At 42.9% G+C, this 126,734-nt stretch overlaps 1 protein-coding gene across 6 annotated transcripts; it reads left to right on the top strand.

Annotated features, from left to right (window-relative positions):
* The first annotated feature begins 5,653 nt into the window (after window positions 1-5,653).
* Window positions 5,654-68,324, top strand: ANKRD46 (ankyrin repeat domain 46). 6 transcript variants are annotated; one of them, XR_014255348.1, is made up of 7 exons: window positions 5,654-6,342; window positions 29,212-29,312; window positions 31,871-32,208; window positions 33,401-33,559; window positions 43,205-46,999; window positions 64,722-65,060; window positions 65,254-68,324. XR_014255348.1 is itself a non-coding variant. In XM_082432785.1 (5 exons), the coding sequence occupies exons 3-5, from the start codon at window positions 31,898-31,900 to the stop codon at window positions 39,547-39,549; spliced, it is 687 nt and encodes a 228-aa protein (XP_082288911.1). In that variant the 5' UTR covers window positions 6,213-6,342; window positions 29,212-29,312; window positions 31,871-31,897; the 3' UTR covers window positions 39,550-41,373. The 6 variants fall into 6 exon arrangements, 2 of the variants coding, with proteins under 2 accessions (XP_082288911.1, XP_082288912.1); XR_014255349.1 differs by lacking the exon at window positions 5,654-6,342 and adding an exon at window positions 6,358-6,464; XR_014255350.1 differs by lacking the exon at window positions 5,654-6,342 and adding an exon at window positions 6,576-6,763.
* Window positions 68,325-126,734: the final 58,410 nt, after the last annotated feature.

Genomic DNA, 126,734 nt, shown 5'->3' with positions numbered 1-126,734 from the left:
AATGGTGAGTAAGACAAGTGAAATGGCAGTTATTAAACATATATGTTGCAGAAGTCAACAACTTGGAGATGAGTTTTATTCAAAAATCAGTTAATCGTAGAGTTGATTCCCGGATTTTGCTTCACAAGAGCTGGTGGAGCTTCATGCTTTCCAGAAGCACTAGGCCAACAAGTACACATCCTTATGTTCAGAGGGAATGCAGTTCCACTCCCACCACTTGTATAGCACCACATTAAGGAAGAAAATAGGAAGAGTGTACATCAGAGTTTATTTTCATGTATTGACTGAACACGTACCACAGTGGTTAAACCTAAGATGTTTACAGGTAACTGAATTTATATCTGTTATGTATGTACATATGAGTCTTTTGCAATTAACTATGGTTGTCTGTATCACAGATGTTCTTTTTTCCCCTTTTTCTTACCTCATCTCCTCTTTTTCCTTTTCATTTGTCAAAATTAAAACAGGTGACATGCAGTCTGGGGATTACAGTGAAGATAGGCTGAGATCTTAGGTAGTGAATTCACTGAAGAAAAATCCTAAAACCTTACTGCCCTATTGCAAACTTCCTTACCTAGGACTTATAACATCCTGCTAGATGATTAACAAAACAAAAACAAACACAAAAAGTAACTAAATCCATTTGTTTATTTTAATGTACCTTGTGAGATTGGAAGGTAAACATGTAAAATACATTTCTGGGGTTTTTAAAAAGTAAAATCATTTGTAAGTCTTTTCTCATTCTGTTTGCCTAAAAACAAATGCATAGGCTAAGAGCAATTTGTATGACTTATCCACCTTTTCTTTCCCTATAAAAATGTCAGAAGTTTCCTTTCTTGTTGGTCAAAAGATGCTTTAGTCCAGTCGTATTTGCAGAAAATAATTGTCAGAGTAGAATAGCCTTGGACTTTATCCTGACTTTGGCATCAAAATTTTGTGAAGATGAAAATGAAACCACAGGATCAGTGTTTTGAGAGAAAGGGAGTGGAATTGAGACCAGTTCTGATAAAACTCACTTCCTGGAGTATATTTCAAGACTAAGAAGATGTGCTTTGCTTCTGTTTGAATGATCGCCAGGAGTTTGTTGTGAGACTAAGATGAGAGTTAAGATCCCTCTCAGCCTAAAATTTCAGTTTGGTTTGAGCCCCTCGGGTGAGCTAAGTGTCATTCTAGGGCTGAAGCGGACACTTTAACAACACAGATTGCTGGAATCTTCTAAACTGCTCATTATCTGGACCAAGAAGACATCTCAGAGCCTTCTGGGATCAGTATGAGCCCTTCCTTAGCTTTTCTTTGGCCAGGTGTAACAAACCCTGAACTAGCATGGTTTCTAAGGAGTGAGAATATTAAAGGGTTAGAAAGGAAACCCAGCGCCAGAAAGGAATAGAAAAAGGCAAAGCTAGCCTGGACTTTCCCATGTTATCTCCTTTTGCCTTTCCTTGTCCATTTCTGAAAAAATTTACAAACCTTTGACTTTATGAGTTTCTGGTGCTTGTTTTGAAGTATAAAGGAAATGATCAAATATATGGACATCATAATTTCTTAGGCACTCTGCAGAGTTTTTATTGATGTTTTCTATGATATGCAACAGTGCTGTCTGGGCAATCAATTCTTAGGTGGTTTGGAATCCAAGTTCTCACATAATCCTACACCCCAAGTAAAAAGATCCATCACATGCCTAATAGCTCGTAGCTCATTACTCAATGATTTTGAGATCTGGTGGCCACAGGCATAACTTCTCATCAAAGAGCCCCTGTAACCCAGATGCCCAGACACAGTCTGGGCAAGATAGTCTGATTTATGCCTAGTGATGGTACACTGGCTACTCAAAGACTCTTAGCCTAGGAAGGGAACTCAGAAGTGATGCATGAAATTTTTCTACCATTTTCTTGAAATACTTAAGTACCACAGAGGATGAGAGGCATGATAGTGGAGTGGAAGATTACCCCTCTGACTTGAATTCTGAGCTTGCTTCTGCTTTGAGATAGTAATGTGAGTTTAGGCAATTTACCTAACTATGTGGCCCTTAGTTTTCTCATCTGCAAAATTAGTTGTAAGAGCCTATATGTGTGCTGTTTTTTTGTTTTGTTTTGTTTTTTTGGTCAACTTGGTTAATGTGGGAACTATGTTTCCCAGTGTCCCCTTTCCGGTATGATTCCAGTTTAAAATTAGCACAAGGAGGACTTTCCAGGAGAATTGGGAGACAGAGCAAGGCAGTGGCCGTTATCTTCTGACAGTCTTTTCACAATCAGATACAGTGACATGGAAAGGCAAGTTCCTGGCAGTTTCTGGCATGTCCTTGTCCCCCTCCACTTCATGTCCAGCTCTTCTTCTTGCCTTCTAGCCCCGCTGAGCAACAGAGCACAGGCCCACCACCAGATAGATGCTTGGTGGGGGGCTCACACAGCAGTAGCTGGCTGCACAGAGGCAGCAGGTCCTAAAGATCCCCTTTGTGGTCCCACTTCAGCGGGGGCCCCCTCAGGCAGACTAGTTTGTAACTTTTTATCTGAGCCTAAAGCATCTCCTTCCAAACCTCCACTTCCTGGACTCCTCCCCCAGTTGTGTGAGAGAGAATGCCTGCAATAAATCCATTATCCCCTCACACAGATGTTCTCCCTCCCTGACTGAACCCACCTCTCACCAGTCACATTTAAAGGCTTTGCAAAGCAATGCGTTTGCTTAAACCTTTGCAAAAGGTATTCCCTTGCTAACTATCAGTTACTTTACTTTTGGAAGGGAAGGTTAACTAGGGCTAGGCACTATATACATTCCCATCACATACATTATTTCATCTAACATATATGTGAAACCCTGTGTGGTTCTGCCATGTGTGGGTAAACGCAAAGAAAAATAGCAAATTGGGTTTTCAGCAAGTAGCCGAGCTCGTTTCTTCTTCCCGAGGGGTCTAGCTGTGATTTTAACTCCAGAAATTCAAGGAGACCTGGGATGTTTTCTTTGCAATTAACAAAAGACAAGAGATCTCTTTCCGAAAGATTTGCTTGATACTTCATTTCCAATTGTACTGTCTGCTGAAGGAAAATTTTCCTTAGTTTTGCAAATACAATACCTGACACACGTACATGATTCATTTTTTTTCTGGTGGTTTAAATGCTTAAACTGTTGGAGAACTAAAATGAACCGAACTCTGGCACAGATAAATATATGCTACCTATCTCTAATCCTGTGACTTGCTCACTCCATGGTTAATGCCTTAAGAGCTCTCAGTGTTGTTAAAAACACCTGATACTTGTTAGCCTGGTGTAGACTGGAGACTGGGGGAAGCCAAGCTTTCTGGGAGCATGTCTCCCTCTGATGGTCATTCATTAGTACTACCAAAAACTGGAATGCCTTCTGGGAAATAGAGCTCAAAACCAAGAAATGCCCTTTCCTGTGTAGATATGGTGTGTTTTTAAAACACCTCTCCATTCCAACACATCTCTTTTCTACTGAGACAACTGGTTACACTGGGGTGGTTGCTAGATCACTCTGAGTCTCTTCTGATAAGCGTTCTATGACAAAGTGTTTTTTTTTTCTTTTTAAAAAATTGAGGTATAGTTGATATATGTTACAGATGTACAACACAGTGATTCCCAAATTTTAAAGGTTATACTCCATTTATATTACAAATGTTATTTATCAAATATTGGCTATATTCCCGTGTTGTACAATATATCCTTGTAGCTTATTTATTTTAACAATGTTTTTGAAAGACTTTTCTGCATTTTCTAAGACTGAAGAGGAATGTATAATCAAGATGGCCAAAACCCTTCTTTTCTTTAAACAGAAGGAAACCTCCTTAGAGAAAATCCTACCCCAAGCAAATATTTTCTGTCATTCTTTCATCCTTTACTCCTGTGGTTGTATCTGACACAGTGGCTCCTAACCCTGACTGCACATTAGAATTCTCTGAGCGGCTTTAAAAACTATGGATGTTGGGCCACATTTCCAAACAATTCTGACTTGGTCTCGGCTAGGGTGTATTTTTAAAGTCCTGTAGTGACTGTAATGTGCTGCCAGGGCTAATAAGAACTGCTAAGCTAATAATCTTGAGTACCAACTATATGCCACTCATTGTGGTGGTGCTGAGGATTTGATGGCAGGGACACAATTCAGCCCCACTGACCTTCTAACATCACTATTCCCAGGCCACACACGCTGTCCCCTCTGTCTGAAACACTCCCCCTGTTTGTTGTATAATTAATTCTTCATCCTTTGTATCTCAGTTAAATATCACTTATTCAAAGGCATTGTTGCCCTTCCATCTAAATTAGATCCTGGACTGTTTGCCTTCATATAACATCTCTCTTCTTTTACTTCATAACACGTATCCCAGTTATAATTACAGGTATTCCTCCCTGTTGGAACTCTCACAGTCAGAACTCAGGACCAAACAGATTTTGGTAATGAGGAAGAAAAGGTAGATTTACCTAAAAGAAATGGAGTTTAAGCTTCAGGGCCCTTGCAGTGGACTGAATAACATTCCCCCAAAGGTGTCCATGTCCTAATTCCCAGAATCTGTGACTATGTTAACTTGCATGGTAAAAAGGACTTTGCAGATGTGATTAAAATTAAAGACCTTGAAATGGAGGGACTGTTCTGGATTATCCAGATGTGCCCAACATAATCCAAGGGTCCTTATAAAGAGGCAGGAGGGTCAAAGTTAGAGAAGATGCAAGGTTGGAAGCAGAGGTCAGAGAGCTGAAAAGATGCTAAGCTGATGATTTTGAACATGGAGGAAGGGGCCATGAGCCAAGGATTGTAGGTGACCTCTAGAAGCTGGAGAAGGCAAGGAAACGGACTCTCAGAGCCTCCAGAAGGAAAGCAGCACTGCTTACACTTAACGGTCTCTACATATTTTCAGATCAAACAAAAGCAGTAGTTCATGAAGGTGGAGAGATTCATTTGAACAGAAGTAATGAACAGTAATGAATTGTTTGATAAACCAATTAATGAAAAGGAGGGAACTGTATGAACACACTGGGAGAAGGCTGAAATTCTTTGCTGATTTGACACAATTTACAGGCATCAGTGAAGATATACACTTAACACACAACCTCAAGGAGGACATCAATGACAAACTGGTTAATAAATGTCATCAATTCAAAGAGTAGTTAATATTTATGATTAGTCACTGCACAAGAAAATGTGAAATGCCTGAAATCTTTTTTTTTAATTAATTTATTTAATTTTGGCTGTGTTGGGTCTTCGTTGCTGCGCGTGGGCTTTCTCTAGTTGCGGCGAGCAGGGGCTACTCTCTGTTGTGGTGCACGGCCTTCAGTAGTTGTGGCTCACAGGCTCTAGAGCGCAGGCTCAGTAGTTGTGGCGCACGGGCTTAGTTGCTCTGTGGCATGCGGGATCTTCCCGGACCAGGGCTCAAACCCGTGTCCCCTGAATTGGCAGGCGGATTCTTAACCACTGTGCCACCAGGGAAGTCCCTGAAATCTTATTCTTATGTGAAAGATATTTGATAGAGGTTTTCTCAAATTTGACAATAATCCTAAACATTTACATGACATTTCCAGGAACAAACTGTTAGACTGAGTAATAGCCATTGAATGGAAGGGCTTGAGACCCCCTCGAGGGTGGCTTGGCTGAGCGAGTACGCTAGAATTCAGGGAAGGGAGGATCACTGTGCAGGGCAAGTCTTCTTGGCTGTAGGACTGGAGTTGTTGGTAAACCGAAAAAAAAAAAAAAAAAGTTTCCAGTAAATGAACTTCCCACGACCTGCCACCTTTATAGTTTGGGCTGGACACGTGTTGCATTTTGTCTGGGAATCCTAAAAAGTGGGATGCAAGTATTCAAACCCTTTTAGAAAAAAGCTCAGGGTCATATTTTAGAATTAGAGCAGCCAGTCGGTAGTTGCTATTACTAATACATCAATTTGGATTATAGAGAAGACTTACCTAAATTAGGCCAGCAACTATTAATTGATGCTTACAGCTCTTGGTAAAACTGTCCTTGCCTTTGAAGCCTTCATTTAGCTTAGGGGTGGGATGTTTCTTTAGAAAAAGACGTGAAAAATGCAAAATGCTCCTGGACTCAAATCGATGAAACCTCTTTCGGTTGTCTTTCTCTTCTCCCCCGTCGCAGTTTTGGTACTTTGCCTAGTTCACAGCGGAATCACTGAGTTTCTGATTCAGAGCCGGCAGAGCCGCCGTGCGGGCTGCCCGCCTCCAGGGGGAGCACCAGCCGCGGCGCAGTGAGGCCGCTCTGGCCAGCTGGGGTCCCCGCTCATCTCAGTGGTCAGCCCTTCCCCTCCACACGCCGCCGCAGCCTCTGCCGCCGTCGCCGCCGCCGCGGAGAAAGTGCTGCCGCTGTTGCCGCTGCTCGGCCGACTCGAAGGTACCTGGGCCTCGGCCCGCGAGCGGCCTCCGGACGGAAGCCACTGACACCTCTCCCGCCAGCCCCGAAGCACTGGAAAGCCTCGGCCCGGGGTCTGGCCGCAGGGAACCAGACCGGTGGTGGTGCGACGAGTGGCTTCCTCGCGGGTCTGGGCCGCTCGCGAGAGCTGGGAGGGCCTGCGAGGGTTCTGGGGGTTTTGTGGGTAAAGGCTGCGCGGTCGGCCGCGGCGCGCGGGGCTGGGGCGGGCGTGCTCGCTGGGCTTCGCACGGTAGGAGGTCCGAGCCGAACCCCGCGGCCGGCTTCTCGGCGTCGGGCCCGAAAAGGTGCGCTGTGTCTTGGCGTTGGCACAGATAGTACGTGGCCGTTTACTAGGCGCCCGCCTAGTAAACGCCGTGTAGGCGTAAACAGAAGCTGCTGAGAGGTGAGTGGACTGTCCCGGTGGCACACGACCCCGGGTGCCCGGGTTAAAAGACAGCATTGCCTCTTATTCACATGCAATGCTGGAAGCAGATTGTCTTCCAGTACAGTGCTCTGCCTCGAGAAAAACACGTTTATTCTTCAGAACGGTCCACAGTGTTCAGAATTGGCTACAGAACATAACGAGGTAAAAAAAAATATACCATTGAATAGTAACCCTTCTCACTCTTTAAAAAATGACGGTGGTACCAAGGAGCTCCTAGCTTAAAGAGCTGTATTATCAGTGATGTAGGAATTACAGTAATAGCTCTCTTCAGTGCTTACTATATGTCATTGTGCTGGGTGCTTTAAAACCTAGTATCTTTATTTAATCCTTGTAGCAACCGTAGGAGGTACCATTTCCATTTTACAGATAAGGAAACTGAGGAACAGAGTCTGAATTTACTTGTCTGAGGTCAGACAGCTAGTAAAGGGTGAGCTGGGATTTCAACCTCATCTCCTTTACTCCAGTGCTCCTACTTGTTACCTATCCAAACATGTTCCCTAAGACTTTTGTTTATTAATTTGACTTGTAGCTTGAACTGATTTCTCTCAGGTTTAATTTTCATGGCTAAATGCAAGAGTCCTGTACCAACTTATTTTTAGTTTAAAAGGAGTTTAATGAGAAAAATGTTTGCTCATTAAGGAGTGTAGTGATAATAAAGTTAAGCATGAACTAGGGCCTTCACCACTCTGATTCACTTTGATTTGAAGTAGAGTTGGGTTTATTTGGTTGTTAATGAGCTTCATTGCTTTTCTTCATTATTTGCATTGTGATACCATTTGTAGTGAGTTCACTTTGCCTTTGCAATATTATGTACAGTAGTGTTGAAGGGAAATGAAAGATTTTTCGATGACAGAAAGTTAATATTTTAGAGGATGTAGGAAAGACTGAAGTAAAAAGGAATTAAGAGGTTTGGGGCATGTTATTTAGAGCAGATTGTGTTACTACATGGAAGAGAAAGAATTTCCAGTTTCTGTCAGTGTCAGAAGGGAAGTGGTATTTCCTTTTGTGGAAAGAAGTTAGATACTGTAGTGTCCTAAGTCACTTAGCCTTATCAGGATTTCAGAGTTTGCCTATTCAGCATTCCTGTAGCAAATGTACACTGAGTGCCTCCCAGGGCCAAGCAGTGTTCTAAGCACTGGGGATGCAAGAGGAACAAAAGAAAACAGCATTCTTGTCCTCCGGGAGCTAACATTCCACTGGAAGAAGGTGGGGATGGAGACAGTAAATGAAATACTTTATAAAAATTAAAATATATCCAGTCAGATGGTAACAGTTGCTTAGAAGGAAAACAAAGCAGTGAAGAGGGCTAGGGAGCGCCAGAGAAGGAGCAAGGAACGGCTTCATGGAGAAGGCTCTTGAGCCAAACCTGAAGGAGTCGGGGACAGCCGTGCAGCTGTGTAGGGGTCACGTGCACCAGGCAGAGGCACAAGCCCAGAAACCACCAGGCTTGTTGGAGGACAAGCAAGAAGGCCAGTGGGTTTGAGCAGAGGAAGGGAGGGCAAGGTGGGGTCTGAGAACTAACCCGTCCTGGTAAAGACTATGGCCTTTTCTCTGAGTGCAGAGGGAGGTGGTTGGAAGGCTCTGAGCAGAGGAGTGAGGGGATCTGGCTTAATGGGTGTAAAGCAGCGTTCCCCAACCTTTTTGGCACCAGGGACCAGTTTTGTGGAAGACAGTTTTTCCACGGGTGGGGGTGGTGGTGGTGGGGATGGTTTGGGGATGATTCAAGCGCATTACATTTATTGTGCACTATATTTCTGTTATTATTATATTGTAATATATAATGAAGTAATTATACAACTCACTACTGCTGCTGATCTGACAGGAGGCGGAGCTCAGGCAGTAATGCAAGCAGTGGGGAGCGGCTGTAAATACAGATGAAGCTTCACTTGCTCGCCCACTGCTCACCTCCTGCTGTGTGGCCCAGTTCCTAATAGGCCACGGACCGCTACCCGTCCGTGGCCCAGGAGTTGTGGGGACCCGTGGTGTAAAGGATCACTCTGGTGCCTGTGTTCAGAATGGACGGTAGGAGCAAGGGTGGAAGCAGGGAGCCCACTTAGGAGGTTGGGTCAGTACTGGAACGAGAGACGATGGGGTTTAGACCAGGTGGTAGCAGTAGAGTAGTAAGAAGCAGTCATGTTCTAGGTATGGCTAGCAGGATTTGCTGATGGATTGGATGTGGGGTGTGAGAGTAAAAGAGTGAAGAATGACAGCAAAGCCTTTGGCTTGAGCTAGTGGAAGGATGGAGTTGTCCTTTACTGACATGGGGAAGACTTGAGGACTGAGAGGGATGGGGAGACGGGTGGAGCAGGAATCAAGGGTTCAGTTTTAGACATGTCAGGTTTGAGATCCCTGACATGAGGTGGGGTTTTATGAGGCTGGAGTTCAGTGGAAAAGTCCTGACTCGAAATAGAAATTTGGGAGTCATTAGCGAATGGATAGTATTTAAAGCCAAGAGATTATTTGAGATCTGGTCTAAAGAAGTGAGGGCTGAGCTCTGGGACTTTCCACGTTCAGAGATTGGAACCACAAAGGAGACTGAGAAGGAGAAGTCTTTGATTTGACGAGTCAGGTAAGAAGAGGACTGTGAAATGAGCATTGGAGTTAGCAATGTGAATGTCATTGGTGACAGTGCAAGAGCATTTTAAGGAGTGGGGAGAAAATCTGATTGTTGTAGTTTAAGGAGAGAATAGGGGGAGAGGGATTGGAGTTTGCAAGTATGGACAGCTCTTTAGAGGAGGTTAGCTGTAAATTTTTCATATATAAATTATTTGAAAGCACTGTAGTATCTCCACAGTTAATAATTTTATTTCCAGCTTCAGCTACTTAGCAGTCAGACTTGGATTATTTTATCAGTGACTGGTGGAAATAAAATAACTATACTACTACTGATGATGATGATAATGTATTATTAACCTCCAAAACCAATACACAGTGAAGCTTGTCCTTTTTACATAATTCATGTCAGAGCTCATAAAAGCACTTTGGTGGAAGGTATTCCTTTGTCACTTATCTTTGTTCTTACCTTAAGTTAAAATTAACTTAGAGGTGCTACAAACTGTGCATTTAAAACAAAATACATGCACAAAAAAATTGAGAACCAGGATTTATTTTGAAGTATGCTATCTTTTTATCTAAAGACATGAGTTTAGGTTCTTGTTTCTGCCCTCAGTAAATTAATGCCCAAATACAAAATAATCTACAAAGTATACAGTATATACCAGATTTACACTGTCTTTACTGTGAATATAAACTCTTTCCATGGTCTTGATATGTGCCTTTTTCATAGGAAGTACAGCCCTCTATTGCATTGTAAAGAATTAAAGTGATTAAATAAAATATTTTGAAGTTTAGGGTTATATCTACTGATTTTTTTTGTAATCCATTAATTTTATCTGGAAGGTGATGCATCCTTCAGTCTACAGATGGAAATCTTTTTTTAAGTTGAGGGAAGTACTTTCTTGTTTGTCTTTTGTTCTTGTTTTTTTCTCTCGCAATTTTTCATGGGTTGGCTCTGCTGTCTACTTGTCATAATCATTTCACACGTCCTTTGTAACTTTTCTTTTGCAGAGCTTCTTAAGTTAGAAGCTGATTTGATTTTCTGTAATAGTTGTTCTGTTCCTTACTGTTTACAATTTGGATTTTAAATTTTCTTTTATGTTTTTATCAAATTCATAGTCTTTTTTTATCCCAATTTCCATTTGGTACTTTTTTTTATTCCATGCCCTGAGTTCTTAATTTTTTTGTATATTCCTAATCCAGTGTTTTTCTTTTTTTTGTTTTTCTAGTAAATGGTCTTTTGTGGTTTGCTTATCTCTGTGTAAAGCTAATGAACTTCTCTTATGGTGCAGAATTTTTCATTAACTCTATGTCGACTTTCTTTTGTTATTCATCCTTTAAAAATGGAAGAACTTTTGAGATTATCACTATACTATTGAATTTGTCCTACCAAATTTGTTCTGTACCATTCTACTGAAGACTTTTTCTAGATTGCTTACAAGGAAAATAGAGAATTGGATTTTGTGTAGGTGTTCAGTAAAGGATTGTATTGTGGTGTTTGAAAAAGATTTACCTATTTAAAATTATTTTCAGTATTATTACTTACGTTTACAGTTTATATCTTTGTAATAAAATCCTTTTGTTCCAAACCAGCATTCAGACATAAGAATGATCAACTTAAACTTTATATATAAATATATATAATAATGTATAAATAAAATCAGTGACAAAGGAATAGCTAATTTCCAAATTAAATAGATGCTTGTCCTTTTTCCTTTTTTTCCAGCTTCACTGAAATATTATTGACAAATACAAATTGTATATAGTGTTTATGCAGTGTGGTTTTTTAAAGGTGTACAATGTGATGATTTAATATTCTTATATACTGTGAAGTGATTACCCCAATCAAGTTAATTAATACATCCATCACCTCACATGGTTGCCTTTGAGTGTATGTTTGTGTATAATGAGAACACTTAAGATCTGCTCAGAAAATTTCTAGTATACAATACAGTATTGTAGTCACCATGCTGAACGTTAGCTCTTCAGGACTTATTCATCTTATAACTGAAAGTTTGTACCTTTTGACCAACATCTTTCCATTTCCCCCTCCCCCAGCCCCTGGCAACCACTGTTCTACTCTCTGGTCCTATAAGTTTGACTTTTTTAGATTCCACATGTAAGTGAGATCATTCAGTATTTGTCTTTCTGTGTCTGACTTAACTTCACTTAGCATGGTGTCCTCCAGGTTCATTTATGTTGTTGCAAATGACAGGATTTCCTTTTTCTTTTTTATGGCTGAATAATATTTCATTGTGTATATATACCATATCTTCTTTATCCATTCATCTGTCAGTGGACACTTAGGTTGTTTCCATAATGGCTATTGTGAATAATGCTGCAGTGAACATGCAGGTATCTCTTCAAGATAAGATTTCATTTCCTTTGGATATTTACCCAGAAGTATAGAACCTGAAGAACTTAAAGAAGTATAGAACTTGAAGAAGAACTTGTCCTTTTTTTTTTTAGCGCTGTTCAGTTTTTCTAGACCTCTTTGCTCACTGCAGTGTTTACAAACCTTAAATAATTTAGCTTCTGACTTGCCAGTAATTATTAGAGAAACAAAACAATTCTAAGACTAAAATATGTTCAATAAACAATAGACATACACCCATTTGATAAAAAAATAGATGATTTGTTTTGTCCCTAGCTCTTGGTCATGTGGCCATAAACACACATAAGCCAACGAAATACTGATACTTCTGTGTATTCAGTAAGCTATCCAGTAAGTACTACTTTTAACAAATTTCTGAATATAGTCAATTAAAAGATACATGCACATTGTTATTTAGGGATGGTGCCAGGTCAGTCAGAAACAAATGCAAGAACACAAATGGTTTATTTAGCTGTCTTTCCCACATGGGGTCTTTATGAGATTAGATACTCTGCCCTTTTACTTTTTAAACTAAGTATATTAAAACTAGCCAAAAACCCTGTATTTTCTCTTATTATATTATAGTGTCTTTTTTTCCTTTAGCCTAATTTAAATTTTTTTAAAATGTCCTGAGTGTGACATTGTCAGACAGTTTATCTAGGCTTTCTAACTTTGGTGGCATTTTTAGTCCCAGTATCAGTTTTTTCCAAGAGCCAAATGGCATGGCTTCTTTCATTTAAATCTCTTTCTGCCACTTGCCCATTTGGGGCTATGTTTTGCCTGTTGGTTGTTTTTCTCAAAAACAAAACAAACACTGGGCCTTCCCTGGTGGCGCAGTGGTTAAGAATCCGCCTACCAATGCAGGGGACCTGGGTTTGATCCCTGTTCCGGGAAGATCCCACATGACACGGAGCAAATAAGCCCGTGTGCCACAACTACTGAGCCTGCACTTTAGGGTCCGCATGCTGCAACTACTGAGCCCGTGTGCTGCAACTACCGAAGCCTGCATGCCTAGACCCCATGCTCCACAACAAGAGAAGCCACCGCAATGAGAAGCCCACACACCACAAAGAAGAGTAGCCCCCCGCTAGCCGCAACTAGAGAAAGCCTTCGCAGCAACAAAGACCCAAGGCAGCCAAAACAAACACTGGTATTGTCTGTAAGTGTTTTCCCCACAGTGAGCTTATTTTTATCTCACTTATTTATTCAGAGTATCCATTCAACTTGTTCTTCAAGTTTTCTCCTTGGTGAGCTCCTAGAGTTTACCCAGCTTTCAGTCTACTTCCAACCTCCTGTGCTATTCGTTCCATTTAAACATGAGATTTCTTTGACCTTAATTCAACTCCTTCTTGAAGAGAGTTAGATATCATTACACCCCACCCTTCCTTTGACCTTTGTCTTTTGCTGAAACATGTAACACAAGCAGTATTTCTTTTCCTTCTTAGAAAGCAGTGGCAGAAGTATATGGCAGTAGGAATCAAGTGGTAATGATTACTTTAGGGTCTTTGTCATTTAAATATTTGGTTCTAAGTAACAGAAAACCTAATTTAAACTGCCAGTAAAAAAGGGACTTTACTGATGCCTGTATTTGAAAAGTCCAGAGCTAGTATGAGCTTCATGTGAGGTTTAATCAAGGCTTTGCTGATTTTCTGTCTGCCATACCCTGTATACTTCCCTTCCTTTTCTCTGTCTCTCTACCTCTCTAGCTCTGTTTCTCTCTCTCTCTCTGTCTCTCTCTCTCTGTGTCCCTTCTAAAATATATATCAAAATGACTAAAGCAATTTTGGATGTCATGTTTGCACCATATTATCAGAAAAAAATAATATATCACTTTTAGCATTCCAAGTAAAGGGTCTTATTGGACTGAAATATGTCTACTTCTAAATAAACCACCACAGCTAGAAGAATGTAATATGTTACATGGCTTAAAATCCAAGCTGATCCCTTCAAAACATACATACGGACAACCAAGAGTAATAGTGTTGGGTACTAATGGACAGAAAATGGTAGAAATGATAGGCAACCCGTTATATCCACTACAGTGGCACTGGGCCTCTGAGGGAATGAAAAACAGTTTTGGCCAATTATACAAGACCTGGTTCTGAACTTCCTTGTCAGGTGGCCAGCTGGAGGCAACTGTATGGAGGAGTAAGCATGGGGGAGGAGGAATGGAGAGCAAAAACAAACAAACCCTTCTCCCAAAATAAGCTTGCAGCAAAAATTCCAAAACGAATGAAAAAAGATCCAGTGCAAAGAAAAATCCATCTAACGGTGTTAGCATTGGAACACAAATTCAATCCTGATGTAAATGATTTTAGGAAACCATCCAACAAAGTTTTTTTTTCTTCTTTTTTTTTAAATTGAAGTATAGTTGCTTTAAAATGTATTAGTTTCAGGTGTACGGCATAGTGATTCAGTATTTTTGCCTGTTATACTCCAGTATAGGTTATTACAAGATAATGGCTATAATTCCCTCTGCTATATAGTATATCCTTGTTGCTCCAACAAAGACTTTCAATTGTCCTTATGCTCATGTAGAAAAAGGACTTGCATTTATTAAAAATGAACAGTAAATTATGAAATGAAAAGTAACAAGCAGATGGATATGAAGACAAAATTAGAACTCTTAGAAAAGCACAGTAGTTGAGGGTTTTTTTCATGTGTGATAAACTTTTAGACTCAATCCAGCCAGAGAGGATAAGTGAATTAGAAGGTAGTGCTGAGAACTGTACCTAGAATGTAGCACAGAAAAGTTTTGGTTTTTTTTGAAGAAAAGCATAAATTGAGTTTCCAACATATATCTAGTAGGAAGATATGGCTGAAAAGCAATATTTGAAGAGATAATAAGTGAGAATTCTCCAGAATTGAAGAAAGACATGGTCCTTAGATTATAAATACACTCAGAATTCCAAGCAGAATAAGTAAATCCTCCTAAATAGATCCCAGTGAAACTGTAGAACATTAAGGATAAAGTGAAAACTCTTAAACCAAATAAAGAAAAAGAAAAAAGTCTTTTCCTGTGCAACAATTAAACTAAAGCGGACATCTCCTAGCAATAATGGATGCCAGGAAGCAGTGGACTGATAGCCTCAAAGTGCTGAGGGAAAGTAACCGTCAGCTACAACCTTGTAATCACATGAACTATCATTCAAAAATAAACTCAGAGTCACTTTAAAATTTCCAAAGACTGAAAGAGTTTACTACTCACGGATCCTCATTAAAGGACTGAAGGATGAACTTCAGTCAGAAGAGTGAATCTACAGGCATGGGATTTTTTTAAAAAGAGTGGTCTGATTGATAAAATGTTGATAATTTAGTTAACCATTCTTTTAAAAATTTGGGTTTTTTGGTTTTTTTTTTTTAAGGTAAAATTAAACTCTAGACAACAATCATGAAATGGAATGTTCTGTAGTGGTTATAGTGGACTCAATAAAATTTCTGGATAATTTTAGACTTTAAGAAAAATTATTAGCATGTATGTCAAAGTAACATTTGTTAGTAATCCTAACATTCAGGTGGAATAGGGAATGGCAAATAATTGTTACTTTGCAGAACAAATTTGGGAGACTTGCCATACAAGATACCAAAAACTATTATAAAGCCAGAGTAATTAAGACAGTGTGGTATTGACACATATATGTCCCATAGACTGTGGGAACAGAATAGAGATACACATAAACAGAGATTTGTTACATGTTAGAGCCACATTGTCCAGTACATGGCTATGACCACATAAGGCTATTTAAAATTTAAATGTATGGTACCTAGCATTAATAACTGCAACACTGGTTCTCAGCAGTCTGGTGTTCTCGTATTTAGTGCTATTTTAAAGTATTTTTGAAGCTATATCTTTGTGGGGTTTGGGGATATTTTTTAAAACCTTATGTATATATGCCTTGGGACATAGCCAGGGAATTACATGTTCTAATTTCAAACTGAATGGTGCTACATGTGTTTTAAAAAAATTTCTCTTCTGTATTTCCATTATCTCAAGAGGAGAAAGAAAATTGTCAAATCAATCTTCTGTTGTAAAAATAATCCTAACTAATTCAGAAACTTTCCAAATAAGCAAAATTTAAAATTGAGAGTACTGAAATTGATTGAGATATCCCTGATGAAATTAAGAGATGACAAATTGGAAATGTTTTCTCTGACACAGCTAAAAGCTCATTAGCAATAATAAGATTGCAGTTTCTGCAAAAATAAAGAAGTAATTAAAAGAAGAGAGGGACCTCAAAGAAGAGATCAAACGATTTGAAGATGGAATCAGAAGATGTGGAATTATATTACTGTTATGTTGCCTCCAGTTAACATAGATTTTTCAGCAGCTGGAAAAATTTGCACAAAAATTTGCTCACAACTCATTTGCATTGCTAGTAATGCATTTGTAAAATTATGCTGTCACAAAAAAATTCAGTTTTCGTTTTCAATTTTTTGGGATTCTTGCCTTTTTTATCACTTCATGTGGTTTATTTTTAGATAATATTTCACTTTATTTTTCTGCTGATTTGTATTAGGATGATAGTGTATGCCCATTTATATTTTTATCAGTTTATATTTTTATTTGATACTCTGAAATGTTATTAATGTTTTTGAGGTATATTGAACATTAAATTTTACTTGTTAAAACATGAATTCTGAATTTTAAAAAATAGAATAACCAGTATTAATGCTAATGTTTCCATATTATATAAAATAAGTATTGAAATATCCATACTTTCATTTTGCTTTAATATTTCATTTCTAGCTAACATGTGCCTGCTATGGAAGGAGGTAACAAATATTGGTTTATTATTTCTAAGTAATTCCTACTTCTTAGACATCAAAAGACTTTCAAGAAGTAGTCATATGAACATGGTTTCCCTTTTTTTGTGTGTGTGTGAGGTGTTTTTTTTTGGAAGTTTTTCAGCTTTATTTGAAATCAGTAGTAGACAAAGTAAAACAACATTTTACTATTTTTACCTAGAAGATTAACAAAGGTCAGTTTCACCATGTTGATGAAGAGTCACTATCTCTCTCTTTTTTTTTTTGGTGTTTCATGTAACTTTTTAAGAAATTTTATTTTATTGAAGTATAGTTGATTACAATGTTGTGTTAGTTTCTGGTGTACAGCAGAGTGATTCAGTTATACACATATATATACATTCTTTTTCATATTCTTTTCCATTATGATTTATCATAGTATACTGAATATAGTTCCCTGTGCTCTACAGTAGGACCTTGTTGTTTATCTTTTTAGTGTAGTTATAGTCTGTGGCCACCTTCAATGGTTGTCTTCATTCCTGTTGTCACCATTTAGGCATTATGTATGCTAATTTCCATACTCCACTGAAAGTATGTTTGAATGCATACTTTACATTACATTTGTACCATACATTTCATTTAACCAAAAAAGTATGAAATGAGCACTTAGTTTGCAGTAGGCACTGCTAGACACTGTGGATCATGTTATCAAGACAGGCAAGCTCCTGCCCTCAACTTATTTTCAAATGGAGATATACAGGAAATGATTAACCAAATAAGCAAATAATAAAATTATAGATTGTGGTAAGAACAGGAATGAAGTAAACGGTGATGTGAGAAGTAAGTTGTGGGGATAAGTACATTTGAGCTGAGACCTGAGTGCTGAGAATGAGCCAGTTAAGTGAAGATCTATCCAGAGGAAGTACATTCCAGTAGAGGAGAGAGTAAGTGCAAAGGCCCTAAGGTAGAAAGGAGCTTCAGGGAGCATGAAGGAGGCAGGCGGGGCTAGAGTATAGAGAGCAAGACGGCGGTGGTGGGGGGGGGGATGGTGAAAGCTAAAATTGGGGAGGTAGGCAGGAGCGAAATCATTCAGGGCTTTTGTAGGCCATGGTAAGGGTTTTAAATGTTATCTTAAATGTGTTGGGTTGCCATCGACTTATTTAAAGCAGAGGAATGACATGAAATGATTTGTGTTTTTGAAAGATTTTGTTTACATGTGGAAAATGAATTGTAGAGGGGTGAAGGTGTAAGTGGAGAATGGTTAGGAGTTTATCGGAGTAGGCTAGATAAAAGGTCATACTTGGACCATGGGAACCACTAAAGAGTTTTTTTTAGCTTGGAAGTGATGTTCACAAAGAATGAAATGAGAAAATGAACATGGCAACCTAATGTAGATTGACTGGGATGGGGGTGATAGGGGAGAGAACGAGACTGAGAGACCAATTGGGAAAGCATTGGAAAACTTCGCATATAAGGTTGTTTGTCAGAACCCAAAGTAAGAGTGGAAATAGTATAAATGGAAAGGAAAAAGAATTTGAGAGACAACGAAAGAAGAGTTGACAGGACTTTGTGTCTGATTCAGTGTCAGGAGAAAAGAAGGCATCAAGGATGGTGATTAGAAGCGTGCTTTACTAGAGTCCCATCTGGATATCTTGCCTTCACCTCAACTTCATATCAACGTGCACGCGCGCGCGCACACACACACACACACACACACACACACACACACACACACACACACACACACACACACACACACCAAGAAAAACTCTACCACTGACAGAAATTTGGAAGTGTTTTTGTTGGGGGGGGTGTGTGTGGAGTGTTGGGTGTTAGATGTGATGCGGAAGTGAAGGCAAGATATCCAGATGGGTCTCTGTATAGAACTGCCCTGTGTACTCACGTTCCAATGTACAGTACTCTTACTATCTCTTTCGATTTCTCTGCTCACTCTGCCCTTTCAGAGCACCCGACTCTTAAGAGTTGCTCCTGTCATTGCCCCTGAGCTCCTGCGGGGCAGAAATCTTTTTACCTGTTGTTACCAAGATGTGGAAATACTTTTACCCTTAATTCAGGCTGAACTTGTTTAAGGGGAACTTTCACTAGGAAACTAAGCAAAAAATCTAGCATCGTATATTTATATATTGCATTATAGTTTTCAAAGTCCTTTTGTAGAAAAACACTGTGAAGGAGATAGGGCAGATATTATTATCCCAATTTTACAAATGAGGAAACCAAGGCTCTTAGAGACTGACTGGTTAAGATCATACCCTAGAAAATGGCAGAGTTAGGACCTAAGATGCAAATCTTTTGATTAATATGTAGTCCTCAGTGCCTATCATAAAGAATAGTTCTTGATAAGTTCACAGAGCAAAAATCTCTTGATTCAAGTCTTTAGGTCTGCCTTTACTGTTTATAGCTTATGAGCACCTAACTGGTCATTTTTCTAGCTTCAACCTTACCTAGATTGAGAGGGAAGTGGTACCTTTGGGTTAGCAGAACCCTGACACTGAAATTTGATAGAATCCTTCATTTTTTCTGGAAGTTATTTTTTAGTCTTTTATCCAGTTGTCAGTCCCCTTAGGCCTTCCCCTCTGACCTTAACACTTATACACATTGTCCTTGCTTCTATATGTCATGGTCCTCTGGATGGGGAAGGCACCTTCTTCCCTGGTGGAAATGGGAGTGAACCTTAGAAGTGAGTGAGCCTTAGAAGGAACCAGAAGCTGGCTGAAGAGATGGACAGTTGTACAGACAGATTTCTTTCTGCTCCAGGTAGCCAAAAGGGGGCTAAAGAAGAGGTTGAGAGATGTAAATGGGAGACATTTTATAAGGTGTGATAGAGTAGAAAGGGTAAAAGATAATCCAGAGATAGTTGTCCTAAGAGAGAGTTCAGGGTTAGGATCTGGGTGGTGGAACCAAGTTCCAGAGGACAAAGTCCAAGGAAGGGAGACTGAAGTGAAGTGGAGATAAAGGTATTTGATGTTGAGAAATTTGAGGAACTCTTGGGTTAATCTTTTTTAAGTGATAAGTTACACATAGGAAACCATCCAATAAAATATAATTAAAAACTAAAATTTGGGCCAGAGAAGATAGAAGGAAAGTGGTACGAAAAGGCAGTATATACTGTAAAAAATTTTAGGTTTATTTGTATTTGTATTACTGGGGGTGATGTGCTAGAATATCAGTAAATTTAATAGTTACTTTGAACTCAGAAGTTTGCCTTTAGTTTGTTTTTGTATCTGTTCTTATGCTTTTCTGCAGTTTAAAATGCTAAACATTTCATTTCCTAGATCATTTTCCCAAATCCAAAGCTTGTGAATTCTGAGAATGTAATTTGTTTCATTTATCTAAATATAAGAAATTTATCCTCCCATCTATTGTTTGAAGACCATGAAGTAATTATCTTTTCATAGTATTTTAAAGAATAATTTTCCTATCATAATTATCTTTGCTTGACAATGCAGTTCTCTTGAGTACAAGGACAAATGTTCAAAGTAGCAATTGTTCAAACTTAAAAAAAAAGACTCTTCCTAACAGTTTTATAGTACATCATGACACTATCTACAGTTCATATAGAAAAAAAAATTTTGAAATGAAGACATTTACCATATTATTCCCAGTCTCTTTAGTATTTGTCACAGACCAAATGACAAAATACTAAATCGTTTTAAGAGACTGAAAATAAGGACCAGAAGGAAAATGAGGTTTGTATTTGCTAAACTTAGCAAACAATTTTAATTGAAAAGGTTAAGAAAAAAACTCTGCTGAGAAGACATTTCAGTACATCTGGAAGAGCCATGTATCTATTAAAACTTGAGACCTTAATCACTGACCACTCTTTCCCATATTGGTCACAATGGCCTGGTAGGTCCTTGGGCAGTCTATAAAAATAGTTCCATGGGAAACTGATACAGGGATTTGCCAGCCCCTATTCCCGTTTCTGAAAGATACCCTAGAACCTGATTACACCAGACCTAAGTAAACTGAGCCAACTCACAGAGCCGATGTGTGGGAGCCAGGTCTCAGTCAGAAAGAGGATTCCTGCAGTTCATTGTCCCTCTATTCAGAACTGCTGTTCTACTAAAGAAGCTACCAGGACTGCTGATTCAGTTCCACTTTACAATCCTGGCATTTCCCACTTCTTGCCCCACATCTTAGGTTCCTAAGTGGCAGCATGAGGAAAACTCCAGCCAAAAAATATAGCTTCTGCTTGGAATCCTATACTTATTTTTATCCTCATAAGCTGGGCTAAAAAAACAGAAAAAACCTAGTGGGAAAAAAAAAATCCCTATTTCTCTTTCTTGAACCCAGAGCCATTTCTAAGCATATAACTCACTACTTTCTTTTCTCAGGGTATCAAAAGATGTCTCCCGAAATAGGTTAGCCACAGTCCAAAGGAGAGACAGCAGGAAAAGAACCAAAGGCTCCCTTTAAAGCCTCAGACACTCCTCAACTTTCTTATTAAAACTCTGTACTCACTTCCTGCCAAAGGTCTCATCCTTAATTCTTATTTCCAGTGGGGAGAAAGAGGAAATTACTACCCCATATGGTATCTATACATAAACATGCCATTTTTGAAGGTTTGGCTAAGTTAGCCCCGTAGGCCTGTCTTTAGTCATTTTTTCATTGCGTATTCTTATTATTTACCAGGTTCCCTAGAGGTTGGAATGAGTGGAGTAGGATTTGGGTCTAATGATGATGTGTAAGGAGTTCCTGATTTTTAAGGGTCTACTTAGGCCATAAGTGTAAACATCATGGAGCTCTAGACTAGAATGATTTGCATAGCCTTACCAGCAGTCAGACCATACCTCAAAGTCCACTAGGTCCTCTCTTGGGTTGTGTAGCTTAGGGAGGGTCCTGTATCCCTAGAACGGGTGTTTTATATTAAGGATGCAATACATGCTAGCTTCCATCTAGCACATAATTCAGAGCATGAATGGGAACAGATTATGGGAGAACCGTGAAAACCTATTATGTTGAAGATGATGTACCTTATATTTCTACCATAGATCATGAATAGGGCTAGAACCTTAGAGGTGAGGGTTGGCCTGTAAAGTTACAGCCTCTCTGGTTCTCAGTATCCTTATTTGTAAAACAGGGAGATTGGGTTAGATGATCTAGGTTAGATGATCCTGGATGGCCCTTCAGCTGTAAAAATTTCATAGAAATACTTAAGTTTCTCCTAAGAACACAGTCTTGTGCTTTCAAATTATTTGAGGTGAAGTCTGGTTACATTTTGTGAACTATTTAGGAAATAAGGAATAATTTACAAAAGTTGTAATTCCTATATTTTAAAATAACACCAAAGAAATGAATAAGAAAGTCATTATTGTAGCACTTTTACAATTCTGTATAAATGAAGTCTGATAAGGTGGGTTTAATGAGGTTTAGATTTTTTAAAAGGCCTGGAATCATATTTATGCTATTTATTTGCTTGGTAAACTGGTCTTTTTTTTTTTGGCCGTGTTGCACGGCTTGCGGGATCTTAGTTCCCCAACCAGGGATTGAACCCGGGCCATGGCACTGAAAGCGCTGAGTCCTAACCACCGGACCGCCAGGGAATACCTCTTCTCTTTTCTTTTCTTTCTTCATTGAAATATGATTGGCATACAACATTATATTAGGTAAACTTTTCTTTTTTAAGGAAAATTGAACTTCATCCCAATTCTGAACAGTTTCAAAATTAGTGAGAATTATAATAAGTGACTGTGAAATGGGACAAAGGGAAACGTCAAAGGCCCTCACTCCTCTTGCTTTATACCAGTACTAGATGCTCACATTGCTCTTGAAGCCCAGGTAGGCCACAAGGTGGCACCATTAGGTCATGTAAATAAAATACAGCTGTGTCTAGGAAAAAACTGATTTTTTTAAAAATCAGATAACTTTATTACAGAAGTAATACATGTGCATGAAAGACTTCACATTGACCTCTGTGCTTATTTAATGTCTGTATTATATAATTACAGATTATAAATTGGAAACTTCTATGGGAAGAGGTTCCTTGCTAAGAATTTTAAACACGGTAAACAGTAAAAATTTTGGAAAATACTGAAAGGCATTAGAGTAAAATAAAATATCCAAGATAAACAATGTTATCAGAAACTCTTGTTTGGTGTGTTTTGATTTCCTGATGGAGAAATAAAAACTTAGGCAAGTGTTTTCTCACTATCCCAACAAGTAAGAAATAGTTGAGAATAACAAGTCCAGGAATGTAGCCACTCCCTGTAAAGTGGAAAATATTTCCAAATATTTTTATTTTTCTCACACTTAAAAAAGTTTACTTTGTGTGAAATGATTGCAAAGAATTAGTCAGAATATATGTGTTAGACTGATGCTTCCTGTAAAGTAAGAAACATTTCCAGATATGTTTTTATCTGTTTTTCCACAGTTTAAAAAGTTTACTTTTAATGAAATAATTCTGAGTTAATTTGGAGTGTGTGGGCTAGTCTGATGTTTCCCTTTATATAACCTTTGATGAAGAGATTTGCTAAACTAATTCATTATGTAAAAAGAGTCTTATGAAAACAAACTTAGGGACTTAGTTTTTTCACCCATAAAATGAGGATAACGATAGTACTTACCATATAGGTTTTTTTCATGAGGACTAAATTAGTTATTACAGGAAAAACCCTTAAACAGTATCTGGAGTAATAATAACTTAATAAATGTTAAACATGTTGCTAAGCAGTTGTTGGCAGAGTAATAGCAAACATACAAATAAATCATTTTTCCTTCTTAATTATAAATAATAAACATAACAATAAATATTTATAAACATAAATAAATCCTTTGTTCCCTAAGAGCACCACCTAAGTAATACCCGATTAGCCTACTTTTAATTATTATATGAACTTAAACACAATGAACTGGCCTTTCTTAAAGTAGCATGTGTAATTCACACATTTGAAATTAACCTCCCCTTTAGTGCATTAAAAAAATTTTAATTATGAAGTAATTGATAGCTTGGCATTGAAGAAATCACAAGATTAAAATTTTTACCAGATTCGACTTGGAAATACCATAAAACGTGTGTTCTCCACAAATTTAAAGATAAAGTAAAAATGTATCTGTGGTGGGTCCAGATTTATCTAAAAATTACTCTTTTTTGGACTTCTGTTAATTATTTTTGAGTTAATTATTTCTGTTAATTTTATTTTGGAAGTAAAGTTCAGAAGGTTCTACTTATAAGCTTCCTCCTTTAAATGTTCTTCATGGTACTGCGATAGCCTGAAAGGATAGTATTCTCAATTCTTTTTTTGTTTACTTACTACCATGCTTTCAGAAGGGGGACTACCCTTTTCCTTTTTTTAAGAACTCAAAGTAAATATTTACATATTTTTTGCCTTTGTTTGGGTAGATACCTCAAAGGTTGAAATTTGGAATCCTATCCGTAAGATCTATGTGAATCTCAGACCCAAGACAATCTTCAAAAAAACAGATAAATAAGGATCCTAAATCCAACTTAGTTTAAGATGAACTGTAAACCAGGATCTTGGAAGTTTTATAGTGAGCAAAACAAGCATTGCATCAAGATTGCTATCACAGTGAAACCATTTGCCAATAAAAAAATGAAATTGGTTCCCCAGCCTTACATTATAGTCAGATCCATCTGTGTCACATTGCCTGAAAACCCATTGTAATAGTCAAATTTTTACCAAAAATATTATTTTAAAATTCTCTTAGACTATCTACATTTTGATTGGCTTAAAATGTCAGTGAATTTGAATCTGTGTAATAATTAGAAAAGTATAGGGAAAATTCTGTTTTAGTGTGCTAAGAAATTCAGTAAGAAAATTATGGTACATGCATATAATATAACATAACCATTAAAAATTGTTATAGAAGACTGGTAACATGGAAGCATGTTCACAGTATAATTTAAAAAGTTTAACATTAGTATGTATATTATGAATTTAAAAAATATATAGAGAAAAAAGCTGTGAGACCATAGCACCAAAATGTTAATGATAGTTATTTCTAGTTGGTAGGATTATGGGTAACTTATTTTCTTCTCTTTGTTCATGTTTATTTTAAGAATTTTACAATGAACTGTAGAACTAGTCATAAGAAAAAAAATGTTACTTTAAAATCCTGTTACAATGAACTTAATTGAGTGTACATTCAGCAAAGAATTACTGGATTCTCTCATGTCTAGATTTCAAGAAATAACATGCCAAGCACTGTGTAATCTGCCAGGGTGCACAGACAGGTCAGACCCATTTTTTGTCTTCTAGAGGAAGACTGTCTGTCAAGAATTTTAGAGAACGGTTCTGAACAAGTAACAAAGCTTTGTATGAACTGTTTTCTCCTGGTTATCTTCATAACTATAGAAGCTGCATGGCATATTGCAAATATTATAGACTAAATTTGAAGTCCACTCTGCCACGTACAGTAGTATGGCCTTAGACACATTAACTTTTCTGAGCCTTGGAAATTATTAAGACCACTCTATTAGAGAAGTATAGCTGCTGAAGATAAACAGACTGAAGAAATATATTATCGATATTTTGGGAAGGGGTTTAAATTATTGTTAACATTTTTACTTGCTCACAGCTAAATTTCTTTTAGATTGGGCTTTTTTTTTTACCCTTTCCTAATATCTGTGGATCTGTGCAATGCTTAGGTTTTAAGAACAGTAATTCTAAAGTGCAAGCAGTTAGGACTTAATGAATTCATTGGATGTTCTTGTTTTATGGTTCTTTGAGGTTATTTTATATTTTAAAAACAACTGTATCCTTTTAAAAGGGTAAGAATAACCAAGTGAGGTATAGTGAATCCAGATTTGGGGGTTCCATTTACTGTATGTCATTCTCAGTTTTAGTACTTTCCTTTGACATTAGAAAATGCAGGCCTTGAGATCTGATAGCACATCTCTTCAGGTACGCCATTTTTCCCTTGAATTTTGTTGAATTGTCTGGTGCTTTGATCTCTGATCAAAGTTGCTATATAGGCATAAGGCTGTCAGTCCATTTGAACCATTTGTAGCACTTAGTCTTGCCTTTCCCAGTGACCTTTCAAAATGAAAAATAAATCAATACATTATGTATGGTTGGTGATATTGGGTATGGAAGACAAATTTAAAGTTATGTTACAATAAGTATATGTTAAAATAGAACACATTTTCTCCATTAGTTCTTAACCATCAAGAATACTTATCTTAAAGTTGTGTAGATTGACCTAAGAGTAACATAAAATAAAATATAAAGGAAAGAGAGTATTAACTAGAACTTTCTTATCAAGTTGGGGACTCACAAGCTTTCACTAAAACCTCCTTATTGTTATGTGGGTTGAGACAAGTGCTCTTTGGCGTTAGGAGCTCTTGTTACTGAGGTCTGGGTGACTGCCTTGTCCCAAAGGATGAGTGCCTCCATCCTCATGAAGTTTCCTGGGCAGTGCCACAGAGCATGGAGTTAGAGTTTTAAATACTAAGCTCTGCCAGCCGTCTAAGATCTGACCCCCAAAGTCCTGCTTTTAACAATCCCAGGGAGTTAGCCTCTGAGCCAGTCATTGGACACTGTCCCTTATGGACACTGTCCCTTAGGAATCAGAACCAGGCTATGGGGAACAACCAGAGGACTTTCTGGGGCTTGACTATTCCCATTATTGACTGTTCTTGTGGTTTTTCTTCTGCCAGGAGGAACCAGTTCTCTTTTTCTTTCCTGGAGGTCTTTACTCCCCACTAGAGGTCACCCAGTTGTTAGAAACTGCTGTGTTACCAGGGGATCAGTGCTCTATGCAAGCTAGAGCACAGTTGAGGACTGTACCCAGCCCCAGGAGAGTAATAACTGTTATTTTTTGGGTGCTTAAGTCATATAGCTAGTAAGTAGCTGAACTGGGATTCAGACCCAGGCATTCCAGCTCCAGATACATTCTGGGTGGAGTAGCCAAGCTCTTTGAACATCTGACAGTAGAGAAACTGCCTCTCTAGAGTACTGTTCACTCCTGAAAGTAGCGCCTCTCAGGACAGTCAGACTGTATCACGTCTCTCTCCCTTCTGCTTTCCCCACCTCTAAAGCAGCCTCCAGTATGCCCATATCCGTTCACAAGGTGACAGACTCAGCCTTCTGTGAATCTTGAAAGATATCACACAGTAGTGCCTCTAACTCTGCTTGTGGAATGGTTCTTATGACACATTCTCTTTGGTAAATACCAGGGCTTCTACCTGAGCCCTTCCAAATGGTAGGTCCTACAAACTCTTCCATAAATAACCTCTTACTCTCCTAGCACCCAGAGAAATGACCTCAAAGAAGACCTTCCTTCCTTCCTTCTTTCCTTCCTTCCTTCCTTCCTTCCTTCCTTCCTTCCTTCCTTCCTTCCTTCCTTTCTTCATGGAGAAGATGAGCACATTTAGACTCAACAATCTTTTCATCAAAATCTTTAGGCCTCTATATGACCCAGACATTGCACTCCTGACCATTTATCCCAGAGAAATGAAGACTTAGTATAAAAATATGTACCTGAATGTTTTTAGAAGCCTTAACATAATGCCCCAAAACTGGAGATAATCAGATGTCCTTCAGTAGGTAGACAATTAAACTGTGGTACATCCATACCTTGGAATACTACTCAGCAGTAGAAAAGAAACAAACTGTTGATACAGACAACAACCCAGATAAATCTCCAGAGAATTATGTTGAGTGAAAAAAAAAAATCCTCAAAGGTTACCTACTGTATGGCTCTATTTATGTAACAGTCTAGAAATGACAATTATAGTAATGGAAGACAGTAGTGGTTTCCAGGGGATAAGGAGAGGTGGGGGCAGGAGGGGAGTAGGTGTGGCTGTAAGAGGGCAAAGATCCTGGTGGGGCTGGAAATGTTCTGTATCCTGGCAGTATCAATGCCAATATCCCGGTTGTGATACGGTACTACTATTGTTTTACTCTGTGTTACCATCAGGGGAAACTGGGTGAAAGGTACACAGGATCTCTCTGTATTGTTTCTTACAACTGAATTTGAATGTACAGTTATCTCAAAATAAAAAGTTTAATTTAAAAAATCTTTAGTCCTCTTCACCCTTTGGACAATAGTTAACGTGTCCCGATTTGTATTCATTTCTATTATTTCTTGGGGAATCTATCAGTAGCTTTCTAGTGGTTTATTTAGGGTCTTCAGCATTTTCTTGGCAGGTTTCTAGTAATTAGGTCTAATGCATTTATATAGTATTAAGTTTGAAATCATAAATTTGTAATTTGATCATTTATTTTCTTATGTGGCCTTGTCATATCAAAAGAAACTGGCAGAAAATGGCCTTTCTTATGGATTTAAGGAAACATTAGGATTACTTTGGGGGCACATAACTATATAATCTATAATTCTATCTCCAAATAAACAGCTACACTTGTCCTTTTCATAATATAAACCCTACTATCTTCAGAATAACCCCTGCACCATTTTAACATTGAAAAAGCCACATCTTATATTAATATATTAGAGAGAGACTTTAGTCATGAAGACTCAGCTCTAGTGGGCAGGACAAAAAAGGAAAATAGTAGGCTTTGGGTGAACACAGACTATTTGTTCAGGGAAATCAATTAAGTGGCTCAGTGATAATGAGGTCTGTCTAAATTGGTATTACAGACTTGCAGAAATATAGGGAACAGTTGAAGAGGGTGGATGTTTTGCGTATTATCATGTCATCATGGTATTTGCTGAACTGTTGTGGGACTGGTCCTCACATGTAGTTTGTCTTCACTTCCAACCTCGCACTGATAGCCCTTATGATACAACCTGACTTACGTATGGTAAATGGAGCTTCATAAAATGCCATTGATTATTCCCTATAAGTTTATTTAAAGGGACTTGATGACAGCATAAATGACTAGTAAAAGTCATGAATTTCAGCTGGAACTATAAATTTGGGATTTAGACTTTATATCCCAGATTTACCACTTAGCACATTATCTGGAACATTTTGGGCACACAGTAAATGTTTGCCTAACAAATTACTATTGATTTTTTATGGTCCGTGCTGCCTGTTCGTGACCCCCTCGCTTCCACGTTCCCTCAAGAGAAGAGTGCAGTGGGACTGACGGGGGACTCTCCAAATGTCTGTCAGTGCCCTAAGGGGAAACCTGAGGGGGGGTCCCAGCGAAAGTGTGAGCTTGGGGCTGCACCGAGATGCAGGAGGGGTGGGGTCAGGCATGTGGAAAAGACTGCAGATAGATTTGAGCCAGTTTTCTTTCACATTGAAAAGAAAAGGTAGGGGGACAATCTCAGGAGGAGATTTAAGTACCAGTATTCAAGACAGATTAGACATTTTTTTTTCTTAAGTGTACCTGTTTGGTTTAAACCCAAGTATTGGTTGTTTTTAATTTTTTCCCCCACTGCAAATAGCATTTTATTTCTAAAATTGCTTTAGTAGGCTAACCTGAGATGTAGCCACCATTTATGATGGGAAAAGTATGCATTCCAAATTCTGGTAAGTTAGAGTGAATTTTCAGAGCGTAGTTTCTCCTCTATTGATGGTAACATAATCTGACTCTTTCTTTCATCTTTCTGACCGTGCTTTCTTGTTAGTGGGCAACAGAGCTTCTCCTTATTAAGCCCTTCTTTCCTCCTTTTCACCACTTTATTACTCGTCAGTGACTTTAGTAGCCTCATAAGTTAATGCCTTACCCATAGATTTTCTGGAAAATGTCTACAGGTCCCTGTACCTTGTCTATGTTTAGTAGATAGCAAGTCCTTTTTCACACCGCATCTTTGTTATAACTGAATTTTCTATTTATTATAGATCCTTGCTGGCACATTTCTGGATAGTCTGTTGAACCTTCTTAAGAATTCAGAGAAACTGCCGTGTGACCACGGAGAGAAAGATCTAATCTTAAGGCTTACGTGAGTATTTTCTACTGTGGACTCCCTCACAACATGTGAAAGCTTCAGTGAACTGTGGCCTTGCTTTTGGGCAGATTCAGTTCTATAGTCAAGATGAAAAATGTTATCTATCATTGGGCTTATTAAATTTGGAGGTTAGTAGTTTCTCAAGGACACAGAGAAATCATAAAATAAACCATGCTTATTCTCACTTAAAAAATAGACAAGACTTGTCCTTTTTACTGAGCCGATATTCGAAAGAATCCTAGTCTGCAAACCACAAGAATTCTTAACTGCCTTAACTGAACCAAAAATTCTTAACTGCCTTAACTGAACCAAAAATACCAAGTAGATTGTTTTTCATTATCTATTCTTAGAGAATTTAACCAAAACACGATACCTCTTGAAAAGCACTTGATATGTGGTATTTTAATTTTTAGAAAGCTTGTGATACCTCTGTCTTTTTTATGATCCAATCCAATGACTACAGTAGGGGAAATAGGGAGATTACCCTTGAAAGAGAATTCTTGACTGTTTTTTTGAGAAACATCTTCCCATTGGGTTAATTTCTTTAAAAAGCATTATATAATATCATAATCTGAGGTTTAGCTTATCTTGATCCCTGTAATTCTTAATCATAAACATATTTTCCCGTTATTTAGAATTATCCTTAACAGCTCCTTCTCACCCTTTATATCCAACAGGTCATTGAGTTGTGTTCATTCTATCTAGTGTATCCCTCTCCAGTATGCCCCCTTCTCTCTGCCACTGCCTTAGATCAGGCTATCATCATTTCTTGCCTGGATCTCTACAATGACATACTGATTGATCTCCCTGTCTCCAATCTTGACCCCCTCAAACTAATCGCTCTGTATTGCCAGAAAGTCATCTTTCTGAAAGACTAATATACTAAGACCATGCCATTTCCTTGACTTAAAATCCTTCAATGACTCCTTACTAAAATTCAGGTACAATAAATCTTACTATGGACTTGTTAGGAAGATTAAATAAAATTCATTAACACCCTTAATGCAGTGGCTGGCTCGGAACAGGCTCTCAGTCTGTGTTAATGTTTCCCCCTTGCACGCATGGCAGCAGCAGAGCTTAAGGTGGCCCAGGAATAGAGGGACAGTGGCTCTGCTGGAAACCAGGCTAAAAGGAGTGGGGGCCAAGAATCCCACCGAACTCCAGAGCCAGGCTTTCCTAAATCCCCGGGAGGTTAGGCACAATAGATTGATCTAGCATCCAGTTCCGTCTGTGTTCCAGGAAGACTTTGCCTGATAAATTACAGCCAAGCTCATCTGGGACTAAGCTTTTTTAACCTTAGAGTAAGGGAGCCATCTTAACAAACACATCGGTCTCTGCCTTTGTGTTTTCTTGTTTTGGTTTGTTTTCTCTTTAACTTCTTAGTAAAGTTTCTTTTGTCAGGCTTTAACTTTTTCTTAAATGAACCAAGGAAGGGACAATTGCAGGTGGGGTGGAGACACACGCTCGCACGCATGCACGGACACACGCATGCACTGAGAGACCAAGAGATTGCTGCGGGCAGGGAAGTAAGTATCAATGAAGGATGTGTGGAAACACCTACTGGTGAACCGAGGCTACTCAGATGGGTGAAGTATTAGCATGGACACAGCTGGGATTGCTGCCTTTGTCCTGCCTCTGCATTCCCACAGAGACCAGTTTTTCCTCATCTCTCCATCTTCAGACAGTGGGAGTTTGGCAAAGTCAGATATTTAGATAACCACAGAACAAAGCAGAATAGGATCAATACTGTAAAAAGGACAGAATTCTTAATTTCATGATATTATCAGTTTTTAAATTTAGTTTGTTGCCTTCCTTAGCTTTTCTCTTTCTATGAAAAATTTGAAGTTTGTGCTCTAAACACAACATTTAGCAGGTCCTTATTGAGTGTGAATTAAGTTATTGGTTTTTTCATGCTGATTTAGTTAACTTTTGAGCTGCTAATTGTTTTACCATATAGAATATCTCAAATACAATAAAAAGCAAATATATGAAAGAGAATTACTTTGTTTTAAATAAGAATCTCTACCAGTAGTAGCATTTGTGTGTGTGTATGTGCGTGTATAGGTAGTTGTATGAAGTTTAAGGAACATGCTGTCTTTGTCTTCTGACAATGTAATAAACTTAAATCTAAGCACTTATATCTTGCTTCGCTTTAAAAATATCTCAATCCAGGGACTTCCCTGGCGGTCCAGTGGTTAAGACTCCACGCTTCCAATGCAGGGGATGCAGGTTTGATCCCTGGTTGGGGAACGAAGACCCACGTGCCGCATGGCGCGGCCAAAAAAAAAAAATCTCAGTCTTTTTATACGATGAAAAGTGAAATACGGCTTTATGGTAATTTAATTGCAATTTTGATTCAACAGATATGAAAAAAATGACATTTTAATGGAAAATAAAATATAATAATAACTCTGTTGTTGTTTCTGTTTGGTGAGGTAATTTATTAGAGGCAGGAGGCCAAGAAGGAAAAGAAATAACGCTTTTCTAAATGACTTCATTGTCTTGATTTAGTTGGCTTCTCTGAATCTTGCGCACCTCATATTTCATTACAGGCACATTCCATCCACCACATCTGAACAATGTCCTACGTTTTTGTGAATGATTCTTCTCAGACTAATGTGCCCCTGCTACAAGCCTGTATTGATGGAGACTTTAACTACTCCAAGAGGCTTTTGGAAAGTGGCTTTGACCCAAATATTCGTGACAGCAGGGGCAGAACAGGCCTTCACCTCGCAGCAGCCCGAGGGAATGTAGACATCTGCCAGTTATTACATAAATTTGGTGCTGATCTCCTGGCCACAGATTATCAGGGAAACACAGCTCTTCATCTCTGTGGCCATGTGGATACTATTCAATTCTTAGTTTCCAATGGACTCAAAATTGATATTTGGTAAGTTCTGTGGTTTTTGAAGTCTTGTCACTTCTTCCCATTAGTCTCTCAACCAATGATCTAGGAGTCTGTTGATTTTGCTTCCTCACTGATTGAGCATAGTGACAAGTTCAGAAGGGTATTGAGGACAATGAGTGAGGGAACAAGAGGCTGACTTCTAGATTTATGCTGAAGCAGTGTATGTTTTTCTATGAAAATAGTGGCTAGGTTCTGCTACTAATTAATTGTGTATTATAAGACAAGGGCAAAAGAAGAAAAGAACTAACATTTGTTGAAAATCTATTACGGCCTGGGCACTGCACATACTGTGTTAGCTCATTTAATCCTCAGAATGAATAACTCTTAAGGTAGGTATTCATTTTATAGATGAAATAATTGAGACAAGCATTCTGGGTGAAATGACTTAACAAAGGTCACACAGCTGGAATTTGAACCTAGTTCCACCTGATTGCAAAGCTTGTTTGCCTTCTGTCTTATAATATGCCATGCTAGCTTCATAGTCTCTCTGGGGCGCTCACAGTCCTTTTGATACTCAACAATGTGAAGAAGTAGTGGTTTTTTTGGTTTGTTTTAGTGATTCCTTGTCTCTTGAGTGGGAAAGGTATCAGGCCACTTTAAAAAGTGACCTTGACCTTTAAGCTGCAGTTTCATGTTGCCCTAATTTATTGGTGCTATAATGTCCCTAAATCAGAATAAGACAGTAAATGGTTCTGCTGCTACAGAACAAGATGTGGTGGGAATTAACTATAGGATTCAGTGTTACTTGGGCTCTCTCCTGTTGTTAAATAGCTAGGTGAACCAAAGCAGCTTATTTGATTGCTTTTGAGCGGGGGTGTTTTTTTTGTTTTTTGTTTAATTCTTAGACATTTTAAAAAAATGTACACTCTTCTCATGAAATATATAAATGTCAGCTAAGGATGAATCTAGAATTTTCGAGCTAATTTCTAGGAAGATGCCCTCTTTTTCTTTTATTTATTCTCCTTTATCTACTCTTGCCTGTATTTTTTTTTTTTTTCCTTTTTCCCTAAAAGGAAAAAAAAAAAGGTTAACTCAAAATTCAGGTTCCAACTCAACCGCGGGTTCTGCTCTGGGTTTTAATTTTGAGTTAATGGGGCCCATGCCTTCCTCACTGAGATCTACACAAATGGCTACTAACAGTATAATATAACCTCTATTTTTATGAACTTTTTAGCAATCATCAAGGTGCTACACCCCTAGTTCTGGCAAAGCGCAGGGGAGTGAATAAAGATGTCATCCGATTGCTGGAATCTTTGGAAGAACAGGAGGTAAAAGGATTTAACAGAGGAACTCACTCAAAACTGGAGACCATGCAGACAGCTGAGAGTGAAAGGTACTTAAGATATCATTTTTTTAAGGGGCAAGTCACTTTAAATGAATCTTTTATGACAACTTTTTGTCAGCTTTATATTTATTTGCTTTCAAGTAAAGTGCTTTGATACTTTCTTTGAACTTATATTAGTCCTTATGGCTCCAGATTACAATTGAAAAGCTATTAATGGAAAGTACTATGTGCCCACATGCACAGAATGTTCTGTTAGCCACTGGGCAGGGCAGCCTGCTGTATTGGTAGTACAAGTGAGAAGAGCTGAATAGGAGGGAGGGAAACAGGAGTCTGAGAATTTAAGTACAGGTCACAAAAAGAATGGAATTTCGAAAAAGGAGGAGAAAGATAAGTCAGGACAAGAACTTGGACAGTATTAGAAACGACCAAAAAGCTTCCTTTCAAAGGTAGGGAATTAAAGTGCTGAAGAAAAGTAAAACAGGAGGCAAGTAAGACAAGACTTAACACATACACAGTTCAGTGATGTGAAAGTGACTTTTACATGAGATGGAACAAATGAAATGTGGGCTCCTGTAAGTAATTGAAACTAAGATGTAGTGACTGACAGGGTCTCAAATATCTCATCATTTCTCGTCTAGAAGCAGTTTAGAACATAGTTCAGGGAGCTCTGAAAAGGTGACCAGTCATCTTTTCTCTGGCATCACGGGCTCAACAGGTAAAGTCTCTAGGCCAGACTTAGTTGTACTAGCATGTAGTTTGGTTGACCACCATGGAGTTGAAGCTCTCCAGGTATTACAGGGTAAGAAGGATGATGAGCTTTATAGTCTCCTCGCAAAATTTTCAGTGGACTAGGACCCTCATTAGCTATTGACCCAGTAGCAGATTGACCAAGACTTTGAATTAGGAGCATATGGTCCACTTAGACTGTTGGGATCATTGTTTCTGTGAGTTCCAGATGAAATCCTCTGTTTTTCATAGTTCACCCTTAATTTGATTCCTCTGTGCCCGTGATTCCTTTCCTCTTCGTGGACTGCCTGGTGTACTCCTTGGGGACCATTAATTCTACTCTCAAGTTTAGGATTATTTTGTTTGTTTCACATACTTATTATTGTCCAAAGAAATTAAACAGGTTTACTTGTAGAACAGTGCAGGCTCCTTATGAGTTATCACTGGAGGCTGGCAAGTACATACAACGAGCCAGAGGTGCATCGGGAAGCCCTTCCTTCACCCGTGTGCTCTGGACTGGCAGTCAGGATGCTATAAGCAATCCAGTAACATTGAGTTACCTGTTTTTTGTTAAAGATCATGTTCTTGCAAAATAACTTAAAATTTATTTTCGAAACTACTTTAAGCTTCTTTACTGTGAAAAATGTCCAAGAATGTGCATTTTCTTTGTATATAGTCAGGACTTTGCTTGGTATATTTTGTTAATAGCCAATTTCTTGGCACCTCTTTATTAGAAATATACTTTGTTTTACCTCAGTTGTGATTACTTATTAACTAAGAAGTGATTAGTCATTTGAGCAATGCAATATGAAGTATTTATTCCTACTTCTTTCACGTACCTGCCATTGCACTTCAGCATGAGAATTTGCATTATTTACGGCATTATGTAAAGCCTATTCTTTGAAAATTGAATTATTAATATTTGTACTACCTAGTTGTCCTATCTTAACTCCTGCCCTTCAGTGTCATGATAGGAAGGTGTGGTTGAAGCTTAAATTAAAAAGCTTAAAGGCAGTATCATTGCTCATTAGGGAAAATGCAGATCAAAACCACAGTGAAATACCACTTTATACCCAGTAGGATGGCTACAATCAAAAAGATGGACGATAACACGTACTGGCAATGACGTGAAAAAATCCGAACCGTCATACATTGCTGGTGGGAATGTCAAATAGCATAGCTGCTGTGGAAGACAGTCTGGCAGCTCCTCAGAAAGTTACACAGAGTTACCATACGACCCAGCAATTCTACTTTTAGGTATACACCCAAGAAAATTGAAAACACATGTTCGCACAAAAACTTGTACATGAATTTCATAGAAGCATTATTTATAATAACCAAAAGGTGGAAACCACCCAAAAGTCCATCGATGATGAGTGGATAAACTGTCATCTATCCATCTAGTGAAACATTATTCCACCATAAAAAGGAATGTAATACTGGTATGTGCTACAACACGGATGAGCTTTGAAAACATGCTACATGAGAGAAGCCAGGCACAAAAGGCCAAATGTCATATGATTCCATTTATATGAAGTGTCCATAATCAGCAAATAGAAAGTAGTGGTTGCCAGGAGCAGGGGAAGGGGCAGTGGGAAGTGGCTGCTGAAGGTACAGAGTTTATTATAGAGGCGACCAAAATGTTCTAAAATTAGATAGTGGAGATGGTTCTACAACTTTGCGAATTTACTGAAAACCACTGAATCATGTACTTTAATATTTTACTTATTTTTATTTTTGGCTGCGTTGGGTCTTTGTTGCTGTGTGCAGGCTTTCTCTAGTTGCAGCGAGCGGGGGCTACTCTTCATTGTGGTGCGCGGGCTTCTCATCGCGGTGGCTTCCCTTGTTGCAGAGCATGGGCTCGAGGCATGTGGGCTTCAGTAGTTGCAGCATGCAGGCTCAGTAGTTGTGACACGTGGGCCCTAGAGCAAGTGGGCTTCAGTAGTTGCAGCACACGGGCTCAGTAATTGTGGTGCGTGGGGTCTAGGGCACGTGGGCTCTAGGGTGCACGGGCTTCAGTAGTTATGACGTGCGGGCTCAGAAGTTGTGGATTGTGGGCTCTAGAGCACAGGCTCAGTAGTTGTGGCGCATGGGCTTAGTTGCTCCGCGGCATATGGGATCTTCCCAGACCAGGGATGGAACCTGTGTTCCCTGCATTGGCAGGTGGATTCTTAACCACTGCACCACCAGGGAAGCCCCTGAATCACATACTTTAAAAAGATGAATTTTATGGTATATGAATTACATCAATTTAAAAAAAGGGAGGGAGGGACTTCCCTGGTGGCACAGTAGATAGGACTCCACGCTTCCAGTGCAGGGGGCCCGGGTTTGATCCCTGGTTAAGGAACCAGATCCCACATGCATGCTGCAACTAAGAGTTTGCATGCCACAACTAAGGAGCCCACGTGCTGCAACTATGGGGCTGGTGAGCTGCAACTAAGGAGCCTGCAAGCCACAACTAAAGAGCCCGCCTGCCACAACTAAGACCCTGTGCAACCAAATAAATATTTTTTAAAAAATAAAAAAAGGGGAAAAGCTTAAAGGGATTGGCTAGTACATGGCATAGCTGTGTGGTGATTAGCCTTTTCTAGAACAGAGGATAAAGCAAGATTTTGAATGTATTTAGTATTTTCCACTTCCCTTATGATTCCCTGAAACATAGCATAACTTCTTAAGGGCCTATCAGTCAAGTTGATGAAAAACATTTCCCTACACCCCTTTATATCCTAAGTTTAATTTAGTTCCTTTTTACTTTGTAGGTATGGGATGACAGAGACAGTGTAGGTGACACATGTACAAAAAAGATTACACATGCACACACAGACCATCGTGCTAGAATCAGGTATTTCCTAGACAGTAGAAAACATTTCATTGGATCAGGTTGCTATAGACAGTTCTGATTGGCAAAACTTCATGGGCTCCTAGAGAACGTGCAACTGAATTCTCATTTTACAGGTCCCTACCCCACCCGCCACTATCCAAAAGTAGAGTGTTCCTAGGAAACCTTTCCTTAAGCCAAGATGGCATAAAGCAAAGAAGCAATTGCCTTAGGACTCGTCTTGCTAATGGATGCACAGAATAAATCGAGATACAGCACAGACGCTCACAGACACAGTTCAGAGCTACTGCAGCTGGGTGCTGAGGTGCTGAGTGCAGTTCCTGGGGAAGGGGCTTGGCGGGGCCGCTCTTGCTGCAAAGTAAACACTGAACACTGTTTCTGCTTTTCACCTTTTTTCGTATAAAAGCAAAAATCCTCTTGGGATTACTTTCAGTTAGCAAATACTGGTAGTATTGTAGATGTTTCTTAAAAGTGAGGTGGCATAAAGCAAACTTTCAAAAAATGGGGGATACCTGTATATCTAACACTTTTAAGTATGAGAGCATGTTGACTCAGACGTAGTCAATAAATTTCATGTAAGTCAAAATTAACCTCTCCTGAACTTCTTAAAGTTCTAATCTTATTTTTGAACTTGCTTGAGTTTTCTTTAAATTTTTGTGTTGTTGTAGATTCCCATTGAAAATGTCTTCTCCTATTCAGAAGATAAATATAAAAAAACGTTTGGATGTCAGACATATTGGCCCATTAAGAAATCACCTTCCCATGATTAGAGAAGACTCTAAATGCCAGTAAATGCTGAAGTGCCTTTGTTTAACAGTGTCAAGAAGTAAAATAAAGTTGTAGGTTACCCAAAAAAAAAAACAACTGTCAATTTTGCATGATGAACCAGACTCTTAAGACATTGTTTTGTGCTGTTTCCATTGTTCTGCCCCAAGATGGTTGGAAGAATATGAAGAGAAGGAGTTTAGGAAGGATAATAACAGCGGTAGATAGTTGATACCTATGATTATGGTCATTGTGGCTTTAATCTAAATGATACCCTGTTGTTGGTCCTGCATGTTGTGACATAATTGTGGGTGCTAATCCCTTAGAGCTTCAAATTCATCACTGTGCAGCCTTCCAAATACCAATGTCAGATATACTGTATTTGTAGTGGTCATATTTCTCGCTTATATAGTTATGAAAACCTGAATCAGTGTTTTTAAAATTAATTAATTAATTAATTAATTTATTTATTTATTTATTTATTTTTGGCTGTGTTGGGTCTTCGTTTCTGTGCGAGGGCTTTCTCTAGTTGCGGCGAGTGGGGGCCACTCTTCATCGCGGTGCGCGGGCCTCTCACTGTTGCGGCCTCTCGTTGCGGAGCACAGGCTCCAGACGCGCAGGCTCAGTAGTTGTGGCTCACGGGCCCAGTTGCTCCGCGGCATGTGGGATCTTCCCAGACCAGGGCTCGAACCCGTGTCCCCTGCATTGGCAGGCAGATTCTCAACCACTGCGCCACCAGGGAAGCCCTGAATCAGTGTTTTTATGGTATTTGTGCTGCCTTATTTTCAACTAGACTCAGCCTTTATATAGAAGAGAAACAAACGTATTTTGTGTTGTTGTACAAGACAGAACTAAAACCAGTCGGAGGCACCTATTAAGAGGAATTCCTAATGGCTAGCCGTGTCCAGGTGTACAGCAGACTGAAGAGTAAGCATCCATTACTGGAGTATTGCAGTTTAAAGAAGGAATTCCTTCATTGGTCAGATTATTGAACTAAATTAATAAAAATTCCCTTTTCACTTTAAGATTCACATACTTTATAGAACAGTGTTTTAGATTTGCCCGTCTTTGCTTAATTCCATTAACATGAATTCTCAAATTTTGAATCCTCGTGTTGAATTCTAAATTTCAAATAACCAAAATGTGTTTTGCTTTAGTACCTGGTGGAAACAACTCATTTGACCTACTTCAAGACTTCTGCTTGGGACGTTTTTATTAGAAAAGGATTTTTAACTGACTCTTCTAGATACTAAACCAAGAAACATAATCATTACTGTATAGCAGTTTATAGTTAAAGGTAGATTGTCCAGATACCTGCACGTATATAAATCAGTACACAAATGGGTGAGAATATATATATATAAGTCAGTTTTCTTCTTGTAAATATTGTATTTTAAGGTTGGTCTTTTCTAAACAATGCAGTTCCTGTGGTTTTATGTTTTTGAAATGTGTTGTTTCATGCCCTTTCTTTTCCCTTTGCTTCTTTCACAGTGCCATGGAAAGCCATTCCCTCCTCAATCCCAACCTGCAGCAAGGTGAGGGGGTCCTGTCCAGCTTCCGAACCACGTGGCAGGAGTTTGTAGAGGATCTGGGCTTCTGGAGGGTGTTGCTCTTGATCTTTGTCATTGCTCTGCTGTCCCTTGGCATCGCCTACTATGTGAGTGGGGTGCTACCCTTCGTGGAAAATCAGCCTGAACTGGTGCATTAGGAGAGCCCATGGGAGAGGAGGCAGATGCCAGTGTCCTGGCTTCCATTGTTTGTTCTCAGTTTCTCAAAGTTTTCTCTTGGTGCAAGGCAGTGAGGGCTGTACGTTTTTTCTTTTTGCAGTTTTACACATTATAATCCTTGTAGAAGAACTAACTACATACTGTAGTCAAGTATACTGTCCTAAAGCTACCTCCAACTCAGCCTGACTTCTTAGGAAAGGCTCTGCATAGCCTTGTTTGATTAAAAACATGGAAGTGACTAAAGAATGAGAGATAGAGGATGAGACTAGGAGATCCTTGCTACAGAAACCTTACCGTAACAAAAGACCAACTAAAGTGAAGTGTCTGAAGATTGTCTTATATGATTAGTTTTGGTTGGTAGTTTTGTTTTGTTTTTGTTTATTTTTGCAAGAGCTGCTTTTCTCTTTTTATTTACTTTCTCTGGGGAATATCGGGGGCGGGGGCTAGGGGAGAATGAAGCATTCAGCTTAAAACTTGAAGTGCTTTTTTCAAATCCTGTAGAGCAAATCAGTATTTTTGGAATGTTTGGTTTGTTTTAATATTTTCAAGTCTAGTCACAAACCAAACAGAACTTTTGAAAATGAGCTGTATTTTCCTCAAAAATGACTGATTTGATCTTATATTTATTTGTTTTTAGGATAATTTTGATTTTTTTCTAAGCTGCTTTGCTTGTTGTTGATATCTGTGACGAATGAACTTGAGAAGTTAATATCGTTCATTTGTCCATTTCCCCTAGTGTTTATTTCAGAGATATTCTGTACATCAAAAATGCAGTCAGAAAACTTTCTCTACTCAGTAGTTAGCAGGGGAAAATAATTCTGATGTTTAAATGTCACTGTAATTCTGTATACTATTACTATGGTGAAAAACTCAGTTCTGTAAGCTAGCTGTGTTGTCACAATTGTATCATAGTTCATAATTTTTTCATTTTATATGCAATCCGGTTTAGAGGCCCTGTTAGAATTGTGGTGACAATCCCATCCATGTCAGTTGTTCTCTGATGGCAAGAATGGATGGTGTATTTCTGAATTAACAGTGCTGAACACTATTGTACTAGGTGTCATAAACTCTTTATGAACGCTAATATTATGTAAATTGAAATATGGCCCCCAAACTATATTGAAGCTTTTAGCAGTTGTTTGAAGGCCTCTTTTGTTAATGATTCTGCTATGTTTAAGTCATATTCTTGGGTTATTAAAAAAGGATATGAAGACTTGAGAATTATTCATTGGATGTAGTCAGAAAATTATAGTGAAAGAACTAATGGTTTTATTTTTTAGAACATAAGTCATCTAAGCTACTGCTAATTGAATTGTTGCTAGAATTAGAAATTATAATTTAAAGCAGAATTGGTATTTCTGTGATTCTTTTTGCTTCTTAATATTTTCTCTTTTGCATTTATATATCTAGGATTGAGGCATTTTTCTTTCATGTGACTTTATGCTGTCTTAAAGAGCTGTTCTGAAATTTCTGATTTACCTGGCTGCCTCAGGATCAGCTCACAGCATCTTGCTTTTAGGTTAGATACAAACAAAATTAATCATACTTGGTGTAAATACAGCAAACCGTGGATGTTAGAATGGAGAACACTAGAACTCAAAATCAGAGTATATTCAGATTAAAAGCTTTGGAATTAGCTTTGCTTTTGTTTGTAACTCTAAACAGATGTGCAAAATTGGTTAACATATATGTAAATATATTACATTTTTTAAAGGTTTATGTTTCCTTTTAAGTGCTGATTTCTTTGTATTCTCTGTGTTCAGTATTCAGTAATACTACCAATAAACGTATTTATAATCTCTTAATCACAATCTGTTTGCTTAGGTATCATTGTTTTTCTTTTAACTTAGGATTTTTTTAAATGGGTTCCAATTGGCTGTTCATAAAAACAAAGTTTTTTTTTTTTCAAACCTGATGTAATAGGTATATCACGTTTCACGTATGTTAGCCTTATAAATGTTCTGACACTAATTTGGGTGAATTGCTTTTGGATTTAAGAGTGATAATAACTACCATGATTAAGCACCTCCCAGTTTTACAGGTCACTTCACGTGCCTCATCTCATTTCATCCTTATATTCACCCCACCCCTGCTGTATTTCCCCATTTTATAAGATGAGGAAACTGATACTAGGAGGTTTAAGTGACTTGTCCAATATCAGACAGCTAGGACATAGTGGAATAGGGATTCCACATTCAGGCTCTATCCCCAATTATAAGTTTGCTTTTTCCTTCTGCCCTGCTGTCTGTCATGAGTCTGGCAGTGGAACCATCTAGAATCTTGCCTACTGCCGTCTCAGCAACACCTGTTACTAAAATTTTCACTCCTGTTTCTAAATACTTACTTTTCTTCCTCCTATAATGCACCATTTTTCCACATCCTCCCAGGATTACTAACCCTTCATATTGAAGCTCAAACCCTGGCATGTTCAGAAAACCTAACATAGTTAAACATATCTGACTGCCCACTTCTCTACCTGTCATTCCTCATCACTTACCGTACTCAGTAAACAGGTACAGTTGACCCTTGAACAGTGCAGGGGTTACTAGGAAGTAGGGGCACTGACCACTGCACAGCTGAAAATCAGCAAGTAACTTGACAGGGGGCCCTTGGTATCTATGGTTCTGCATGTGCAGATTCAGCCAACAGTAGATGATCTTGCAGTACTGCACCACGTATCTTTTTTTAAGATTTATTTATTATTTATTTATTTATTTTTGGCTGTGCTGGGTCTTAGTTGCGGCACCCGGGATCTTTGTTGAGGCATGCAGGGTCTTTCGTTGTGGCGCACAGGCTCTTCATTGTGCTGCGCGGGTTTCCTCTTCTCTAGCTGTGGCGCACAGGCTCCAGGTCGCGTGGGCTCTGTAGTTTGCAGCACGTGGGCTCTAGTTGTGGCGCATGGGCTTAGTTGCCCTGCGGCATGTGGGATCTTAGTTCCCCGACCAGGGATCAAACCCACATCCCCTGCATTGTAAGGCGGGTTCTTTACCACTGGACCACCAGGGAAGTCCCTGTACTACGTATTTAACAAAAAAAATCCGGGTGTAAGAGGACCCATGCATTTAAAACCCTTGTTCAAGGGTCAACTGAATTTTTTTTTTTTTTTAAAGGCTGGTGGGATTTTTTTTTTTTTTCCTTTGGCTGCATTGGGTCTTCGTTGCTGCACGCAGGTTTTCTCTTGTTGCGGCGAGCGGGGGCTGCTCTTCGTTGCGATGCATGGGCTTCTCATTGTGGTGGCTTCTCGTTGCAGAGCATGGGCAATAGACACATGGGCTTCCGTAGTTGTGGCACGTGGGCTCAGTAGTTGTGGTACGCAGGCTCAGTAGTTGTGACTCACGGGCTGTAGAGCGCAGGCTCAGTAGTTGTGGTGCACGGGCTTAGTTGCTCTGCAGCATGTGGGATCTTCCCAGACCAGGGCTCGAACCCATGGCCTCTGCATTGGCAGGCGGATTCTTAACCACTGCGCCACCAGGGAAGTCCTCAACTGAATTTTTTTTTTTTGGTCTTTTTGATGATAAGTTTCATGAGAGCAGGGACTTCGTCTATTTTTCCTTTCCTATTTGTTCACAGTGCACCCTGTAGAACTCTTTGAACACAAAGACTTCTTTTTACAATAACTGTATTTTTTCTTTTCAGATTTAAACGTGCTTTTCACACGTTTCCTCCAACAGGCTGCATGTGTGAATGTGCTGACCATTCTTCTTCCGCAGTATGCCTGCCGCTGGATGGAAGGGCTAGAGTCTTGTACCCCTGGCTTCTTTATGTAAGAGCATGCAGGCTTTCCACTAGTATAGCCTGCCTCACATTTACCACAGGTTTTTTTAAAAAGCATAGTTGCTATCTTTTTTACCACATGGTATTAGAAGTCCAGAAACAATAGTCACCTTTTGTTGTTATTGTTGTTTTATTTTAACCAGGCCTCAGTCTTTGACTTGTGAAATTGTTTATGAATGTATCAAAGTGCTTTCAGCTGCAAGAAGCCAAAATCCAAATTCAAAGTGGCTTAAACCATAGGAAATGTACTGACTTATGTAACTGGAGGCCCAGAGGTAGAGTGGACCCCAAGGGTGACGTAATCCAAATCTAGCTCAGTTACCCTCTGCTTTTCGCGCTGTCCTCCCGTTTGTTGGTTTCATCCTCCAGCTGGATCTGAGATGAGTCCAGAGTTTTCAGGCCTGACATGCATTTGTGACCATGTAGAGAAGAAGAAAGAAACCATCTTTCCTCTGGTGTTCTCCTAGGAAGCTTTTCCTGCAGAGTCTCCAGCCAACTTCCTCTTGGTTTCATTGGCCGACATTACATCGTGTACCCTATTCTCAAACCAGCCAATGCCATGCACTGATTTACTAGGCCTAGCTTGATGGATCAGTCATCGGGGAGGGTGGGGTTGGTAGGATTAATGTGATTGGCTTGGACCAATTGTTTTAGAAATGATGGGAGGTGCTGCTGGCAGTAAGTGGGCAGGGCCCGTAGATGTTTTATGTCTTACAGAACATGGGGCAGTTTAGCACAACAAAGAATCATTCCACATCCCACATGATTCTTGAATGTTCTGCTGGTCATTCATATGGGTGGTTTTTTTTTTTTAAGTTTGTTATCCTAGCCTAAACCCTAACTCCATTTTACATTTTAAAGTATTTTTTCATACAGTTTTAATGTACCCTGAATTTTCTAAGAATACAACCACAAGATAATTGAGGGGAGATTCTACTCTATTTTGTTCAAAGCTTGACCAGGAATTATACCTCTTCCAAGAAATCTTGTTATTGAAGGCGGTGTTACTGATGATAATTGAGTCCCCCATATAATTCTCTGTGTGGCTACTGATGACTTCATTGTTTCTTCCAGTGTAGCTGTGCCTGGGTCTTCACATATTGAAATGCACACTTTGTTATCAATTACTTTCCCTTTATTTTTCCTTTATATTGCATGATTTATATTAAATCATTTTATTTCAGCAGTTGTTACTCACTTTTATCTGGGATGTATACTAGAGCTTCTTTTAGTCATCTTGGTATACCTTTTCCTAGTAGTTTATCTTGGAGGGTACACCAGGAAGTAGCATTTCTCAAAGTTAATAGAACACTGGGGAGAAGAAAAGAAGCCAGCATCTGGTTAAACCTTTTAAAATTGTTCAAGCTGAAACAGTCCCAGCTGTGCTAGATGAAGTAGGACTTTGGGATCAAGCCCATTCCTTTCAGCTCTGAAGTCGATTCAAAACAGTTTTCTAGGGAGGATCTTGGCCTTGCTATGGGTACCTCCTTGGCTTCCCTCAAAGTGCAGATAGGCTGGCACTCTGTTCAGTCGCTCATGTGTTCATTGTGTTCATTTTACATCACAAGCGGACAGCTCCACATAAGGCATAGGGGTCTACGCTCATTAGGCAACAGAGGTTTGGTCACGCTCCAGTTACATGTCAAGGAATAATACAATCTGGAGTTCCTTGTTGCCTAATAGTCATCAAAAACTCAGCTGATAACAGTATTAAGAGAGTATTCCTTGGAAGCTCTTTTAGGTCAGCACTGTCCAAATTTTCTGCAGTGGTAGAGATTTTCTGTTTCTGTGCTGTCTGGTGTGGTAGCCACTCATCATTGTGGCTACTCAAATTAATTTAAATTAAATTAGAAATTCAGTTCTTCATTAGCACAGTTATCTGAGCCTGAAACCCAACTCCATTTTACATTTAACAAAACTAGCCACATTTCAAGTGTTCAGTAGCCACAAGAGGCTGTTGTATTGGACAGCATTTTTGCAGAAACTTTTTTTGGACAGCACTGTTCTCAAATCTACCTTGGGCTCGTCGGGTCGGGGTAGAGCTAGCTACGGAATTAAGCTACGGTATTAAGGCAGTTTCCACCGCATTTGCTTTTACTGAGCTCTTTGTTAACAAGTGGTAACACTGTAACAGTGCTTATTAACTCACTTAATCCTCAGCAAATTGCTGTTGTATCCCCACCTCCCAGGGCAAATGAGGTCACCTGAGGCAGGTTGGAAAAACGCCCCAGGTCACACAGCTATTAAGTGACAGAGCTGGGGTTTGAAGTCTGACAGGATAGGACTGGAGTCTCTTCTAACCGTTGCGCTGTGATGCCTCCGTCTGCTTAGTTGTGGTGCCATCATCTTGAAGTACGAATTGTCTCAAGGACTAGCCCAGTGTGTTAACCATTGCATCTATTCTAAGGAAAGTTACTGAGCATGCTGTTGGCACAGTTCTTCAGTATGAAGACCCCAATTGCTTTTTACAACCACAGATAACTGCATTTCTGCTGAGCTTTGCTTCCACCTTATGTTCTCTATGAATTATGTAGTTGATCAGGTAGAATCTCTCTTTCACATCAGATGCTGAAAAGCTTAATGTCAAATTTGGGTTCCACCAGAAGCAATTGTAATATTGGTCATTATGGTGATTTATTAGAACCTCATTCCTGGTTTATTTTATATCCTCATCTTTAGTTTTATTTTCCTATTCTAAATGTTCACTCAGAATTTATGCTATTCTGTATTATTTAAGCCCCCTTAAATCATTTTTGGGTCATGATGGGGGGATGGATAGTTAATTAGACAGTTATTAGTTTGGAAAGAACTACCACAAAACTACCTGTCAGTTTCTGGAAACTAATGACAGAAAATGCATTGACTTTTTGCAGTTGGAAAAAATAGTTTGTGGCCTCCTATTCAAAATGCAGTTATGGTTTTTGTCATGGCTGCAATTGTTAGTTTACCTCATTTATTTGTCTCTCCTTGTTCCGAAAAGGGTTTGAGTTCAGCTGAATAAGCAGGTATTAGTCTAAACTTTGGAAATCAAATGTCCTAGTTCTACTCTAGCATTTTGGTGAATCATTTGAGTGAAGCCTGAAAAATCAACATTAACAAGTACTATAATCATAGAATTTTAGAGATGGGTGGCCATTAGAAATCATCTGGGGAGGGTAGAAGACCAAGAAGAACTCAATGACTGTGGTCCCTCAAGTAAGAAAGGGGCAGAAATGTTAGGTGAATCCACTCTATTACGCTTACCTCAACTACACTGCCCCTTACTCACATGGTCTCCATCTCTCCAGCCCCCACATACTATTCTAAATGTTATTTTAAAATGTGAGTATCTGGCGTTAGATACATAAAGATAAACCTCGCATTGTGTTCTGTGTATTTTAATAATTAACCAAAATACTGACCTGTGAGTAAGCTGATGCTGTCATAAGCCAAGGATGTATTTTCCTGTCACCCAAGTCTCCTTTTTTTTTATGAACAGGAGAATCACCATAAACTATCATCTTCTCTTGATAAACATTTTAAGTGAGAAATCTTTTCACTTCTCAAAAAAAAAAAAAACCTGCAGCAAATAATGGACTTTCTCTATAAAGTGCCTTACACCGTGGAAATGCTGTGAGGAAGCTAAGTAGAAAGTTCCAGAGTACCACTGTGTCCCTGGTAAGTCACAGTACTTCTCCTTTTGTTGTTGTTTTTTTGTTTTGGCCACACCACATCGCTTGCGAGATCCTAGTTCCCGGACCAGGGATTGAACCTGGGCCCTCGGCAGTGAAAGCGCAGCGTCTCAACCCCTGGACCGCCAGGGAATTCCCCACAGTACTTCTTACTAGAACAACTATTTCTTCAATACTACTGTCTGCTACATACTTTTCATTCAAGTTAGGAGATCGATGGTTACAGGACCATTTGTAAACTCAAGCCCTAGAGTTATAAAATGCCCTGCCTGATGGTGTTTAACAAGGCCGTTCACTGCCTGGTTCCCTAGTGTGTCAGGGATGTCTTGTGGGTGTTAATTGAGCTCTTCAATAAGTGTTCCTGTGTGTCCTTTGCCACATCTTTGGAAGCATCTCTAAAAAGAGAAATGTGTGAAGATAGGAAAATAACGCACACCAGGATAATGCTAAGGGGCATTAGGGGTATTCACTAGACTCTTCTCCCCCCTTTCTTTTCCCAAAGGTTTTGTTTTTGTTTTACTTCTGGGTTATTTTTTTTCATGTCCAATTAGTCTGAGGATCAACTTAATAATAAGCTCTGACCAAGGATAATCCCAACTTGAAATGTGCAATAGTAAATCTATTCCTGAGATTTAAAAAAAAAAAAAAATGGATAATTTTTTTATTTGCTGGAATCATTACAAATTAATGTATACATATATTATTTTCTGAATAATATATTTCAGCAAATTTTAGTTGTTTTCTTTTTCTCTTTTTTTTACAGTACCCCTTGATGGGCTTTTAAAATTATGTGGTATGCAATGTTAGCACTACAGAATGCTTACGTTTTGTGTGTGTCCATAAGCCAAATTCCTTTTTTGGAGGTTCAAGGACAATTGCTAGCCTAATTCTCTTGCATCTTCATGCTATAAATTGCAAGTATTTAGAAGTGCGGCATTGCAGAGATAGTTGTTTCTTCCTATAATTGGGCTATGAGAAGGTTATTCTTTGTCACAATAAAAGTTAATATTCCCTTTCTTTGGGGATTAATTTCTAAATTTGAAGACTCTGGGTCGGAGTTGGCCGGACTGTTGCACTGAAATTTCAGCCCCTAAGAAACAAAAATAGGTTTTGAAATAGTTTCTAGGTTACTGGCACAGAAAGCTGGCTAAAAGCTATAACTTACTTTGGATAGTCCTAGTTAGTATAATTCCATCAGCACAGGCTGTTCTCTTAGACTCTGACTCAAATTTAGGAGAAAATAAAATGTAAGGTTCCCTAAATTCTTACCTGTAAGTTTAGGCTTGGATGATTCTCCTTTATTTTAGTAGAGCCCCTGATTTGGGGAGGGGAGACATTCAATCAGATATCAGTTCTGTATTTCACCTTACTGAACTATCCACATTCATTTGTTATTTTAGTTTAAGTTATAGTTTGGATCAGATGGTGCAGGCTGTAGTTATACTGGAAAACGTGTAGTCTTGGAGTTGCAAGATCCTCTCTCTACTTACTATGGTCTGACCTTGCTCAAATAATTTAGGTTTTCTGAACCTTTGTCTTTATCTGTAAGACAGAAATAATACCCTTTCTCAAGATACTTATAATTAATAATAATAATAATAAAACTGTCTTATTTGAGTGCTGTGTGTTTGCATGTGTACTAGGCCCTACAAGGGTTGATACTGTTGTTATCCTCATAAAGAAGACAAGGCTTAAAAGGTTAAGTATGCTTCCTAAGTTCATGGAGTAGACCAAACCAAGATTCTGTCTAATTCCAGTGATTTTGCGTGTGGCCATTAGAACATGGTGCTTCTCCTGTTAAGTGAGTTACCACATCTGAAAGTACCTGGTACTTTATAGGGACTCAATACAAGTTACTTCTTCTTTTCTCTCAGCAGAATAAATTATGTGATTTATTGACTGAACTCTAGCTTTTTATGAGCGAATGATCTACGCATTATCACACAATTTCTGACAAGGAAACTTTAATAACTGCTTTATTAATTACAACCCTCATCCATTATTTTTCATACCAGTGGCCTTATAGAACCTTCCATGCATCATCTCATTAGCTCTGTTTGTCCCTCCTCAGTAAAGGAGCCTCTCAGCCATCAGTAGAGCCCAGAGACCTCTCCAATGATAAGGAGAAGGGAAATGCCCCGGCTCATAACCTCTGAACTGTCCCATCTCAGGTATACATTGGGAAGGGAAGTACCTTTATAAACACCTGTGACATTTTAAAATTCCAAATACGCACCTTGTAAGACTCAAGAGGGTGACTTCCACTGAGTTCCGTGAGAAAAGATCCAGATATTAGTGGCCACATTTGCTAAATTCTTTTCGAAGGGATTCCTTTAATAGAAGTGCTCTTGTTGCTAACTTGGAAATGAGAATTATGGAAGCTTATATTTTCTAACTGAGCTTGTTTTCTGTTTAGGAAGCATGAAACTTTTCTCTCCTGGTTTTTGTATCTGTGATTATGTTGGTGCTGTCATGACATCGTCTTGCCTAACTACAAAAATGTTTTCTTGGCTGAGCTTAGAAACCCACTATACTTCTTATGATCTTCAAAATACATGTGTTGGTCCATGATATGGGAACACACTAGGTCCTCAATCAACAAACCTTCAGTCATTCTGGAATTCCCATTCTGGAAAGTGGCAGCCCCGGCCTCCAACACAGAGAAGCAATGCCCTTTCTTATTTCTCCTTTGACAAACCCTATACCTTTCCAAGGCCTACCCTGCCCTAGTCTTGAGCTGTAGTTAGAGGAAAGAGAGATTGAGACTTGGAAGGCAAGCAATTATCTTGTTCTCTGGTCCTGACTCAGATAATGCTATGAGTAGAAGGGGCCCGGAGCTTCCACTCCCCAGAATTACGATTCTCTTTCTACAAACTAAACGTCTGCCCCTGCGTAGAATACAGCTTCTATTAAATCAAGAGGCTTATTCTTTTTTTTAATTAATTAATTTATTTATTTATTTGGCTGTGTTGGGTCTTCGTTTCTGTGCGAGGGCTTTCTCTAGTTGTGGCAAGCGGGGGCCACTCTTCATCGCGGTGCGCGGGCCTCTCACTATCGTGGCCTCTCTTGTTGCGGAGCACAGGCTCCAGACGCGCAGGCTCAGTAGTTGTGGCTCACGGGCCTAGTTGCTCCGCGGCATGTGGGATCCTCCCAGACCAAGGCTCAAACCCGCGTCCCCTGCATTAGCAGGCAGATTCTCAACCACTGCGCCACCAGGGAAGCCCCAAGAGGCTTATTCTTATTAGAAAGAAATTATTCCAATTCCAAAGTTATGTGGCTGTACCCTTTTTCTCCTGCTGGTTGAAATTCTTTATTGTCTTTAATGGAGTCCTAATGACCCAGACAGTGGTCCAGTTTTGGTTCCCTGGCTTACAACTGCTCAAGTAACATTCTTAGCTGTGGAATAAATATGGACTGTCAACTTATTTTAAATGTCAGCCTTTTACAATATGTATGGATATATGATATTTCTTGATCATTTAATTCAGGTAAAATAAGTTGTAACAGAGAGTCGATATGGTGCTTCCAAGTGGCAACAATGGATATGAAAGGAGGAGATGAGGTGCCCCACCTTCAGCACCCAAGGGAGACACACACACACACACACACACACACACACACACAACACACACACACACAACACACACACACACAGGTCTTCCTGCCCTACCATTTACCAGATTCATATGAAAACAAAATAAACAAGGCACACCTTTGCAGAGTCAGCTTCTTTTTGTGACCAGTAGGCAAAATGGTGTGAAGGTGAAACACCTGGGCCTTGGAGTCAGGCACACCTGGTTTGGATCCCAAGCCCACAGTTAGAGCTGAGTGGCCTTGGGCAGGTTACCCACCCCCTCTCCCCAGCCTCAGGGTCATCGACTGTTAGCTGACAGTAGTGACGGTAACTAGAGGCTGAAGGAGACGACGCACGAGGCTCGGCGTGGGGCCTGGTGAGCAGTAACTCTCAATTGTAAGCATAATTATGCGACTGCTTCCCCTTTAGGCCAACTGCTACCTAGAACTGTGGCGGCCCCTGCCCTCCACTTTAAAAAGCTTTTATTTGCAGAAAGAGAGGACAACTCCTGTTCTCTTGTGATTGGTCAGTCCCTCAGGTGCTGGCTGATGGGGTTCGCAGATGACGGGATGGCTTCCCCTCTTCTTTGAGCTTTCATTAAATAATACCTTCCTTATTAGCTCAAGAGGATGTGGCTCACAGTCGCTGCCAATCCCCCCAGAACCCTCCTGTAGGGTTCTGTAAGGAAGCCAAGGGTCTTGTAGCTGAGAAGCTGCAGAACACTTCCCTCTGAGTGTTGAGAGATCTGAGGGCAAGAACAAAATAGGCCTTGTGCTTTCCAGGTCCACACACTTATTATTCTCTTGTTTGGTCCAAGAGCATCTCTGTAAGGTAGGAGAACTGGGTTTTTTTTTTTTTACCCTCCCCACCTTTACAGAGGGGGCAACTGAGGCTTAGAAGTTCTGCAAGGCAAAACGGAAGCTGAATCTAGGCCACCTAACCCTCCAGGTCAGCGCTCTCTGCACCCGGCTGCCGTCACCAGAGCATTGGAGGCTGAGAGAGGAGTGACACAGGGGCTAGTGTCCCTGGCGGGTGGGGCTGTCCCTGGCACGACTCACGGAGCAGCATCTCTGCAGTTAGAGGGACCTCCCCACCGGGCCCTTCCTGTCCAGGCCCGCCCTGCAGGCTGCTCAGCGCACCTGCCACCCTCCTCCCTCCCAGCTCCTCAAGGCGAGATCAGGGGACCAGCCCCTCCTCTGCCAGGGCAGGATGTGAAGACCTCCACAAGGCAAATCACATCCATTTGATATTGAATAAAAGGCTGCTACGGTGTGTGAAGTGACAATTCCCTGGTGGGTGATGTCATGCTGTTTTGTCTGTCTCCATGAACGGTGGGGATCCAATTTCAGTTGTGAAGAAAATAGTCTGGGGAAAAAAGTTACTTCGTTTGGAAAATTTCAAGAAGCCATAAATACAGTTTGATGAAAGTGCAGTCACAGGCAGACAATGGCTTTGGGATGGAAGAAGAGCTCCCAAGAGGCTGGGTCCTTCACCCGCCACTGCCATCAGCAGCCCTGCTTCCCTGGTGCTTCTGGCAAAATCCCCAGCAATCCCCTCTCTGCTGAGCAGACCCCATAACCCAGCGGCGAGCTGCCTGGGGACGTGTTTTCCCTGGTCTCCATCCTAAATTGCCTCCTGCCCAGTCCATCCCTGGAGTAGCTGGCACAATGGGGCCCGCTTCCCTCTCGTAAATGGTTGACCTGCATTTCTGAGTTGCTGTTAAAGCAAATTAAAAATAATATTTTGTTGTTTTCCTTTCTTACACACTTTCTAGCCTTGCAATCTCTTGCGAATCCTTTTTGCTTTTCATATTCTTCTCTATTTTTTTCCCCTACAGTTGGCACAGTGAGTGAGAGAGAGAGAAAACAGAGGATGAAATTCTATTTTGCTTTTCATGAGAAACTAAAGAGTATAATTCCCAGTCCAGATCCCCAGCCCTGAGTCAGGAAGGAATGACCACTGCCAGGCAAGACCAGAGGCACATTGCTTACATCCAGGGGCAAGTTTTCAAGAAATGCATCTCTCTCTCTCTCTCTTCAATTATATAAAAACAATAAGGCAAGATTACAGAATTTTGGAAGACAGGAGACAGTCTCCCCAACTCAACCCCTCCTTCCATCCTTGTGTCTACCTGGTGCCAGGTCCCTAGGTCACTGAGCCCCTCATACTGTCTTCCCTGTCACCCCAACCTCCAGTTTTGGGGTATCCTCCGCCTGGGGCCTGGCCTCCACGGTACTCCCAGGCTCTGGGAGCTAGTCTTTCCTGACCCTTGCTCACAGCCTCACATCTCCATCCCTGAATCAGTTACCAGCAGCACCCACCGGCCCCTTGTGCTCGTGCTGGTTACAGGAGCCCTTCCCTTTGGCCTAAGGTCTCACCAGCACAGGTCTGCCAGCCTGGGTGCCCACAGTGGCGGCCTACCACTGCCATCCTGCAGGTGTGAGCCGGAAGCCGCCTCAGCTTTGACACTGCCCCAGGCACAGCAGGCGCCCGCCAGGCCACAGGGTCAGGGCAGGGGCTCAGGGACAGGGCGTGGAGCCGGCCCTCCTTTACCTCCCAATCCCCTCCGGCTCCACCCGGTTCCTGGACACGTGGGACTTCAATAAACATCTGAGGAACCACGGGGGAGACCGTGTGTGTCTCTGGGAGGGCTTCCAGCCCCTCAGGCAAAGCATAGCCAGATGATAGAAAAATAAAAACAAAGCCAAGCTTCTTTAAAAGTCCCCATTAACCCAATTAGTCAAATCCTGAAGGGGCCTTTGTCTTAATGGAATTCTACTCTATCTCAATATGACTTGAAATAAAGGAACCATCAGTTTGCATTTAGGAAGTGTGGGTTTTCAAGCTCACGGGATTTGACTTCTAGACATGAGTAGTTTTTCCTCATAGATCAGGCTGTCCCATAGAAATACAATGCAAGCCACCGAAGGAATTTTAAGTCTTCTAGTAGCCACATTTCTAAAAGGTAATAAGAAATGGGTGAACTTAATTTTTAAAGTATATTCTATTTAACCCAATACATCTAAAATAGTAAGATGGAATCAATATTTAAAAATCCTAATGAGCTATGTTACATTCTTTTTTGTACTAAGTCTTTGCAATTGTACCCTTCCAACACACCTCAGTCTGGACCGGCCATGTTTCAAATGCTCAGTATCCACATGGGGCTAGGGGCTACTATTGCTGAACAGTGCAGTTACAGACAAATGTCACCTATCCTGGGAAGGTTCCCTTGAGATATGACCCTAGGAAGTGGGCACTGGCTCTGAGAACACAGCTGCAGCCCAGCAAACCAGAGGCCCTACTCTGAGATCTTAGGACACAACCCAAATCAGGAGGAGTCCAAAGCCTCCCCCAATTTTCGCAGTCCTGACATGGGGTGGGATCCCTCCAGATTCATCTTTTCTCTGTAGTCTCTTGTTTCAGCCTCGTCAGATATGGGTTGATAGGCCAGGAGTGGGACGTTTTCTCCTTCTGGAGAAACTTCATTAATTTACTCAAGTACTTACTGGGCAGCTTCTACGTGCCAGGCACTGTTCTAGGACTTGGGATACAGCAGTGAACAAAATAGATTCCTGCCCTTGAGTAGACAGACAATAAAAAGTAAAATAAGTAGGCAGATCGAAGGGTATATTAGAAAGTCATAAGTGCTATGGAAACAAAGGAAAAAATAGAGCAAGGTAAGGAAATAAGTGCCGGGGATGGGGCAGGTTGCAGTATTAAATTTCATGGTCAGAGTAGGTCTCCTTGAGAAGGTGAGTTTTGAGCAAGTCTGTATGCAAAGATTTGAAGGAGGAAGGAAGTTGGCCACTAGAGCATCCAGACAGAACAACTAGAGCAAAGACCCTCAGGTGGGCAGGAACATAACCTGACACTATTGTTCGGGAAACAGCAAAAAGACCAGTGTGTCTGGGGAGGAATGGCAAGAGGGAGAGTATTAGGAGATGAAATCACAGGGACAAGGTGGTGAGGGGCTAGATCATGCAGGGCCTTGCAGATCATTGCAAGGACATTGGCTTTTCTGAGAAAATCATTATAGAGTTTTGAATAGCATTGCTCTGACTTAAATTTCAACAGGGCCACTCTGGTTGCTGTGTTGGGAATAGAGTGGAGGAGGGCAGGAGCAGAAGCAGGAGGGCTAGTTAGGAGTCTTATTTCAACAATCCAGGTGGAAGATGATGGTGCTTGGACCAGGATAGTGGCAGTGAACATAATGAAGAATAGCTAATGTTTTCAAGGAAGAGCCGATGGGAGAAAGAATAGTCAAGGATGACTCCTGGGTTCTTTTTCTTTTTTGGTTGCACTGGGTCTTAGTTGCGGCAGGCAGGCTCCTTAGTTGCTGCTCACAGGCTCCTTAGTTGTGGCACGTGGGCTCCTTAGTTGTGGCATGTGAACTCTTAGTTGCGGCATGCATGTGAGATCTCGTTCCCTGACCAGGGATTGAACGTAGGCCCCCTGCATTGCGAGCATGGAGTTTTATCCACTGTGCCACCAGGGAAGTCCCGACTCCTGGGACTTTTGATTTGAGCAGATGGTAAGATGTCAGGGCTATCGACAGAGATAGGAAAGGCTGCACGTGGGCAGGTTTGTGGGAGAAGACCAGAAATTCAATTTTGAACGTGTTGAATTTGACATGTCTGTTCAACATCCAAACAGAAATAGCAAGTAGGCAGTTGGAATTATGAGTCTAGAATTTGGGAAAGAGATCAGGGCTGGAGATACAGATTTGAGAGTTTCCAGCATATGGGTGGAATTTAAAGCCTTGCCTCAATGAAGTCATCTGAGAAGTGAGTACAAAAAAGAGTATTCCGAGACACTCCAACATTAAGATGTTGGGAAGATAAGGAGAACCAGCAAAGGGGACTGAGGAGTAGTGAGGAGGAAAACCAAGAGACTATTGTGTCCTGGAAGCCAAAGGAAGAAAGTGCTTCAAGGAAAAAGGTGAGAACTGTATAGAATGCTCCTGACAGGTCAAGTAAGATGTGACTGAGAAATGAGATTTGGCCATTGGATTTAGCAACATAGAGGTCACTGCATTCTTGATGAGAGCAGTTTCCAAGGCACGACGGGAACAAAAGCCTGACTGGTGTAGACTTAGGATAGAATATGTGGGACAGAATTGGAGACAGTGAGTGCAGACAACTCCTTCAGGAGTCTTGCAGAAGGGTAGCTGGCAGGGTAAGTGAGGTCAAGAGAAAGCTTCTTTTAAAAATCAACTTTAGGCAATTCCCTGGCGGTCCAGTGGTTAGGACTCGGTGCTTTCACTGCTGGGGCCCAGGTTCGGTCCCTGGTCGGGGAACTAAGATCCTGCGAGCTGTGCAGCGTGGCCAAAAAATAAATATTGAGGCATAATTTACATTTAACACATTTGAAGTATACAGTTCAATGAGTTTTGACAAATATATACATCCATGTGACCACCACAACAAACAAGGTGTATAACACTTTGATCATCCCCCCCCAAAATTCCCTCGTGCCCCTTCATGGTCCTTGTCACCGTAACTATCCCCAGCACCACTGATCTGCTTTTTGTCACTGAGATTAGTTCTGCCTTTTCTAGAATTTCATCTGTTAAATCATACGTGAGGTACTCCTGTGTCTAGCTTCATTTGCTCAACATATTTTTGAGACATAGCTCCATCTTTCATATTGTTAAGTGGTATTCCATTGTATGGATATATCACACTTGATTACCCATTCACTTGTTGGACATTTGAATTGTTTCCAGTTTTTGGCTATTATGATTGTTTTGGCTATGAACATTTGTATACAAGTCTTAGTTTAGACATAAATTTCACTTTTCTTGGAGAGATATCTAGGAGTAGAATTGCTGGGTCATATCATAATGTATATTTAATTTTATCAATTACCAAAATGTTTTCCAAAATGACTACATAATTTTACATTTTAACCAGCGATGTATGAGTTCCAGTTGCTCCACAGAGTTACCAAACACTTGATACTGTCAGTCTTTAAATTGTAGAGGAAGTTTGGTTTGTTTGTTTGCAGAGAGTTCTGGTATACTGTTGGCCCAGCTTCCCCTAATGTTACCATCTTACAAAGCCATGGTATATTTGTCAAAACTAAGAAATTAACATTGGTATGATACTAACAGCCCAACTACAAACTCTAATCAGATTTCACCAATTTTATCACTCGTGTCCTTTTTCTGTTGGACACCACATTGCATTTAGTCAGCATGTCTCAGTCTTCTCCCATCTGTGATCATTTCTCCGTATTCTCTTATTTTTCATGACCCTGACAGTTTTAAAGAGTACCGGTCAGGTATTTTATAGAGTGTCCCTCATTTTGAGTTTGTCTAAGGTTTTCTTATGATTCAACTGGGGTTATGGGTTTTAAGGAAGAACACCCCAGGGGTGAAGTGCCCTTTTCATTAGATCATACCGGGGGGTACATGGTAACCACATGGCTTATCACTGGTGGTGATGTTACCTTCATCACTTGGTGAAGATGGTGTCCACCAGGTTTCTTTCCTATAAAGTTACTATTTTCCCCTATCCATATTCTACTCTTTGGAAGCCAGTCACTAAATGCAGCCCACCCTCAAGGAGAGGGGGTTTAAGCTCCACCTCCTGGAGGGGGGAGTAGCTACATGTATTATTTGGAATTCTTCTGTAGAAGAGACTTTCCTTCTTTTTTGTTAATTTATTATTTATTATCAGTTACTAATATTTATTAATTTGTTGAATCATTTATTTAAAGAGAAAGCTTTCTTTATAAAAGATGGGGAAAATAACAGCCTATCTGTAGGCTGATAACAGTGATCCTGTAGAGAGCAAAATATTGTTAAGAGTATCTTTGGCTTCTTCAGTAAGTGTTGAAAAATTTTTTCACTCTTAGAGTCTCTGCCATTGCTCATAATAATTTCACTTTTACCCACAGTTAATTTCCTTAGGCTCTACTGGAGGTCAGGCCACCTTCTGAGATCAGGGCAGTTTTCCCAGATGACCCTGCGCTGGCTGAGAGCTCCACGGAACCAGGCGTCAGGTCTGGTCATCCAGCAGAGCCCCTTGGTGCTTGTGGGAGGGGTGGCGCCTCTCCCAGGCTCCTCAGCCGACAGGAGCGCAGTGCAGCAGGGAATTCCAGGGCTGGGGAAGAGCCCGAGTTTTCCTGTGGGTAGGAAAGAGCGGGACATCTGTCACGGAGAGCTGTGGCAGCTGGAGCCCTCTGCAGGGGACTGTGAGGGAGGATTCTAGGAGAAGGAAACAGCAGATGGAGCCCCTTGGCTCCAACTCAGAATCCAGAACAGTGGGCCCTGTGTGTCTTCTTTCCCCTCATTGGAAGGATGGAGCTCTGGGAACAACGGCCAGGGCTCCGAGCTCTGGCTGGGGGCTCAGGGAAAAGGAAAATCTGAGCACCCCAGGGCAGGGGATGAGATGGGCATGAGCTTGAAGGCTCAGGTTAGAAACTCAGTGGGAGAAGAGACAGCCCGGGAGAGAGAGGCCCGGGACAGGCCCTTGGTCACTGCCAGCCAGCTCACCAGCCCCGCCTCTGCAATCCCTGCCGTCAGAGAGCTCTCATCCGGTTCCAGCTGGGGAACTCCAGGCCCACACGCCTGGGACTGCGGGGTGCAGGGGTGGTGGAGAGAGTGGTTGGGACAAAGGTGACATATCCTGGGCGGCAGAAATGATCTCCAGGTGTGTATTTTGCAGAGGCTAGCGGTATGGTGTCTGCATAGATGTGTGTATCTGTAGATGAATCAATCCACACCCTGCCGTGACACCAGCACTGTCACCATTGAAAGAAAGGTGGTAAATTCCCTCTCATTCAGAGAATACCTCTCTTTTCAACCAGCGGCCCACGGGTTTCTCATCAAGATAGTAATTCATTGTGCAGGGAAGAAAACTTACCATGTGGAAATTCCCACTTCCTCCCGAGAACAGCGCATGCACTGTGAACCTCGGTAAGAATCCACCCCACTGCCCCCATGCCTCCGAGGGCAGCTTTGCTTTTTGGAAGACTGCAGCCACCCTAGGTCTTATCCAAAGTCTCAGCCCAAGTCTGAAAAATGCCTGGGACATACCTAGGAGCCAGTCTCCCGAGCACCAATAACCTGATTGATTGGAGCAGGTATCTAAGGTGTTTTCTGCTCTGCATCTCCTTCTTCTGACAGCAGCACTTTGGCTTTCCTTGGGGAGCGCTCTTCAACCTTCTCTGTTCCTATGCTTCTGTAGCGGCGCATGGCCCAGGCCCCAGGGGTGGACACAGAACCCAGGCTGGGCCAGTCAGAGGCAACTTTGGCAGGCACTGCTAGACTCGAGTTAGGGCACAGCCTGCCCGAGAGTGGAGCTGATGCTGAGGGAAGGGAGGCCGAGAGGAGGGCAGAGTCCTGAGAGCATCCTCGGAGCTCCGGCTCCAGCTGGTCTTTTCATTAGAGAACCAAGCAAGTTCCTCTCCATCTTTCCCTCCCCCTCTCCTTCCTTCCTCCCTCCTTTCCTTCCCTCCCTCCCTGCCTTCCTCCTCCTCCTCATTCTTCTCCTTCTCTCTCTCTCCTACTTATTTTGGCACAGTCCAGTTTGAGTTTGGTTTTTGCCTCTTGCACTAAAATTGTTCCAAAAAATGCTCTGATGGCATTTCCACCTCCTGTGGCCACAGAAGCCCCTCTCCCGCCTTCGACACTGAGAAAGGCTTACGCTCAGGTGCCATGAGGCTACTGAACCATCCCAGCCCACAGCCCCTTTTGTCCCCTACAGTGGGAAGTGAGAACATATTTTTAAATTGAATACACGTACCTTTCTATTATACAAATAATACAAAAATTTATTTTTTTAATTAGAGAAGAGGGGGAGAATTAGTCATAATCCAGCCACTGTGAGCATTTTAGTCTATTTCCTTACAAAGGTTCCCCCAGACACACTTTCATAGTTACAGCCCCAGCACACACACAGTCTATGCTGCTGTTATCATGGCCATCATCATCATACAGGTATTGCCATTAGCATTTCTCTCTTTACGTGGTTTTTCAAAGTCTATTTTTATCGGCTTCCCTTCAGTTGTTGTAAGATTGGAAAGTAAGCAAATCACAATGTAAACCCACTTGTTTAGGTGAGAGCCATTAACTATAATTAACCATTCTTTTATTGTTCCTGGGAACCTGGGTTTCATCACCTAGAGTTTTATACTGATGCCTGGGTCGCACCCCTAGAGATTCTGATTCGGAAGGACCCAGGGTGGGTTCCAAGAATCTGTATTTCCAAGCAGCTGCCAGGTGATACCAGTGCTCAGGCCTCAGCGTGTGGAACTCACCTGGGGCTAAAATGCATTTGCTATTCAGGTGATTCATAAGTAGATTCAAGCATGAGAAGCCCAGGTATAGATGAGTCCCAACTTTCAGGCTGAGTCATTTACTAAACACTAACTCATGCACCTGTGGTCCTTCAGAAGCCTACGATTTCTTGGGGGCCAAGTTTCCAAGGCGGGTATGACCTAGAGCTTCACGCCTAAAGCTTCTGGGATCCCCCAGTTTCACAGACGCTGAAAAGGGGAAACATGAGTGAAGGGTTTCTTTCATTGTTCTTCTCTAACCTTCGCCCAGTTGGTTAGAGGTTAAGGGGAAGGCGGTGGGAGATTGGAGCCTTCAGTTCACTTTCATATTTATTTAGTGTTGGGGACTATTCAGGGGATGCGATGATGAATAAAACATGGTTCCAGCCTGTAGGAGCTGATGACCAATGGAAAGATGAACACAAAATAAATAAATGCCGTGTAACCTGAGAAAGAGTGAGGGTCGAGCGAGGCAGGGTTCCCTGGCAGCACAGAGAAAGGCACTTGGGCTGCCTCAGGGGGTCGGGAGGCTGAGCTGAGTAAGAGTTAGCAGTTGACCACGTGAAGGGAGGGGGGAAGGGCACCGTGGCTGATGGAACAGCAAAGCCAAAGAGGTAGGAAGCATCGTGGTGCTGTTAGGTGCGGGGTGGTGAGAAATGGGGCTGGAGGACGAGGTGGGGCGAGGCCCAGACAACCTCAGCTGGAGGGCGGTTTGGAACCTCTCATGTTTCTGGTCCTTGAGCCCGAGAACCCAGCGTGGAGCTAGCACGGGACCGTTTGAGGATTTTCAACCAGTCCACTAAGTGGAATGACGTGGTTCTCTGCTCAAAATTTCACCTCGAAGGCAACACATTTGGTCGACCGTTCCCTGAGCTCCTGCACACACCCAGGCACCACAAGGCCCCGTCAATAGCTTCTGTAGCGGGAACCCCATGTCCGTCTAAGGACCAGGTATTGGATTGGCTTGCTAGTAATAGAGAACCAAATAACAGTGGCTTAATCGAAATACAGGCATATTTTCTCTAGAAAGCAGTCCAGGGTTCGCAGAGGGGCCCTGTGGTCAAACTCAAGTACTTCTGCCGTTGGAATCCACTGTCCTTGACTGCCTTGCTACTCAAAGCGTGGCCTGATGCCCAACAGCGTCGGCATTGCTGGGAACGGGTTAGAAACACAGATGTGGCCTACTCTATAGCTCAGAACCACAGTCTGCCTTGTAACTAATCCCCAGGTGATTTACCTGAATACCTGTCGTTGAACAAGTTGGCCTAATCACTTACTGCAACCCCAGTCCCCAGATGGCTCACCCTGGACACTTGGACTTTGGTTAGGGGAATTTGGGGAGGGTCCAAGAAAGCAGGGGTTTGCTCTGGATTGGGTGCTGCCAGGAAACGGGGCAATTCTATGGTCAAGTATCTTAGCAAGTCTTATCTGTAAGGAGGGCAGACCAGATCAAAGCTAAAGTTACAAGTGGTAAAGAAGCAGCTGTTATTCATATTAGCCAGGAGAGGGAGGTGTTCCGTATTTTGTGGTTGTTTTTGTCTGTGTTTGGATAAAATTATGAAGTGGTCCATTTGACTCACTTTATTACAGTCACAGAATAACCTTGTCTGACATTGGTATTCTGTGAGATTGTTTATGTCTAACAAGAGACATCTAGGGACTTCCCTGGTGGCGCAGTGGCTAAGAATCTGCCTGACAATGCAGGGGACACAGGTTCAAGCCCTGGTCCGGGAAGATCCCACATGCCGCAGAGCAACTAAGCCCATGCGCCACAGCTACTGAGCCTGCACTCTAGAGCCCGTGAGCCACAACTACTGAGCCTACACTCTAGAGCCCGTGAGCCACAACTACTGAGCCCACATGCCACAACTACTGAAGCCCACGTGCCTAGAGCCTGTGCTCCGCAACAAGAGAAGCCACTGCAATGAAAAGCCCACGTGCCACAACAAAGAGTAGCCCCTGCTCGCCGCAACTAGAGAAAGCCTGCGCGCAGCAATGAAAACCCAATGCAGCCAAAGATAAATAAATAAAATAAATAAATTTAAAAAAAAAAAAAACCATCTAGACCAGGTTCTAACAAAACTAAGGCTTAGCTGAAAGTGTCAGGCCAGTTTTCAGATGTCAGGGGCTGGCTTTTTCTTTCTCGACTTCAGAGATTGAGAGCCAATGTTTTTGTTTGTGGCTTCCTTTTTCAAAGTTGCCTCATAGTCCAATATGGTTGCTAGAGCTCCAGCTGTCACATTAGTGGGGCAGAAACAGGGGAGGGGAGGGTGGAGAGACATTTCCCATCTCCCTTAAAGAGGTTTTTAGGAAGCCCTACCCAACCCCTTGCATTTATACCTCATTGGCTGTCCCTAGTTTCAAGAGAATTGGGAAATACAGTATTTTAGCTGGGTGTGTGGCTTCCCCTCCCCAGTCAGGTACTTTCAGTAAAGTGGAAGGGGAGATTGGGTATAGAGTTGGCACTGGCAGTCTCTCTCTCAGAAAGGGAAGCCTGGGCTGTGGAATGGGGAAATTCTAGGGCCTGGAGGGTGACAAGATTTTATCTTCTCCTCCTTATCAATATTTAACATTCCTGCTACTGGTTGGCCGGAACCTTCACATTAAAGAAGAATAAGCCTGTCTCTAGGGTCGGCAAGAAATTCTTGTAAAGTAGAATTTGCTTCTCAGGTTTTCCATACCACTCGCTGGAAGAGCGGGAGGGGTGTAAACATACAAGTTGGAACTCCCCCCGCCGCCACAGGTGGGAGAGCTGTTGGAACCAGAAAGGAGATCTCGGAGAAGAGTTCTGCTCTAGCCCATCCTTAGGAAGGATGAGCAGTGGGAAGAAGACAGCTGGAAACAAGTTATCGGAGCTGAGGAGAAGGAAGCATGCCTTCTTTTTTATTTCATAAACCAGCACAAGAGCGGGCATCCCAAAGGTCAGCCGCCTGCATACACAGTGGTGTCCTAGTAATGCCCACTCACAGTGACGCACCCCACCTCCACCACACATGTAACCACCAGCTCAGGTAGAACTCCACTCCCTTCAGAGAGTCCCCAGTCATTTTCCGGAAGCCCCCAAAGGGACTCCTCACCCGTGTCCCTTTGTAGTGCCAGTTGCCAGGTTTATTGCCTCATTTAACAGAAGTTTACTGCATGCCTTCGAGACACCAGGCCCTGTGCTAATGATGTCATATGAATGATTCAGGTGTCAACGAGAGAGACACATCACAGACGGTAGAGGGCTGACAGCTTACTGAGGGAAGACACAGAATAATCTAAAAAATATACCCTCATAAATTATGGAAACACTGTGATTAAAAAAAATCTGACAGTGACCAACAGGAGATGGGGTGTTCCTTAAAAATACCCCAAGCATCCGTGTGTGTTCCCGCTTTGGGGCACAACTTCTTTCTGCAGGAAGGAGCTTCCCCCTACACACGCCTGTGACTCAGTCCTCACTTCCTTCAGGTCTTTGTCCAAATGTCACCTTCTCGATGCCGCCTTCCCCGGCACCCACCCCCAGCCCCTGACTCCCTAGTTCCCGTCCCTGCTCTATATTCTCTCTAGTTTTACCACCTACCATCTAACATCTTATACACTGGTTTATTGATCGTCTCCCCTCCCCTCCACTAAAACTTCCTTCTAAGAGATGAGGGTTTTTGTCTATTTTGTCACTGCCCCCAGGGTCTAAAAACAGTACGTGATAGGCCTTCAGTGAATGTGTCTTGGATGAACGAATGAGAGAGTAAACGAATGCGTAGCACGGGAAGGGACCGCCAGGGAGGGTCCCTGGGCCTACGATGGGGAGTTTGTCTTTTCCTCCTTGGGAAGCTGATGAAGCAAGGGCAAAAGTGATTTGGTTTGTGTTTTATCACTGCTCCTCTGGCTCTTTTGGGCAGAATGGCTTGGAAAAAGCCAAGGTGGAAATGGGTGCGGGGGTCAAGGTGGGCAGCCATGGCAGTGGCTGAGGCAAAGAAAACGGCCCTTGGATAAGACGGCTGGACGTGGCGCTGGAGGAAACCGGTTAGATCAAGGGACCGTTTGGCGGTGGGTGGGACAAGACTGTGCTGAATGGGACGGGTATGGGAGAGGAGTGGAAATGGGAGGGAGAACAGGTGGGGGCAAGTCAGGAGTCTCCCTTGGGAGGTGTTTTCCCTCTCCTGCTCTGCCCACCCCCCCCCTCCCCCGTCAACATCTGCAGCCTGCGAAGGGGCGTGGCCAGAATCTCAGCGCAGCCGCCAGGATGGTGCCCGTCGGGGGGGTCCTACAGCCGTTCAGGTGTGCGTGAAAATGTTGCCTTGTCACATCCGTGAACCAAGAATGTTGCACTGTGGCCGTCAAGCCGGCAGCCAGCCGCCCCCAGCTGTGCACCCTGAGGGGATTCACGGTGGCGAAAAGCAGGATACCGGCCCTAGATCGCTAAGGTGCACATCAAAGGCACGATTTCAGTGAGCCCAGACTCTTGCAGCTTCGCATACATTAGGAAAGCGCTACATTCATTAACTTGAGATGTCTGGTTTTCTCTAATTAACAGTAATCTCGATGTTCTGACTACCTAGTTTTTGTTGCAAAAACTCCTATATACCCTGGCTCCTCCCTTACCCCTTGGGAGCAGTCCCTCGGGGCTATCCAGAGAGGCTGTCTTCCAGGCTTAAGTCCTCAGTTGTGTCTGCCAAATAAAACATAATTCTCAACTTTTAGGTTGAGCTTTTGCTTTCAGGCTGGGCCTTGACCCCTGCTGAGGCAGCCATGCTAGGTTCCGCGCAGGGCGGGGCTCTGCCCATCCCCCCACCTCTCTGACCCTCACCCCTCTAAGGCCCAGGGCCTCAGCCCAAACCCTGTCCCCTCCCTCTTTCCTCTGCAGCGTCCCTGCTCCAACCCAACCTACCTGGCTCCACTGACGAGAAAGACCTGCTTTACACGCCAGTGTCCCAGGGACAGACGCCTGGCCCATCCACTTGGGAGCCATCCAGATAACTCTCAGCCTCCAAGGCAACCGCCAGCCAACACTGAAGACGGTGCAGGAGTCAGAAGGAGCAGGGAGAACTTGCCAGGGCACCAGGGCCTCCCCAGAGCCAGGAACCCACAGGTGACACACACTCCAAGGGCCCAGCCTCCTCCCGGGGATCTGTCCCCCGTTCCAGGGGGACCAGAAGAGGCCTCTGACGAGCCCCCGCGCCACAGAGCTGAGTCCGGTCTCAAGGTGTGCACCTTCTCACTTTCTCCACTTTCCTTCCTGGCCCTGCCTTCCGTTCCCCAGAGACGCTCCCGTCCCATCCCCACTCCACCTCCTTCCCCTCCTTTGTCTGTGTTCTCCTCCGGGCTCTTTGGCCTCTGTATCCTTATTTCAGAGTTTGGGGCTGTGTGTTTCATCTCCTGCTTCTTAATTCCTCCAGGCTGGAGGGTGTGTGTTACACTACTACAGAGTGGAGCTGGCAAGCACAGACTGCAGCTGATGGGCCTGCGTGCAAGTCCAACCTGCTGCACTGTGGCCTTGGGCAAGGAAATTAACTTCTCTGTGCCTCCCTGAGAAGTGAGGACGCTAATGCCTACTTGAGAGGCTCCTGGGAGGGTTAAATGAAACCCCGTTTGCAAAGCACCCATCCTGGTATCTGGTGTGCGGTAGGGACACAGCTATTATTCTAGGGTGACAATACTCGATAGCACACCAGGCATTCAGCAGGTGCACAGTGAGTGCTCGGTGGCCAGATGGGCTGAATCTGAGTCTTTGGTTGCCTCACGGGGCTTAGGCACTAGAGCATTTGTTTCCATTTTTCTCTGGACCTGTCTCATATCTGCAGGCTGACCTCTCATTTCCTCAGAGCCTGAGCCAGCAAAGACACAGCAGGTCAAGTTCACAGATAAGTGTAAAAACTGACACTGGCCCCTCTCAAGGGGTGGAGAGAATCTTTCTCACAAAAGTTTTCGCTATTCATCCCACGTTTTTTCTCCCTAAAAGCATCCCTAAAGCAAGAGCAGGCTTTGAGGCAAACTTCTGCCTCAAAGACAGATTTTAGAGACATTCTTTGAAGATCTTTCTGGTCCCATGTGACCTGTTGCAGTGACTGAGGCCCTAATAAAGAGCAATGGGCATCTCCATAGCAGATGGTCATCATGACACCTCCCTGATCGACCCTGACCTGGGCTCCAGGTCCCGGACCAGCCCCAGGCATATTTTATATCCATATGCCTCCTGTCATCCCCATGATAACCCCATTCTACAGGTGAGGAAACTGAGGCTTGGCAAGGTCACACAGCTGGTAGATAGCAGAACCAAGCAGTGCACTCTGTTTGACCTGTCCCAGCCCACACTCCTGCCATGGGGCCACTCCCTTTTGTAATGGGGTGAGCACTGGCCTAGAATCTGAGGATTCAGCTCTGAGCCAGTGACGCACGCGCCCCCTGGAACCTCAGCTTCATTACTTTCTAAACGGGGGGAGGAAAGGCCACCCTCCCACTGCCCAGGTGAGGGTTCCGGGTGGGGGCAGGAAGACAGTAGAGTGAAAATAAATTTCTTTTTAATTTATAACTAACCAGATTTTCTCTTGCAGCAATTTATATCTGTTTCCCCTAATTCAGGCAACTGTGAATATGAGAAAAGCATTCAGCCGTTTGAAGAGTGCTATTTAACTCATTACAAAGAACAATTCTTCTGAACCTCTGAAAATTTTCTGGAAGTCACATGTCATTTTCACTTTCACCTATTAAAACTGAAGCTTACATTCAGCGTTTTAAAAAGCGTCCCGGTGCAGAGGCAGCCAGCAGCTGGCGGCACAGGCTGGGTCTCGGGCCCGAGCCAGAGGTCATCCCTCCCTGGGAGCACAGACCATCTCAGCAAGTTGCCGTCTTAGGCTCAGACCTGAACTTATTTTGAGAGAAAGACCTGAAAAAGGTCACAATGAACCAACAGAAAATCTTCAACGTCTGTCATTATCTCGATTCACTGTGGGCTTGGGAGTGGCCTGCACACATTCCAGGAGCCCAGCAGGAAAAAGCTGGGCCGTGAGGAAATGGAGTTCCTGGGCTGGAGTGGAGCCCAAGGCCTGTATGAGATCCCTTCACACATCTGCTTCCCTCATAAGGGATCCCTAACTCCCAGGCTCTGCCAGGTAGAAACCAAACTAGCTCTGGGCCAGGAGCCAGAGCAAGGGCTTACCTGGTAGGAACATCTGCTAAGCTCTGAACCAAATGCAAAAGCTGCTATTTTAATGATCATAAATTCCTACAGCAGGTTCCCCCAGTACCCTGGCTACCATGTTAATGGAATCATTTTTCAATTTACTGGGTACAGAGGAGACCCAGTGCACAGGGCCGAGCAGAGGGTCTGTGTGTGTGTGTGTGTGTGTGTGTGTGTGTGTGTGTGTGTGTACACGCCTGCATTTTCAGGAGTAAGGATATTTGCATAACACAGATATCGCTGCAGATACCAGATAAACAGGAAGTTTCAGAACAGATGCTGTTTCCTTTCGCTGTGAATCAGCAGCCTCTTTCTTCTCATACAGAAATAGTGAAAATCACAGGGTATGGCTCTGCAATGTGCAGTACAGGAGAAAGAGCACAAAGGTTCCCAGTCCCCTTTTTTGGTGGTGGGCTTCCCTGGACACCCAGCCCTGCGAATGCTCCTCAGGCCCGCACTCTCCACCTGCCTGGCTTCCTACAGCGCTTCAGGAGATGCTTGGATGCCAGCCCTAAACGCATTAGCCAGTGTCCAGCCGCACGACATTCGTTTGACCAGTGCTTGGAAGAAGCCCAGCCAGGAGGGTGAGGGAGCCCCTACCTCCTGGTTCCTGGCCCCAGGTTTGTGTCACAGAGAGGCCATGCGGCGTAAGGAGCACGCCCTGGACTTGGCACCAGAATCCCTGGGTTCAGACCCCTGCTCCAGCCAGAGAGACCTTGGGCCACCCGCTTTCCCCTCTGAGGCTGGGTTTCCTTATCAGTTCCGTGGGGCTGATAATGGCCCCCTGCAGGTTGGGGGCTGTAATACACGTGAAAAGCAGGGAATATAAAGCAGCAAATAAAAAGCACACACTTTGGAGTCAGATGTCTGAGTTCAAAACCCAGCTTCATTGTGTTCTGGCTATGAGACTTGGGGCAAATTACTGAACTTTTCAAAGTCCATTTGCTCATCTGTGACATGGAGATAATAAGAATAGTCTAACGGAAGCCTCGTACACTGTTGGTGGGAATGTAAATTGGTGCAGCCACTATGGAAAACAGTATGGAAGTTCCAGAAAAAACTAAATATAGAACTAGCATATGATCCAGCAATCCCACTCCTGGATACGTATCTGGAAAAAACAAAAACACTAATTCGAAACATTACATGCACCCCAATGTTCATAGCAGCATTGTTTACAATAACCAAGACATGGAAGCAACCCAAGTGCGCATCAACAAATGATTGGATTAAGAAGCTGTGGTATATATATACACAATGGAATAATACTCAGCCAAAAAAAAAAAGAAATACTGCCATTTGCAGTAACGTGGATGGACCTAGAGAATATTATGCTTAGTGAAATGTCAGAGAAAACAAATACTGCATGATATCACTTACATGTAGAATCTAAAAAAAGATACAAACGAATGTATATGCAAAGCAGAACAGACTCACAGATACAGAAAACAAACTTGCAGTTACCAAAGGGGAGAGGGAAGGTGAGAGGGACAAATTAAGGGTATGGGATGAACAGATACAAACTACTATGTATAAAATAGGTAAGAAACAAAGATGTACTGTACAGCACAAGGAACTATAGCCATTATCTATATTGTAATAACTTATAAGGGAGTATAATCTGCAAAAATACTGAATCACTGTGCTGTACACCTGAAACTAACAATATTGTAAATCAACTATAATTCAGTTGGAAAAAAAAAGAATAATCTACCTGACAGTCTATTGAGAGGGTGAAATGACATATCACTTAGCACCCAGCACAGTGTCTGGCTCACAGGAAACTCTCAACTGTGTGAATCAGTTTTCCCACTGCCTTCTCCCCCTCCTCCTTCCTCCGTCCTCCTTCCGCCTGCCTCATCCAACACTGAAAGACCCGTGAGGTAGGGACCACTGCTGAACTTCACCAGTGACTGTGCCCAGCACCTGGCTTGGCATGTAATAAGGCTTAACAAATCAGTTGAATAAAAGAACGGATGTTCCTGGTTCATAGCAGGTGCTGAGGAAATATAGAATATGTATGTATGAAAGCCACCGCATCATGCTCTAGTTTTGAAGTCCCTAAAAGGGGGCCAGTATAATGATTACAGGCATCGTGGGCTTATACAACAGTCAGATCTGATGTGTCCTTTAACTTCTCTCAGCCTCACTTTCCTGATCTGTAAAATGGGCACAGTAGTAGTAACTCACCCATGCTGAGTTGTTTTAGGGTTAAATGAGATAATACATGCAAAATACTTAACATAGCGCTCTGCACATAATAAGCATGTAGAGGAATGTGTCGGAGAAATCCCAGCTTCAGGACCCTAGAGGAAGATGATTCAAAGACTTGACTTTTTTCCCAAGAGGACAAGCCTTGGGCCTGGCATCCCTCTTGCCTCATTTCTCTTGGTTCCCTCCTTCCCAGCAGTATCCCTCTTCCTCCTTAGGCCTGGTGATCTTTTCTTGTTGAAGAGTTGGTACTTCTGAAGCCCTGCTCCCACCACCCCTGTGGGATTTCTGCACAGGACAGCGAGCTACGCCTCACTGACCCCACTCTGCTGCTCTGTGCATGTGTGTGTGGGTGCATGGGTGCAGGGGTTTGGGAGGCTTGTCTCTGCAAGGCACACAGCACGCTGATCCAGGTATTTACCCTGGGGCTTGGATGCAGTGGACGCAAGGGCGAAGCACCAAGGTCTGTACTCAGATAGCCTGACTTTGCATCAGAGCTCTGCACGGACAAGCTGTCTGATCTCAGACAAGTCTGCTACCCTCTCTCAACCTCAATTTCCTAATCTGTAAAATGGGGACCAGTGCTAGTACCCAGGGCTACTTTTGAAAACACTTAATAACCAGCTTTGGCACTAACCTATTAAATGAACGCCAGTCAGTACAGGCACACCTGCTAAATATTAACTCTGCTAATTTCTACTGCAGAGGTTGCTATGGCTCCTGGCACATTATAAACACCCTAAACTTTAGCCGTGACTTTTATGTTTAACTCATGTCACACAGTTCCCAGAACAGTCCCCAGGGGAGGGACATTCAGAGAAGTGGTGTCTCTAAACAGACCTGGTCTTTGTCTTCTCCCAGGTTAGCTAAGAACCCCTTGCTTCTCTTTGCTCACCAGAGAGTCACAAAAGTGCTGGGGATGGGAAAGGACCTTGGTATTATCTGCCCAATGCAAATCAGTGCACCCCTGTGTTCCCCTTGGGTGGGAGCTGTTTTCCCCATGAGAGTTCTTTGCAAATCTTCATCATGGCCACGGAAGTGCAAAATACGTGGTGGCCCAGTCACAGAGTTTGTTCACAGTACAAGCCAAGCCAGTGTGTGACTCGCAGATCACACACTGGGGCCCCCTGCATTGCCCAGATGGAAAAATCCAGAGATGTTTATTGTGCATGTACCACTGGACAGCTTCTGTGTCTGAGGCCAGAGTCTCTTTCCCTCCTGTTATCACTCTTGGACCAGGTTTTTGAAAAGGGTCCCAGGGCATGCAGAGCATGCAGGCAGCCCTCCACAACAGCAGGAATTTATTCTCGGGCACCCCCATTCTGCTTCCTGCACCCCAACAGTCCATAGCCAGAAATGTCAAGGACACCGGGCCCAGCTGCCCGGAGGCTAGAGGTCACTTCTGCCCCCCAGCAAGAGTCTGCAGGAGGCCACGGCTGCTAAGGACCAGGACAGCTGGTCACCCTGGAGGCCCTGCCTGGGCTTTGACGGCCTGCTGGGCCCCCATCATGAAGACTAAATGCAGCCATCTCTCTCCCGCAGACCCGGCAGTCCATCTATGTTTGGGGCGGCGTATCTATGAAGTCCTGTTCTGTTGCCTCATAAAAGATGCTCCCACGGGAGCGAGTGTGGAAGCGGGCCAGGGAGGGAGGTGACTCTACCTCAGGGCACCGGCTCTGGAAATGTACCCTGGTTGCCCATCAGGGCCAAATAATAGAATGCAAACCCCAATGGGATTTTCTAGTAAGTGTTTTAACGGAGGACTTTTTTTCTTTTTAGAACTGCATCCTTCATGTTTAGAGCCCAGCAGGAATTTACCCATGGGTTTTTCGAGCATCTATATTTGTCCTTTGCTGTGTCACAACTGTCAACAAAATAACATTGTAATGATAAAGCTGCCATTTCTTGTCTGTAAACTCTGCTCCAACCTCTAGCAGGTATTTATAGTATACATATTCTGTCCTTTGATGTATTCCTTGCCAAAACCCATGAGAAAGGAAGTATAATAGCAATACTAATTATTATAATAATTATGCTTTTGATTATAATTATTATTATAATCAATAATAAAATAAATTTTATTTTAATAAATAAAACATGCGTTAAACTTTTTTTTAACATGCCAGACTTTGTGCTCATTGTCCTATAACTAACATCTCACACATTCCCTCCATGAGCCCTATAAAGTAAGTACTATTATTGCCCCATTTCACAGATGAGTAAGAGGAGACCTGGGACTCCAGCCCAGATTGGCTGCACCCAGAGCCTGTGAGCTTCCCCACTGCACCATCCAGCCTCCCTTGTCAGCCTTGCTTCTCTTCACTCGTCTCCTACCGGGGGAGGCAAGGGCCGGGGGCTGAGGAACCCACGGCCAGCGTGCGGGCCGCTGAGTGGGCCAAGCTCCAGGATGCAAACGCTCCTGCCTCTCCTGGCAGGTCAGAATTCCGGGGCTGGCTTCCCACTGCCTCCCTGCCAGTCAGTGCCAACTAGGGATAACTCCCCCTTAGCGCAAATGAAATAATCAGGATGACTGCTGTCAGCTGCACTGACAGCTCTGGATTAGCCACTCGAACTATTAGATTGACACCTTGGGAGCTGAAATTAGAGGACCGAGGACTGAAGAACCTTAGCAGCAAATACAGAGCTCTGCCATATCCTTCCGCCTTGCCCCAGTTTCCCCTATTATTAGCACCTTGCATTAGTGTGCCACATTTGTTATAAATGATGAAACAGTATTGATACACTATTTTTTTTTTTTGGCCGTGCCACGCGGCTTGTGGGATCTTAGTTCCCTGACCAGGAATCGAACCCAGGCCCTCGGCAGTGAAAGTGCGGTGTCCTAACCACTGGACCGCCAGGGAATTCCCAATATTGATACATTACTATTAACTAAAGTCCAGAGTTTACATTAAGGTTTACTCTTGGTGTTGTACATTCTATGGCGTGGACAAAGGCATAATGATATGTATCCACCACTACAGTACTGCACAGAATAGTTGCGCTGCCCCCCAAATCCCCTGTGTTCTACCTGTTTATCCCTCCCTCTCCTCCAGTTCCCCACCTCTCACCTCCCGCCCCAATCCCGGGCAAACACTGATCTTTTTATTGTCTCCATAATTTCACTTTTTCTAGAATGTCACATGTAATTGTTGGAATTATACAACATGTAGCCTTTTTAGATTGGCTTCTTTCACTTAGTAATCTGCATTTAAGGTTCCTCCATGTCTTTTCATGGTTAGATAGCTCATTTCTTTTATCACCGAATACTATTCCTTTGTCTGGAGGTACCACAGTTTATCCATTCACCTACTGCAGGACATCTTGGCTGCTTCCAGGTTTGGGCAATTATAAATAAAGCTGTTATAAACATCGGTGTGCAGGTTTTTACATGAAAGTTAAGTTTTCAAGGAGAACAATTGCTGGGTTGTATGGTAAGAGTATGTTTAGCTTTGTAAACAGTATTTTAAACTTAATTTTACTTTGGATATTATGTTTTTTAATGGGAGTGCTTAAGTTGTTCTGGGGATTTGCAATTCTTTCAACAGGAGCAGGAGATTTCTCAAGTACAAAGGTCTAGCTCTCCATCCTCTCTCCCGTCCCCACCTCTCAGCCTCTCTGTCCTTCCCCACTCTCCGGAGACACAGACAAATCTGCTGTCAGACCCACCAAGCTAGGATTTCATGCCAAGGCCTGGTTCACACCTTCTCCAGGGCAGGGAAGTAGTTGTACAGCTTTTACAAGCAGTTAAAATTCAGTTTCTGCTGAGTGTACACAAAGATGTCATTTATGTCAAGCTAAATCATTTAGAAAGTCAATAGGATTTACAGTAAATTTTTGGCATAATTCTGGAATATAACTGAACTCATTGTACACACATTATTAGGTTCTTGAATTTTAATATATTTCATTTCTTTCTCTTTCCTGAATGCTGTTTTCTTATTGAATTGTTCCTTCGTCTTCTTGATACACATGCCTCTACTTTGGAAAATCACACTCGTTTTTTATTAGCTCAATGGGGCAGGAGGTAGACCTTGTTTGTCTTTGTAATGCCTAAGTAAATATTAATTGAATGAATATTTTGGAGAAAACTATCTTGTTTTTTCCTCCAGTTTGAAAATGTCTTTCCATGGGAGTCAGTCTTTACAGATATATGTACCCATGAGCATCATTGCATTGTCATTCACATACTGATTTAACATGTTTTTAAATGTCCTCTTTACTTCCCCGGGTCACAGTCTAAGAGGAGACAAGCAAGGGCATGATCAAGGGCATGAGTTCAACCTCAAGGGCATGTGTCTCGGATTTCCAAGCCCCTGAGTCTCAGGCCTTTCTCACGAAGTTCTGCTGCTGTCAGGGTCTTTACACACAGTCCCTTGGGGCCCCACTGGGGCCAGCTGCTCCTGACCCCACTGAGGGTCTCTGTGTTCATGTTCTCTCTCTCATGGTGCCCTCGGGGGACCAATTCATAGAGGATCCCCTGGTACATTGAGCCATTGGTACTGCAGTCACCTGTAAGCTGACAGCTCTTCCTTGGGTTTTCATTCTTACCAAACTCCCCAAAGGAAGCCTGTTGCGTTTGATTTGTTTGGCTGGTTTGTTTAACCTCTGGGTCCTTCCAATGAAGAAATGGACCCTAATTTCCAGAGAGCATTTTGAATGACTGTCACACTCAAAGTCTCTCCTCCTTCTGCCCCAGGTGTGGCCCAAGAAGAGCCCTGCTCACTGAGACCCTCCTCCCCGCTCAGGAGAGGGACAGCCCACCATCCCCTGCTTTGCTCAGGGGTCCTGCTTCTGGTATCCCGGGTCTTGATTCTCAGCTCCAGGGTCCCCTACATCTTTTTCCCAGAAGCCCTAGGAGTGAGCTCTCACGAAAAGCAACGTTTCTGTGACCCTCCCTCCCATTGCAGAATTCCTGTGGCGGCATGCCGATTGGCCCTGCTTTAGTTAGGGGAGGCTGAACCGCCGAACAACTAGACCACCAAATGCATTGACTCAAATACGACAGAAGTGTATTTCTAGATCAAATAGCATCCCAGGGCTATATTCCAGGTCAACAGGTGGCTCTAAGCCACATGGCGAGTCAGTGACCCAGGGTCCTTCCAGCTGCGGCTCCATCATCCCCAAGGGCCCTGAGCCCGTGAAAGGGAAACAAGAACTTAAAGGAATCATGCTGCTGCCTCAAAAGCTCCTCACACTGCATTGCCTGGAAGTCAGTTTTATGGCCGCCCCACCTGCAGGAGGGGCTGGGAAATATTGCCTGGCTCTCACTCAGCAAGAGGGAGAGAGAGATGGGTTTTGGTGGAAAGCCCACAGCCCCGCCACAGACACTGTTCCTCTTCCCCCATTCCAGTCCACGCTCCCTTGCCTTCCTGCTCTCGCCCCACGTGCCACCCTTGCAATGTGACGTATTGAAAATTTTACAACCTAGGAACTAAGACAATCAAGAGTCAGCCACCTACGGCTTCTAAGGAGCAGATAATAGAATCTGCTCACTCACCACTGCTGTCTTAGTAACACACGCCGTATCACAGCACTGGTCTGCATTAGCATTCTTGGAGTTTTTACTTTGTTTGCCTTAAAATTTATTGTCCGTGCTGTTATTCATTATCCCCAGGCCTCACTGATGTGTACCAGTTCCAGGGGAAATAAAAACCAAACATTAGCAAACATCTTCCCTGAGCACAAATGCATCTCAGGGCTTTGAGCTCAGCATCAGTCTTGTGATATTAATCTTTGGATAAGTTCTCAGGATCCCATTCAGACACATTTGCCTTAATGATACTGTTAATGGAAAACCGGACCAGACTTGGGGTTACAGGCCTTGACACCTCCACCCCCATCCCAGCTGAGGCTGGTTCCTCCTCTACCAAGGTACAAGAGAAGTCAAGTCAATTTAGGGGAGCATTGGATATATATTGGGTGTCCTGTGGAATAATGTGCACTTTTGGCTTAGAGATGGGGGAGGGGCGAAGGGGGGATCCAATGTGGCACCTCCGGAAACGACAGTGGTCCATGGGAATTTGTCCAACTGGAGGTAGCCATCTGCCTTAGGCGACACTCACCAATTTTTTTTGTCACCTTAGGCTCCCTTTTTCTAATTGTTCCAAGTGTGAGTGCACCCCAGCTGGGGCCTGCCTTTGCCGCTAATCCACTGACTGACCTCTGCACGTCCTGACACCCATCCCTCACTGTCTCAGGGCTTAAGAACTTGCTGGCTTTTTAAGGAACCTCCATACTGTTCTCCATAGTGGCTGTATCAGTGTACATTCCCACCAACAGTGCAAGAGTGTTCCCTTTTCTCCACACCCTCTCCAGCATTTATTGTTTCTAGATTTTTTTGATGATGGCCATTCTGACCGGTGTGAGATGATATCTCATTGTAGTTTTGATTTGCATTTCTCTAATGATTAATGATGTTGAGCATTCTTTCATGTGTTTGTTGGCAATCTGTATATCTTCTTTGGAGTTATAAGGCAGAAACTAACACACCACTGTAAAGCAATTATACTCCAATAAAGATGTTAAAAAAAAAAAAAAAAACTTGCTGGCACTCTTCGGCGTGTGACTTTGGTAACCACACCACCCCCCTTTCCAGGTTCAGCCCTCTCCACCTCGACTGCCCCCTGCCTGTATCTGGGCCTTAATTCCTCGTGAGAACCTCCCGATGCTGCCCCTCCCCCAGGCCGGCCCTCAGGGGAGCCAGCGCCTAGACTGCAAACGGACACCCGAGGGCATGGACATCGCTAGAAGCCACCCTCCTCTCCCTCCTCCTCAGCCTGCAGAGGGATTAGTTCTTCCAGCCCAAAACCCCCCGTTACTGTCCTCTTCCTGCCCCACAGCCAGGGGCCTCCGGTGTGTGCTGCCTGACCTTGGAGCCTGCACAGGTAATGAGGGTCACTCCCACCTCAGAATCCTCTTTCCTGCTGTTTTTCCCAGCCTGGAATTCCTGGTCTGTCCCTTTCTGCCCGCCTCCTCCAGAGAGCCTCCTCTGATGAGCTCGCAGAGATTTCTTGAGTTCTACCTCCGCTCGGGTAGCTATTGCTGAAACCGCACAACTCAGGTGGGACTTGAACCCAGCCAAAACCCAGACTGGGACTTGAACCCATGGGCTGGGACTTGAACACACTGTCTTTTTTTTTTTTTTTTTTAATTTTTTAACATCTTTATTGGAGTATAACTGCTTTACAATGGTGTGTTCGTTTCTGCTTTATAACAAAGTGAATCAGTTATACATATACATATGTCCCCATATCTCCTCCCTCTTGCGTCTCCCTCCCACCCTCCCTATCCCACCCCTCTAGGTGGTCACAAAGCACGGAGCTGATCTCCCTGGAACACACTGTCTTTTAATTGAAATCGCACACCTGGTCTCAGGAGTTAATGAAGCTCAGGTTCTTTATGTCTCAGTGCGGAAGGAATTCAGTGAGAGGCAAAGTGATAGGTAAGCAGAGGATTTATTTAGAGAGATACGCAGTCCATAGACAGAATGCAGTCTGTCTCAAAAGGCAAGAGCGGCCCTGAAATATGGGGTGGTTAGTTTCAATGGGCTGGGTAGTTTCATAGGCTAATGAGTGGGAGGATTATTCCAACTATTTCAGGGAAGGGGCAGGGATTTCCAGGAATCGGGCCACTGCCCATTTTTTGGCCTTTATGGTCGGCGCTGTTGGGTGTGTCGTTCAGCATATGCTAATGTATTACAGTGAGGGTATAATGAGGCTCAAGGTCCACTGGAAGTTGAACCTTCTGCCATCTTCGGCCTAATTGGTTCTAACCAGTTTATGTCGTATCCACAATGGCTTGTTTTTTAAAGTTCTGCCCTGCCCCCTTCCCTCCTGTTTCATTACCAGGCCCAGGTGAGCAGGCCTTAAGCAGAATCCTCTACTGGGGCAAAAACTCTAGATTTTCTGCAGGAAGAAACTACTGGAATTATATCAGAGACAATCAACTGCCCCTCCCTGCTAGTTAACAGAAGCTTTCAGCCACAAAAGGGTGGAAAGCACACCCTAAAGTGGTGGAGAGTGTAGAAATACCAGGTGAATCCACTCTCTAGTGACTGTGGTCAAAAAGGAGTAATCCCTCCCTTTGTTTTGTGGCTATGGTTGCAGCCTCAGTGAAACCGCACTGCAGATGGGACTCGAACACAATCTTCCAACTGAAACCGCACAACTTGTCTCAGGACTTAATGAAGCTCAGGTTCTTTATGTCTTGGCACAGAAGGAATTCAGCAAGAGGCAAAGTGATAGGTAAGAAGTAAATTTATTAATATCATATCCTTTGTAAAGAGGTTGTGGGAAAATGGGGCCTGAGAGTGAGACAGGAAGGGTGCAGGGCACAACCTTTAAAAGAATGACACAGCCCGACGACACGACATGAGCTGGTTGGAACGAACCAAGTCCAAGATGGTGGACAAGTCGACCCCCACTAGACGTTGAGCCTCAGTATACGCTCACTGTAATACGTCAGCACGCTAAATGACACACCTGCAGGCACCATGACAGTTCTGAGGCCAACCAGGGAAGGCCAACAAGTGGGTGGGGCCCAATTCCCAGAAATCCCCACCCCTCCAAACCTCCTACTCATTAGCCTACGAAATTACTGGACCCTATAAAAACCGACAACCCCAGACCCCTGCTCTCTTGGCTTCTTGCCTCTCTCACCTTCCGAGATGGCCCACGCTCTGTCTATGGAGTCCGTTTCTCCCTGAATAAACCTTCTTTCTCTTTACTATGGCTCGCTCTCGAATTCTTTCCTGTGCAAAGCCAAGAACCCAGACTCGAAGGCCACCCCAGGGACTTGGACGTGACCTGAGATATGACCATCCTTCCCACCCCACTCTCTTTCCTGCAACAAGAGAATGGTCATGTCCCAGGTCTCAGGCGAGTTCCTGGGACGGACGCCAAGTGAGGGTCCTTGGCTTCGAGCAGGAGAGACTTCAAGAGTGAGCCATAGTAAAGTGAAAGCAGAGATCCACATTCCACAGGCAGAATGCAGCGCATTTCAAAAGGCGAGAGCGGCCCTGAAATATGGAGTGGTTAGTTTTTATGTGCTGGGTAATTTCATAGGCTGAGCGAGAGGATTATTCCAACTATTTTGGGGAAGGGGCAGGGACTTCCAGGCATCAGGCCCCTGCCCACTTTTTGGCCTTTTATGGTCGGCCTCGGAACTGTCATGGTGCCAGTGGATGTGTCATTTAGCATATGCTAATGTATTAAAATAAGCGTATAATGAGGCTCAAGGTCTACTGGAAGTCGAATCTTCCACCATCTTGGAGCTAGTTGGTTTTAACCAGTTTATGTTGTATCCTCAATAGCTATGTCATTCTTTTATTTTTTAAAAAATTTTATTGAAGTGTACTTGATTTACAGTGTTGTATAATTTCTGCTGTACAGCAAAGCAATTCAGTTATACATGTACATATTCTTTTTCATATTCTTTTCCACTATGGTTTATCATAGGGTATTGAATGTAGTTCCCTGTGCTATACAGTAGGATCTTGTTGTTTATCCATTCTGTATATACTAGTTTGCATCTACTAACCCCAAACTCCCAATCATTCCCTCCCCCATGGCAACCACAAGCCTGTTCTCTACACAGTAAGTCCCCTACATATGAACAAGTTCCATTCTGAGAGTGCATTCATAAGTCCAATTTGTTCGTAAGTCCAACAAAGTTAGCCTAGGTACCCAACTAACACAATCGGCTATATAGTACTGTAACATTTTTAATCTTACAGTACTGTACCTTGAAAACTACAGTAGTACAGTACAACAGCTGGCATACAGGGGCTGGCATCGAGAGAACAGGTAAGAAGAGTTACTGACTGGAGGAGGGAGAGGAGGTGGGAGATGGTAGAGCTGAAGGATCATCAGCAAGAAGATGGAGGGCAAGCTGCAGTTTCACTCACACCTGACGTAGATGGCACAGGTTCTGGTTCCTTGCTGAAACCAGATGCATGTTCGCATCTTTGAAAGTTCGCAACTTGAAGGTTCGTATGTAGGGGACTTAGTGTATCTGTGAGTCTGTTTCTGTTTTGTAGATATGTTCCTTTGTGTCATATTTTAGATTACACAAATAAGGGATATCATATGGTATTTGTCTTTTTCTTACTTACTTTGCATAGTATGATAATCTCTAGGTCCATCCATGTTGCTGCAAAAGGCATTATTTCATTCTTTTTTATGGCTGAGTAATGTTCCATTGTATGTATATACACCACATCTTCTTTATACATTTATCTGTTGATGGACATTTAGGTTGTTTCCATGCTTTGGGTATTGTAAATAGTGCTGCTATGAACATAAGGGTGCATGTATCTTTTTGAATTATAGTTTTGTCTGGATATATGCCCAGGAATGGGATTGCTGGATCATATGGCAACTCTATTTTTAGTTATGTCATTCTTTTAAATGTTGTGCCTTGCCCCCTTCCCTCCTGTCTCATTAAGAGGTTTGGGTGAGATTTTGATTCCAGATGCCTCCAGAGGTGAAAGTGTCTCTGGGTGTGGTCCTTGGACCACGTGCCTCAGAACAACCAGTGGCTCTCGTTAAAATGCAGATTCCTGGTCTCCTTCCCTAAGACTGGTGAACCAGAACCTCTGAAGGTGCTGTCCCAGGAATCTGCATCTGTATCAGGCATTGTCTTAGCTTGGCTGTAGCTAGCTGTTTGGCACAGGATGCTGTCACCTTGGCACTTCCACCCCAAGGAACTCGCAGCATCCCCTGGGATCCTAGGGCCTCCTGCTTCAGTAGCTGAGAATGGGTAGACCCACCTTAAAGCTCCAGGCCAATATTCACCTCTGGCTTTGGCATATCATCCTACACCATTTTGCCTAAGTGGGCAATCTATAAATATTTGCTGAACTGACCTAGGACCCTTGAGGGCAGGGTCTTGTCTCCCCTATTTCTTTGGGGCCACCTCCTGGCACATAGTAAGTACTCACTCTACCCCTGACAGTAGGTTGATTGATGAGGTCACAGATCCAGGACACACCTGCCAAAAGACATGGAAGAGGAGACAGTAGCTTTAATTAATGCTGCCCTCTCCACTCCTCGGGATCTTTCTAGAGGAAGAGGACGCTGTGTTGTTTATGCTCACAATCCACAGATTTGCAACTGGGCAGAGACTCTTGGTATGAGTCAGGAAAGGCAGACATCAGCACAGGTGTGTTTTCTAAGAAAGAGCCAATACTGGTGAGTGAATGAGGTTGACCTCGAGTGTCTTGACAATGGCTTGGCCAGACTGAACTTGTGTACACAGTTTTGGCTTTTGTTCTCTGGGATCAGGGCCATGTTGACAGTCCTTGGTGTGCTTCCTGGGTCTCAGCTTAAAGGGAGAAGACAGAGCCCTGAGATATGCAGGGAGGGAGCCCACCAGTCATGGACATGGCTGCAAGAACACTTAAACTTCTATGGGTAAAACAAGTTTGCTCTTAAGCTAAAGACCAAAAGGAAGTTGGAGAAAGCTTAAGTGAGCCCTCAGACAACAAGCTAAGAGATAACCAAAGGTGAATGGACTCTTGTTGTAGCTAGAAAATGCACATAAACACACATGGGAACAAGTGGGAATTATTGGCTCATAAGGATTGTTCGGCTTGTAGAAAGCAAATTACCTTTATTAGCAAGTATTTACAGAGCAATATTACAGACTAGCCTCTCTGCTGGGATACAAGAGGTATTCAGAACAGCCCCTACCTCAAGGGATTTACAATCTGGATGGAGAGCTAAACTCTCTGGAGAGAACTACACAAAGGACCTCAAAAGTAAGCATGCCTGCCTAAATGGCCAGGAAAATTCTTGAAGGGACAGATTCTGGGTCTTACGTTGAATCCTGAATCTTTCATTTTTTAGTATCTTAAATGCTTATATAGATCACCTCTACTTGTCTTAGGCTACATAATTGCAAGCAACAGAAACAAACTCTGACTGGTTCAAGAAGAAAAGAAATGTAGAAAAGTATAGTTGGGAACTAGGCTGAGAAAATGGGCAGAAACCACAAGAGGCTAGAGAGTGGGAAGTACAACTGTGTAACCCTATAGGAACAACCTGGTAAGGACACCACTGTCACCACTGCAAGGCTAGGATTCTAGGGCTTCCAATTCTAAGTCATGCCCACATTCTAGCTGCAAGGGAGGCTGAAAGGTTCTGATTTTTAGTGGGAGGTGGGTACTCATGCATGAGATGGGGAATTCCCCAAACATTGGGAGGGGGTTCAGTTGCAGGGCAGCCAAAACAAATGACAGATGCTCACCACACCTTCCATATCTAGTATAGGAACAGAAAGTATGAATGTGAAAGAATAAACATTTCCAGTTTTAAAAAAGGAATACTGCAGAACAGGAATCATGCAGGTTACCAATGCAATAAGATTCTCCTCAGCGGGAGTTGGGAAAGTCTTAGGAGGAAGGGGAACCTTAAAGAGTTTGGAGGAATGGAATAAATGGAGAAGAGGTAGGGAGGGTCCCCAGGCTGGGAAACCATCCAGAGGTCAAAATTAGCTACATGGGTGTGGAGGTAGGGAGGAGAAAGCCCAACCTCCCTACCAAGCCAGGCTTCTCCAGGCTCAAGGTCTGACATGGGAAGACCCATCTCATCCAACATCTGTTGTAGATTCTTCAGCATCACCCAGAAGTCCTATTTATCATATTTATATCATTTATCAAATAACATAAGGATATTAATTATCATGAGAGTGGCATCACCAGTACTCTGAAAATCTTTCACTTTTAAGTGAATGTTTAGTCAATTTATATTTAATGTAATTAATGTATTGATGTGGTTATTTGTTATTTGCTTTTAGTTTGTCCACTCTATTTTTTATTCCTCTGTTCCTTTGCCCTCCTTTCTTTGGAGTTAATTGATTTTTTTTTTGAATTATATTTTAATTTATCTACTGGTTTTTAAGCTATCCCTATTTGCATTAGTTTTTTTTTTTTCTCTTTTTTTTTTGGCTGCGTTGGGTCTTCGTTGTTGCATGTGGGCTTTCTCTAGTTGCGGCGATAGGGGGCTACTCTTTGTTGCAGTACACATGCTTCTCATTGGGGTGGCTTCTCTTGTTGTGGAGTACAGGCTCTAGGTGTGCGGGCTTCAGTAGTTGCAGTGCACAGGCTTCAGCAGTTGTGGCTTGTGGGCTCTAGAGTGCAGGCTCAGTAGTTGCAGCACACGGGCTTAATTGCGCTGCAACATGTGGAATCTTCCTGGACCAGGGCTCGAACCTGGGTCCCTGCATTGGCAGGCTTATTCTTAATCACTGTGCCACCAGAGAAGCCTCTGCATTTGCTTTTTTTTTTTTTTTTTTTTAAGTAGGTGCTCTAGGGATTATAATAAATATCCTTAACTTTCCACAATTTACTTAGAGTCAATATTGAACCACTTCACAAAAATGTGAGAATTTTGCAACCATATGGTTTCATTCACTGCCTTTTCTACGAGCTATAATTGTCATATGTATTACATCTACATATGTTGTATACTTTACAATACAATGCTACACATTTTGTTAAGAGAAAAATAGACTCTCACATGTACCCACATATTTAGCATTTCTAGTGTCCTTCATTACTGATGATCTGAGTTTTTATCTGATCTCATTTCCCTTCAGCATGAAAGAACTTTCTTTAACATTTCTTGTAGTTCAGGTCTGCCGGTGATTAATTATTTTATCAATAGTTTTCATTTATATGAAATTGTCTATTTAGCCTTCATTTCTTTAAGTGTATTTTCTCTGAATATAGAATTCTGTTTTTTTTTTTTCTTTCCAGTACTTGATACACAGGGTTTGGGGCAAAGTTAATTATCACCATTTTACAAAGACTGAAGATGCCAAAACTATAAATAGAAGTCAGAAATTACGGCTCCAGGCCTCTTGTTCTTTGCTAATTTACTCAGTTGTCATCTTCCCGTAGCCACCCATCACCCTACTCCTTCAATGAAATGAGCTTGCCTAAAAAAGTTTATCATGAGTTACATATACTGGCCTGGGAAGACCCCCCCAGACCTCTTGTTAAATAAGGACATCCTGTTATGAAGCTTTTTTTTGTCTTTTATTTATATTTGAAAGGCTACAACATTCCCGTTGCCTAAGAGGTTTGGTTTATCATTAGCAATGTTCTTTAAACTTTATCTAAATCTTGGCTGGCACAGCTGGAGGCGGCAAGGAGTGAGAGCTGGTGTTGTCGACTCCTCAAGCCTATATACATCAGGAAGCTTCTGGCACCTGCTCCACTCAGATTTTCCCCCTCCAGCGCCCCCATACCACAGATCAACTTTTTAAAAAGCCACAGTGGTGGGTTTTCCTTAAGAAAAACCTCCTGCCTCCTGATGAAACTGTGAGAGAAGGTTGATTTTGAAAAGAGCTTAGTTTCATCAGGGTTATAAAGTTGGCCTGAAGGCTGCATGGGATGTACTTTTTAAACATTTGAATTCAAATGCTTTTAGAAAGGACAGGCACCACCCATCTCTATTAGGTTTTGACTGGCTCCTGCAGGCATTTAGGTTTGTAACCCTTGTAGCAAGTTCTATCTGGGGGCATCTAGAAGAGGACAAGGCACCCGAGGTTTTGGCTCAGCCATTGGCACCTGAGTAAAGGGTCCAAAGACCAGAGAGATCAGCAGTAGTAGGTTCATATCTGAATATAATCATCAAAGACATAGAAACACGCTCCCTAGGCCCCAAGTACCAGCCCACCAGTTCCAGGCCCAGCTGCTATCTCAAGTTATTTAGGTTTCTCTTTATGGTTACACAAGATAGAGTTGGAAAAATCTACCTGCACAGCCTAATTTTATATCTCAAAACTCAAGCCCAACACAGTCACATTTGTAGTCAATTATCATGAAGAACAAACTTGGGTACTCCTATACAAGTTAGGAATGTATTTAACTGAGTATTCAGTATTTAATTGAATGAAGTGAAACTGACCTGAGTCTTTGGAACTTCAGAGGAGATCTTTGAAATCCAACGGGAGCTGCTAGAGCCACAGACCCAGGGTTGAATGTTGGCTTTTTCAGCTTCTAGGGGCCACTGTATTCCATGGCTTGTGGTCCCCTCTTCCATCTTCAAAGCACATCACTCCAGTCTCTGCTTCTGTGGTCAACCTACTTTCTTCTCTGCTGAAGTCAAATCTCCCCCTTGAAGGACACTTGTGATTATATTTAGGGCCACCCAGATGGCCCAGGATAACCTCTCATCTCAAGATCCTTAATTTTATCACATCTGCGAAGTCCCTTTTGCCATACAAAGTAACATTCACAGGTTCTGGTGATCAGGATGTAGACGTATCTTTGAGGACCCACCAACCTGGCAAATGCCCATCAGCCCTCTGAGTTCTGCTCAGGCTTTCTTTTTCTCTTCTGAGAGGCCTCCCCCATGTTCAGGGGTCAGGCTCCCTAGTGTAACATGTCACACACCAGCTTGTAATTGTCTTTTTGTCATTCTTCTCTCTCTTCTGCTTGAGAGCTAGGATCTCACCCATCTTCTTCCTCTTGGTACCCCTAAGGTCTGGCACATAATATGTGCTCAATATGTGTTTGCAGGAATGAAAGTGCCCTCTGACTGAGACCTCCAGGATGAACAGCCCTGATGAAGTGGGTACAGAGTTCCCCTGGTCAGGGTGATAAAGGGGCCTGCAGAAAGCAGGCCCATAACTGGGTGTGCTGGCTGGACAGGTCACATTATGCTCTGGAGGGGCACCCCTTGTGTTTGGAGCTGAGAGCTCTGCATAAGGTGTACAACAGTTCACCAGCAGTAGAGCCCTGGGCTCCTCAAGCCACGTGAGCTGCTCACTGCAACTTTCCTGTTGCCCTGACCCCAGGAACACAGCCCTTGGGAACAAGCACTCGGAGGCCAACTTCACCCCAACTTCACCGCACGTCCGTGGTGGTCTGTGATGGGCTCCTTTAGTCATTGATTAGCTTTCCAGGGAAATACAGTCATTAGGCAAATTCCACCCACCTATCAGGGAAGATATAAACATAAATAAACATTAACCTAGACACATGTGTTTACAACCCACAGCTGCCCGTGGGTACATGGGCGGTGCCAGCTGGCCCTGGCTCCCCTAGCTGCTTGGTTGAATGAAGGGAAGCTGACCGTATCATGCTTTCAATTTACTCCAGCAGATACGGGAACGTGACCCCTGGAATGTGGATTTATACATCACCAAGGTTTACCTATCTGCGAGAAACACAAACACACGTACCCCCTAAAGCTACAGGGTAGCACAGCTGCACATGTTTATTTCTGACAAGGCTAACCGAGCTTTCGTTATTTATGCCAAAACTTATAAACCAATAAAAACGTCCTGCAGAATGGGGGTGCAAAGGGAAAGAAGTCTTGGTAAGCCGAGACCTTGCTACAGCAGACATCCTGCCCTTAACTCTTGCCGGCAGCAAGCTGGGGTGTTTACTGGTGCCTTCTTCTGCTGTGTGGTTGAGATCGAGTGGGTGTGAGTTTCTCCTTTGGGTGGTTAAGAGTGGAAACAGGGCTGGGGAGTCTGGTCAACCCCCAAGAAGCATACAGCTTTTGGAGACCACAAATGCCAAGATGGTGTAGGACTGACCACCCCCTTCCATGGAGCCCGCCAGGAAGCCACCCTCAGCCCCTTTGATGTTTGGGTGCTGGTGCCGGGACATTCTGGAACAGACAGTCAAAACGCTGGTCCTCTTGGAAGCACAAAATCATCATTCCAGGATGACCCCTCAGCTGACCTTTTCTAGACAGTTCAGAGAACGTTCTCTCTCCTTACTTCCCCAAGAAGCTCCTTTCCACCCTCGACTTTCCTCCCTCCCTTCCCTCTGCTCCATCTTTAAACTACTCCTTCACTCTGTCACATCCTCCATTTGGAGTTCTGTGCTTGCTGGCATCCTGGGCAAGGAAGAAAGACAACCATGAGAGAGGGACCTTGGAATGGACCAGAGCTGTGTACTTGCTTCTGACATGTCACACAACGAGCATCAGTGATAACACTGGGATTTCTTTTCTCTTTCATCAACCCCGACTTGACAGGCAGTTTAAAGTCATGATTAAGATCATGGATTTTCAAGTCAGAAATACCTGGGTTAGTGGTGGTTCTGGCATTTATAAGTTGTATGCCCTTGAACAAGCTAGTTTGCCTTACTACTCCTTAGTTTCCCCATCTGAAAAATGGAATAACAGTGATACTTACCTCACGGGGTTGTTATGAGAACTAAATGAGATTGTGCACGCAAAGGGCTTAACAATTCCTTGCATATATAGCAAGTTATCAATAAAGTTAGCTATTGTTATTATTGGCAATTATAAGATTGTGGGTAGCACATGAGCCACATATAGAAACTTTGGTTAGGCAATGCTAGTGAATCAACCACTGTGGCATCTCTATCTCATATTCAGGACAAATGGTGGTATGTATGGCAGGTGGAAAGCTTTTCCAAAGGGTCAGGTCATGTAGGATGGAATTCTAAATGTCTGCTCTCAACTGCTGCCTGGATCTCTAAGCTAATGAGGAGAATCATATCTTGACCCTGCAGTGTTTTTGTTGAGAATCTGGCTCAAAGAAAAGTGTTTCAACAGAAACTGTCACAAGTAGGGTTAGCACCAGAGGAAGAATGCTGAGCCGCCCTCTAGGCAGGAGCTGGGCCATACAGCTTCGTATAATAGGTCAGAGAAAAGAAGAAAATGATTCAGGGATAGCTTTACCTCACTGAGCCAGCAGCCTGATGGGGTCAAAAGCTACTTCCCACAGGTATCAGGCCAGAATCTTGAAAGAAGGAATTTCTCAGGGCTGAAGTATCCACAAACAGATCCAACTGGTTTTTGTGGCGGGTAATGTTTGTTTAACATTACATCCAGATGTCTAGATTGTGAGACACAGACATTGGCATCAGAAAGTGTTTATAAAATTCTTCGTTGAACTCCATACTGGGTTAGATACTGGGACAAATCAAACTGAAACCAAACTGCAAGCCCCACGCTTATGAGGAAGTGCTGGAACTGATCCCAGGTTTCAAAAAAGCGGACAAGAAACCAAAAGACGGGAATCATATGAGCAAGTAGGACTTGCCCGGCATTCTTAGCTGTTTTCCGATTCCAGGAAGAATGCTAAGTCGTGAACATGGCAAAGTAATCAGGGGCTGTCTTAGGATCTGGTTTCCTAGGTGAGCCCAGGACAGTGAGAAAGCCCCCTCCCTGGGACCACGTGGCTCCTTCCCAATGCCCGGCAGCTAATGAGATACTCTCCTTAGCAACCTCCCCGAGAGGATAGGAAGCGACTACTCCACCCCACCCTCACCCCCAAAACTGGCTTAACTGTGCTGGGTTCCTTTTTCTTGGTCTTTCCACCAAACTTTTTTGTTGTTGTTGTTAATATGTCCAAGTAAAGTTTATTCCAAAGATGCAAAAATTGTTTCAACATTAAAAAAATCAATCAGTGTAATTCAGTTTCTACCAAACTTAAGCATCAGCCTCCTCTATTGGGTGATGACTTCCTGTTCTGGCAAAGAAGTAGAAATGGTTTTAATAGTTGTTTTTTCTGTTTGTTTTTACCCTGGTGTTGGCTACAAACTTGGGGTTTGTATTTTTAGGTTTGAATTTGGATAGCAGGAGAGAAAACAGTGAGGCCAGGCCAAGAGCTCCAGCACAGAATCACCTCAGGCCAACATTCACGTGACTTCTGGGGGATGTTCCCAGTGCGCTGTCCTAAGAAGGGAAATGTCCATAAATATCCTTCCTGTGAAAAAAGAAGAGGTATAGATAAGAGATTTCAGATAGGGGCCTCCATCAACTTAATCTCCACAGAGTCCAGCTTACATCTGGGCCTCAGAACAACGATAAAACCTTTCTCCACAAACATACTATGTTTGAAGCATCTGAAAAATCATTTAGTTGTAGCTTACTCTCAAAGAGCTCTATGACTGAGAGGCTGTTATCTTTAAAATAGTCTATGCATTTCATTCTTCCTTTGGTGGATATGGGGTGAAGCGATTGGAAAACAGACAGAGGAATCAACCTCACTCTACACTACTCCACTTCCCACCTATGTTTAAACTATTCAGGCAAACTTTCTTAGGCAAACTTTCTTTGGCAAACTGAAGATAAGTCTGAAATAACCGGAGTAACTGAGACAAAGTTTTCCTCCTGGCAAATTAAAGCAAATACTTTTGCTGTCAAATCTTTACGACTGAAGTCACATGGCAATCCGGAGCAATTTTCCATCAAAGAAATTGCAAAAGTGGGTCCAATGTGCTTAGAGTGAGGTTAGAAAACAGAATATTTGACTGAAAAGATAAGATAGAAAATTGAGTCTTTGCATTCTGTTGAATGAGCACACAGAGAATTTTCTAGATAATTGGTTTTTAAAGATTGCGTTTGTGTGAATGGGGCATACCAGGGTATAAGACTAGAGTAATATCCTAGAAACAGTGAGTCTCGCTGGGATATATAAGTTCTCATGGTGCCTCCCATTGGGTCTCAAATAGGTGCTGTGAGACTCAGAGTGAAGACTGGATATTTTGGGTGACAATAATATTTGAGTATTTGTTCTCATACACAGATATTAGAGGGGCCCCAGAAACCCTCCTGTCTACCAGATGCAGAACACTCAACGGTTAGGGCTGCAGGCTCTGGTGTCAGCTGGACCGGGTTACAATCTGGGTACCACCATCCACTAGCCAATAATTTAATGCCTCACTTTCTCCATCTGTTCAAATGGAGATTATTATATGACTAATATCCTTCAAGGGCCTTGGAGGATAAACGTGGCGATTCATGCAAATATTTTCGTGTGAAATCAGCCACACACACGCTAAAAGTGAATTTGACATGAGACTCTCCACAATCTCCTGAAGGCCATGTGCAAGGGGAGGACGTCATGGGAGGCCTGTGTTTAATTCACAAGGGCAGTAAAGACCAGTTTCAAGCAGGCTTGAGACCAAAGATGTCAATATGCAGGGTTGCCCCTCTATTTTTGTTTTAAAAACGAGGTGATTTGCAGACAGTAGAGATTTGGGGGATCTGCCTAGAATAAAAATATCTTAAGTGTCAACAAATTTTTATTAGGGGTGGTACCAAAATTAACACGAAGGGGTGACCCGTTCTTCTTCCCTATGGCCTTATATTGGGCCTCCCTCACATGGCTATAGGCTTCTAGAATAGACGGGTAGAAAAGTTTTGTGTGTGTGAAACTCTCAAGACATGACAAATTTCCAAAGTCATATTGCTTATTCCTACCACTGTATGTTTTAGACTATTGTCCGGCAGAAAGTTTGCAGTATAAATGAATTCATTCATTTATTCATCATTTATTCAACTGAGATGTATTCAGCACCCCGTGTGTGCCAGGAATGGTTCTAGGCACTGGATTAATCCATCAGGGAACACTTCCCTGTCCTCGTGGAGTTTACATTGTGTTAATACTTCCAATCAGAGGCAAGCAGAGATCACCTAAGTTAGTGGGCATTTCTTTGGATTGTCTCATGGGCTAGCGGTGAATTAACTAAGCAAGAAGAACTCAAAGGCTCTGTGAATGGAATGATGGCCAGGCATTCAGAAGCTGAATGGAAACCCCAAAGTGGCTTCCTTTAGGGAGCCATTCTAGAGAAGAACCGGGCCTCTCTCTCCAGGAGCAAGGGACTTGAGTCTCTCTAAGGACGGGCTGGCTCTCTGAAAACAGGCTGAGGACAACTCATGTGGTCACATGGGGTTTAGAGACCACTTCTGCCCCAATGTGTTTCCCCATAGCGTGGCTGTTAGCTTGGCAATGTGAGAAGACAGGTCCAAAGGGAAAGTATGGGAGGCATGGATCTTACGGGCAGAAAAGAAATTTGCAGAGGGAAAGGTGGGAGGAGGGAGACTCCCGAAGGTCTGGCTGAGACGCCCGTTCCTTCTACGGCTGGAGATCTCGGGGCCAGAGCGTCTGCGAGGAGGAGGAGTAGACTTAGTAGTTGGCTGCTGAATCCTCTGGGGCCCTCCACTGTAAGCCACAGAGGCTGATTCTGGTCATCAAGCGGAAGGAGTTTATGAAAAGGAAATCAGCTAGCTCACAGAATCGGTGGGAGCCTGGAGAACCAATCTCATGGAACAACCTCCAAATCTACACTACAGAACTGCCCTGATGAAGAGGCTGCTGCCTTGGGGCTGCCCTACCAAGAGGCGACAAATACTGCCAGTCGACTGACACTATTTCTACCCCATTTCTTCTAAAAAAAAAAAAAAAAAAAAAAACCCTGGCCGCCCCATTCCAGCAAAATGATTTCCACCCAGAGCGTTTTTCCTTAAAGTCCTCACTTCCAAGTCAAATGTAACTCTGATTGGTGGAACCCAGTTCATATGTCTGCACTCTAATTGCAGAGGAGTTTGGGAACTGATTTTTTGGTTCCTTCCTAATGAAAGTAGGACTCATAAAGCTGGAATTTCCCCAAAGAGCAAAGATGGGTTAAAAAGTTGCCAGACAGCCAGGGAACATTGCAATTGTCTATTTCACTCAACCCCTTAGCCAACCCAAGGCCAGCATACACCACCCACCAATGTCATGCACAAGGTCAACTACAACAAAATTCCCTGCCTAACGCAGTTCAGCATTCCTACATGCAAGCTAAAACAACTCCTCTGCCTGAAATGGGTATAACTCAAACTCAAATTCAAACAGTAGTGGGCCCTCAGAAGTAAAAAAGCAAAAAATAATGGGAGCCATCTCATCTTTTATTGGAGAAAACTGGCAAGCAGTGATTACGGCGTAAAACCTTCAGGGGGCATTTTTGTGTGTGATTAAGGAACTATCAAGTCCTCACTGGGTACCTCTCCTTTCCAGCTACATTATTCCATAGTCTCATGCCGGAGAGAGGAGTATCCCAGAATCCTCTCTCCTCTAAGCCTCATAAGGGCTCAAGACGCAGTTGTCCAGAACATCAAGCATGTTATGACTCTAAGCTGTGAGCGCTGACTTTTCTGTGTTGGGCAGCCCCGAGCCAGATAGTAAAGTTCCCTTTCAGGGCTCACAGTCTCCCAATTCCTCGTCACATCCATTTCCCCCTAAGCTGCACTCTGGAAAAGGACCACAGTCAAGTGTGAGGGTCATTCATTCTTATCTGTTTACCTTGGAATCCTGGCCGCCCCTGAAGGTCCCTCAGGGAGGTGTCCTGTGACCAGTTTGAGGAGGCTGCCCACAGTCTCTCAGGAACTGGCCGCAGAACTGGTACTGGAATCCAGTTCTTCGCTCTCCCATGATGGTGCCTCTTGTTCCAGGATATTTGCGTTTAATAGAGGACAGAGACTGAAGTCAGAGGACTCAGTTTCCTCTTGTAAAATATCAGTCACCTTTGAGCCCTCGTGCTAAGGATCACTGAGTGATAGCACAGTGTTTCCCAGGAAGCCACCCGGAGGGACGGAATGGTGCAGTGAGCGGAGTAGGCAGTCCCGTGGCATCTGCACCTGGATGAACGCCTGATGCCCTCGGCTCACAGGCGATTAAGAGCACGGGGCTGGAGGAGGAAGGGAGCCCATCTGGAACTTCACTTGCTCTCCTCACACTCAGGGAAATGCTGGCCTCCGTTCCGCCAGCCAAGTTCAGATTCTGTTACCATCTCAGCTTAGCAAAGCGTGTGCCGGAGAAGGAGAATCCATGGTTTTTCAAGTTCCCTTCTGTCAAAAATAAGGGAGTTGCACTTTCTGATCTTTGGAGCCCTCTGGGCCGGGCTCACAACCCTGTGAAAATGGGGGCAAAGGAGGGGTCCTCCACGAGGAACTGTGAAGAAAGTTTCCGTCAGGGCTTAGACGCCTGCGGGCTGTGAGCGCATCTGGATTCTAATCAGAACCTGAAATGGGACCAGCGATCAAGGCACCGATGCCAGCAGCCCAGATGTTCAGACGACAGTGACAGTTTATTCATCACAACAGGAGGGGAACGATCTCAGACTCTTGGGCTTGGGGACGTCTGTCTTTGTGCTGTCTGCACTGGTCTCTGCTCATTCAATATTTAGAGCTAAGAGCAAGGCACAGGCCTGTCACCTCCTTGGAAACCTGCAGCCTTTCTCACTATATTTCTCTACCTGTCGCCCCAGCCGTACCCCTCGATCCCGTTACTCAGCTGAACAAATGCTGCAAATTTAATTTTAACTTAAATCTTCAAATAAGCTTCTTAATCTGAACCTAAAACGAATGTCAATCTGTTAAGCATATTATACATTATGCAAAAATGTATAATGACCCTGTTTAAGCTGTGGCCCACAGGGTCCAGTTTCAGAGTAAAATCATGATACATGAAAGACAGTCAGCCACGGGAAGCAATTCTATGTAACTTGCAGTCCTTTTCTCTTCCATCTGCGTCCTTCTTACCTCGCACGTGCTCTAGCTTCTTTTTCCTCTGAAATCTTGGGGGAAACCCTCTCCAATACTAGTCTGGGTACTTCTTTTCCTTCTGCCCCTTTTGCTTTCCGCATTACAGAAGCTCCTGAGAGCTGGTCTGGCAACACAGTACCCTGGGTAAGGCGAGGGAGGGCAGTGCTTATACAAGAGGACAGTAGTGCTTGCACAGGATCAAATCTACCAAAGCAGACGATGTTCATTCAATGCACATGGGGGCCCACTTCCTTAGGATCCGCCTACTTTCTCATTCTGCAGAATACTTTTTTCTAAATTTGTTGTAGCACCTCAGGTGAGAAGCAGAAGGTGGGGTGACACCTGTGGAACGGAGGTAGAAGAAATAGCAATGCCTAGGAAAGAAAATTGTTGTGAATTGTTGGCAGAAGTTATCAGTGTGAAGAGAAAACAGGAGGAGAGAGGGGAGTCGCAGTGACGCTGATGGGCTGCAGTCTGCGTGTGTGTGATGCCAGAACAGGCTCAGGAAATAATGACAGTAGCGTTCATCTTTACTGGGTTGAGTATGTGTCAGGTACTCTACACAGAATGTTCCATTTATTCCTCATGACTCTGCAAGGGAATATCCCTCTGTTGTGGAAGGGGAACTTAAAGCTCAGAGAGGTTAAACCGTTTGCTCCCGTGTTAGGAAGTGGTGGAGCTGGGATTGGAACCTGGGCAGTATGACCCAGAGACCATGCTTTAACTTCTACTCAGGCTTTATTGTTTCCTCATAAAGGAAGGTTCCATTTGGGAGCATGGAAAGAGAGAGACACAGAGACTCAAACAAGGCCACCGGCATGTGGGCAGGACTGGTGTTTTCGGCACGAAGCAAGATAGGAGCTGGGGAAAATCCCACTCGTCACAAGACACGTTGCTTTAGGAAATGCTGCGTCGGCATTATCTCAGTGCAGTCCAACGGCTGCAACAAACAACCCAGTAGAGGAACAGCTGAACACAAAAGTTTACTGCTCACATCAACTCTTATCAGACATGCCAGATCAGGCAGCTCTCCCGGGCCCAGGCCCCTGCCCCTTAGTGATAGAGGTGAGAAGAGAGTGAGAGGGACACACCAGTTATTTAACTACCAGAAAGTGCTGCATCCCTTGGGCTCATATTTCACTAGCCAGAAGCAATCACCCAGGTGGGTTGGAGGGCTCAGAAACGTAGTCCCTGGCTGGTCAGCTGCTTCTCAACAGCAGCTCTACACTCTGGGAGAATGACTCTTCAGGGATCAACCAGCCATTCTGCTCACAGGCACACTTGACAGATGGAGTGGAGAGTGATATGATGGCCTGGCGAATGACACTGGTGGAGGGCACTGGTGAATGGCACTGGGATTTCGGCATAGTATGGGCTGCATTGGAAGTGGGATGCTCCAGGAACTTACATGGGAGCTTCTCTCAAGGAGTGGATCTTGGAGGTCAAGCCCATTCTGCAAGCATCTGGGGCTGCTGAATCTTGGCCAAGCCTCTTGGATTGGGGTCTGCACTGGCTTGTGGTCCAGTGTCCCTGAATCTGACCCCCAAGTTCTGCCAGAGAACTGATTTCTGAGAGCAACACCATCCTTCCTGTGGGTTTAGCTAGTATCTGTTACGTCTGGTCACACGACTTAGGTTTGTTTTTTTTTTAAATAAGTTCCTATTGACAGGCCACTCTGGGAGTCCAGGCAAGAAATCTTGAATCCCAGGATCTAAATCTGCAGACTAAAGACATTTACAGAATGAATTTGAATAAATGCAGCTGTCAGAAGGGAAAGGGGCCAGAAAAAAGGGTGGACAGATTCTAAGCAAAAAAAGACAAAACAAAAAAACCCCCAAAACACCAGACTGTTCTTAGAGTCATATTTCAAATCCAAGTTTTTATGTCTTTTTTTCCCCCAAATTGTCATTAATTATGGATTGTGTGTCCCTTGGAAGTTTGTTAATATTATTAGTTTTGGAAAGGCGTTTCCTGCTTCTTTTCCATATGCAACTGTTTATTTAAGCAGCTGGTTCTCATTTCTGTGTAATTTCAGCAGTCCAGCTACAAGATAATGGGCTGAAATGTCTCAAACAAAGCTTGAATAAATAACTAACTTTTATATTGTTTTTCAGGAGTGGTTGGATACACTATTGAATCCATTGGTACAAACCTGGCCCCTCTTTAGGAAAATGTCCCTAGATGGAAATAATAGTGGATTTGAAAACTTCTGAGTTGCATATTTTCTGAAACGCCAGCACTCTTTCTGTACATCTGACACTTTGTACTTGGAAAATGGTCTGTAACTACTCTTCAAAATACTCCTCAGAGGAAAACTGCAAAATTTCCCTTAGTTTCCAGATGAGGAAACAGGCTCTGGAAAGACAGGCATTTCTCCCAATGTCACAGGGAGAGCATTGAACTTGGAGATCCCGAGTCCCAGTTTCTCACCCAGTTTGTCACTCCACTCGTCCATCCCACTGTCGGGAGACTGCTTTTCCTACCAAACAGCCAAAAAGACTGTAGGGTGAACTCAGACCTAGTGAGGTGCTAGGAGAACAATTCTAGAACAACTGTAGGAATTTGCACTTGAAATGAGTGCTCAGTGCACCAAGCACTGAAGGATAAGGAGCAGCGTGCACAGACAGTCCAAGTGGGCGCCTGCATTTGACCTAGGCCCAAGGTCTCAGCTTAGCTGTCACTTCTTCCAGGAAGCCTTCCCTGATCTTGCATGACTGAATTAGGGGCCCCTCTTCTCTAGTGTATCCTCCGGCATGGGGACGAGGCCTCTGTGGCAGCGCTTGCCTCCTGCACTATAATCACTCAAATTTGCTTCTTCTCCCCACTGTGGGCTCAGCAGTGACTTTGGCCTGCTCACCTGTGTGCCCCAGGGCTGGACAGCCAACCCGACACATAGCAGATCTCAAGAGCTCTACTTGGATAAATGAATGAATGAACAAATAGACACAAAGGGTCCCGGGGCAAGCAGACTGACAAAAATATTCCTGCTTCTCATCCAAGCATTTAGATTCTCACAGCCACAAGTCCCACTGAGCAGCCCGCCCTGCCTTCCTTCCTGCCCCAGGAGTGGCTGCTCAGGGTGGCGGACCGCTGCTAAGAGCTGGGCTACATCGGGGCCGAAGGAGGACCTGTGAGCAGGCCCTCTCACCCTTTTAGGAGCCCCAAGGCTTTCCCAAGGGAGTTTGCATACCATCTGGAGCGAGGGTACCACAGAAATGCTCCTCTCAGCAGAACGTGTAAGTAGTGGCTTTTAGTAGAGGCCTGTCCTCAACAAGGCCGGCACTGGGGTCACCCGTCCCGGCTCCGGCCTGGCCCCTCTGGACCCTCCTTCCTCACTGACACAAGATCTTCCTGCTCCTTCCAGGCTGGGGGTGGGGAACTCTCTCGGGAGTCTCCATGGGAAACTCTAGGGGAATTCCAAGCCCTAAAGAGTGCTGCCATCTGAATTTGGCTTCTCTCACGGTTGCTCAAGAACGCTGGCACACAGATTGGGAGGCTCAGCACAAAATGCCTTGGTTTTCTTTCCCCAGCACCGTCGCCCCGGCCAACCCCCAGGGCTCAGAAACGCCTTATTGTGTAAGCTGGAAAGAAGCAGGCCAAGCCGTAATCCGTTTTGGCACAAAGTGTAAAATCAATATATAATCACCTAACGGGCCCAAGGTCAATTTCTATGAGTTTCACACTGCGGCTTCCGTCAGGCCAAGTTGTTTCTGTGAAGCAAGGCAGGCAAAACCGTAGTCGGCAGGGCACTGGGCACAGTTTCCAAACTCGGCCCTTCGCAGTTGGGGAAAATCTGGGCGGGGGACATGTACCTCCAACCTGTACTCTTTGCATCTCCTTTTCTGGATGCGAGATAGAGCAGGAAACACCGGGCAGAGCAGTTACGGTGCCGAGAGAGCCGGACCACTCTTGTTGGCAGAGATAAAGGGCTTTGTGCTAATCTGTTCTCTGGAAAACGCAGGTCAGGGAATGTTCCGGGCAGCCCTCAGATGTCCCACAATAATAAAAGTTCACCGTAAATGACATTGCTGGTGTGAGATACAAGAAACAATGTAGCCAGAGGCTGACTAAGGCTGCCGGGTTCACGCTAGGTTGTGACCCATCTGCATATTGCCCTTGACTGAGAACAGCCAAGCTGCGGATCGGCCAAGGAGACTGCTGCCGCGTAGGCGTGATCTGGGCGTCATGACAGTGCGAAGACTTAGAGCCTAGCCCCCGTTCTTCTCCCAAGACCTGTACAAGTCAGTGGCCTGAGTAAATGGAGAAAATACTATCTGCTCTGCCTCTCAGGATGGTCACGAGGTTTAAACCAAGTGACAGAGCGTACGTGACCGTGCCCGCTGTTACATGGTATTGTTTCTCATTTCTAACCCACCCGGGGTCTATGATGCTTGGACTCTACCAGCCACGTTTCTCCCTTGCTGGCTTCTCCCTGTTCATCCCGCCGATGGCGAGGAGTGGCTGCAGGCCTGGAGCGAGGCAAGCAAGTCACCCGGGATGCAAAGCTGAGGCCAGCACCGATCTCAGCTGTGGATCCTGCACCTGCACGAGCCCCCGAAATGCTCGCAGAGCTTCGGACTAAAGGCCGTTTCTTACCGCCTCAGTTTACAAACACATGCCTCGGCCTCACTGATGGAGCGCCAACCTCCTGAACTCTCCCGGGTAGTCGTTTTAATGATTTTGGTTTCTTTGTTCCCTCCAATGACAATAGACAAGTTGCTTTGAATCAACCAGGGAGCATTCAGGGCTTCAGTTTGACTGCAGAGATTCCTGAAGGTGGCGGGAATGGGGAAGTCCTCACTTCCTGCCTCTGGAGGAGCTGGGCCTGGGCTGAATGAAAGGAGGACGAGATGACTCAAGTGACCGGGATTCTACTGCTGTCAGTCATCCGCGTGCCCACACATGGCCTAGCTGGCCTGCCGGAGGAGGGAAAGCAGAGCGAAGGACGTGAGCAGTCAGCAAGGACGGGCTTGGAAGAAGGAATCCAATCCTTGGAAAAGGACTCGGAACTGCTAAGAAGGAAAAAGAAATCACCTGGCATTCAGAGTCTGCCAAGAGCAATCAAGCCATTCACGTGGGCATTGTTAGCCCCAGTTCCAAGGAAACCATGACTCAATCTGGTTTAAGGGAAAAAAATCTATAGGGTTTAATGATTTTGTTCCCATAATAACACTAAATGAACCAACAACATCTTAGCTCTGCTTGGAGAAAAACACAAACCAGTCTAAGGGAGTGATGCTTAAACGTGAAACTCACTCCATTCACCTCTGCCTCCTGCACTCAGACCTACTGCTCTAACCGATATTGACATAACAAATGCCAAATCATTAAGTTGTTGATATTATGCTCTGGGGCATCTTGGTTACAACTGCCATGTGATCTTCGTGTCTGTTTCATCTGAGGCCTAACCTGGGCTAGCCAAATGCCACAGATGGCAGCTTAGGGCCAGAGTACAGCACATACAGTTGATTTTTTTTTTTTTCCACGCAAGAAAATGATAGAAACAGAACAAACGTAGTAGTTTTCAGAAAGGTTCCTTATCTCACACTGTTTAACAGGTAATTTAGAAATATACTCTTTTTGTCAGTAGTACTGTGTTAGTTTGCTAGGGCCACTGTAACAGAGTACCACAGGCTAGGTGGTTTAAACACCTAAATCAAGGTGTCAGCAGGGTTGGCTTCTGCTGAGGCCTCTCTCCTTGGCTTGCAGGTGACCGCCTTCTCCGTGTGTCTTCACTTAGCCTTTACTCTGTGTGTCTACATCCCAATCTCCTCTTCCTATATTGGACTTGGGCCTACCCACATGACCTCATTTTACCTCAATTACCTCTTTAAAGACCCTATCTCCAAATAGTACAATCGCGCTCTCAGGTACTGGGGATTAGGACTCCAGCATATGAATTTGGGGGTAGGGGACACAATTCAGCCTGTAACATGTACTACTGATGAGAATTACATAAATAGTTAACACTGCTTGAATGGTTACTAAGTGTTTGGAATTATACTGCACAGTCAACTTGAATTTAATCCTTAAAAACAACTTCATATGGTAGTTGCATCATTCTTCTCATTTTAAATATTAGTGATGAAGGCTTTAGGAGTCTAAGTGACTTGCCCAAGGTTATATTACTAAGAAGTATAGAATAGGAAGTGTAAAGTATAACATAATGTGAACCCAGGTCTGTCCAGCTCCAAAGAGGTCCAAGTTTCAGAAGATCCTGCAACTATTTCCCTCTCTGGCAAATCAATGAAAACAACTTTCTAACCCTTAGTAATTACACAATGAAGAGAATAAGGTGAAATATCTTTGAAAGAGAAATAATGTCTTGGGTATTTCAAATTTTAAAGGAAGAATATAATATATGCCTTTTCTGGATGAGAACCAGTTTCACAATTGAGAAGCATTTTAAAGAATAAGCTAAAGAAAAAGAAAAGCAATGAATAATTAAACTTTATTTGTTGAAGTTCTTGGCATTGCATTAGAAAATAAATGATGATTATCCATTTTGGAGAAAACCCCAGATCTCAAGAACATACTTTGTACCACGAAATTTGAACCTTACACAAAGATAGGAACAAGAGCTAAATTGAGTAGGTAAGAAACATCTATATTTATTTTTCTCTACTTTAATTATAAAATCATGTGGTTGTATTGTTAGGCTAGACCTATCGCAAGATTATCTGGTTTAACTCTTTCATTAGCCTTACTTGTCTCAAGATTCCTATTTATTGTAATTTATTCAAAACAGTTTATCAGTGATCCAACTGTGTCACTTTTAATGTAATATCTATTTTATCTATTTCTTTGCTCTCTGCCCCTGCTATCTGACCCATCCTAGCTAGATATTAGCCAGCTAATCTTAACAGGAAGTAAAATGAGTAAATATGATCTGAAATGATTCTTGAACTGAATATTTCAAACATTCCAGATAAACCTAAATTGGGATTCAAAATGTTAGAAATACTCAGCAAATGTGGCTGGTATTTGAATTAACTAGTTAATGTCAGCCATAGTTCTGTAATTAGCAGCAATGAATATGCAATTATCATTACAAAAAGTATACATTCAACATCTGTATATGATTTTTCAAAGTTACTATAAAAAGCAAGATGGAAAGATTTAGTTTATACCCTTAAAGAGTCAATAGAGGCAGTATTTTTTTAAATAAATTTATTTATTTTATTTCTTTATTTTTGGCTGCATTGGGTCTTTGTTGCTGCACGTGGGCTTTCTTTAGTTGCGGTGAGCAAGGGCCACTCTTCCTTGTGGTGCACGGGCTTCCCATTGAGGTGGCCTGTCCTGTTGTGGAGCATGGGCTCTAGGCACGTGGGCTTCAGTAGTTGTGGCACACGGGCTCAGTAGTTGTGGCTCACCGGCTCTAGAGCGCAGGCTCGGTAGTTGTGGTGCTCTGGCTTAGCTGCTCCGCGGCACGTGGGATCTTCACAGACCAGGGATCAAACCCGTGTCCCCTGCATTGACAGGTGGAGTCCCAACCACTGTGCCACCAGGGAAGCCCTAGAGGCAGTATTTTAAGATCAATAAAGTGCCTTGTATATATTCTGGTTAAAGATCCAAATTGGCATAAATTGATACTAACCTGCTAACCTTGCATTTATCCACAAAGTGTCTCAAGACTGAAACAGAGAGAAAAAAAAAAACATAATTCCTAAGTGAAATCTTCAGTGTGATCTGAACATAAATCCACTTAATGCTAAGTTCCTAAATACATAATCCAAATTGATATTAACCTGCTAACCTTAAATTTATCCACAAAGAGTGTCTAAAGACTGAAACAGAGAGAAAAAGAAACATAATTCCTAACCGAAATCTTCAATGTGATCTGAACATAGATCCACTTAATGCTAAGTCCCTAAATACATAATGCACAGTAGCTAATAAAAACATTTGATAGAAGGATTAAGTGACCAGAGTCAGTAGTGGCTACATTAGGACTTTAATTGCCACAAATGTTAATCAACAAAACTCTCCGAGGAGAAATAGTCCCTTTATGACAGAATCAATGTTGCTTTTTAAAATCATAAATAATGCAACGTAGGGCCAATGTCAACATCAATTTTACCACAAAGATACACACACACACAGACACAGTTTCACATTTTACACAATAAAAATACCATTCTGTTCCCGGTTTCTATTGGTCGGGAAGGGGGTATGTCGCAGTTGGCTCTATTTGCAGGAGTAGCTAGGAGGTGTACTGCATACCCCATCCTCACCCTCGGCATGGAGAACCTCCCTCCTCAAGCACATTCTAATGTCCAGACCCTTTTTCCCTTCCTTTAACTACTCCCACTACACACTATAATTCCCAAACACTTTTCTCTACAATATGTGGGGTTATTATCTCCTCCTTGCTACACTATAAGATCTAGGAAGGCAGTTGAAAATTGTTCTGTTAACTTTTCTAGCTGCCCAGAACTAGTAGTCCTTCCGTAAATGTTTGTTTAATAAATGAATAAATTAGTGTCTTTTTTATCACATCCAATCCCTCCAATCTGTTGTTGGAAGCATATACGTTTACACCAATGTATGATTTCTTTCCCTGGTAATAACACTTCTAATGACAAAGTATATTTTTAAAATGCATCTTCTTTGTTGATAGAATGATCACTGTACACATTCAGCTACTTTGCTGAATATTAAGCTGGCTTATCAGAATAAGATGCAATTAAACTAAAATTAGATTTTTTTCAATAATCTAGAGTGACTAAGTCTCTCTAGTATTTAAAGAAATGGACTCAACAAACAAATATTCTTTTTAATTTTTCCAAGAAGAGAACTCTGGGGGACACTGAATAATTACTCTTGCATCTTGCTATGTTACTCAGATTTTAGGAGCAATATGACAGAGTGGGAGTAAAACTGTGATGTGGAAATCCCCCCAAATGGTACTTGTGGTCCAGCCCATTGTGAAATTCTGTGGCATGGCATAGACCTGTTGCTAGGCAGCCCTGATGATGAGACCATGACTCTCTGCCTCAACAAAGCTGTGCTCCAGCCCAAGTAAACAACCCTGCTGCTTTAAGCAGGCAAAGGGCTGTCAACAGAATATTTTCACTCAGCTCTGAAAACCTACCAGTTCCAGGCTTGGAGGGTACACAGTGCTCTCTTGCTAAGAGGAATCTGCTACTTAAAATAAGAGGAGACGTATTTAAAAGCTAGGAGGTCACAGACCATATGACTCTCAGGGCCAAAGGTTCAGAAAACAGGATCACCAGTTTGTGCTTGAGTAGTTGTTTTTCTGTTGAGCCCAAGTGAGGAATATTGAACGCAGGTGTCCACGTTTGCATATGTACCTCGCATGTTGCAATTCTGTTTGCCAATGGCATTGGCCTGTTGGGTTGTTTCTAGTAAGCAAGGGAACTGTTTGCATTGACCAAAGCTAAATGGGATGCTCTGCTCAAATTGCCTGCTTTTAATGCAGAGTCTTCCCCAGGATTTGAAATCCTAACTTATGGCAGAAACTTCTGAGGGCAAGAGAGTGAAGGGGGCAAAATCAGACCCATTTTATGCCCTCCTCTCTCTGTCAATATCATAGGAGATAGATTTCAGATGTAGCACTCCTTGAGTTAGGGAATTGTTATATTATTGGAGTTCCCTTAAGCTGTTTTTGAGTAATTCTCCAAAAAACCAGGAAGCTCCCTTTCTTCCTATTCTATTGCACACATACACAACATATGTATTCTCTACCTTTGATTCTGCGTAACATTTTTCTTTTTTTTGTAAAATAAGTCAGTACTTCGTGTGACTCAGATAATTTTACGGTTCAGGGGGTATTTTGAAGTAGGCACAGTGCTATGTGGTGGTTTTAAAACATATTCACAAATTCTTTGGCATGCCTCCCTTCAAAAGGTAAAACCTAATTTCTCTTGTCTTGAGTATGGGCCAGATTTAGTGACTTGCTTCAAAGGAATAGAATGTGGCAGAAATGATGCTATGTGACTCTGAGTTTTGGTCATAAAAACAGTAGCTTCTGCCTGGCACACTCTTGGATTGTTTTCTTTGGTGGAAACCAGTTACCATGTTCTAAGGACTCTTAAGTGGCCCTATGGAAGGGGCCAGGAAGAGAAGGGCTGAACCTCATGCTAATAGCCAGCATCAACTTGCTAGCTATGTAAGTGAGCTTTCTTGGAAATGAATCCTCCAGGCTGCCAAGCCTTCAGGTGATTACAATCCCAGCTGACACCTTGACTGCAACTTCATCTGAGATTTTAGAGCCAAAAACACCCAATCAAGCTACTCCCATTTTCCTGACCCATAGAAATTGTGAGAGTTGGTAATTTTTTGTTGTTGATTTAAGCCACTAAGTTTGTAGGTAATTTTTTACACAGCAACAGATACACACACTGACACTCCTTCCTCCTATGCCCAGGACAAATAACACCAATTGATTATGGAACTCTTGTCCCCTGAGCCTGGACATAGCTTTGTAACCCTTCACAATTGCATCAAGCAGCCACCACCAAAAGAGATTAAATTTATTTGCCAACATGCATCTAGGGGACCAACAAGAACTGATAACCATTCAAGCCAACATTTTAGAAAGTGCCATTTTACTATTACTTGTAAATGAAGACAAACTTTAGCAACCCTTCTCTTGCAATGTAGATACTGTTACACAGTATTTACAACCGTGCACAGGTAAAAAGTATGGCCTGCGGAGGCTGATTTTTTAAATTTATTTCTGGCCTGTTTCGCATGGCCTTTTTAACTTACTCTACAAAAAGATGGTGTCATACACCAGTTCAAGAATTTGGTCAAAGTGGATTTTGTGAGTATAACCCAGTTCCTCAGGCCACAGTAGTACAGAGGTAAAAATAAAATCACTATCAAAAATATAGCTGGGGAGCGATGTCAGCAAAATGGTGCAGTGGGTAGCTGCAAGCTCTTGTTTCCCCACAGAAACACCAGAAAACAAGCTGAAACTCTCAGAACCAACTTTGTTAGAACTCCAGAAAACAAAGTTTACAGCAACCAAGTAAATGCTGAATCGAGAAAAAAGCAACTTGAAAATGGAAAGTTTGTGGCATTTTTACTTGCCCTTGCCCTATTCCCTCCCCAGAGTGAAGGCAATTTTGAAGAGATGGCTGCCTGTGTTCCCAGTGTGGGCTCCTGCTCCTTGGTTCCAGAAGGAGCAGAGCAAATCTTGTTCACACATTATTCTGTATGCCTGTTCTAACCTCTCTGGGGGTTACCTGAAGGTGCTTGTCTCAGTTTTGCCTAGCTCAGACCTCAAGCCAGAAAAGCGTTGGACATTGCTCAAAAATGTTGGTAGGTAAACTAACAATATGTAGAAGCCTAGGGCAAAAGATTATGGTCCAGACATACAATAGATTACCTAAGGCCCAGGAGGAAAAGCTGGGGAAAATTCTTTGGGAAATTGGGACATTCCCAAAGCACCTGGGTATACAGAGGAATTTAGAAAGCCATGCATATGCTTAAGGCAAGATTCATGCTCAGAAAAGACCGGAGAATATCCTAAGCTTTCACCTTGTGCCAATCCCTAGGCTCAATATAAGCCTGACTGAGCTGGGACAACCCAGCAGAAAGCCAGTCTGTGAAGACAGGGAGAGATGTTTGCTTTTCTGTGTTTATCTTTTTCATGATTTGTGTTTTATTTTTGTTTTGCATTAACTTCTGGCATTTAAGGAAACTTTGTCAAACATTAGCTGAACGTAAGCAAATGGAACAGTGACCACACATGCCAAGGAATATTATTTGCAAAAATATTTTGGAAAGTCACTAAACAAACAGGCAATCATAGCCTTCAACAATCAGCAAAAAAAAAAATGCAACAACAAAAACAGCAAATCTTGGGGAAGGGGAGGATTCTGATTTTCAGAGTTATGACAGTATAATATTCAAATGTCCAGTTTTCAAAAACAAAAAAAAAACACAAAGCATGCAAAACACAGGAAGGTTTGGCAAATTCAAAGGAACAAAATAAATGGGCAGAAACCATCCCTGAGGAAGCCCAGACATCAGACTTATGAGACAAAGACTTTAAAACAACTGTCTTAAATATGCTCAAAGAACTAAAGGAAAATGTGCATATAGAACTGAAGGAAATCAGGAAAACGATGTATGAAAAAAAATGAGACCATTGTAAAAAGGAACCATTCTGTAGCTGAAAAATACAATACCTATAATGAAAAATTCACTACAAGGGTTCAATAGTAAATTTGAAGATGCAGAAGAAAGAATCAGCAAACTTGAAAATAGGACCATAAAGAAGTATCCAGTCTGAGGAGCAGGAAAAAGAAAAAAAAAAACCAAAACAGAGCCTAACAGACCTGTGGGACATCATTAAGTGGACCAACATATGCTTTATGGGAGTCCCAGAAGAAGAGAGAGAAAGGAGTACAGAGAATATTTGTAGATTAATAGCCACAAACTTTCCAAATTTGATTAAAGACATGAATCTACATACCTAAGAGAAAAAGAGAGCATCCTAAAAGCAGCAGGAGAGAAATGACTCATATATGCAACGGATCCTTTAAAAGATTAATTGCTGATTTCTCATCAGGAACCGTGGAGGCCAGAAGGTAGTGGGATGATATACCTAAAGGGCTGAAATTTAAAAAAAAAAAAAATGTCAACTGAGAATTCTATATAAAGCAAAACTGTTCTTCAAAAATGAGGTTAAAAATTAAGACATACTCAGATAAAAAGTAGAGTTATCAGTGTGATAAAGCCCACAGCTAATAGCATAGTCAATAATGAAGGACTGAAAACTTTCTCTCTAAGATCAGGAACAAGACAAGCATGGCTGGTTTCACTGCTGCTGTTCAACATTGTGCTGGAAGTTCTAGCCAGAGATACTAGGCAAGAAAGAAATAAAAGGTATTCACATTGGAAAGGAAGAGGTAAAACTATCTTATTTGCAGGTTACATTATCCTATATGTAGAAAATCCCAAAGCATGCACAAGGAGGAAACATACTAGAGCTGATAAGGAAATTTAGCAAAGTTGTAGGGTACAAATCAACACACAATATTAGACCCTTACCTTACACCATATACAAAAATTAACTCAAAATGGATCAAAGATTTACACTTAGGAGCTAAAACTGTAAAACATTAGGGAAGACATTAGGGAAAATCTTCATGATTTAATGCCACTGAATTGTACACTGAAAAGTGGTTAAAATGGCAAATTTTATGTTATATATACAGTTGACCCCTGAACAACATGGGGGTGAGGGGCACCAACCCCCTGCATAGTTGAAAATCTTCTAATCTTTGTGTAATTTTACAGTTGGCCCTCCAAATCCATGGTTCCACACCTGCAAATTCAACCAACAGTGGATCATGTAGTACCATAGAATGTATTTATTGAAGAAAATCTGCATATAAGTGGACCCATGCAGTTCAAACCTGTGTTGTTCAAGGGTCAACAGTATATATTTTACCACAATTTTTAAAAATGAACTTTAAAAAAGTATAGCTGAGATAGAGGAAGAGGATCTTTTGCTCTCCCTGAGCACATTCCCCTAACGCACTGCTTTGTCAGCATTTTTTTAAAGGGTAGCTGTTGACATAGCAAATGTTAAAGCCACAAGGAAAACCCAGTAGAGGAAAACAAGACAGGTCTGCTTGCTTACCCACCAACCAACAGGGCAGACCTCAATTCCTTGGGAGACCCCCCCATTCTCATGGCCCAGCTCCCAGGCTATGCCTCAGGTGGCCACTCAGTAACACTCTGAGGTCTTCAATAAATGTTTCCTAAAGAGAGCTAACATCCCTAGAAAAATGTCCAGGTGTGCCTAGGTAATCCCCTCAGGTACACATGGTTGCTGTTTCCCTCCTCTCCTTCTCTCCCTACGGTAAAGCCTGCCTTGTAGGTTCTGCACCAAGACACCTTCTCAGTTCCTGGTGCCCCGTTCTCCAGACTCCAGCAGACACCCTCAGAGGGTGGGGAAGGGAAGTCCCCTTTGTTCCCCTGGTGTACAGAAGGTCAAAAGGTCACAAACCAGACTGCCTAAAGCTCTCAAAGTCTAACAGAGATTTTAGGAAATGGTGTTTTAGTTTTGTCACTCCCTCCCCTAGTGCTCAGGCAGGAGTCCCCAAGGACCGGGCAGTGGTCAGTCTATGTGACACAAGGCTGTGCTTAGAAGCCTACTTTGACCTACTGCCGTTGATCTAATTTGGGAACTTCAAGTTTCTTCCTTTAGCACAAATTCTCTCTCAGGAGTAGCCTCAGATCTTCTACAAATATAGCCCAAGTGGGCTGCCCTTCCCGATCCCTGGACTTGCTCGGACATGCCTCCATCCTAGGGGGTGTCCACTTATTATTAATAGTTAAGGTTCATGTTGGCTTCCTCTGTGCCAGGCACAGTAGTAAAAGCTTTAGACACACTAATCTCCTTACATTTTTTTTTAATTAAAAAAAATCTGATTATGTTTTTGATATCTACATGTTTTGGAAAATGTGCAGTGTACCAAAAAATATATAAGATCATTAAAACTTGCCCTCAATCCTGTTGCTTATTATTTCATTTAATCCCCACAAAAATGCAATGAGGAAGATCTAATTGTTTCTACTGTCCAGGCAAGGAAATCTAAGCTTGAGGAGATGTTAGGGCCCTGGCCTGAGGTCACACCTAGGAAATGGATTTGCACTGGGAGAGCCAGAGCTCCTTCCCACGGACCACACTGCCTTCTCAAGCTGAGACTGCAGCTCCATAAGTTAGTGCAGAGATTATCTCATGCTCAGAGGTTCCTTTTAGAATATTCTATACCTGGTCCTTGCTGAAAAAAAATGGAAGGGAACCCCAACTGTTGCTAGCCACAGAAGCAGCTGCTAACTGTGGACCTTAGGCAAGATGACTTCCTAAACTTTTTTTAATTGCAAAATGATTACCCCCATAGTGTTAGCTAACACCTCCATAATGTCATGTAATTACTATTTCCTTTCTATGGTGAGAACATTTAATATCTACTCTCTTAGCAACTTCCAAGTATAAAGTACAGTATTATTAATGAAGACTTCCTAATCTTAACTGCGAGATTTGGAATAGCCCAAGGACCATTAGAGGTAACATGTAACAGGCCTAAAGAATTGCTTGGTATTAATACATTCTTAGAAATTTTGGTTGCACGAATAAATGAATGTCCCTTACAGGACAAACGTTCAATGACTGTTCCACATTTTGGTGTCTGAACAGCAATTCTACCTGGATCGCTGATATTAGGGTCGAATTGAAATGGGAAACATCCCATCCACACAGTCTGACATCCTGAAAATTATAGGGGAACATCCCACCCGGGCCATAGTTAAGGTAGGAGAGGTAGTTCCAAGAAGAGCAGTTATTTTGCTTCTTCTAAATTCTACAATGGTTCCTTTTTTTTTTTTTACCGTTTTGCTATCTATCTCACCAAAGCCAGTTTCAGGTTTCTTTCAACTCTATTGCACTCCAGGGGTTTTGGAGTTCTCCTGAATCATAGGCATAAAGATTTGCCAGAAAGTCCCTGAGTTATCTTGGTGATGAATTCCTCCTCCAAGTAATTTTAAATCTTCTCCAGGTGCTGCTTAGTGATTGTGTGACCAGCCCATAGAATGGAGTGCCAGATTTCTTCTGCAGGTAAGACATTCTGGCTTTGGCCATATCTGGTCAAGGACTTCATAAATTCTCGAAAGTGGATCTTTCTTCCACAATCCTCAAAGTCACCTGCAAGCATTAGTGAAAATGTTTTTCCACTTAAAAGTCACCTCCGCCCCAAAAAAGTTGGCTTGGCTTCCCTGGTTCATGCTGTCACCATAACAGAAAAAAACCCAGCTTCAGGTTGAGTCCACACCCGGCCCACTGCTTCCGTAACAATGCAGCTGGCCTCTGACTCATCCTCGCCTTGTGAATGATTCACGCACACGAACAAGTTCGGTGCATTCCCCCACCCCCGGCACTGGAGTTCTCCTCAACAATACTCTACCACAGCCAGAGCCACCAGCGCCCTGTCCCCCATCCCGTTTCCTCCTCCCCACCCTTCTTAGGGCTCAGAGGAGCTAAATCTTGGAGACGTCCTCCCCAGGCTCTCTCAGCAAAAGTCACTGATACCAAAACGCAGTAGGCGAAAGTTTTCTGAACAAGGGTTTTGCATTCAAGCAGGTCATGGTTCAAGTTTGAATTCCTTCAGTTGTTGGCTGCACGGCATTAGATACATCCATTTATGTCTCTAATCCTTGTTTTCCTCATCTGCACACTGGGAAGATATCTGTACTAATTCCTTAGGGGGATTATGAGGATTGAATAATATGAGGCATGGAAAGCGTGTAGCACATAGGAAGTGCCTCATAAGAGGTAGGTATTATTATCGTCATTAATACCCCAAGACTCAGCTCCACGCAGAGGCACTGGAGATTCAGCCCATGGTGAACAGCCCTAGGCTTGCACTCAGTGATCTGCTCCTACTGTCTCACATCTCATCCCACTTGCTCACTCTCTCCAGCAATTTCCCAGAACAAGCCATCCTCCTTCCTGCCTTAGTGACATGGCACTGCTGCTTCCCTCTGTCTATACCACTCTTCCTCTTCTTATCTCCTTTGTCCCTTTTGCCTGGCTGACTTCTCATCACTTCCCGGGGAAGACTTGCTGAGCTCCCCCAACACCCCTAACCAGATCTGATGAAGTTCCCTCTTAATGCTGTTAAATGCCACACCTCTGTGGAACACTGTCTACAATTATGATCATTTCATTACAAATGTAACGGTTGTTGTGTGTCTATCCCCCCCCCCCACACACACACAAACATAAGCTCCATGAGGGTAGGAGGGTAGGAATTGTGTTCACTGTGGTATACTCATAACCTAGGAAATGGCTTGACACAGAATGCAAACGAATGAGAGAAAGAAAGAGAGGGAGAGAGAGAGAAGGGAAAAAAGGAAAGGAGGAAGGGACGGAGGAAGAGAGGGAAGGAGGTGATTGATTCTTGGCCACACTGTGAACCACCCAAGTCATACCATTTTAGATCCCGGCCACACTGGCTCAGCTCACAAGACTGGGATTCTGTATCAACTTGCCTAGACAGCTTGAGGCCCAGTTTCTGGATCTCAGCCATCACTGTGGAGCGTAACACCAAACCAAGCTCTTCCAGACCCTTCCTTGGAGTATTAGATGCTGCCTTCAAAAGCACAAGGCGGTGCCTGAGGTTGTGCGGGGTATAAGATAAACCCCTTGAAGCAGACCCCAGCCACCTGCCTGCCTTTGCATGTTTCCTTCCACCTGATCTTCACTGTGGTGCCCTACACCCCGGTTAGCCATAGCCATGACGGCCGCCTGGACCTCGGCTAAGTCCCCACGCATTAAAGACATTAGACGCACACCCAGCCCCATCCTGCAGTGAAGCCACAGGTCTCTCCTGCACTGCCATGTGGCCGAAGCCCCAGCAGGCCTCGTGCTTCTGGTTCTGGACTCTGGGGGAGACAGTGCTCAGGGTGACCATTAGTACTTCTAGGACAGCTGAGAAGCCTAACACTCAGTGTAACATCTGGGGAGAATTGCTCACCAACTTCCCATGGAATATTGTAGAAACCTGACATTTCTCTGAATTTTTAAAATAACTCGTTTGAAAAACATTATTTTTTTCAAAAAAACAATAACGTAACCACCTAAATGGGAAAAGAATTTGAAAAAGAATAGATACATGTGCATGTATAACTGAATCACTCTGCTGTACACCTGAAACTATCACATTGTTCATCAACTATACTCCAATATAAAATTAAAAATTAAAAAAAAAAAAAGAAAAATCGAATTTTTTCATGAAGCTTCTTACTTGCTTAGGGTTTCCCTACCACAACTGCGTTAAAATGACCCATGTACCAGCCTGACCCCAGCTCAACACACCCATATTTTAGTCTTATTCCACCTATGCTAACCCCCATGTCTGGCTTTGTTTCTATGGGAAAACGCATGCTCAGAGCCAATCAACCAATCTGAATACCAGTCTTGGAACCTCAATCCTTGGTGAGTGGAGGATTGGTTGCCTGTCCACCAGACCATAGGCCTCCCTACAGATGGGAATGGGAGAAGGTCCAGGAGGGGTATAGTTCATGTTCAGTTCTAAAGTAATGAGACTGGTTGAGGTACATGCCTGGGGAAATGGATCATTCGCCAAGTGGCCCTCCTTTCTGTTCCCCACCATGCGGCGCCATCCACCCACCCCCACCCCCAGTCTTTGTTCACACAGACGTTCCTCAGCGGGATTCCTTCTCCCTTCCCCTCCACCTGGTTATACCCAGCCCATCTTCTAGGTCCACCTTGAAGCTTCCTGAGACTTCTCCAGACTGTACCCACCTGCCCTTCTGAACTCTTAGGGCCCTTAGCACACATCCCCATCTCAACTTGTTCTAGAATTGTCTCATATACGTTTCTCCCAATCACATTATAAACTCCTCAAGGGCAGTGCCATGTCTGATGCATCTCCACAGGGTGAGCTCATATTGATTCTCATAAACCCTCGATCCTTTCATGGAATTGGAGCTGAAGTCCTGGCCATCTCCTACCCCATCTCTACCACACATTTTTCTAGCTCTCCAACCTCACAGGAAATGGGGAGGATGAAATATGACCACCCAGAACACCCCAGTGTCATGTATGTCAACTAAAGGTGTGGTTGTTTATATCCCCCAAAGATTTCTGTTGTGAGTGGGAAACCACATGCTTTCCAGGAAGGAAGGACATCCTATCAGTACAACAAGTTCAGCTGTTGTGTTGTGTGGGGTGATGGGTACAGAGGACAATCAGAGAGGCCAAATGATTCTGTGTAAGAGAAGCTGAGGGAGCTACCCAGGTGAAGGAATCTTCTAGGGAGAGGCTGGAAAGAGGAGGGAGCTGGAAGGAGAGCCTGTGTGGCTGCAGGTTTGAGGAGAGAGACAGGGCCTGGAAGATAGAGATGGAGAAGGTAGCCAGAGAAGCCAGTGCAAGGGGTGAAGCTGTGGGGTAAAGAAAGATATGTTAAAGGACAGTTTTAAAGAAGGTCATGCTGTGTGACATAGTATATATACCCCCACTCTCCTCCCTTGGAAACCTCTAGTAAAAGTCAACATCATTCCTTGATATTTTTAGAATCAGATATATGGAGTTTGGGGTTCATTTTTTCAATAAGGCCACAGGAGTTCTCGTGGTGGGAGAGGGTGAATGCAAAGACTTCCAACGAAGCCCAGCTTGGGGACAAATGGATAATGTATTCTTTCTTTTTTTCTTTTCTTTTTCTTTTTTCTTTTTTTCTTTTGAGAGTGTCAGAGTCATCCTTCATTGGTACAAAGACTAAATAAGAAAAGTACAATTTGTGAGAATAAAAAAGAAAAAGTTACCCTGAGTCCCACCAGGTTAATAAAAATTTTCCTTATTGTTTTTTCAAATCCTGATTGAACCTTCAAGAAATGCGTTCTTAACCCAGGTCCTGGGGAGAACCTGGAGACAAAGGAGGAGCTCCATCTCTGGCAACCTATGTTGTACCCATGGACAGCTGATTGCTGGTTATGGCTCAATTAGCAGGAAAACCCCCCAAATCCAACAGTTCTGAAGAACGCTTGGCTGTCCCTTCTCGGGGAAGCCCCAGGGCTGAGCAGGAGCTCCCCACCTTTGGAGGAGAGCATTTGGCCCCAGCAGCCGTACCCTGTGGGCCACAGAGCACGCTCACGCCTATCATTTTAATTCCAGTAACTGGAGCAAGCCAAGAGCAACAGCCTGTGACCTGTGGGTGTCAAACACACCAGAAAGTGGTCAGCATGTAGGTAACAGATGGGAGGGGAGCTATTCCTTGGCTGTGTTGGGGGAAGGCTGAGGGCCTCTTCCATTTTGAAGCCTGTGGTTTTCTCTGTCGAGGAGAGGTGGCCACACAGGGGCGGCCCTTGGGAAAGTCTACCCCTCAGGCCTCTGATCCTGTAGGTCAGGTGTGGTTACTTTAAAAATAAACTCTGGTGACTGTAACCCTGGCTCAGCTCACGCATTTGTGGCCTTGGACTCAAGACATTGGCTGCAGCTATGATTTGCATTCACCAAAATTAGTCATTTCAGCATGTGAAAGTGAGCTCAGGAAGAAAGAGCCAGGTTCAACTGCTGACTCTTGCTGCTGTTTTTCTCTGTGGAACCAAACAAAACACCTCAGTCCTCCCTCTTCCCTCTTGCTTCAGTCACACCTGCTCAGGCTTAGCTACCTTCACTCGACAAAAGTTTATTTTGGACCATTTCACCACACCAGACACTGCTAGACACTGGGAATTCAAAGGTGAACAAAATAGACATGGCTCCTGCCCTCAAGGGCTTTAGAGTCTTATTGGGTGTGTATTAGTTTTCTGTGGCTGCTGTAACAAAGACCACGCATGCGGTGGCTTAAAACAATAGAAATTTATTGTCTCACGGTTCTGGAGGCTGGAAGTCCAAAATCAAGGTGTTGGCAGGGCTGGACTCCTTCCAAAGTCTCTACTGAAGAATCCTGCCTTGTCTCTTCCTAGCTTCTGGGGGTTGCTGGCAACCCTTGGCGTTCCTTGGCGTGTAGATGCCTCATTCCAATCTCTGCCTCTGTCTTCACATGGACTTCTCCCCTGTGTGCCTCTGTGTCTGTGTCTAAATGTCCTTCCTCTTATAAGGACACCAGTCATACTGGATTTAGAGCCCACCCTAAACCAATATGACCTCATCTTGACTAATTACATCTGTAAAGACACTCTTTCCCAATAAAGGTCACATTCTGAAGTTCCAGGTGGATATGAATTTGGGGGGGAGGGTGGCGGACACTGTTCAACCCAGTACAGGGTATTGAATGGTAAATCAATAAACACAGAGATAAAAAGATATGGGGCACTGTTATATGGCAAGTATTAACCTGGTGGTTTTCTGTATATTTCTATCTCCATCCTCCTTCTCACTAGTACACCTGGTCATTATACAGCAATGCAGGAAGATGCTTGGATGCATGAAGCTTGTACAGTCTGTTTTCCTCTCCTGGATAAGAACCTAGATAAACCAGGGCCTGGAGAGAGGACAGTGAGAAGACAGCATGGCAACAAAGAACAGGGGCAGAGGGGGGAAGTGGAGTAAGGTAGTCTTCACCTGGAGAGGAAGGGCTGCCTTCTGTGGGGAGGACCAGGGAAGGGAGTGCCTGGGCTGTCCTTGAGGGCCAGTCCCCCACCACACACACACACACACACACACACACACACACACACACACACAACTCCCCACCTCGTCAAGCATCCCAGGCACTTGGAGATCCATCTAAACCAAGGGGATGAGACTTGGACACCTCTGTGGAAATGGAGTAGTAGGAGGAGCTGAATAGAACCAGCTGGATTTTCCATCTGAGCTGAGGCCACGGTGGACACAGCACCACTGTCTAAGTAATTGCAGATGGCAATAGGAAGGGAACAGGTGCACGGACAGAGTAACAGAGGGGGCTGCTCTCACCTGAGGGCCAGAGAGTTGCTCTCGGAGGAAGTGGCTGCTAAGATGGGACACAGGATGGGAGGAAGTTCACGGGCAGAGGGGCAGGGGTGGGGGCTTGTCTGGCAGAAGGAACAGCTGTGTGCAGGTCCCGAGGAAGGAAAGAGATGGGTCCTCTCAGTCTTCTGGATGGAGGCCCTGAGCTGGCGGGAAGCGAGCAAGGGAGAGAGACACTAAGTGGGGTGAAGAGGGAGGCCCGGGCTGGAGCCTCAGGCTTGGCAGGTCACGGTAGGAAATCTGGAGGTAAAATCAACCACAAATAGAAAAGTAATATATTTACCTCATAGGCTACTGTGATGACTTGATGAGATTTTATATATAAAATATATAAAAATTTTTAATATATAAAATTTATACATATATATAAAATCTCATAAAATATACATATCTACTTGTCTGTATGTATGTATATAAAGTACTTAGTTCAAGGCCTGGCACAGAGGGAATGACTGTTCCTGTTACTGTTTGTTAGCAAGTAGCCCTGGAATGCCTGTCTGACTGACACACTGAACAGACACCCGAGTCCCACCCTGGTGATTCAGGAATCTTGGCATGAGGAGGAAAACTGTAGCCTTTAGGGGTCACACAAGTGATGCTGACCAAGCCAGGACCTGGAACCATGCCTCTGAGCCCCAAATTATAAACTCATGGCCACTAGCACCACCCATCCCCTGACCCCTCGGTCCCCCTGTCCTTGCCCCCGTCTCAGGCTGCCCCAGTCACCTGACGAGGAGCCAAGGCCTGAAATAGCCACCATATCCCTTGGTCAGAAAACGCTTTCCTGCCCATTTGATATTTTTGTCACTGTGAATGCCTCCTATTCTGCATTTAAAACGTGAAGACACTTATTCAGGCATCATCAAGGTACTAGGCCATGTTCTCAAGGTGGGGTCCCTGGACCAGCAGTGCCAGCATCACCTGGAACTTGCTAGAAATATAAATTCTCCGTTCCACCCAGACCTATTGAATCAGAGACTCCAGGGGTGGGGCCCAGCCATCTGCTTTAACAAGGCGTCCAGGTGATCCTGATGCGTGGTAAGGTTTGAGAACATCTGCAGCGCTGCTCTGGGCATTGTACCAGAGGCCAAATGCAGGCTACCCTCACCAGGTGGATCGCAGGGCTCATTGGGCATGAGCTTACTACCCTGTCTCTTCCTCCTACTTTCTGTGTGGTCAGTCACACAGGATATAAGGCTTATTAATTAATTAAACAAATACTGAGTGCCTGTTCTATGCCAGGGACTGAGCCAAAAAGTGGGGTATAGTGGGGAACAAGCCACTAGGGGCCTGGCCTCACGAAGCTAAGAGAAGACTTTCAACAGATCATCACCCAGTAAGTAATAGCTTACAAGACGTGCAGAGTTGGTTTTTTTTTTAAATCAGGGCTTCTCAAACTTTAATTTGCATACAAGTCACCTGGGATCTTGTTAAAATGCAGACTCTGCTTTGGTAGGTCTGTGGCGGGGCCTGAGAGTCTGCATTTCTGTTTTGTTTTTTTAAATTTTTATTTTATATCGGAGTAGAGTTGATTAACAATGTTGTATTGGTTTCAGGTGTACAGCAGAGTGATTCAGTTATACATATACATGTATCTATTCTTTTTCAAATTCTTTTCCCATTTAGGTTATTACAGAGTATTGAGCAGAGTTCCCTGTGCTATACAGTAGGTCCTTGTTGGTTATCTATTTTAAATATAGCAGTGTGTAACATGTCAATCCCAAATTCCCAATCTGTCTCTACCCACCGACCCTTCCCCATGGTAACCGTAAATTCATTCTCTAAGTCTGTGAGTCTGTTTCTGTTGTGTAAATAAGTTCGTTTGCATCACTTTTTTTAAAGATTCTGCATATAAGCGATATCATATATTTGTCTTTCTCTGTCTGACTTATTTCACTTAGTATGATAACCTCCAGGTCCATGCACGTTGCTGCATATGGCATTATTTATTCTTTTTAATAGCTAATATTCCATTGTATATATGTACCACATCTTCTTTATCCATTCATCTGTTGATGGACATTTAGGTTGCTTCCATGTCTTGGCTATTGTAAACAGCACTGCAATGACCATTGGGGTGCATGTATCCTTTCAAACCATGTTTTCCTCTGGATATATGCCCAGAAGTAAGATTGCTGGATCATATGGTAGCTCTGTTTTTAGTTTTTTAAGGAACCTCCATACTGTTCTCCATAGTGGCTGTATCAATTTACATTCCCACCAACAGTGCAAGAGGGTTCCCTTTTCTCCACACCCTCTCCAGCATTTGTTGTTTGTAGACTTTTGGATGATGGCCATTCTGCCTGGTGAGAGATGATATCTCATTGTAGTTTTGATTTGCATTTCTCTAATAATTAGTGATGTTGAGCATGATTTCATGTGCCTCTTGGCCATCTGTATGTCTTCTTTGGAGAAATGTCTGTTTAGGTCTTCTGCCCATTTTTTGATTGGGTTGTTTATTTTTTTGATATTGAGCTGCATGAGCTGTTTGTAAATTTTGGAGCCCTTGGAGTCTGCACTTCTAACAGGCTCTCAGGTGGGTCTGAGGGTGCCAGTCTGAGGGCCACACTTTGAGTAGCAAACCTCTTAAGGCAATTTTGTATCCATTATCCCATTCTAGCCCAGCATTTCTGTGATAGGAAAAAGTGGCAGAAATTATTATGCTCATTTTCAAGTGAGAAAACCAAGGTCCTAAGACTTCCTTACAACAAGGGCTTGCACCCCAGAACCCAGGAGCTCCTCCGGCCTCTGCCGAGTTATCAAGAGGTGCTGGCAGCCCAGACAAAGGAGGAAGGCAGCTCCCTGATTAGCTCTCAGCTCTCATTTTATCACAGAACCACAGAGTTCCCCCTGCACCCGTCCTGAAGTGGGGGAGAGAGCTGCTGCGTTCTCCCTCCGGTCCAGGACTTTGATAAGAAAACAGATGCGAATTTGCGATGCCGCCGATCAAAATGAGCTCTCGGGCCAGCGCTGAATGATAAGGAAGGCGTGCTCCCCAGTCCTGAAGGCGGAAGAATAACACTGGCACTTTGCAGCCCCTCTCACTCCCTGGCTTTGAAAAATAAAAGCCTCCCAATCTCCTTCCTACAGCGAAGGGAAAATGGGGCGCAGGCTTTTCTTGGCTTGTTTCCAGTCGGGGCAGCTGGAATCTATTGGTCACATTCAAGCAGTCACTCTTTCCCGCGATGGGCTGGCTGGATAACTGCTGTGTTTCATTTGAGAATGCTATTTCCCCTCTTGGGCCTCCCCACTCCAGGCTGAGGGGTACCCCATCAGGGCCACCCTTTACCTCTAGTGACCTGGCTCTGTTTCTTGCCTACACTGAACTTTCTCAGGATTTGGGGAGGTGGTGTGATTCCAAGGGATTTTAGGGATTCTTCCTTCTGGAGACTTCGCCCCACATCATACCGAACATAACAGAAAGCACCCACATCTCATGTGTTCAATATCTGGCCAATTGGAACAAATTATTTAATATTTTGGCTATAAAAATATGATAACGACTTTTCTAATTCTGCTTTTGAAATGATTTTGCCTACAAGGAATAAATTCAATTTACGATGGGCCATGATTCCTCAACAATCATTATGCAAACTAGAAAATCTCTGCAGAGTAAGAAAAGCAAACCTTATTGTTTTGAAGCATCATGAATTTTTTATGAATTCCAAATTTAACTATTCATGAAGCTTAGCATGATTTTTTTGCAGGCATTTAATCGAACCTCCATTTCAATTTTGGAGTTTTCTTTTCTTCCTATGGCATTCCCTACAAGTTTTTTAGAAGAGCTTTAAATATTTCTGTAGGCTCTTGAGGGTACTTAATGGCTAAAATGGCCCTGAATGAGGTAGGGTGAGGCTGGTGAGAATTTCAGTGGATACCCCTTGAAGGAACCACTTACCAGCACAGCGGTCTTCAAGGCGCTTCACTTAATTCCTGCATTTCCTTACCTCCAGGGATCCAGTTTCATCTAAAAATCTGGTTGCCATGGTGCCGGGGAATCTCAAACTGTATGGAGAAAACTAGAGGGAATCATGAGGTTCAGGGGCTTTGTTCAAATCGACTAAATTTTAATTATAGAAAGTGTGCTGGGCAGTGGATAAGGGAAGTACGGCCCAGTCTGGATTGAGAGGGGTCACCGAGATGGGGTGGGACGGGGTGGCAGTGGCTGCGGTGTGGGGGGCAGCTCTGTGATGGTCCTGTATGTAGAGTGTTACATATACTGTCCTGTGGGCCTGGATGTCAGATGGCCTTTCAGTCCTGGCTTGTCTCCTTTATCATGCAACCCTGGGCAAATAACTTCCCTTCTCTGCCTTGGTTTCCTCTGTATAATAGGATAATAATTGTAATGCCTGCGTCTGAGGGCTGTTGTCGGGATTAAATGAGATACAGCATGTAGCGTGATTAGCATAGTGCTTGGTAGATACCAGATGCTCAAATATTATTTTGCTCATATATGTGTGTATTTATGTTTATTGGACTCTATCAAAATAATACCTATTTTATGATTTATTATTTGTATTATATTTTTATTATTTTTATTGGGGGCGGCGTCCCTCTCAGTGTCTCTGCCCTTATATAGTATGACATGACTTAGATCCTAAAAAATGCTTTTTTTTATTCCGATCACTCCAGTGCGTGTTAGGGCCCACAGACACCCACAGCTCTTATCTGCTCACAGGTAAATCCAATAGCAAACACTGGCTGGAGGAGGGTTTTCTAAGAGAACATTTAAAGGACCAAAATAACATTCCGTGGTTGTCAACCTCCCAAGAAACATCAAGTCAGGTGATCTTGCTGTAGCCAGGGCAACGAGGCAGCAATTAAAATCAGTATTGATTGTTGGTGGTTCTCAATCCCTCGTGTCCGTTGGAATGTTCCTGAGGCCTCCACTGGATCCTGGGATTGGACAGGAAGGGAGGAGGATTTCGAGGGCAGTTTTATGGGCCAGGCTTAGAGGAGGCTGGCATTGCTTCCACCCCCATCCCTTTGGCCAGACTCAGGCACACGCCACCTCTGAGTGTGAGGGTGACTGAAAAACGTGTCAGTCACGTAGCCAAGAGGAAAACCAGTCAGTCGCTGCCACAGTGGGTGAGCTTAATACACAGTTAAGTTCAAAAACTGCTCTCCTGGGGCAAAAGGCAAAGAAAACTGAAGTTTCAAAAACTGCAGAAAGAGAAAGAAGCACACAGAACAATATCTGATGGTGGAAGAGAGACTTATTGTTTACAACATTATCACAAATGCCCATTCCATGTCCCAGATGAGGTGTCACAGGCTCCAATGCACCCTTCAAAGTCCTACAGCCCGTGGTCCAGGCCTCCTCTCCCCTACCCAGCACACTCTGGTTTATGGTGTGCCTGCAAGTCTCCTCCATCATACTGTAGGCAAGGGTTTCAAAGTATCATCCCTGAATCCCAAGTGCCTGGCATGGTGCTTGGCACAGAGTAATCAGTGTTGGGTGAACGTGGTTGCATAGGAGACAGTTGGAAAAGAAGAAAATGAGAGACAGGGGTGTCAAATCCCACTGATTAAGAGCACAGATTCTGCCTCTCAGTAGCTGGGTGACCTTGGACAGGTCTCAACCTCTCAGTGCCTTGTTTGTAATGTAGGGTTCATAACTGCACCGACCTCGAATGCTTGTTGTGAGGATGAAATGAGTTCGTATATCGTATATCCAAATGTGCTTATAAAAGAGTGTCTGACTCATAGTTAAGTCCCGGGTAAACATTGTTGCTATGTTAGTAAGACAATAAGAAATGCCACAACTGAAAGTATGTGAGGGCAGAAATGAGCAATCACAACAAGAGGGGCTTGTTTGCACACAGAATGGGGTGGGGGTGAGGGGGAGTTTGATGGAGACAAAAGTTTCCCCAGGTACCATGGCTAGGAAACTTCAAAGCAAGTGAACATCAGAGGGTGACATTTAACTTTTAACAGAGTAAATGGAACATCATCGTTCAGCCCCATGCCAGCTGGGGCAGGAAATGGGTCAGCCAGAGATGAACGGTTGGTTGACACAGGTGAATTGAGGAGTCCCACGGTGCCAAGTCGAGGCTGGTGTTTTGAAGGGGATATGAGTGGGGGGAGTGGTGTGGGAGAGAGATACACCTGGGGTATATGAGATCTACCAGATAATATTTGACACTGCGGCAGGCAACAGAGAAGCTTTATTGCATTAAAATTTCCATAATTCAAAAGATGTACTACAGCAGCTACATGATAATATTTCAAAGATTTGACGGAGACTTGAAGATATATTAGGGAAAAAACCCTGCATGGTAAGACTAAGGGGAGATAATGCCATGAATTTCAGCTTAGTATTCAAGGTTGAAGTTTCTTTCTCATGAAAACGGAACACGGACCACTTCTGGTGACAGCAAGATGGGGTGTCTAATTTGTGGATTACCTCGACCCTGCCAGCTCTTTTTCCATTCATCAGCCCCTCTCAGTAGGTGATCAAGAGATGGAAAACATGATGAGATACCAATTATTCAAATCTGATAAAGATGAAGGAATAGTTTGAGCCTGCCCTCCAGAAGAGCCTGGGTGGTGTGGGCTATGGCCCAGGGAAACTCCAAGATCCCTCCTGTTCTTAAGACCCTAGGATTCAAATCCTGCCCTTTATCCTAGAATTCAAATCCTGGGGATGGATCTGTGGTCTCCCATCAGGAAAGCAGGCACCAGGTGCTTACTTGACTTCCTTGGAGACAAGTCTGATCCTTTGTGAGGTGTGTGACCAGAGTTGGAAGAATAGCCCAGGATTAAAGAATGTTCCACCGGTTCTCTCCTACCTCCTGGCCAATGCCTACAATTCTGTAGTCAGATAATCAGCCCTTGTCTGAAGGCTTTAACTACCATTACAGTGCAAACTCCTGGGAATGTCTTCTGGCCTCTTATGATTGAAACTTACCTTAGAAATCGAGGGACCTGAGGAGAGGAGCTGAGAATATGGTGGGGAGGTGAGGATGAGGGGGGAGACAGGAGAATGGACACCTTGGAGAGGAGTGAAAGGGAAACCAGAGTGGCCGAAGTCCGTCCTCACGTCTCTAGTCTGTTTAAATTCCTTCTAGCTCTCTACTGCCCTGAGAATGAAATCCACACTTTCCACCATGGCCTTCAATCCCCTGCGAATTCCACCTCATCGTTTGTCACTTCCTGTTCACCGCTCGGAAGCTGCACTGGTCTATTTGCAGTTCCTTGAACACAGCGAGCTCTTCTCCACCCCCTTTCCACATGTCGCAGCCTCTGCCTGGAAAACTCTTCCTGCTGCCCATTACACAACTGACTGCTCCCAGGTTTACCCATTTTTTTTGAGAGGAGGGGACATTTTCACCACCAGAAGGGATCTTGCTGTCTTGGTAATCTTTGTACCACTGGCACCTGGCACATCTGTGCAGGCACCATTCAAGTGGTTGTTGAATGAATGAACTTGTTTCACGGTTTGGTTGGGCAAGTCCCACAGCTCGGTTCCCAGTAGGATCAGGCTTGGTGAGTGGGTTGAGTTTCTATAAAAGTCTTCCTCCCAGGTTCCAGTTTTGGTGAAGCTATCTTCGTGGGCGCGAATGAATGTGTTCATCACTGTGATTCCCGTCTCTAATACCCGGCTGTGGACAGGAAAGCTGTGCCCACAGAAAACGGCCTGGTCCTACACTCACCTTTCAGCTCCTTCAGCCAGAGGCACAGCGGGGTGCCACCTAGTTAGAAATCCTAAGGAACAGGGCTCCTGAAGATGGTTCAGGGTCTCAGTGTTATAGATGATTAAATATCCTTGACTCATGCCTCCGTTGTTATATGGAGAGTTCTAAAGTTAGATTCTGAGCATAAAGAATAAAATGAGAATAAGAAAACCACTAAACTTCTCACACAGAAAGCAGTTTTCCTCTCCTGGGACCCGGAAGCACTTTCTACCGTGTGAATCCTGAAGGTAGAAAACGGGGCTGCCATCCTAGTGTAGAGAATGCCCGTAACCCTCATGTAAGATGTGTGACACCCCGGTAGCAGTGAGCCTCATTAAGAGAACCTATAAAGGGGACTGTTCGCCTGTTTTTGCCTACTCTGGGTACCAGAATTTTTATAATTAAAAAATTTTTCATATATAAAACCACCATTAAATCCTCTTGTATATATATGTATATATTTGTGTATGAATATATTTGCGTGTGTCTGTATATACATGTATACGTAAAATATGCAGGAGAATTTAACAGTGGTTATTTGTGACAGGTGGGGAGTACAGGTATTTTATTTTTAATCTTAGCTGGGTTTTCTGAAGTTTCCTAAATGAACATGCTTATTTTTGGAATAAGGAAAAAAAGCAATGAAAGTAATTTTTAAAAAAATAATATGCTCTCATCAAAGAGAAACATTGGAAAATAAGAGTTACAAAGGAGGAAAAATTACTCAAATCAACTACGCTTCATATTTCTGGTTTTTTTAATTGTCTTTTTTTAAAAAGTAAGCTATTTTGTCTTAGTATAGTTATAATCACACGATATGCAAACTATTTTTGGCTTGCATTTTTTTTTAATTTATTATTATTATTATTTTAAATTAATTTATTTAATTATTTTTGGCTGTGTTGGGTCTTCGTTTCTGTGGGAGGGCTTTCTCCAGTTGAGGCAAGCGGGGGCCACTCCTCATCGCGGTGCGCGGGCCTCTCACTATCACGGCCCCTCCTGTTGCAGAGCACAGGCTCCAGACGCGCAGGCTCAGCAGTTGTGGCTCACGGGCCCAGTTGCTCCGCGGCATGTGGGATCTTCCCAGACCAGGGCTCGAACCCGTGTCTCCTGCATCGGCAGGCAGATTCTCAACCACTGCGCCACCAGGGAAGCCCCCTGGCTTGCATTTTTAAACTTCGTTATAACCACTTTCCCTGTTATTATTTAGTCTCAGTACCATTATTTTAACTTGAGAATAATATTCTAACTATTAAGTTATTATAATTTGTTTCCTCATTAGGGGACATGTATGTTTTTTCTAACGTATTACAAGTTATTGAGTATAGTTCCCTGTGCTATACAGGAGGTCCTTGTTGTTTACCTATTTTATATATAGTAGTATGTATATGTTAATCCAAAACTCCTAGTTTATCTCTCCTGCCCACCCCCTGCCCCCGCTAGATTTTAAGCAGATGAGTGACAATTGCAGTTCCATTTCAGAAAGATGCTCTGGCTGACTCACCTGCAGGGTGAGGCCGAAGGTAGGCAGAACACAGAAGCCAGGGCTGACGTGGAAACCTCCTTCATCTCCCATTTCACAGAAATCTAAACCCACAATTCCATTCCTGCCTTCGCTTTACACGGGGTTGTAAAAGTTAGGAGCACTGTGGAAATTTAGGAGTTCAACTTTCCCATTTTTACAGATGGTCAGAAAGGCTTAGAGTTTGTGACTTCTCTAAGGTTCCATAAAGATCTAGAGGAAAACTGTAACTAGAACACAAGACTTCTGATTTTAGACTCATGTCCTTCTCTATAGAAGACTGTAGCAAATAAGATACCTTAAATGTCCTTTGGATACTTGGAACTGGGTGAAGTTGAAGAGGGGTTTATAATTATGTAGAGAAAACAGGGCTCCTCGATGACAGCGGTGGTGATGGCAGTGATGATGGTGATAATTCTTTTTTTTTTTAATTTTATTTTATTTAACTTTTTATACAACAGGTTCTTATTAGTCATCCATTGTATACACATCAGTGTATACATGACAATCCTAATCTCCCAATTCATCACACCACCACACCCACCCCCCGCTGCTTTATCCCCTTGGTGTCCATACGTTTCTCCTCTACATCTGTGTCTCAATTTCTGCCCTGCTAACCAGTTCATCTGTACCATTTTTCTAGGTTCCACATATATGTGATAATATACGATATTTGTTTTTCTCTTTCTGACTTACTTCACTCTGTATGACAGTCTCTAGATCCATCCACGTCTCTACAAATGACCCAATTTCGTTCCTTTTTATGGCTGAGTAATATTCCATTGTATATATGTACCACATCTTCTTTATCCAGTCGTCTGTCGATGGGCATTTAGGTTGTTTCCATGACCTGCCTATTGTAAATAGTGCTGCAACGAATATTGGGGTGCATGTGTCTTTTTGAATTATGGTTTTCTCTGGGTATATGCCCAGTAGTGGGATTGCAGGGTTGTATGGTAGTTTTATTTTTAGTTTTTTAAGGAACCTCCATACTGTTCTCCATAGTGGCTGTATCAATTTACATTCCCACCAACAGTGCAAGAGGGTTCCCTTTTCTCCACACCCTCTCCAGCATTTGTTGTTTGTAGATTTTCTGATGATGACCATTCTAACTGATGTGAGGTGATACCTCGTTGTAGTTTTGATTTGCATTTCTCTAATGATTAGTGATGTTGAGCATTCTTTCCTGTGTTTGTTGGCAATCTGTATATCTTCTTTGGAGAAATGTCTGTTTAAGTTTTCTGCCCATTTTTGAATTGGGTTGCTTGTTTTTTTCATACTGAGCTGCATGAGCTGCTTGTAAATTTTGGAGATTAATCCTTTGTCCGTTGATTCGTTTGCAAATATTTTCTCCCGTTCTGAGGGTTGTCTTTTCATCTTGTATATGGTTTCCTTTGCTATGCAAAAGCTTTTAAGTTTCATTAGGTCCCATTTCTTTATTTTTGTTTTTATTTCCATTACTCTAGGAGGTGGATCAAAGAAGATCTTGCTGTGATTTATGTCAAAGAGTGTTCTTCCTATGTTTTCCTCTAAGAGTTTTATATTGTCCAGTCTTACATTTAGGTCTCTAATCCATTTTGAGTTTATTTTTGTGTATGGTGTTAGGGAGTGTTCTAATTTCATTCTTTTACATGTAGCTGTCCAGTTTTCCCAGCAGCACTTATTGAAGAGACTGTCTTTTCTCCATTGTATATCCTTGCCTCCTTTGTCATAGACTAGTTGACCATAGGTGTGTGGGTTTATCTCTGGGCTTTCTATCTTGTTCCATTGATCCATATTTCTATTTTTGTGCCAGTACCATATTGTCTTGATGACTGTAGCTTTGTAGTATAGTCTGAAGTCAGGGAGTCTGATTCCTCCAGCTCTGCTTTTTTCCCTCAAGACTGCTTTGGCTATTCAGGGTCTTTTGTGTCTCCATACAAATTTTAAGATTTTTTTGTTCTAGTTCTATAAAAAATGCCATTGGTAATTTGATAGGGATTGCATTGAATCTGTAGATTGCTTTGGGTAGTATAGTCATTTTCACAATATTGATTCTTCTGATCCAAGAACATGATATATCTCTCCATCTGTTGGTATCATCTTTAATTGCTTTCATCAGTGTCTTATAGTTTTCTGCATACAGGTCTTTTGTCTCCCTAGGTAGGTTTATTCCTAGGTATTTTATTCTTTTTGTTGCAGTGGTAAATGTGAGTGTTTCCTTAATTTCTCCTTCAGATTTTTCATCATTAGTATATAGGAATGCAAGAGATTTCTGTGCATTAATTTTGTATCCTGCAACTTTACCAAATTCACTGATTAGCTCTAGTAGTTTTCTGGTAGCATCTTTCGGATTCTCTATGTATAGTATCATGTCGTCTGCAAACAGTGATAGTTTTACTTCTTCTTTTCCACTTTGTATTCCTTTTATTTCTTTTTCTTCTCTGATTGCCGTGGCTAGGACTTCCAAAACTAAGTTGAATAATAATGGTGAGAGTGGACATCCTTGTCTTGTTCCTGATCTTAGAGGAAATGCTTTCAGTTTTTCACCATTGAGAATGATGTTTGCTGTGGATTTGTCATATATGGTCTTTATTATATTGAGGTAGGGTCCCTCTATGCCCACTTTCTGAAGAGTTTTTATCATAAATGGGTGTTGAATTTTGTCAAAAGCTTTTTCTGCATCTATTGAGATGATCATATGGTTTTTCAGTTTGTTAATATGGTGTGTCACATTGTTAATCAATTTGTTAATATGGTGTATCACATTGATTGATTTGTGTATATTGAAGAATCCTTGCATTCCTGGGATAAATCCTACTTGATCATGGTGTATGATCCTTTTAATGTGTTGTTGAATTCTGTTTGCTATTATTTTGTTGAGGATTTTTGCATCTATATTCATCAGTGATATTGGTCTGTAATTTTCTCTTTTTGTAGTATCTTTTTTCTGGTTTTGGTATCAGGGTGATGGTGGCCTCATAGAATGAGTTTGGGAGTGTTCCTTCCTCTGCAATATTTTGGAAGAGTTTGAGAAGGATGGGTGTTAGCTCTTCTCTAAATGTTTGATAGAATTCACCTGTGAAGCCATCTGGTCCTTGACTTTTGTTTGTTGGAAGATTTTTAATCACAGTTTCAACTTCATTACTTGTGATTGGTCTACTCATATTTTCTATTTCTTCCTGGTTCAATCTTGAAAGGTTATACCTTTCTAAGAATCTGTCCATTTCTTCCAGGTTGTCCATTTTATTGGCATAGAGTTGCTTGTAGTACTCTCTTAGGATGCTTTGTATTTCTGCGGTGTCTGTTGTAACTTCTCCTTTTTCATTTCTAATTTTATTGATTTCAGTCCTCTCCCTCTTTTTCTTGATGAGTCTGGCTAATGGTTTATCAATTTTGTTTATCTTCTCAAAGAACCAGCTTTTAGTTTTATTGATCTTTGCTATATTGTTTTCTTTGCTTCTATTTCATTTATTTCTGCTCTGATCTTTATGATTTCTTTCCTTCTGCTAACTTTGGGTTTTGTTCGTTCTTCTTTCTCTAGTTCATTTA

This window comes from Balaenoptera physalus (genome assembly GCF_965194825.1).
Source record: "Balaenoptera physalus genome assembly, chromosome: 17".
NCBI lineage: Eukaryota > Metazoa > Chordata > Mammalia > Artiodactyla > Balaenopteridae > Balaenoptera > Balaenoptera physalus.
This window is presented reverse-complemented; position numbering and strand designations above follow the sequence as displayed.

Coding starts and splice junctions, on each gene's coding strand:
- ANKRD46 (XM_082432785.1), top strand. CDS start 31,898: ATGTCCTACGTTTTTGTGAATGATTCTTCTCAGACTAATGTGCCCCTG. Junction 32,209..33,400: donor GGACTCAAAATTGATATTTG/GTAAGTTCTGTG, acceptor TGAACTTTTTAG/CAATCATCAAGGTGCTACAC. Junction 33,560..39,332: donor CAGACAGCTGAGAGTGAAAG/GTACTTAAGATA, acceptor CTTCTTTCACAG/TGCCATGGAAAGCCATTCCC.